Source organism: Cryptomeria japonica, chromosome 8 (assembly GCF_030272615.1).
Source record: "Cryptomeria japonica chromosome 8, Sugi_1.0, whole genome shotgun sequence".
Classification (NCBI taxonomy): Eukaryota; Viridiplantae; Streptophyta; class Pinopsida; order Cupressales; family Cupressaceae; genus Cryptomeria; species Cryptomeria japonica.
This window is the reverse complement of record NC_081412.1, coordinates 190,881,159-191,025,337: the sequence shown is the minus strand read 5'-3', so window position 1 is coordinate 191,025,337 and position 144,179 is coordinate 190,881,159.

Genomic DNA, 144,179 nt, shown 5'->3' with positions numbered 1-144,179 from the left:
CGCCTATCTCCTGTCCCTCCCTCCAGTAGTTGTCGTTGTCCACAATGGTCTATGAAAGCTCCTGGCCCACTGCTCTGGTGGCACAACCCCATAGTATATGTCTCTCCAGTAGCCTATCTCCTCCCTGACTTGCATAACATAAGCATATCGAGCTCCTATGTCCTCTGCCACCTGCCTCCCTGCCCTTAGTGTTGTCTCAGCCTCTATATAACGCTAGATAGCCTGATCTCTCTCCCGCTCCATGTCCCTCAGTCGTCTCCTGAGTCTAGTTGTCTCCTTCTCCAGATCCTAGATCTCATCTGCTTGTCCCTGGCAAATCTCCCTCAACTCCAATAGCTCATCCTCCTCCTCTCCCCCCTGTACCTGTGGCTTCTCATGTCCTTGTACCTGTGGCTACTCCTGTGGCTACCCCTACCCCTATCCTCATCCTTGTACCTATCTCAGACCCTGTGATACTAGCACCTGTAAAGGCAATCGACCTCTGCCTCTCACCATGCGAGCTTATCTCTCCTCCCCACCCTCTCTCCATGGAGCCACTCTCCTCTCTCCTATCACACCTTGCCTCCTTCGTCAGCCTCTACCCCCACCATCTCCACCATCATCCTCATCCCCCCCACCATCTCCATCTATCTACTCACCTGGATCTGTCAGTCGAGGAAATGGATGCTCAACCCAATATGCAGTATACTCTGCATCCATCCCTGCATCCTCTATCTCTGGCCACATATCCCAAGGCAAGGGAGTCATCTCCACCAGTTGCATCACTGCCTGATCATATGATAATAAAGGCCCAAAGTGTGCCTGATCTCTCACTATCCGAGCATACATCCCGGAACCTCGTGACATCCGTTGAATCCTACCGAACTGCCTGCATACCCTATCAACCAACTGCCTCTCTAGTACATAGGGTGTCCGCCCAATTAGATACCTTCTCCTGAAGGTGTATGGCACCTCCATTGAGTCATCCTCCCACTCCTTGCACTCTTGGTATGACCTCCATACTACAGTGCCAATCTCATCGATGACCCTGTGTTAGTGCTCCAGTGTCCCGATCCGCGGCTGCGAGGTAATCATATCATATAAGTGAACAAAATTGTGCCCATGGTCCCTGCCTTTGAAATGAATTGACCGGGTCACCGACAGATGCTCATAAGCCCATACCTACAATAATGTCACTCCATAGCCCAATCCTACAGATCCATGGTATACAAACTGATGAAGCTCATAATATAAGTGTGCCAACACACATGGTCCCCAGGCATATCTTGTATGTTGTGTCACCAGTGTCTCCAATGTGTTTCCCCAACCCACAACCAACCCTCGTGTCGCCCTATCTAGACACAAGAACCCACTGATCACTCCTGCCAGTACTGATGGTAGTGCTAATCCTGTTCATGTCATGGTATCCCATGCTACATGTCCTACTCTCATCTCCAGTCTAGGATCCCGAAACACTCGTCTCAGGGCATCCCTATCTCTGTCTCGATCGTAGGGAATCAATTCTCCATCGATCGGTATCCTCAGAATCCTGTATACATCCTCTAAGGTGACTGTCATCTCACCCATTGACAAATGGAAAGTGTAAGTCTCTGAGTGCCATCTCTCAGCTAGCGCAGTTAGCAACCCCATGTTCACCCAAAACTCAGGCACATACAAAATGAATCACAAACCCATAACCTCAATCGCTGCTATGTCCTCAAAAGTCAGCTCTGGTCGTAAACTCTGAGTTGAGGGGAATCTCTCTCGTGACTCCAGCATAGGTAGGTACTCCTGCAGTCAAACAAATCAGTTGTGTCAGTTAAAGTGGCATTCCCTATTCATCACAAAATGCTACTTATTATCCTAGTGCTTATATCTATCATATGGTGCTCTACCCTAGTAACACTCACTGTTCATCACAAAGTGTTGTTGTTTATTCTAGTGACACTCACTGTTCAACACAAAGTATTTCTTTTTATCCTAGTGGTACTCCCTGTTCATCACAAAGTACTACGTGTTTTGCACTCCCTGTTCATCACAAAGTGTTACTCATATTAGTCATCCCTTTTCATCACAAAGTACTATGTCTTGGTACTCCTTGTTCATCACAAAGTGCCTCGATCTATCCTATCCTAGGGCCTCTGCTTGAGTGTATCCTCTTGAGTAGTTTCCTAATTGGCAATGTATGTTCTATCACAAAATTGTCAATCCTAGCCCTATCTACTATCCTAGTCTTCCCTAGAGGACCTGCTTGAGTGTATCCTCTCAGCAGCTTATCCAATCGACAGTGTATGTTCATCACAGAACTGCCAATTTGACCTAGAAGACACAAACGCGCCTTCATCACATAAACACGCTTGCATATTGCACAAGCGCACCTTCTCTGCACAGACGTGCCTGGAATACACAGACATTCCCACATTGCACAAACGCACTTTCTCTACATAGACGTTCCCACATTGCACAAACACACTTGCACAACGCAGACGCGCTCACATTTGACATAGATGCCTTTTCATTCATAGACACGCCTGACACAAACATAGACATGCCTAGCTAGCCTAGATGTGCCTGGCACCAGCACAGACGCGGCTCGGCATTTTTTGACCTTGTTTGACATATTCTAGAATGCGTTTATTGTGCTACCGAACATGCATTAATGACAACATTTATTGCAACAAAGTAAAAGGAGGTTTTGTGGTACTTACCGGCTCCCCTGCATCTGTTGGCCTTTGAAATCAGCGAACGCGATCGAATCTGTGAACCAAAGTCATTGCTACTGATTGTTGCTTCTCTATTCTCTCTTTGCACTCTAATCTCTTGGATGTGTGGATGACAATGAGGATGTATTCCCCTCGTGGTCTATTTTATAGACTACCCTAGCCCTAGCCCTAGCCCCCATCTCCCATTTCAGCCTTCTTTATCCCATGACTTTGTCACTCTATCTGGTCAGTCCATTCTAGCCTTTCTTTCATATCCAGAGATTGTCTACGATCTTTCCAGACATTTTCATCCAATCTCTCAAGGGGGCATATCATTCTCATCTTGGGGCAACTTTGTATTAGTTCATATTATCTTCTTTGAAACAACGCGACAAGCTGCATTGTCTCAAAGAGGGGCAAAAGGTAGACACCTAAAATTGTCATGTCTAATTAAATAAATAATTTTATTTATTTAATTATTTTAGCCTAATTCTTCTATTAATTGAATAAATCTTTATTTATTTAATTAATTCATTTATCCTCTTCTAGCCTTATTTCTCATTTAAATAAATACCTTTATTTATTTAAATTATCATTTTCCTAAATTAAATAAATACTTTTATTTATTTAATTGATCCCAATTCTTCTATTAATTAAATGAATCTTTATTTATTTAATTAATTCATTATCCTTTTCTACCCATGACACATGTCATTCATCTCTTAATTCCTACACTACCTACCCTTTCATTATTTTCTTATTTTCTCTACCTACCCTCTAATCATAGTTGACCATTTATCTTTTACACCTCTTAATCTTATCCCTCCATTTCTTATAGTGTCTTCTATATAAGGAGATGCTTTCTTCATTATGCATCCTGATCAATCAACTACTTCTAGCATTCGAACTTTCATAAGTGATCAAACCCACTTGCAACCACATTTCCGTTCTTTGTTGAGCTCTTGTGCACATATAAAATCTGAGAGAAAATATATCAAGCAAGATCAATGGAGATCCAAATCCTATTGGACATGTGATGGTATAATCTTTGTGATTTCATTTGATTTGCACTGTCTTAGGTAATCTTCATATGTTATGGTGGATCTTTGTTGTTGTTAGGCTAGGGTTTTGTGGTTGAATCTATTTAGTCTTTCAATATTGTTGTTATCCATTTTGATCGTACACACACACACACACACACACACACACACACACACACATATACATATATGTATATGTATATATATATGTATAGATATATGTATATGTATATATATATATGTATATATATATGTATATGTATATATATCTATACATATACATATATACATACACACACACACACACACACACACACACACACACACACACACACACACACATATATATATGAGGACAACAACCTTATAGCCAGTATCAAGCATACACATTATTGTAATGATAAATAATGAAGAGGTTTCGAATATTTATGAACAATAATCAATTTTTTTGCATTCTCTGTAATTATTTTGTCATTATAAATAGAGAGACACCATTTAACATCGCAAACATAAAATGAAATGATAAATAATGAAGGGGTTTCAAATAAAACAAATAGATAATCATTTTTTTTTGCCATTCTCTGTGAGGATTTCGACATTATTATACTATAAGGATTTTGGCATTATTAAACTGTAACAGAGCATTGAAATGAAACAGAGAATAATAATGAAAAATAATCAATTTTTTTTGTATTCTTTGTAATTATTTTGGCATTATAAACAAAGAGACGCCATTTAACAACCCACCCATAAAAAAATGATAAATAATGAAGGGGTTTCGAATAATTATCAACAATAATCAATTTTTTTTGCACTCTCTATAATTATTTTGGCATTATAAACATAGAGACACCATTGAACAACACACCCATCAAATAAAATGATAAATAATGAAGGGATTTCAAATAATTATGAACAATAATCAAATTTTTTTGCATTCTCTATAATTATTTTGTCATTATAAACAGAGAGACACCATTTAACAGTGCACCCATAAAATGAAATGATAAATAATGAAGGGGTTTCGAATAAAACAAATAATTAATCTCTTTTTTTTTGCCATTCTCTGTGAGGATTTCGACATTCTTATATTGTAAGGATTTTGGCATTATTAAACTATAACAAAGCATTGAAATGAAACAGAGAATAATAATGAACAATAATCAAATTTTTTTGCATTCTCTATAATTATTTTGGCAGTATAAATTGAGAGATGCCATTTAACAACCCACCCATAAAAAAATGATAAATAATGAAGGGGTTTCGAATAATTATCAACAATAATAATTTTTTTGCACTCTCTGTAATTATTTTGGCATTATAAATAGAGAGACACCATTGAACAATGCACCCATAAAATAAAATGATAAATAATGAAGGAGTTTCGAATAATTATGAACAATAATCATTTTTTTTTGCATTCTCTTTAATTATTTTTGCATTATAAACAAAAAGAACCATTTAAAAGCACACCCATAAAATAAAATGATAAATAAAGAAGGGCTTTCGAATAAGTATCAACAATAATCAATTTTTGCGCTCTCTATAATTATTTTGGCATTATAAACAGAGAGACATCATTGAACAATGCACCCATAAAATAAAATGATAAATAATGAAGGGGTTTCGAATAATTGTCAACAATAATCAATTTTTTTTGCACTCTCTGTAATTATTTTGGCATTATAAAAAGAGAGACACCATTGAACAACGCACCCATTAAATAAAATGATAAATAATGAAGGGGTTTCGAATAATTATGGACAATAATCAATTTTTTTTGCATGCTCTGTAATTATTTTGGCATTATAAACAAAGAGAACCATTTAACAGCTCACCCATAAAATAAAATGATAAATAAAGAAGGGCTTTTTAATAATTATGAACAATAATCAATTTGTTTGCACTCTCTATAATTATTTTGGCATTATAAACAGAGAGACACCATTGAACAATGCACCCATAAAATAAAATGATAAATAATGAAGGGGTTTCAAATAATTATCAACAATAATCAATTTTTTTTGCACTCTCTATAATTATTTTGGCATTATAAACAGAGACACCATTTAACAATGCACTCATAAAATAAAATGATAAATAATGAAGGGGTTTCGAATAATTATGAACAATAATCATTTTTTTGCATTCTCTATAATTATTTTGGCATTATGAACAAAGAGAACCATTAAACAACCCACCCATAAAATAAAATGATAAATAAAGAAGGGCTTTTGAATAATTATGAAACCCTAAACCGCATACACAAAAATCATCAATAGACAAAGCATAATGAACCTACGAAAGAGCTAAACCATCTTTGGCCATCCAATATTGCAGTGCTAGGCGTTACTTGGAATGGACACAGAGGAGAAATGGCGTTTTTGCAGAGCATGACGTAGGAATGTTGGAGAAGAGACATCGTGAACAATGGAAATGCCCAAAAAATCTTCATTTCACTAAGTTTTTAGGGCAATGTAGATGGCGGTAAACTAACCCATGTGGGGCCCTCCCTCAAACCCAACATGGCAGTTAAGGGTGGGCAAATTTGTTTTTTACCACCCATTTTAAATTTTAAAATATGGAAAAGTGATTTTTTTAAATATTAGAATTAATATAATTAGGTTAAATATTTATTTTAAATAGATGACAAATACATTAGTTATTAGGTATTTTATAAACATGTATTGGCATTTTAGTGTGTGGGTATTGGCGCAAAAGAGGTCAAGTATCGGTCATCACTTTGAAATGACCACTTTTTGACCTTTCAACGCATAACAAACCATAGAGATCGGATCATTACTACCCAAAAGACAGATCAATAGCTTTAAGCAGTTAAGTCGCATACGAAGACAACCAAAAAAAAAATTGAAATCGGATGTACCGTTTAGGATCTGTAGGTGCACAAAGTTAGCTATGACACCTACTGATGCTCTTCCCCTAATCATGAATTGAGACACCAAAACTATTTGTACCATAAGTAAAATATACTAATAGTATGAAAAGGACCTAAAAGAGATTCAATTACTAAGATATATCATATTCACACCAACACCCCCTTTCAAGTACAATTTAGGGAAGGACAAGAAAAGATAAAAAGAGTGAAATATAGGTCAATGCTTGATGAGGTACCTATGTACAAAATCTGTCTCAAAAAGAGGAAAAATGAGAAAACATGTAACAAAAATTTCCTCATTAAAAGAGAAAACATGTACAAGTGAAGGAAAGAGGACTCAAGACAAACCTACAAGGAAAAATTCCTTCACCCAGAAATTTAATTACAAGTTAGGATAGTAAGGTAGTGCCAAAGGTTTAGCAAAGATGTTTGTAACAGGATCCTCAATAACAAAAGATCAATTGTAAGCTAAGAACATGATCTTATAGGAGTTATCAAATTAGTCCACATGGATCTTAACACTCATAGTTTGTGAATGATCTACTTAGTTATGTAAAATGTGTACATGGCACTCTAATTATCACGCCAAAGAGTAGTGTCATGGTCAAGAAGAAATATGGACTTGATTATCAACTATTGAAGCCAAATAAACTCCTAGTTAAAAAGATGCATCTTAATACACAATACTTAATATCTATCTACTTTTTTCAAGACCATGAAATCAGACTAGGTTCAACGTATAAAATAAAATAAGAACTAGATTTCAATCATCAATACACCCAATATGAGTTAGTGAATCCCTTAAATCAAGAATCTCTTGATGTGTAGTGAAAAAAAAATGAGGTGTGCCCTAGATGTACCTCAAGATACATTTGGTTACCTTTCATTCACTCTCATAAGGATCTTAAGAGAAATGGGTGATGAGTCCAATCACAAAGGATATATCATGACAATTGCGAGTCAAGTACTAAAGACTACAAATGAACTACTAATATTATGTAGAATCAAGTTTTGGTGTAGGGAAATTAGTAGATATAATAAGACAAAATTAATATTCTATGGGGTCATGCTTACAATCAATCATGTTGAATCTATAAAGAAAAATAGCATACTTTTGCTAAAAAATGGAAATACTATTAGAAGAATGTAGAACTTGAAGATTGAGGAAGAAATGTAGAAACTTGATACTTGTCATATCAAACCAATTCATTAATTCTATTTGGATGCATTAGTTCATAGAGGTGAAAATTTATATATGAGAATAAGACCATACATATATAGTACAAGAGTGAAAATATCCTTCACATATCTTTTAGTGTAAACTATCTGTAGACATCTAAAATTAATTAAATATTAATTTAATTAATTTAGCCTTTCTGCATAATTAATTAAGTTTGTCCTCTTCTTAAAATTAATTAAATTATATTTTCATTAATTTAATTATTATAGCTCTTATAATTAATTTATCAAAATTAATTATATTCCTTATTCTTCTAAAAATAATTTACTCCAATATTCCTTCTAAATCCTAATTAGTTAATTAATTCTAATTAATTAACTAATCCCCTTATTCTTGTAAATCACCCCTTTGTTGGCATTATGTGAACTGGTATGAGGACATAATGATATTGTATGTTGTCATTGATGTCAATATGTTGAAGAGGTGTGAACCGGCATATGTGAGAACCGGCATAACACTGTGAACCGACATTTGTGCCAAAGTGAAGCGGTGTGTTTGTTCAAGGTGAACCGGCATATGGTTATGGGAACTGACACATGGAAGCATTGTATGACTACCGGTTGGTAGTCTCAACTTCAGGGTTTCCGATTGATGTGCTTCAAGCCTATGTGGCTCAACCGGTGACATTGTGTGATGAGTTAGCATTGTAAAGAAGAATAGATCGTGTTGCCACGTAAGCCTTTATGTGGGAAGGATCTTGCATGAGGGAGATTGTTCCTATCTACCTCGGGAATGTGTGAAGTCTTTAAAACGATGATAACATGTGATGGGTTATCAGCCGCCATAAAATCGGTGGAAATGGACGATGGAGAATGTCTTGAGATTGGATCAAGATTGTTGCATTTAATGCAGTGTTCTCAACGGTCAGGATTGAACCATTTGAATTCCTTAACCTAACAGGTTTAGGGTTTAGGGTTTATGCTACCGACCTATCTGTTTTCCTATAAGGTCGATGTTGTGTCTCTTTCTGAGGTTGTTGGCAAAATTTGTGTGTTTGTGTATCCAAGAGAAGGGATACGTGATTCTTGCCAGACCAAAAGGAGAGAAGTGATACCTGCAGAGTGTAAGTGCAAAAGGTGAAGAGGAGCTTAAGTGGATCTGCATTGGCATTGAGTGCTGTTACCAGATCATTGTAATACCAATTGATCTCTAACCACCTCAACAGTTGGAAAATCCCTTAATAGGGTAGCCTTAACCGACTTGTTGTAAATCCTTTAACAGGGTAATTTAAAGTTATTGAGTTTGAAATCCTTTAGCTATTGAGTTCTTGAAATCCTCTAACAAGGTAACCTTTAACAGGGTTTAACCCTTAACCGGGTATTGAAGCCATCCCTTAACCGGGTGATCCCTAACAGGATCGGTTCCTAGCAGAACCTATTGTAATGTCTCTAACTGGACAAGGCTTCTAACAGAGCAGACTTCCAAAGAGTTCAAAAATAGCTTGTGGGTATTCATCCCCACCATGGTTTTTCCCAGTTAGGTTTCCACGTGAAAAATATTTGTGTCATGTGTGATGCTTTTATCTTGTGATGCTTTGCTATTGTCTGTCAAGCATATGATTGTTCTGTGTTTTATGCCTGTCAATAAAACATGTTGAACTAGCTGTTATTATGATCTGATGATAGATTACCTATTTATGCATAAGGGTGAAATGGTAGTGTAGTCTTGAGTTGAGTGAAAAGCTAAGTGAGTAACCGATTAATGCTTGTCTCAGACATTCTTAGCTTTACCAGTTGCACTCTGTTTCAAACCGGTGTCACTGTCCGCCAGTCATTTGAAGTGTCTGCTATCAAATCGGTTTAGGACTGTATTTCTGTCTATACTGATTCACCCCCCCCCCTCTCAGTACTGGTTTGGTACTATTTGCTCATCATTGAGTTATCACTCTCCTTAATCCTATCATCTAGTCTAATTAACTCTACCCTAATCATGATTATCATTTCATCCAATTTTATATTCCTCCACTCATTCTCTCTCCTCATCTCTCATCCTCCTAACTTGCCCACTTGCACTCCTAATCCCTCATTAATCCACCTAATTTGTCATCTTCCTAATCATTTTCACATCCCTAATCCTCCTTAATCCTATCATCTATCCTAATTAACTTTACCCTAATCATGATTGTCATTTCATCCAATTTTATATTCCTCCACTCATTCTCTCTCCTCATGTCCCATCCTCCTAACTTGCCCACTTGCCCACTTACACTCCTAATCCCTCATTAACCCACCTAATTTGTCCTCTTCCTAATCATCTTGATTAGGGATGGGTCAACTCTCTGCCATAAATGGCTTTCCCATCCCATCCTCCAAACCTTAAATGCCACCAACTTTGGCTCTTCCAAGGAATTTCAAATTCCTTGAATCTCCCATGCCCCCTCTTCCCAAGGAATTTTTAATTCCTTATTCTTTTATTCTTTGCACATATCCTCTAATTTTGGAACTTTTAATTCCTCTTGTCCTCTCCCAAGGAATTTTATATTTTTTTCATCTCTTCCCAAGGTACTTGGGGAACTCTTCCCAATGTACTTGAGAAGTGTGGAGACAAGAAATACATATATGAAAAATCTCTTGGATCTCCCACTTTTTCCTCTCAATCCTCTCCCACCTTTTTTCAATCCTAGCCCTCCATTCATCTTTGACCATGACTATCCGTTTTGGGTCCCTCCAATCTATTAATTGGAGTCTCCTCTCCTCACAGTTCATCCACCTTTTGAGTATTTTGATGTTGTCCCTTTGAGCAAAAAATCATCCATCATACCCTTGTCCAAATATTGTCTCACATAAGCCAATCTATTCATCTCAACATCATTATCCCTATCAACTATTGTGTAGTAGAGAGCAATCCACGTCCATCCAATCACAAAGAGAAAATCAAGTGGAGGTCTTTGGGTGCACACCTTCATTTCAAGCTCAATAGGAGGAGGGGGATAAGGAAGGTATAAAAAGGTTGATTGTGTTGTTTTGAATTATATTGTATTTTATATTTTAATGTATGCATTAACCTTTCAACCATCTTTTATCCTACCTCACTATCATGCGAGAATCTAAAAGTAATTTTGAAGCTACTTGTTTTCTCATACCAAGCCTAAGGGGTTTGTTTGAGACAATACAATGAATAAAATATCTATAAAAAAAAGTGAAGAGTCCTAAAAAAATCTTGGAAGATTATCCATTTAGATCCCATGAAGATCATTGACTATAAATCACCCTTCACATCCATTTGATAAGCTAACCATCTCTATGATACAATAAGATGAATTAAACCCATCTTGGTACTCCTAGACAAAAGCTCTTAGAATATTCAATGCCCTCAACTTTTGAAATTCCTTTATCCAAAAGATGTTCCATATACTTAGGGATGAAATCATTTACCACATATTTTGTTATTTACACCCATTTGCATTGAGCCAACTTACTTCTGTTAAAAAGAGTTACAAGATCCCATATGTGATTATTCATCAAAGAATGTTTCTCCTCAACCATAACACTATCCCACTCTAGATGCATATAGCATCTAAAGTCCTCTTTAAGGATAATCTAAAAGTACATGACTTAAAATACTAACAACTATTGTTTGTAAGTGCATACAATAAGAATTTGTGGGATTTCCAACTAAAGTTCTAACCAACTCAAGTGTAATTTAGACCCAATGGAGCAAAGAATGTGCACTGAGAGCTAGTGGGTTAGGACCATCATCATCATCATCCTTAAGGTTTCAAGTGATGAAGAGGTAGGTGATGTTATATCTATATGTGTGAAATATTCATAAAAAATACATCCCACTAAAACAAGACATTTCTAGTGACATGAACAAACAACACGTAAGCCTTCACATCTTCACAATAGCCAACAAAAATAAAAGGTTGAGTATTTTTCTCCATGTCATTATATTGACCATCAAAATGAATGTCTGAGACTCACTAGAAGCAATACTATAAAGAAGGAAACATTAAGCTTGGCATGGGACCAAGATTCCTCAAGAGTCATATTTCATGTTACCTTTGTGTGGCATAGTTTTAAATATATTTATCGCAAGTGATTGTTTCAACCCAAAAAGTGGGTGCCATCGGCTTGGATTAAATCATATAATTGGCCATCACTTACAAGTGCTTGTTCTTCCTCTTGATGTCATACATTTTTGTTGAAAAGTGTAAGGAAATAAAAGTTGACGGTAAATACCATGTTCAAAGTAGAAATATTGAAACATCTTTAGCATATTCCCCCCATTATCTATTAACACATATTAAATATAAATATCTAACTATGTCTCCACAAATTATATTATGGTCTTCAAAGTAGTGAAAACCTATTCCCTAGAGGTGCATTTGGTTGCCTTCCAACGACTCTTGTAAGACTCTTAAGAGAAATGGGCGACAAGTCTAGTCACAAAAAAGAAATATTATGATGATTGTGATTCAAGTATAAAAGACTACCAATGAAATACTGATATAATGTACAACACCAATTTTGATGTAGGGAAATTGGTAGATATAATAACACATGATTACAATTATCTGGGGTTATTCTTGCAATCAACCATGTTGAAGTTATTAAGAAAATCAAGAGCATACTTTTTATAAAAGTTGGAAATCCTCTTAGAAGAATGAATAATGACAAAATCAAGTAAGAAATTTAGAAGCTTAATATTTATCATATCTAACTACTTCATCAATGCTCTTTGGATGCCTACGATCATGGAGGTTGAAACATCTTTGAGAATCAAATCATCAATATATACAATGCAAGAATGGAAATATTCTTCTAATGTCTTGTAGTGTAAACCATCATGTGAGAAACTAGAAGAAACCATGAATATACTCATCTTATCATACCAACCTAAGGACATGTTTGAGACCATAAAATAAATAAATATTAAAAAAACATGAAGAGTCGTACACAAAAATTGGAGGCTTCTATCAACAAATTATTTTCTAAGATGTTAATAGGAATCCACCTACCTAAGTCATCTATCTATAAGCCGAGTCATAGGGAATCAAATCCAACTGCACTCAATATCTAGATACTCCACAACTATCACATCAATGTTGATGTATATAAAGAATGCTCCTAGACAGATCTATTTTTTAATGTCTTGAAACAATTATTTAAATTAATTCTGAAGTATATAATATAAGATGAATTCTAATCTCCCTTAAAAAAGGTACAAAATATTTTACAAATAGGATACAACCATATCAAGTTATACCCCTAATAAATATAAAGCATCTATTGCGTAAGTTAAATATAATACACATGCGAAGTTATACCCCTCATAAATCATATTATCAGATCTATTTGTGATCAATTTCTATAAAAATCTCCTAAATATTCTTTCGATAAGACAATGGTCTTCCCAAATTATTGATTTAAATTATTGAAGTACTTAGTTCATAATTTCCATTGACCTTACCAAATTATTGAAGTACTTAGTTCATAATTTTTTAATCTTTTATAAAATAGAAAACTAAATCAAAGACATGATCTTTTAAATTATTTATAATTTTAAATATAATTAAATATCTAATAAACACGAGAATGTTGGATTTATATGTAGAATCTCTAACAATAAAGTAGATAGCTATAATTTTCAAGATTTCTAAATTACAAAAATAATATATACAATAGAAAATCTCATGCCACACCAATCATAAGAGATTAGGTCAAGATCATTGTCCCTCAAATCTGATCGAATTGGATGAGGCCCAAATGGTATGGTAAAAAAATGAGATAGAATGTATACCTCACTCTTATCAACATAAGACTTTGCTCTCACATTAACTAGAAATGAAAAAATAATATATACAATTGAAGATTGCATGACAATCATAAAGGATGAGGTTCAGATCATTATGTAGCTGAAAAAGCAGAGATCATTGTTCTATCAAATTTGATTGAATTGATGAAGTTCCAATGATACTAGAAGAAAATATGCAGCTAAAAAAACAGAGATCATTGTCTATCAAATTTGGTTGAATTGATAAAGTCCCAATGATATTAGAAGAAGATTTGAAGTAATGGCTTCAACTCTCAACATAATCTGCTCAATAGATGACATAAAATCCTCCATTAAAAAACAGAGATCATAATTATCCATCAAATTTGATTGAATTGATGTAGTTCCAATAGTATCCCAAGAAAATTTGACGAAATAAATAACCCTGGATCTTCAATTCTCAACATAATCTGCTCCGCAGATGGCATAAAATCCTCCATTAAAAAAATTCATAACTGGCAAACGGCAGCTCTGCAGACAGGGCACTTGTTCTGACACAGAAGCCATCGATCGATGCACCGCCCATGGAAATAATGTTTACATTTCGGAAGAATCCGAACACTCTCTTCCCCACCAATTCCTTCCAGACAAATACAGCAGTTTTCCCTCTTCTCTGCCGCCATTAAACTCCCATACTTCACAAACAATTTCGCTTAACGCGAAGAAAACAGGTGCAAGGCGAGCTGTGGGTGAACACTGAGAATCCCACAAACAGTCCCAGAGCTCCATTAATAAATTGCAATGAAGGGAGCACCAATTCGTGTGCCGACCCTGGGAGATTTGCAACATGACAGAGAAAAGAATTCCCTGCAACCGCATCCAAAAGGAGGATGAGCATCCAAATAATGAATCCCACGCCAATACACAAGGCGTATAATGTTAAAAACAAAGGAACAACCGTCCTTAAATTCCCGAATTTGGCTGCTGTTCTGCGCAGAGACAATCCGAAATCCATGAGAGATTTCCAGGGCTTCTTTGCGACTAAAACCGAAGGCTGTGCCATCTTCTTCCAAAATTTCTCCCTCTTTTAGCCATTAAAGGATAAAAAATAACTTTCAATTTTGGTCTGTAAAGAGTTTTTTAAAGTTGGGTGAATTTGGTCGAGGCTACTTTTTAAAGCCAAATTTCTTCTGTTTGTGATGATGACGGCTCAGTTAAATGTTTATCCCCAAATCTGATCGGCTGAAAACTTCTGGACAATTTCATTTTCACGGGCTTCTAGAAAACCGCGTTTGAAGATCATGGTGTTTGTAGCTTATGGTTTTGCCAAATCCAAATGAAACGGAAACGGGAAACGCGAAACAGGAAACGGAAACGGGAAAATAACAACAGAACGTTAGACATGAATTATTATTATTCACGAGGGATCGATGTTTAGTCCAGACATCTGACTTTTTTTTTTTTTTAGGTGGATTCTTCTACAATCTTTTGAGCAATATAAAATGATCTCTTTCTAGATGGAATAGTTATAAGTCATACTTTCTAAGTCCAAATGGGAAAATAAAAAAGACATGCTTGCTACCTCTTGATCTCATTGGGTATCATTGACTCCTATAAATAAGTAATTTATCTTTAAGCGAAATAGATTGGTAGAGCTTTGTAAGCTAATGCTCCTTGGAAACTATTGATTAGGTATTATATACAAACAACTATTTCATCTAAAAAATAGATAATTCTTCAATGGAATGACAAGATTATTTAAACCTGTTACTTTAATATCCATGGATCCACTCCTCTCAATTGCATATGGAAATCTTGGCAATTATTTTCACATAAATTTCCTTGGTTTGGTTAATCATTTAGTCATGAGATTAGTTTTGTAACTTCCTCAATATGGTGGAATCATTTGATCCAAGAAGATAAAATTATATTAGTTATGACTCCCAGGTTCAAAACTAAGCACCTACTAAAGAGAGGCATCCATGTGATCAAGGTTCTGTATGATCCGTCAAGCTTCATATGAAAATAATGGCATCAACTTAAGCTTTGTTTTGTTCTAAGTCATAAAAACAAGGCCATTATGATGGAAATACAAAAAATTGTGCCCTCTAACTTCACTATGTTTATTTCGTCATGATGTCACTCTAGCTTTCTTAAAGATTGGAGATGGCCTAATGGTAGCATCATCAAAGATTTTCTTATCAAAGTTGCCTAGAAGAAACTTGTGCTTAGCTTGCCCTTTCCCAATCGAATCAACTCTATTTGGAAATGTAACCTCAACTGATCTAGTTGGAATAATAATAACCTTCGAATTTGATAATCCAAATCTAACTTCAATTCCAACTCACCACTTGGAATCTTTTGTATTCCAAATTCTTGGTGGGAATCCATCCTTGACACCTCTTTGTCCCTTTTGTTGTAAGAATAAATCTTTCAAACATTGGTTTTGGTTTTGCCCTCATTTTAACTTGTTATGGGTTGCTTTTTTGGCATCCATGCTTTCCCTTTTCCATTTTCCTTGGTCATGGAAATGCACTCTTGGCAAGTCCTCTACTACTCGCAACATGATAATTAGCTCCTCTTGTCTTATTATAATTAAAATATTTAGAAGTTTCATTTCTAAGTTATACTATCTCATTTCTTTTGTCCCTTTTGAGATTAAAATTGAAAGTGTTTTTCCTAGACTTTGTATGTACAAATGGTGATCATAGCTTCGTCTTTGAAAGAGAAATCCATTTCCAATGAAAAAATTAACCTATAAGCAAAATGTCGTCTTTCTTAGTTTCAAGACAAGATCTATCCTACTATAATAGACTTGAAATTGATGCCTACCTTCCATTCCTCTACAACTATAGATGGTTTTGACTAATACCATCCAATTGGAGAGGGTGACCTATACCAAGCATTTGATTTACGATGTTACACTTGTAGCTCTCACTATGAGTTAATGCTCAATTATATGTGATTAAAGTTTATTTAGGATTGATAAGGGGCTTGTTCTTCTATCCATGTTGCCTAATGGTGTAGTTTTTTCTATCTTTTGTTGTGCTTGTAATAACTATTAAGTGTTGTTATTTGTTCCTTGTTTCTAAGCGTTTCACTATATTTTGTGTGATTGTATCAACTACTATGTTACATTTTTTTCTATTAGAACCACCTCTATTACTGCAAATATATTCACTAATGTATCTCTACCATTAAAATATTTAATTTATTTCACTCCATTCAATATATACTTTTTTTAATCAATTCAATTTATTTTATTAACTTCTACTCATAATCCATCAACCAAATTCTATTACAGACTATTTTCTAAAGATGTAAATACCAATCCACCTATACCTAAGCCATCTATCTACAAATTTTTTTCTAAGATGATAATACCAATCCACCTACCTAAGTGATCTATCTATAATCTGAGTCATAGGGAATCAAAAGTCAACTTCACTCAATCTTTGAATAATCCACAACTATCACATCATGTCGATGTAAATAAAGAATGCTTCTAAACAAATCTAGTTTGTAAGATGTCTTGAAACAATGATTTAAGTTAATTATCAAGTATATAATATAAGATGAATTCGGATCTCCCTTAAAAAGTACAAAATATTTTACAAATAGGATACAACCATATCAAGGTATACCCCTAATAAATATAAAGCATTTATTGTGCTAAGTTAAATATGATACATGTGTGAAGTTATACCCCTCATAAATCTTATTATCAGATTTATAAGTGATCACTTTCTATAAACATCTTTTAAATATCCTTTCAATAACAAGAGATGCAAAGCGTCAAATTCTTACCATTAGTGTGGTTAGTTTAGAATAGATAAAACTAGAGATGAAGATAGAGATATAGAAAGAGACAATGCTAGGGATAAAAATAAAAAGATAGATTTATATTTTATATTAAGTATATGAAAGGTGGTTAGATATGTTGAGTTGTGTACTATGTGTGAGAAGTCATATTTGTGTTTAACTTTAAAAAAAACAGTTAAATTGTATTTTTTCTAAAAATGTCTTATGGATATTAAGATCATTATCTATAGATATTAAGCTAATTATTTAGTTTTATTAAAGGAAAAAAAGTTATTTTGTCTAAATCTAGATTAAATTGGAAAATTAAAAAAATATCTAACAATTGAGCAAGGATAAATAATTGAAATCGAAGTATGTATTATAATTAAATGATTAGGTGTTGATTGGAATATTTTTCCATACTTGAAAGATTAGTTATTTTAGTTTGATGAATGTTTCAAACTCTAAATTGATAAAGAGAATGATGTCTATGAATCTAACAATTATATTATTTGTTGTAATGCTCTTTAATTATGTTTGCATTTTATTGAAATGGTTTTTTATACAAACAGTTTGTTGGAAAGCACCTTTGAAGTTTATTATATGTGAAAGAACGTATGAAACTTCCTTCATAATGAGTCAAACCTCTTTTTCGGTTTTACAATGATCAAGAACATATAAGAAAAAAATATACAAATGCTAGTATAGTCTCTATGATACATGATTACAAATGATGAAAGTTAATTCTACTTAATTCTTTTAAATACATAATATTTTTAAATAACTATAAAAAATTCTAGGGCTTATCTTAAAAGATAATATTGTACATGCCCAATCTAAAATATTTGATGCTAGTTAAATACATAATAAGTAGAATATTAAACCTTTATTCATATGATGGTTAAGGTCCATCTTCCTTCTAATGCCATTGCAGATGCAAGGTGGATCATGTAACAACTCAAACTCAGATGGTGGTGATGCACAAGAAAGTGGGTCCTCTACTAAGCTCTAGGGATAAGTTATGATAGTTAATTAGTATAAAGTATATTACAAATTCGCTATCAAAAGTTGTATGTTATTGATTGATACTACTATTACTATTACAATTACAACTCTCCAATGAGACGTCCAAAAAGATTTTTTATTTTTACTTTAATAGTAATATATAGAACATGACTCCCTCAAACTAATTTCATTGATTAAAATATATATGATTTTTCTTTTTAAATGTATTTAAATTAAAAAAAAACTATAATCACAATTCTAGAAAACAAAATTGACATTCATCATTTATTTAAAAATAGATAAATAACTAAAATTAAATAAAAATTAATCTAAAATATTAAAACCTAATCTAAATCAATAAATAATAAAATTTAAAATTATATTCAAAATAACTACCAAGACAACATATTTAATACAATAAAACAAAATACAAAATACATACTCTCATACTCTTCACATTCATATTTAATTTCACTATACCAAGGATCTATTGATTATTAGAACTTATAAATTAAATTATCCTTAAATTTAAAGTTTGTTGGAGGTGAGATAAAATGGATTTAAATAGGAAACAAGAAGTATTATGCATAAAGTATTTTGTTTGTCCAATTAACACCAACCAAATGAGAACAAAATGTTTTTAGATTAAAGTACATGAGATTTATAATTGCCAACGTGTAAAACTACAAAAGGAAATTCAAGATTTGATTTAAATGCTTATATTACCTTGAAGCATTTTACTTTAGCCACTAAAGTTTTAACGGACTGAATAGTTTCACACTTATTAAAGGTATCCACTTTAAGTTTTTTAAGAAAATTTGCAATTTCAAAGCACGGTAAATGACAAGTCGTACATCAAAAGCATGTTGATAATGCAGATAACCTAGCATGTTGATAATGCGGCAAGTAAGAAGTAATACTCAGTATGTTATAAAGGAGAATGAAATGTTTTATAGTGTAGAATAAACAAAAATTCTATTTCAAGTACTCTATATTAATTGCATTTTGTTCATATTAATTGTATTTTTATTCAAAAATTTTATGTTTTTGATATTAAAAGAAACCAAAACAAGGGGGTTGACCCAGATATAGTCACATTTACAATAGACGAGCAATTGTTAGTAGAGAAACAACAAAATCATAGCCTCCTAAAACTTTCCTCTATCAAAAACTTTAAAATTTCTACCCATATTAACAGAGTTTAAAAGAGTCATAGTAAAACATAAAATATGCCATGCAGGGCTAAAGATAAACAAGTCCAAGATTATTTAGCAAGCAATATAACCATAACTATAACCAGTAAGGCCACAAAGGCCATTCAAAAACTCAAAAACCACCAAGTAGCTAACATCCCTATTTCCTTTTGCCATGACTCATCTTGGGTAGGAGCCTCCTAGCCCATTCCTTAGTGAGAAATTTGAAGAGGTCTTTGTAGTCCTCTATCTCCTTCTTTTTACCTTTCTGGGTATTTTCCTACAAAAGACACAAAGTGGTCGTAGAACTATGCATGACATTCAACGCGAATCTGGTGACCTCCTGCAATCTTTTTTCGGCGACATTCGCTCTGCTGGCAATTTCCTGCACTTGTTCATTCAGCGTGTCTACTTTCTTCTCCAAATCCAACAGCTTGCCATTAGCTTCCTCAATAGGGAATTGGCCTGATACTTGGGATCATCTTCCTGGATCCTAGGGTTTTTAGGGCTCTTAGAGACATGGGTAGAGCTATCAGAATGGGGGGTTGAGGTAGAGTGAGATGGGGATGCATTATTAGAGGGTCTGGTATTCCCCATATCATGAGACGAGGAGGGGTCCTTAAAGGATTTATATTTTTCAAGGGGCTTGGATGCCAGTCTCACAGAGTGATGGGTAGTGTTGGCTTCATCAGTGATCTCCACATCGGAGTCAATTTGTTGGATTCTCACTTTCTTGGATTCGAAGGGATTTGAATACTTCAAGTGGCAAGCACGCTTCTTGAATTTCTTGCTAGAGGAGCCAGGCTCGAGAAGGAGAATAGGGTTTTGTTTAGGGTTTGCAACAGTCTTGGGCGGGGACTGGTTTTCCAACACATTTTGAACCGAAATCGTGTGGGGAGGGCAAAGGGCTAGATGGGAGTTATATAGACGAAGGATAAAGCCTTGGTGGAGAATGGTATGATCCTTTTTTTTCTTCTTAGCCTCAACAACATCTCTTACATTAGCAGCCAAAGAATGCAATAGATAAACAAGAATAGAAATAAGGTCCCTATTCCTAAGATGATTAAGAAAAGGGAGGTGGTAGTAATAGAAAACCCCCTACCGCCCTTCGAGAGTGAAATGTTTCATAATGATGTAGCACACATTGTCCCATGGTGACGGAAGCTCCTCGCGATTGAATCCTCTAGCCTGCTTCACAGGGTTCTCACCTTCGTAGAAAAATTGGTTTAGACTAGTGGTGTCCAAGATATGACTTTGCTTTTTCCATTTTTGTCCTTCCTTGGAAAGGCCCATCACCTGAGCTATAACCTCCTCATTCACTTCAAAATAAATGCCACTCATAGTGACCCTTCTGTCCTCCTAGGAAGCCACAAAATTTTTAGACAGTCTCTCACCATTGCCTTTCATACTCTCCATGAACTTATCAATGCCTCCTTCCATGCACACAAACCAAACCGCTGGCCTAGCTTTGAAATCATTTTGTTTTATCCGGTTCAAGTCTCAATCTATCACCCCCCATTATCGTTTCCTCCAGCTTAGCAGTAGTAATGAGAAGCACACCAAGGAGAATAGCCAAAGAAGAGTCCACAAGCAGACCCAACAAATTTTGATATAAACTAGTGTAATAATCATCGTGATTATTAAAAGTAGTGTTTGAGAAGATCTCCCAAGGCCGAGATCTATTCCGCTCATGCGAACCATCAATCCATCCAATGTAACTTAGCCGAGACAAGTTGTTGCCTTCATCACTACCAATATCATTAGTCTGGATGATTAAAAAACTATTGCCTTTTTCGATATCAGTACTCCACAAGTAGATATAATCATTAATTAATCCACTTAAATTATTTTGGGAATGATGACTAGGCCATATGCCACTACATGGCATATTCGTCCCACTATTGGCGGGATCCAACTTCAAATTGAAAATTTGATAATTTATGATCCTCATCAGCTAACAAATGATTAAAGGGAAAAGCAGAGGGAGGGGGGTAAACATTAAGACTTAGTCTTTTCTTTCTTTGAGATCTCCTTGGTGATCACTGGCAGCGATTTAGTGCTCCTCCAACACTGTAAGCCCTCTTGCAGCATGCCGACAGCAGCCACATTTCCTTCTCTATAAATGTGGTGGATAGTGAAGCTGTCGAGATTAGCTAGAAGAATTCTGGTATCCCTAAGAATTGCATCCACCTTCCAACCTGCCGCAATTCTACCCTTAACAAACTCAATAATTATTTTTGAATCCCCTTCAATTTCAAGTTGTCTGATACCTATGGTAGTGGCAAACTTCTTTCCCCATAAAAGGGCCATTCCCTCAGCTTGATTAACAGTATGATTCCTCTGGCTTCCTTCAAAGGCAGCAATAAGACCACCTTGATGATCCCGTATAACACCACCTCTCACTTGCCTGTTATTGTGGGCTGCCCTATCAAAGTTTAATTTGTGCCATGAGGGACTTGGGGCTTCCCATTTGGTCCTTTTTTTGTTGATCTTTTTAATGTTGTTAAACAGCTTAAACTTCGAGGGAAGTTTCCAATGTTCAACAATTCTCCAATCAGTCGGGTTAGGGGGGTTGGAGGGGGTTTTCCATCTAGTCACTGAGATATTGTCCATGATCATCTTGAAGCATCTATTAAAAACATTATTCGGCGAGGTTTGAGCATCCCTGAATATTCTATTATTTCTTTCTTTCCAAACACTCCAACATATATGAGGAGGGATCTGCTTCCATAGCTAAATAACTAGAGGGTGATGGGAAGGTGATGAACAATCATTCACAAATTGGTATATGTCTTCATGGAACACCCATTGGAGGCCACATTTATCAAGGGTAACGGTCCACAAGTGTTTAGCAAAGGGGCAGTGGATAAAGAGATGGTTAATATATTCCTCCTTCAATTTACAAAGGATGCCTCTATTCGGTAATTGGAGGCCCCTTCTTCTCAAGTTATCCTGAGTCAAAACTTTACCATGCATAAGGGTCCACGAGACTTTTTTTTTTTTGGAATAAGATGCAGGTTCCAGATCTTTTTCCAGCATTCCCTATCCCCACTAAATCTCAAGAGTTGTCTATAAGTAGAACTGGCCGAGAAATCTCCAGACTGAGTCCCCTTCCAGATGAAATTATCCTCATATGAGGATAGAGGTATCCCCTTCCAGATGAAATTATCCTCATATGAGGATAGAGGTATCTGCATTGTGCACATGAGTTCCCAGAGTTCAAGGACCCTAGGCAATAGGTTGGGCCAATCAGAAAAGATCAGAGAGATGTTTCTCCACTTACCTCCTCTCGACATAATGTATCCAACAATATAGTTACCAAAATGGTCCTTCAGAGTGTTCATTAATTGGCAGAAGCAAGTTTTAGCCAGAGCTTTATCTTCTAGCCACGAATCCTCCCAAAATCTGATCTTTCTACCATTTCGAATTTTCCACTTCAGTCCCTCTCTAATAATAGGTCTAAGCTTGAGAATATTGTTCCACAATTTAGAACCAGGAGGTAGGCCAACAAAACTCAAGTTGAAGTAGAACTGCTCCCTTTCCAGGTACTTGGCTTTGATAATGTTACACCAATCTGTCTCCCCTTTAACTAGGATCCAACCCACTTTGGCCATTAAGGCCTTGTTCAAGAAATTTATCTTTCTGATACCTAGAACCACCATAGTCTTAGGCAAGCAAACAATATCCCAATTAACTAGAGAGAGGCGTTTCGTTTCTTCCAAACCTGTCCAGAGGAAAGTTCTTTGAATCTTCTTGAGCTTCTCCCCCATGGCACTCAAAATTTTGAACATGGAGAGGAAATAAATAGGGATACCTTGGAGGGAAGTTGCAAGGAGATGGAGTTTCCCCGCACTACTAAGAAATTTACCTTTCCAACCCGAAAGTTTCTTCTGTAATCTTTCAAGGATAGAATTCCAGAAGGTAGGAGTAACCTCTTTAATAGTGAGAGGGAGACACAGGTAATGTTAGGAACAGAAAGGGAAACTGAGAGGAGGGGGGTGAATTAGTTGTCAATGAATTGCAACCCAATTATAACTTAATCAAACTTGATACTTAATACTGGTAAACCAAACTTATTGCCGGTTAACAGATTAGCAATTAATATCAATATCGGTGAAGCTTAATGCATGAAACAGAAAGAGAAACAACATCCACAACACATAACATAGAGATTTTGACGTGGAAACCTTGTAAGGGAAAAAACCATGGTGGGAAACCTTACCCACAATCAGATGATACTACTACAGATAATATGTGTATACAAATGGGGTTTGCACATGCAAAAAGACCAACCGCCTAGAGCACACTGCTCAAATGGGAGTTGCAATGACTATAGTAGGATGGTTAAATCCTAGAATAATGTACTGCTCAAAATAGCATCTCCAATGTTGTATTCAGTACAAGTTAAGCTCTAACAAACACCTTCAAACCTTCCTTGAACCTTCTCTATGGCCTTCTCATATGATATTCAATATTCACACATACCATGTTACAATACCATACCATAACCATATCCTATCTTTCATCTCACAAATGAGATCTTACATATAGACAAAACCTAAGACCAAATGTGTAGGTTGGCTCACTAAGAATATTACAATTAAAATCAATTACAAATAAGTCTTGATGCGATGCATCATGTCGGCTCAATACATTTACAACAATATCTAATCAATAAATCATCTCCACAATGTGTCGTGTTGATTAGGAATAGATAATGCATACCAGTCCATAACCTAGACCAATTTGTCGATAACAAAAAATATGTCAACCCAATTAGACCAAAACACCAAAACACCAAAACACCAAAACCATGTATCGAAACCATGTATTCAACATAATCAAGTGATCTCTAGATGATAACAAGTCATCATCCATGTCAGTGAACCATATAACCTGTCGGTGAGCATATACCGCTGACTGTGCATATGTCACTAACCTTGCTGGTGAACACAATGTGTCGGTTCAACAGTAAACCAATATAACCATAATGCTAAATCAACAATGTAGATCACCAGAAGGATAAATGTTGACATCAATGACAAAACTAATGCAACACATCCATAATACCAACAATCTCCCCCTTTGGCATTGATGGCAACACTAGATGGAAAAACATCTAAGTGCCAAAACAAAATGCCAAAAACCAAAAACCAACAATCTCTAGAATAGATCAATACCAAAAATCAAAATCAAAATACAAAGAGTATATATCTATCCCCAATGAATAATGTCTCATAGATCTCTCTCCCAAGAATGTTTTTCCATAAATTTCTCTCCCCCTTTGACATAAAATGCCAAAGCAATTAAAATACTATAACATACAACCAACTACTCCCCCTGAGAAGTAGCTCTCCTCCATCAAAGCCAGAAAAAAAATTTCTCTATTAGTTTCTGGCGGTTTGATGCTAATCTTCAATTATCTAAGTCTCTACCGGTGAGGGAATTACCCCAAGCTACACTATGAGATATTCAAAGGTTTCCTTAGGCAAAGGCTTAGTAAAGATATTTGCAATCTGCTCTTTAGTATTCACATAAACCAATTTTACTTCTTTTTCTTCAACATTCTCTTTCAGAAAATTATATTTGATAGAAACATGGTTAGTCTTAGAGTGAAATACCAGATTCTTTGATATATCAATTTCTATTGAATTATCACAATAAATGATTATAGGTTCTTTGCATTTTACCTTTATGTCCTTCAACATTTGCTTAATCCATAATACTTGAGTACAATTAGTTGCTGCTGCAACATATTTTGATTCTGCTATTGATAATGATGTACAATTATGTTTCTTGCTTATCCATGAAATCAATCTGCTACCAAGAAAGAATGCTTTGCCAGTGGTACTCTTTCTGTAATCTACATCTCTTGCCCAATTTGCATCGATGTATGCACATAAATCAAAATTTTCATCTTTAGGATACCATAAACCAAGATTTGTTATGCCTTGTAGATACCGAAAAATCCTTTTTACTGTCGATTCATGATTTTCTTTAGGATTACTCTGAAATCTTGAAACTATACATACTACATTCATTATGTCAAGTCTTGTTTGTGTCAAATATAGTAAACCTCCAATCATAGATTTGTATCTTGTCGGATTAACAAGAGTTAAATCATCCTTTAATGTCAATTTATCAGTTGTAGTCATAGGAGTACTTACCGGTTTAGAGTTTTCCATACCAAATTTCTTCAGTAGTTCCTTCAAGTATTTTGTTTGACATATGAATATACCTCTATCAGTTTGTGAAATCTGCAATCCAAAGAAGAATTTAATCTCTCCAATCATAGAAATTTCAAATTCTTCTTGCATCTCGTTAGCAAAGTCCTTACACAATCCATCTTCTCCTCCAAAAATGATATCATCAACAAAAACTTCAATAACCAAGAAGTCATCATTAGTCACTTTGAAATATAAGTTGATGTCAGCATTACCTTTAGTGTAACCAAGCTTCAAAAGATATTTTTCCAATCTAGCATACCAAGCTCTAGGAGCTTGCTTCAATCCATACAAAGCTTTCCTTAATCTACAAACCATATCTTTAACATTTGTCAATGAAAATCCATCAGGCTGTTCAATGTAAACTTCCTCTTCAAGATCACCATTTAGAAATACACATTTTACATCCATCAGATATACTTTATAGTTCTTATGAGCTGCAAATGCAAGAAATAATCTAACTGCCTCAATTCTAGCTACCGGTGCAAAGGTTTCAATATAATCAATTCCCTCTTTCTTTGAATATCCTTTACACACTAATCTTGCTTTGTTCCTGATTACCTTACCATCTTCATTAAGTTTATTTCTGAATACCCATTTAGTTCCAATTACATTTTTGTCTTTAGGTCAGGGAACTAATGTCCATGTATTGTTCTTTTCAATTTGTTCTAATTCATCTTCCATTTCTTTTATCCAATGTTCATCTTGACATGCTTCAATAACAGATGTTGGTTCAATTTAAGAAATTAAGCATACCTCTTCATTTTCCAGTCTTTCTCTTGTCATAACACCTTGATGCATATTCCCAATTATCTAATTTTCTGAGTGATTTAGTCTTACATACCTAGGTTTATTCACATGTTGTTGTTCTTTAGTCACTGTAGAATTCTCTGATGATGCTGGTGTGACTAGATCCACATTCTGTACTGGTGCACTCTGTGTAGGTTCATTTACAATCATCTCAACTGTCGGTTTAGAATCTACAGTCCTTGAATTTCCTCTAAAGTGTTCATCTATCTTCACAATAGCACTTGCAATGATCTTCTACAATCTTTTATTAAAACATCTATATGCCTTGTTCTTAGATGAATAACCAAGAAATATTCCTTCATCACTTCTAGGATCAAATTTACCAACATACTCATCTCTCCTAATATAGCATTTGCTTCCAAATATTCTGAAGTATTTAAGAGTAGGAGTATTACCAAACCATAGTTCATAAGGGGTCTTACCGGTTTCACCTTTGATGTGAAATCTGTTGAAAGTGTAAACCGTTGTATTCAGTGCTTCTCTCCAGTACACATGAGGTAGATTTTCTTCCAATATCATGCTTCTAGTTGCTTCCAAAATAGTTTTGTTCTTCCTTTCCACAATTCCATTCTGTTGAGGTGTCTAGGGTGCTGATAGTTGTCTTTTGATTCCATTTACTTCACAAAATGTATTAAATTCCTTAGATGTAAATTCTCTTCCTTGATCTGATCTCAAACACTTGATTTTATTACCAGTTTCATTCTCTACCATTGCCTTATATAACTTGAATTTTCCAAAAGCTTTTGATTTGTCCCTGAGAAAAGTAACCCAACACATTCTAGAATAATCATTAATAATTAGCATAAAATATCTATCTCCCTATAGACTTCTTGTTCTTTCCGAATCACATAAGTCAGTATGAATTAAATCAAGAACATTATTGGATTTATCAGAAATACTCTTAAAGGTTGTTCTAACTTGCTTTCCCATTTGACATTCCTTACATACCGGATTATGAGGTTTCATAATCTTAGGTAGATCCCTTACTGCCTTAGTTGAATTGATCTTTACAATGCAATCAAAATTTACATGACAAAGTCTCTTATGCCATAACCAACTTTCATCAATATGTGTAATAAAGCATATCTTATCACTGTTGTTTAAATGAAAGATATTACCTTTAGTCTGATTACCGATTGCAATCTCCAATCTAGTTCTGTTCATGATTTTGCATTTACCATTCTTGAATTGTAATTGAAATCCCTTTTCAACTAATTGACCAATACTCAAAAGATTATTATTCAAACCTTCAACATAATAAACATTGTCAGTATTGTGCTTACCATCCAATGATATAGTGCCTTTTCCTTTGATTAAACAAGCTTTATCATCGCCAAATCTTATTAGACCTCCATTGTATTCCTGAAAAGATAATAATTTACTTTTATCACTAGTCATATGATGTGAACATCCACTATCAATGATCCATTCATCTTTTTCTTCAATTTTAGCTGCCAGGGCCTTCTCTACCGGTGGAACAGTAGGTGTCGGTTGATCTTCTTTTATTGCAACAAATGACCATCCATTGTTTGTCGGTTCTTCATCAAAATCATCTCTAGCTCGTTCATCAGCATAGTAACAAGATTTATCTATGTTTTTCTTAAATCTGTATCTTTGATATCCAGGGTTAGGCTTATATGTTCTTTTAGCTTCCTCTCTCAATCTTGCATGTCAGTTAGGACATCTAGATGCTATATGACCAACTTTATTGTAATTAAAACATTTAAATAGTGCTTTACCTTCATACTTACTTCCAACTGGACCTTTAGGCATTTTCCTTGCAAATAGTGCTTCAAGTTCTTCCAGTTCTTCATTTTCTCTTCTGATATCTTCAAGTTCTTTTGCATAAAGTGCTTTCCAATCAGATTTGTCATATGATGATGATGCTGCTACAGATGATGATGCTCTGAAGGCTAAATCTGTCTTAATTGTAGCAATAGGACCAAATTCCTCAAGCTCAAATGATGAAAGTTTTCCAACCAAGGTATCTCTAAATACTGATGTATTAGGCATTGTTCTCAACTCATTAATAGTAGTTACTTTCATTTTTTATGCCGGTGGCAAAGCTTTTAAAACTTTAGAAATAATTTCATCTTCACTTAAGGATCCTCCACAACATTGTATTCCTAAAACAATTTCATTAACCCTTTCCATAAAAGAATAAATTCTTTCATCTTCTTCCATTTTCAAATTTTCATACCTGACTCGGTAACATTCCAGTTTTGCAATTTTGACAATGGTATCTCCTTCATTCAATGTCTCCAATTTATCCAAAAATAGCTTTAGCAGTAGATCGGTCTGATAATCCCATGATTTGTTGATCTGATAATGCGCTCAAAAGTGCTTCTCTTGCTTTGCAATCATTTTCTTGATCTTTACCCAATGTTGGTGGATTAGGTTGATTCAGAGTAGGACCAACATAGCCATTCTTTGTAACTTCCCATATGGCTCTTCCAATGCAATTCAAATGTGTCTCCATTCTGATCTTCCATATACCATAGTTAGTTCCATCAAGTTTAGGACTATCCTTCCTAAAAATGTTTGTTGCCATAGGATGTCCTCAAGTTGTTAGGCTTCTGCAAAAAGAGGACTTAGCTCTGATACCAATTGTTAGGAACTGGAAGGGCAACTAGGGGGGGGGTGAATCAGTTGTCAATGAATTTCAACCCAATTATAACTTAATCAAACTTGATACTTAATACCTATAAAAAAAACTTATTGTCGGTTAATAGATTAGCAGTTAATATCAATACCGGTGAAACTTAATGCATGAAACATAAAGCGAAACAACATCCACAACACATAACACAGAGATTTTGATGTGGAAACCCTATGAGGGGAAAAATCACGGTGGGAAACCTTACCCACAATCAGATGATACTACTATAGATAGTATGTGTATACAAATGGGGTTTGCACATGTAGAAAGGCCAACCGCTTAGAGCACACTGCTCAAATGAGAGTCACAATGACTACAGTAGGATGGTTAAATCCTATAATAATGTACTGCTCAAAATAGCATCTCCAATGCTAGATTCAGTATCGGTTAAGCTCTGACAAACACCTTCAAACCTTCCTTTAACCTTCTCTATGGTCTTCTCATATGATCTTCAATATTCGCACATACCATGTTACAATACCATACCATAACCATATCATGTCTTTCATCTCACAAATGAGATCTTACATATATACAAAACCTAAGACCAAATGTGTAGATTGGCTCACTAAGAATATTACAATTAAAATCAATTACAAATAAGTCTTGATGCAATGCATCACGTCGGCTCAATACATTTACAACAATATCCAATCAATAAATCATGTCCACAATGTGTCGTGCTGATCTAGAATGGATAACGCATATCGGTCCATAACCTAGACCAATCTGCCAGCAACAACAAATATGTCAACTCGATTAGACCAATAACCAAAACACCAAAACCAAGTATCCAAACCATGTCTTCGACATAATCAAGTGATCTCCAGATGATAACAAGTCATCATCCATGCTGGTGAGCCATATAACCTGTCGGTGAGCATATACTGGTGACTGTGCATAAGTCACTGACCTTGCCGGTGAACACAATGTGCCGGTTCAACAGTAAACCAATATAACCATAATGATAAATCAACAATGTAGATCTCTAGAAGGATAAGTGTTGACATCAATGACAAAACTAATGCAACACATCCATAATACCAACAAGTAAGTCCCCAGTAAATTGGCAGAATGGCACCCAAGAAGATTAAGAATTTTTTACTATAAGTCCATGGGGGTGTTGAAAAAGAAAAGGTTACTTTTATTATAGTTGATACATTGACCTAAAGCAAAGGCATAGTCAGAAAATAGGTTCTTCCAGAATTTAGCTTCTATCAAAGAGGACTTTCCAAATAGGAAGGTGTCATCCATAAATTGCTGGATCACAAAAGGGGAAATAGTAGTAGAAGCCTTGACACCCTATAGCTTCCCATTGGCCAACATATCCAGGAAATTTCTGCCCAAAACCTCAGCAACCATAATAAAGAGGTATGGGGACAGGGGGTCCCCTTGTCTAATACCTTTTTCCATTTTGAAATACCCCCTAGGAACCCCATTGATCAAGACAACAAACTGAACCATAGACACACACTCCCAAATCAAATCAACAATTTTAGGATTAAAGCCCAATTTTAAAAGAGTTTTAAACATGAAACCCCAGTTGACTTTGCCATAAGCTTTTGAGATGTCCAGTTTAAAAGCCACACATGGGGATATTCCTTTATCCATGGAGTGGATAATTTCACGCGTGGCAATGGCCGCATCCAAGATGTGACGACCTGGGAAAAAGCCTTTTTTAGAGGGGTTGATAAACTTAGAAAGCAACGGTTTGATTCTATTCACTAAGACCTTAGATATGATCTTATAAATAGTATTATAGACACTTATAGGTTGAAAATCCATCATGCATATAGGGTCCTGAGACTTAGTAACAAGAACAATGAAAGTGTTATTCAACTTTTTCAACAATTTACCATTCCTAAAGAAATCCTTCACAACTCTAGTGACATCAAAGCTGACAATGTCCCAATATTCCTGGAAGAAAGCCAAGGGGAAGCCATTTGGACCCGGGGTCTTGTAAGCACCCATCACAAAGACTGCCAATCGAACCTCCTCCGAGGAAATAGGTGAAAGAAGATGGCAGTTATCCTCCTCACTAATAGCAGTAGGTAATTTCCTCATAAGTCTGTCTTGAAGAGCTTCACTTCCTCCTCCAAAATCAGTATACATACAGATGAAGAAGTCAGTGGCAAATTGACCGATTTGGGCTTCATCTGTGATCTCTTGTCTAATGTCATCCCTTAGAAATTTGATCATGGTCCTTTTTTTTTGTGAATGCTGGTTGAGCGGTGGAAGAAGGAAGAGTTCTCGTCTCCCTCTTTCAGCCATTGAATTCTGGATCTCTTCTTCCAATAGATTTCCTCAAACATAATTTCCTTCCAATTTTTTCTGCAATATTCTTCTTCAATAAGGAGGGAGTGAGGGGGATCACAAGAGGCCATAATGTTTTGAATATGCTCCAGCCTGGAGCATAGATCCTTCTTCTTCTTGAATATGTCACCAAAAGTAGCTATGTTCCAACCTTTCACTTCCCGTTGGATGAGGTTATGTTTCTCAGCTACCCTAAACATAGTAGTCCCTTGAACAGGGGAGGCCCAACACCTCCTAACTAGAGCTCTAAAGTCTGGGTGGGAGGCCCACATAATCTCATAAAGAAAAGGGGGAGGACCCAAAGGGGGTCTATCAACCTAGTAGAGGAGAAGAGAGCTATGGTCAGAAGTAATCCTTGGGAGGGCCCTTAGGTAGGAGTTGTGACCAATATCCCAATTAGCAGAGACTAAGAATTTGTCCAGTTTGACTTGGATTAGGTGATTCCCTTTCCTATTATTAGACCAGGTGAAGGGGAGACCTTGAAGGTCTAAATCAAAAAGACTAGTAGCATTTATAAGATTATCCAAATACCCCATACTATCAAAATAATCCACAAGACCATCATATTTCTCAGAAGGGTAGAGAGGGGTGTTGAAGTCACCAGCCAACATGTATTAAGAATTTGGATCCTCAAGGATGCTATCAACAATTTCCTCCCAAACTAGATGCCTTCCCATCCTGGAATTGGGAGCATAAATATTGAACAGGTGCTAGCAGAGATCACCAACTTGGAAGGTTACCGCCAGATAGTTCTGTGAGCTAACATGAACATTACCTTGGATCTTGTATGGGTTCCAAAGGGTAGCAATTCCACCAAACGCCCCTAAAGCCTCCATATATAGAAATGTCGCACCCAACCAGAGCTTGCCAACAGACATTGCAAAGGTTTGGTAGGACATTTTGACTTCTTGAAGTAAACAGATATCAATCTTCATCTCTAATATATATTGTTTTATGGCCATTTTATTTTGGGGGCTATTAAGTCCCCTTATGTTCCAAGAGAGGAACTTGATTTCTTAGTTTTGTTATTTACATCAAGGGTCAACTGTCGCCCCCTTGCAATATCCCTCTCTCAACACTCTCTCAGTTGGTCTTCTAACTTTGTTGTCATTTCCCACATCCGCCTTCATAGTCCTAGTTTTTTTCTTCTATATCAGCCAATCCTCATTATCCACAGAAGGAAAGCAGGGTGGGGAGGTTTTCACATTAGATGTCAACAGGAAAGACTTGGATAAATCCTCCAAAATCACCAAACTATTGGGGGACTGGGGTGGAGGTGAAAAGCAAGGAACTTTCACATCATAGGTTATATGGTGGGGGATGGGGAAGTGAGGGGTTGGCTTCACCCATGGGGTGAGGGGAGTGGGGAACATCATCCTTGATTAGTGAGGGGGAGGAGGAAGGATTGGGGGATAAACAAAGGCCAATCATCGGGGGGATTTCCCCATCTTCAAGAGTCTCCACTGGCCTCATCATCTTCACCGAATCCACAGGAGTTTTGATAATATCCAGGATCTTATCTGTGTGGGGGTAGTCATCAGACATCGCATAGGGATTAGTCAGCCCCATAGTGGCTAAAGAAGAGGGAGCGCTTGGGCTAATATGATCATCATTGGCAATAATATTCTCTTTAATCTTGGGCTCAGAAGTAGATGGGGCTTTACAGTCACCAATAGTGTGCCCCTGCTTAGCACATTTCTAGCAAAAAAGAGTAGCATTTTCATAGATAATGGACTGAGACCATTTACCCCATTTTGATTTGAGGGACAAAGTTGGGAAATGCTTTGTTAATAGTAACATTAACACATAAACATGCATAAACTAACCTGGATTTAGCAAGGGTGACCGAATCAACAATGATGTAGCTGCCAAAGGAGTTCCTAATCCAGCAGAAGATCTGATCATCCCAAAAATTCCAGCGGGAGGCCAAGTAGCCTGACCCAAACAGGGGCCATATAATTGAGCTCACCAGAGGGGTCAAAACCAGGCTTCCATTTGGAGAGTTAAAATATGTTTCCCATAGGTCCAAGAGCCTGATAGGACAAAGATCAAGTCTTCCTTGGTAGAAACTTGAAAAGGAAGAGACCTCCCGACATAGCCTAGATATCCACACTTCCCTTTAACTTCCACCTTGCAGAAGCCCAACGTCTAACCATGTCAATAGGCGACCTGAAGGAGAAGAATCGTCCAACGAGCGCTAGATGCAGGGATGAAGCAATTTAATCCATGAGATTATCAAGGAATTTATTCTCCGTCCCCTCCTTAGTTTGGATAAAGTTAGCCAAGGCTGTCTCCAGAGTCATATTTGAAGAGCCAACAAGGACACTTTTCCAGTTGGATTTAGACACATTTTTGTCCACTTTCGCATCCTTCTGACCGGAAACATTTTCCGACCCGATCAAAGGGGATTTCTTGTTACCCTCTTCAAGGTTAACCTTTTCTATATTTGCATCCTTTTGACCAAATTCTATCAGTACCAAAGGGGATGAACCACAAGAAACTCCGTTCTTGTCAAACTTTTTTGAAGTACCTGCAGGTAGTGGGGTCCTAGAGGTAGACATCGGGGCCTCAGGAGGAACATGTTAACCAACAACAATATTGGGAGGGGTGTCAGGTTGCAGGGAGGAAGGATCCTCCCCCGGGGCAGTGGACATGCCGGGATTCGAATTCAAACACAGGTAGAGCGGGAAAGTTGCAAAGCGAGAAAGTTGTAGAGCTTAATGGTATTCCTTAGTTATTTTTCAAAGGAGCTTTTCAAAAATTTAATGTTATTGACATGTACACAAATATTTTTTTTTTGAGAAGAAAATTAATTTTTTTGCCTACAAAAATTGATATACACCAATCATATGACAAATAAATCAATCTTTAAATAATTTTTGTTAAAAATTTTGCATGTTAACTTTTGAAAAGAAATTTTTTATTTTAGTTTGAATTTTTTTAAAATTGATTGGTTGTCAAGTACAATGAATAATCACTATTTAAGCAATTTGAGAGCATGGTGAATGCATAAGTATTCCTGTGGGCAGGAACTAATAATTTCGAGTGACCTTCCCAAATTATTGAAGTACTTTGTTCATAATTTTTTAATCTTTTAAAAAAATATAAAACTAAATCAAAGATATAAGCTTTTAAATTATTAATAATTTTTAAATATAATAAAATATCTAATAAATGAGAGAAGGTTGGATATATTTGTAGAATCTTTTTTTTTTAAAGTAAAAGACAAAAAGCTTAAACATTATTTATGGTAATATAAAATTATACAATTATCAGTCGAGGTCAGATTTGACAAGATCATCAAAATGAGGGGTTGAAATGACATGAAATCTGAATCAAGCTTATCACCACTGCCAAGTTTATCCAAACTTGAAGCAATACAAGAGTTGACAACGCTAGAAGTGCTATCCAAAGATATGTCCACATCTTTCACATAAATGTAGAATCTTTAACAATAAACTAGATAGTCATAATTTTTAACATTTCTAAAGTACAAAAATAATATATACAATTGAAAATCTCATGCCACCAATCATAAGAGATTAGATCATGATCATTGTCCTCCAAATTTGATTGAATTGGATGAGGCCAAAGTGATGTCCAAAGAAATCTTGATTGAATTGAATGTATACCTCACTCTTACCAACATAAGAGTCTGCTCCCATATTAGATCAACTAGAAATGAAAAAATAGTATATACAATTAAAGATTGCATGACAATCTTATTGAGTGCTCTTTTTATTGAAGGATAAAAAATAACTATTCAATTTTGGTCTGTAAAGAGTTTTTTGAAGTAGGGTGGATTTGACCGAGGCTACTTTCTTCTGTTTGTGATGATGACGGCTCAGTTAAATGTTTATCCCCAAATCTGATCGCCTGTAAACTTCTGCACAATTTCATTTTCAAGGGCTTCTAGGAAACCGTGGTTTTGCCAAATACTAACGAAACGGGACGGGAAACGGGAAAATAGGAACAAAATATTAGACATGAATTATTATTATTTATTTATTTATTTCATAAGGGATCTATAAGTTGGATTGGTATGTGGGCTTTATCTTCTTAGCGGATAATTTTGAGTAAATAATGTTAGGGTATTTTTAGCTTATTTTCTTATATTAATCAGACATAATGTGAGGAAAGAAAGGGATGAAAATGGAATTTATAATAAATAAATTGAGCAGTTATAAGTGATAAAAGAAATGGAGGAAAATGAAAGTCACATTTTAATTAGATACAATGGGACAAAATAAATAGAATAATTATTACGTGACAAAAGAAATGGAAGAAAATGGTAATCACACACTAATCAAATATAATAGAATAAAATAAACAATAAAGTGATTAAAGAAATGGATGGAAATAGAACTCACATACTAATAAAATATAACGAGACAATAAATAGTAAAGTGATTAAAGACATGAAGAAAAATGAAACTCGCATACTAATCAAATTTAATGAGACAAAATAAACAGTGACTAAAGAAATAGAGGAAAATAGAACTCACTAAGACATGGAGGGAAATGGAACTAATAAATGGAAGAAAATGGAACTCACATACTAATCAAATATAATGAGACAAAATTAACAGCAAGGTGACTAAAGAAATGGAGGAAATGGAAGTCACATACTCATCAAATATAATGAGATAAAATTCACAGCAAGGTGACTAAAGAAATGGAGGAAAATGGAACTCACATACTAATCAAATCTAGTGGACAAAATAAATAGTAATGTAACTAAATAAATGGAAGAAAATGGAACTCACATACTAATCAAATATAATGAGACAAAATTAACACAAATTGACTAAAGAAATGGAGGAAAATGGAACTCACGTACTAATAAAATCTAGTGGACAAAATAAATAGTAACAAGACTAAAGAAATGGACTAAAATGGAACTCACGTACTAATCAAATATAATGACCTAAACAATAAATAGTAAAGTGACTAAAGAAATGGAGAAAAGTGAAGCTCACATACTAATCAAATACAATGGGACAAAATAAATAGTAATGTAACTAAATAAATGTAAGGAAATAGAACTTGCATACTAATCAAATATAAAGAAACAAAATAAATATTAATATGGCTAAAGAAATGGAGGAAAATGGAAATCACATTTACCATTCTAATAAAATATAATGAGATGAAATAAATAAAGTAGTCGCAATGTTATAAAAATAATGGAGGAAAATGGAGGAAAATGAAACTTGCATATAAATCAATGCAATGGGATGAAACAATGAGAGTAGTTATAAATGATGAAACAAGTGGAGGAAAATGAAATTCACATACTAAATAATTGGAGTTATCACTGATGAAACAAATAGTGGAAAATGGAATTCACATACCAATTTAATAATAAGAATCAAACTAAACAAAGAAAGATGGAACCTATGTACTATATATAGGTATAATAAGACAAAACAAATGGAAAAAAGATCTATGGAACCCATGTATTAAAAGAATAAAATGAAACCTAACAAATTAAGAAAGATGGAATCTACATGCTAAAGTAAGATAAAATAAATGAATACAAATGAATTGCATCAAATTGGATAGTCAAGACTTCCTATATATTGAATACAAATGAATTGCATCAAACTTATAAATTTATATATCAATTTTTAATAAAATAAATAATTATTTAATTTCTAGTTAAATTAATGTGACACAACTATATACATGAAACCAAGGTTAATATTGAATACCAGCGAAACTAAATATATTGATCAAAGATATTACTAAAATATCGATGTCACTAAAGATTGTTTGATAGTTATAGATGAATGTGTATAATGGGCTATACAGTGCACTTATGGTCTTATTTCTTCTATATACTATACCTTTTCCTAAATATAATTTGAAATGATTGAAATAAGATGTATGAATGTATATAAATAATAACATCCATTTCATATAAATTTAGTTTAATTAGATGAATAAAAAAAAATGTATGTCTAAATAGTGTGAAAAGCATTAAACAAAACATAAATGAGACAAGTATTAAAATAGAAAGAAAATTAAGATTTAGAAATAAAAACTATGCTCTTTTTTGTAATGTCCCATCTTCCTCTAGTCCCAAGGATTTTGAAGATCAATAGATGTGGCTCTCATCAAGCAGCATGACCATCAAAATGACGACCTAAGATTTGAGTAGCTACATGATTTATAATAAATGGAAGATGGTCATGATATGATGCTAAGATTATGCTATGATAATTGCTAATCTATTCAAATGATCAGATGTAAAATGCAAGAGAGTAATAATGCATAATTAAGCTAAGTGTCAGGTCTGAATTGATTGAGAATGAGGTGCTTTTACAGGATTTCCAAGGCCAAAGCTAACACAACAGGAATCAATGGTTAGGATTTGATCTAGAGATATCAAGGGCTAAGGATGGAGGAGTTGGAGAGAAGGTTGGAGAGAGAGACACATGTCATCCCTAGGGTGATAGTGTCCAAGAGTCTTCCACAAATTGCCCATGAGAGAGCAAGTGTCAAAGGGTAAAAGACATGTGGTCAAAATACCATGTGTCCTCAAGAGAGGGTGAACACTCCAAAGGGTTTGGAAAGAGGTTAGGATGTGCAAGTTGGAAGGGATAGGGTTGGTTAGATCCTAGGTTAGACTGAATGGGTTAGGTTAGAGGATGATTAGGCTAGATGGTTAAGTTTAGGAGCCATGTGCTCATTTGAATTTTAAAAATTCAAATAATTGGGAATGGATAATTAAATTCAACAAATGATTTAATTTGTTTATTTAATTAAAGGAATAGGAGAAATGAATTTAATGAGGGGAATTAATTAATTGAGATTAATTAATCAAAGGGAGATTATTGAAATGAACTATATAAATAAATCCTTAGATTTTTATTTTTTTTCCATAAAAGTGGCCAGGCCACTAAACTTTTTTATTAATTTTAGAAATTTTTACATCGGGTTCAAAAGGCATACCAGCAGGAAAGAACCCACAAGAAAACCTTGGGTTGTCACCTTATATGTTAACCAAATAACTAATCTACCCTTACAAAATAGCTGGATCCAGTTGATCCGAAATCCCATCCAAACCCATACAAACTGGCCTATTTATAGAGGTCCCTTAGGACATATCTAGATACAAAAGATCCTCAACTAATTATAACTCAGTTGGTTACCAAATGAAGAGTTGCATTATATAGAAGTTTCCTCAAGAAGAACCATGAGCCCAACAACTGTTATCAATCGGGGAGCAGTAGCAGATTACAAAAAATGGACATCATAAAAATTATCTCCTCAAGAAGAACATGTCGAGACACCAAGGAGCCCATGAATTTGTACCAAAGGGGAGTCAAAAACTGAGATAGACCAATTATATCCGACTCTAGAAAATTGAGCCAAGAAGAATCACCCAAAACCCTGCACCATTAGTACAATGTTGTGTCCAAATCCATCATCCCATAGATAGCCTGCCAAAAAAGAGTAAGAGATACTTGCAAAAACATGATATCAAATAGTCATAAACCAATTACTCGAGCTTTCCATAGGTGGAGAAGGTCGAACATCATAAAAAATCAGAACCTGTATCAGGACTGTGGGGAGAGGATTAGTAGATGAGATAAAACAAAAATTAATCAGAGCATGGAGGCCAATTAACACATCCCGTGCCCTAGACAAAAATTGAGGAGAGATGAACTCTAGAAACCTATCCACAACTTTTAATGCTTCATCAATAGTATCACAAATTAGGCCCATTCTAATTTCAAAGAGCAACTCTCCACAGAATCCATTCTCCAAAAGCTCTTGAACAGAAAGGAAACCCCCATAAGGAAGAGTACCCATATCAAAGTTATAATTATCCAAAGCTGACCCAAGATAATGCGTATCAAGCAATGGAGGAGCCACAAATTTTGATGCAATAAGTTGGGCCAGAGTCTTATCCCACAGAAGATCATAACAAATAGTAAAAAAATGAGACAAAAATTCTGAAGAAGAGATAAAAGAAGGAAAAAGCAACCAATGATTCCCCACCACCCTACGAATTTCAGACTCCAACTCTAGATTATGCAAAACAAAAATTCTCCCAAGAGAATCATACCCATAATTATTAACAATGTCTACCTCTGGAGAATCTAATGAAACACGGTAAATCGGAAGTGTAATAGACATAAGAAGAAATTACCTTTCCCACAGAGAGAAATATTCACCAAGTTACCTTCGACATAGCTATTAAATGAAATCTACACCAAAAAACAATATATAGCTAAGGCAAAAAAGTAGCTAATGTCTAAATTAATTTATCACCTTACACAATAATGAATGAGCCGATCATGTGAAAGCCAAGTATCCAAGAAATCATTCCAAGAGATGCATCTCGGTCGATCAAAAACTAAGGCAAACAGTTAACCACCTTACATAATAATGAATAATCTGCTCGTGTGAAGGCCAAGTATCCAAAAAATCATTCCAAGTGATGCATCTCGGCTGATCCGAATTAAACCAACAAATAAATAATGATTGATACTTATTATCACCGCTGTGAGAAGTACCAAAATATCACCACCTAAGCCAAAAAATAGTACAACAATAATCATAATTTGAAAGGACCGAGCACGACACAATCATCATGTCACAAAATAAAATCCCTTATACGAGAACAGATAGGAAATACTTGAGATAAAGTAAGAACAAATAAAGCCACCACTCAAAAAGACTTTATAAGTAAATAAGAACACAACCGAGCTGCCACTCTAATGGCTAATAAACATAGCCACCCTTATTTCCTATGTCAGCTCGAAACCAGGCTATATATAAGAGAACATATTCCCACATACAGAGTCACATTGCTAGCTGAACATAAACAATAAACATGCCTACCCTAATTGGCAAAAGAGAGGCAATTTTAAAAAATTAGATACCAAGAAAACCTTATATTATTGCAAGTATTCCAAAATTGAAACAGGAAATTCTTCCAAACTTACATCACGAAGGTTAGCATTACTGTCAATAGCTAGATTAGCCAAAAAATCTGCTACCCTATTTATCTCTCTATAGAAATGAGTAATGAAGAAAGAATCAAAGAATTCCAATTGCTAGAAAATATGATCAAGAAGATATTGCAACTGCTAACAATGAGAGTTCCTTTTTAACACACTCTGAATGATCACCAATGAATCCCCTTCAATGATAAGGTCTTTAATACTTAGGGAAATAGCCAAGTCCAAACCCAAAGACAAAGCCTTAAATTCAGCAAAGTTTTTAGTTTGACTACCAATTGCATGACACCTAGCATGAATAATGCGAGTATGATGATAAAAAATTACCATACCTACCCTAGCCAAACCGGGATTTCCACGAGAGGCTCCATCGAAATTCAACTTAAATTTACCAAGAGGAGGAGGTTTCCAAGAGGCCAATTTTCCTTTATTTAAGGCATCACCCTTTTTCAAGATTGATCCATGGGAGGGGAGGGCAGATAACATACCCCAAACTCTAGTCACCCTACTATCCCAATGTGAGAAGGATGTGAGGTTTTCCAAATTCTTGCTTATATGAGACAAAGCAACCTTAGAAATGGATGATTCAATTTTTAGTAAGACCTCTTGAAGAGAAGAGCTAGTGTTTTTGGTGCAGGAGAACCCTTCTAAGGTCTTCCTCCATTTGGATTTTGTTGGGATTTTGCTTCTTTAAGAAGCAATGTAAATGTAATAAGAGCCAAGAGCTCATTGGTCTTGTTTAGGTCCTAGTTTAGGTCCTAGGTTCACAAGTCTAGGTTGAGTTTTCTTTTGGAGTAGAGGGTATGCGTGCCCATTGATGAGTTTGGGGTCCTTTTAGCATGGTTGTGTCCATAGGATAGCCCAAAGTAGGCCTAAAAGTCAAGAAAAGTTGCTCAAAAGTTGCAAAAAGTGCATGACAACTTTTCAAAGTTGTCATGCAACTTTTCCACCTAATAGGTCATAACCTTAGCTTGGCATGGAGAACCCTAACCTTGGCACACAAACTGAGGCAAAGACATTATATATGGTGGCAAAACCCTAAAAATGAGGGGTTCGATGTCAGATTGTACGACAAAAGGGAAAAGACCTTGACTGTGACTGTATTTTGGTTGCCAGACGACACAAATGGAGCAATGAAGGGTTGTTAATGGATTGTTCTGGAACCTAAATTGTATTGGGAGTCTTTTTTAGTGTTGACACATTCATTTTGAGCACTTATATTAAGTTTTTTTTCCAAGTTTTGGTGTGTTTGTAAATATTTGCAAATTTCTTCTTTACTGTCCAGTTTTGGACTGTTTTGTGTAAATGGGTTGACAACTCCTATCCCCATTGTGGAAACACCATGAAACAATGGGGAATAGGAGTGTAGACCCTATACAATATCTTAGAGGAAGTAGGGCCCTTGAAGATGTAGGAAATCCTTTCAAAGACCCACTCCTAGGTGAGACTAGACTGTGCCCGACTAGGAAGGGTTAAGGTTGCAAAGGTCCGTGAGAGCAAGGAAGGACAAGGAAGGAGGAAACCTTTGGAGGAGTTGTAGAGGGGTGTGTGGAGAATCATTGGTGAGAATTAGGAGTTCCAACAATCCATACAAGGTGGTGAAGACAACAAACCATCACTGTGACCCTGGCAGGCCTAAAAACCCTCATAAAACCCCTCAAAAACCCCTAAATTCACCTAGGGCAGTGTACGGACACTTGGAGGCCCAAAAATAGGAAAATATTTGAGCCTTTTCCAAATTATTAGTAGTCCCTTTGGGAATTTTCACAAGTTTGGGCATTGTTTGCAAGAGGGAGCCCTAAAAGTCCGGAATGGAGGCCTAATTGGGGCACATTCCTTGTAGCCCTATTTTGTAGGAAAGAAGCAAAATAGTGAGATCGGTAACAAGTAGGAAGGTAAAAAACTCTTGGGGGCACATGAATGAATGGAGAACTATGTCAAAGACCTATCCTATCCTTTCTAGGACCTAAGAAGGTGTACGAAGAGTTGAACCCTTATTAGCCTATGTGAGGGTTTTTGAAGCTTGTGAGTAGGTGAGACCTTAGGAGAAGAATCACATGTTGTTGGTGGGTGGATTGGGCAAGGTCAGAGGATTCCACAAGAAAGGGAAGTCCTAGAGACCCTAGGGTGTGGTTGGAACACCTGGTGATCCAAGGAGAGGATCAAAGAGCATAGACTAGGCTAGTCTATCCCATACCCATTCTCATCAGTTTCTAAAGATCCTGTTATTACGCTCTAACCAATTATTCCAGATTAAAATAGATGGGGAAATAAACCATAAACACACATAAAAGGATGAATTAAACAAGAGTGTCCAATAACTAAAGAGGGTAACCAAATCTTTTCCCATCATAAAAGCCAAATTCAATTTATCAAACAACCACTGCCAACATTGATATGTGAAGTCGCAATGCAGAAAGAGATGGGAAGAGGATTCCAAGTTTTTATGACATAGCACACATGTGAAGGCAACAATGATACCTAGGCTATCCAACCTCATACATGTGAGAACCCTATCTTGAGCTGCCAACGAGGCAAAGGCACCAGCTTTTGGCAAGCAAGCCGAGTGCCAAAAAAGCTTATCAGGCCAAGAAGGAAGATCATTCTTTCTCATAAGGGAATTATAACCATCCTTCACCGTGTATTTGCCAGAAATATTTTTAGTCCAAACCAGTTCATCCTCCTGATCAAAGAGAATAACCACCCTCTCACTCAAGACCTTGGTAAATTGCAATTTCAATTCTTGATCAATCTCCAAAAAGTCAATAGATTTCCATTTAGCCAACCTCACATTTCCACTATGTATTATGTCAAAATAATCTGCCACAGAGGTTCCCCAAAGGGAATAAAGAATAGATATCAGGGAAGACCAATTACTTAGGCCTCATAATGGAGGGTGCCCATTCCACCTTTCTTCCCAAAATCTAACCTTTGTGCCTTTATGGACAATCCAAGAGAGATTAGGAAAAATAACAGATCTGCATTTACATATAAAGTTCCACATAACTGATCCTGAAGGTAAGTTAGAAATCTGAAAAATATACTCCCTAGGACCATTATTAAGATACTTGGCAAACATAATTTGTGCCCAAAAAGACCTAGATTTCTTATACAAATCCCAAACCAGTTTAACCCCTAAAGCCAAATTCTGTTTTTCCAGATTTCTAATCCCTGTACCCCCTAATAGGCAAACAAACTTTATCCTAGGCCACCCGAGGAAGTTTATTTCTTCCATCTTTATTGCTACTCCAGAGAAAGGACCTCAAATTATCCTGTAAGCTTACCAACACACCCTTTGGAGATTTTAACACTGACATGAGATAAATAGGAACTGCATTCAACATAGATTTGATGAGAATGATTTTCCCAAGTAAACTCAACCATCTGTGATTCCAAGAAAGAATTCTCTTTGAGCTGACATAAATGATTTTATCCCAAAAGCTTAAATTATCTTGTTTGATAAAGAAAGGAATACCCAAATAAGTACATGGAAGATTGCTAGGCTCAAAGCCCCAAAAGGATAATAATCTATTTTGGATGAATTGCGGGGTATTTAGAAAGAAGATTTTTGATTTGTCAGTATTCACTTTCTGTCCTGAAAATGAAGCATAATCCTGAATAATTTCTTTCATGACTAAAGCTTCCCGCATAAATGCCTGACCAAATAACAAGGTATCATCTGCAAATAGACAGTGTGATATGGAGCTTGGCACTCTTAGGATTTTAACTCCCAACCAAAGGTCTTTCAATTTCACAGTCTTAATAGCCCAGCTAAAAGACTCGGCTAAAAGTATAAAAAAAAATGGTGAAAGAGGATCTCCCTATCTTAAACCTCAAGAGGAGGAAAAAAAACCACAAGGGGAACGATTAATTAAAATCGAGAACCTTGCGGAAGAGATACAGGCATTAATCCATTTAATCCAAGCCCTAGAAAAACCTAATTTTTCCAAAACAAGTCCTAACGCCCGCCATTCCACTCTACCATAAGCCTTCATCATATCTAACTTCAAGATCATGGTCAGAAATCTCAAAATGGAGATAGAATGTAGAACCTCATGAGCCACAATAGCCCCCTCCATAGTCTCCCTGTTAGGTACAAAGCCACCTTGTTCCACCAAAATTAGTTTAGGAAGGATTTTGGATAACCGCATGGATATTACCTTAGTGAAAATCTTATATAAGGTATTACATAGAGCAATAGGATGAAAATCAGCAAAAGATTTAACAATCTCCTTTTTTGGAATAATAGCAACCATCGTGGTATTAAGTTCCTTCAAAATTGACCTATTTCTCCTACTTTCTTCAAGAGCTAAGAGCATATCTCTACCCACAAAATCCCAACACTTCTAAAAAAATAAAGGGGTTAACCCATCCAGACCCAGAGCCTTATTAGGACTCATAGCAAAAACTACCAATCTAACTTCCTCAAGGGAAAAAGGAGACATCAACATCTTGTTGTCCTCTGAAGAAACTAAAGATGGAATATCAGAAATAAATCATCTTTAAAATTGCCACCTTCAGAAGATAGGAGTGTCTTAAAAAAACTTACTGCCTCCACAACAATCTCCTCAGGCTCTATAACCACATTCCCAGAAGAATCCTCTATACAAGAAATCCTGTTCCTACTTCTTTTTAATTTAGTAGAAGAGTGGAAGAACTTGGTATTTCTATCTCCATCGGACAACCATACTTCTCTAGACTTTTGTCTCCAAAATATCTCTTCCCTAGCCAGAATCTCTTCAAGGTCTATTCTCAAAGACTTTAACTCATCAAACACCTGAGGAACCATACCATGATCCAGCACATGCTTATTAAGAGTTTCAATCATATCCTAAATTCTTTGTTTTTCATGAAAAATATTTTTGAAATGTGAAATATTCCATTCTTTAATGTTCATTTTTAGGAACTTTACCTTCTTGACAAGCTGGAACATGCGAGACCCTGAACAGAAGGGAGTGGACTCCCACCATTTTCTAAGGAGAGGTAAGAAGGAGGCATCCCTGAACCACATAGGCTCGAATTTGAAAGGCGACTGAAAGGGAGCCTTGTCTTCCAAGATGCAGAGAGAAATCGGAAAGTGATCAGATCCTGACATAGGCAAAATGGAGGGAAAAAACTCAAGGTCCGACTGCAGCCAATTTTTTGAAAGTAAGAACTGATCTAATCTTTCTGCTATTTGTGAGAAATCCCTTCTCATATTTTTCCAAGTAAATTTCCCATTTTGGGACTGGCAATCAAAAAGACCCATGTGGAGGATGAAATTCCCAAAATCCTCCATGATTCTTTTATTTGGAAAAATCCCTCCACTTTTTTCACTAGGATCCAATATAGAATTAAAGTCTCCTCCAAAAACAATAAGGGACCCTTGTCTTAGAGGAGAGGCCACCCTACTCAAGTCCCTCCATAACATCTTTTTTCCTTGAATCCCAGAAGGAGCATAAATATTGAACAAGCAAAACCTAACCCTAGAAATTTTACTTGTAACCAAGAACAACATCCAATGTATTGCTGAGGAGACCAATTGTACCTTAGTGTTATAAGAAATCAATAGTAATGCTAAGCCTCCAGAAGCACCAGAAGAAGAAGATGATAAATAATTCCACTTTTTCCAGGTTGAAAAAAGCACATCAGCAGACCCTTTGGACAATTTCATTTCTTGAAGCAAAACCAAATCACACTTGATTAAATCCAATTGGGACTTAATGAAGCATCTCTTGTTAGGGGCATTTAAGCCCCTAACATTCCAAGAAATAAGCTTCATTGGGCTTGAGGGGAGGTCGAAACTCCCCTCTTCTCAATAGCCAAAGACTTAGTGCTATCTTCATAGCACTTCTACAAATTCCTCTTAACAGACCCAGACCTAGTCACAGGAGGACTAGAAAAATGTAGTTTACCCTTTTTCCGATTACCTAAGGAGAGTGATATCTTCCCCTTTCCAGCTCCAGGGGAAAGGGACAGAGTCCTTTGTATCCCAACAACAATCTCTAATTTAGTCTGAACATTTTTAGGAGGCCTGCCTCTTCTAGGAGAACCAAAAGGAGGGGACAAAACCAAAGAGGTTTGCACAATTGACAAGTCTTTAACATTCTGTAATGGGGAAGAAATAGTCAGTTTATCAGTCATATCCAAATCTTTAGTAGCCAACACCTCAAAAGGATTTGTAGTTGTAACAATAGGAAGGGAAGACTTAATTTCACCTAAATCGCTATCAATAGCGCAAATAACCCTATCCATTGCCTCCAACCCACCTTGGGGGGCATGATTATCCAGAAGCTCATTCACCTGCTACACTAACTCTATATCTAGCACCACTACTCCAGGTAACTCATTAAAACCTAGATTTAATTCCTTGTCTAGAGATTTTGGGCCGAGACCAGAAGTATTGGAAGCTAAAAGTTTGATTTGGGCAATTAAGGCATTTTTAGACGAAATCTCTACTTCAAAAGCCTTACCAGAATTACCTATTTTAGAAATGTCTAATGCTACTGATTTGGAAGGAAAGATGACATTCTTTTTAAAATTATCAATAGCACCCAAAGAATTTAAAATATTCCCAGAATCCTTCTTAGTAAAGTTTGAAATTGGCTTAGTCATTTTTATTGATTTATTCACGGAAGGAGAAACAGTAACCAGATTAAAATTCAACTCAAAAGTAGCATCATCTTTATTCAAATTTTTCTCATTATTATCAGTAAACTGTTGAAACTGTAACATAGTGTTAGTATTAACATCTATTGGACCTGACACCTGATGAGTCTTCTTAAAATCCTCAAATAGCGGAGCATCTAAAATAAGGGGAGATTTCAAAAGCTCAGAACCCAGTTTCTCTATATTTTGATGCCAAATCCCCTCATGAGACTTGATATTATAAGTACGGGGATGCATAGTCTCAGGACTGAGTAAAACACAGTTTTTTACCAGAACATCCCCCTCCACAAAATCCAAGCTGGATGTGACAAAAGTACCCAAGGAATTGCCAATTTGTTGCAGGACATCGAGATCCATGAATTCGAAGGGAAGTTTAGGAAGTCCAAACCAAAAGGGGGCAAATTTATTATTTGACCAAGCAGGAACAAAGAAAGGCTTCCAAGCAATAACCGAAAGAAAGTGTTTTCCAAACCAGTGATGAGGAGAAGCCAAAACCCTATCCCGAAACACAGGAGAGTCGAAAATGATAATAAAAGAATTTGATGAAAGGAGCTGAAAGTAATGCATATCCGCCCAACGTTTCTGTAATTTAGTAAAAAGTTTGGACAAATAGATCTGATCCCCCCAAAGTTCCCCAATAATAGCATTCAAATGAAGGGAAAAAGCCTTTTTATTAACATAAGATCTAAGGAGATCAATGCATGGAATCGGTACCCAAACTTGCGATGGAGGATCATTAGAATCACATACTTTATCCTTTACGGGGCTAGCAGCATTTGGTTTTGGATTTACCTGACCAAGCACCTAAGATGCCGAAACTGAAACCCTAGCCTCCATCTCATTATTACCTATTTTGCCAGATTCCATTCTAGAAGCCCTAGCTTTTTTCTCCATGACTCAAGATTCAATCACCTGACCGATTGCCTGATTCGCAAGAGCTAAGACCTTAGCCTCCATTGCATTATTACCCGATTTTCTAGGTACCATAACAGAAGCCCTAACTTCTTTCGCCACTTCTCTAGAGCCAATCACCTATGCAAATGATTGATTCTTACCATGAGTAGACCCCCATTTCAACCTTGGATTCCACTGTCGTTGCCCTAGCTCATAAAAATCCGAGCACCGAGTGTAATTAGCCATAGGAAGTTGCCTATGAGGAAAGTGTCGACAATGTTTAAAAAACCCCTGGAAGTATTGAGACACCGACCTAAACCATCGGCTGCCTATTGGCTTCGAAGTCAGAAATGCCTTATCCTCCCACTTGCCCTTGGTAAAAACCCACTACGGGGTATGAGGCGGATCATCCCACGTTACATCTGCCCAAACCCCTAGTCGTCGGCTGTTGCCCATATCACCGAAAAATTGCAGAGCTATATTATTATTATTTAAGTATATAATTAAATGAACATTATTAATGTGAAAGAGGGTCAAATAAATACTTAGATTTATTTACAAGTAGAAGAATAAAAAGGGGATAATTAATTAAATAAATTTATATTAAATAAATTAGGAAGGTTTATTAATTAAATCATTGCATATTTAATTAATTATCTCCAGATCGATTTTGAGTGTATACATTTTGCCCCTCTTTGAAGCGATGTTTGACAATGAATTGATTCAAAGAAAATTTTTGCTCAATGATGGTAATATGATTTGATTTGATGCCCCAGACATTGATTGCCAGATAACAATACAAGGATACCCCCTTGAGAGATGAATCGAATATTTTTTTTGATTTTTAAGATTTTTAGCGATTTTGAATTTTTTGAATTAATTTTTGGAATTCTGAATGATTTTAGAATTTTTTATGATTTTCTATTTTTTTCCAATTTCATCTCCTGATATGTTTTTTAAAAATAGTGCCCTACCAATTTGATTAATGTGATTTTTAAAATAAAATGGGAAAATACATCCCACTTAAATGACCTTTTAACCCCTTTTAAAAGTATAAAGTGAAAACACTTTTACCACTCACGTGTCATTTTCACACTTTGAGTTTTGAGTTTTTTTGTTTTTGATGTCTGAGAGAAGATGACAATTCCTTGATGAAACCACCAATTTGAGTGCATGCGGTGAGATCAACGACCTCTGGAGTACAAAACACCGGTACGTAAATTGAGAAACCCTAGTTTGTACGATTTTTTTGAAATTTAGCTCATTTTTCGAATTTTTCGTGCTATTTTTGTTGATTTAGCATTGTAGGTTAGGGTTTTAGCATTTTTAGTTTTGGTTGTAGAATTTTTAGATAATTTAGCACTCCTAGTTGGTATATTAGCACTTCAAGTTTATTTTTTTGCATTCTTGTTTTTTTAGCATTTTTGGTTTGTGATCTAGTGCTCTAGGTCAAAGTTTTAGTGCTTTTAGTTGATTTAGCGCTCTTGGCCGAGGGTTTAGCACTTCAATTCTAAATTTTAGCATTTTTGGTTAGTTAGCGCTATGAGTCGATTATGTAGCCCTTTGAGGGTGTAGATTGGCGTTATTAGTGCTTAAGCATTACTTGCCTCTGATTTAGCATGTTGAGAAGGCAGTTTAGTGTTTTAATGCTAGATTGATGAAAATGTGATTCTTCGATCACCTGTTTGATTGATTTTCATCAGTCTTGATTACTATGATGTTAATAGGTCGATAGGATAGATAAAAATGACCTCATGATGAATGAGAGTCGATGATGAAAGCTCAACGAGATTGATTGAATCTCACCTAAATTGATTAGGTTGATAGATTAATTGACACATAAATTGATAATTCAAAAAACTGGTATAATGATTTGATGTGATTACAGGAGAGGCTATGTGTTCTTTAGTCTCGGGAGAGAATCCTGAACACTTGGCAATTGATACTCCACCTTACACATGCAAAGATTGACATCATTGACAGACGTGGACTATCCTCATTGATCGATATGCCCCGGTATACGATCAATCAAGGTTTGTTGATCACCTTGGCTGAGAGGTGGTATAGCGAGCATAATACCTTCCACCTTCCAATGGGAGGGATGACAATGACACCTAAGGATGTCTACAAGATTTTGCAGATTCCTGTCATTGGATATATCATGTACTATGATTTATACAAGTAGGGTAGGATATTTGCGCTGAGGAGGATATTCCATGATGATCAGATCTATGGATATAACATCCCTTGGTAGGAGATGATTGACTTGTCATACACACCCATTCCTTTAGTTCTTGTTGGTTTCATTAGAGGCTTCCTTTGTCATGATCACATGTCAAAGGGATTGTCAGTTGGTTGGGGTCATTTTCTTGAGCAAATGATCACATAGGGTATGTGGTTCTCTTGGGGTTCCTATATGCTGGCCCACTTGTACCATGATTTATACATGGTTGTATATCTTGGAGCTACCAATTTATCAACATGTGTGACATTTGTTGGTTTTTTTTCTTGCAATCCTTGATCCTAAGGATTTCATCACATCTTGAGTCAGGGATAAAACCTTCAATGTGGTCTCTGAACTATCGACAGACTAAGGATAGGAAACTCCAATAGTAACAAGGCTCTCATAGCCTTCTTCACTTTGAGATCCATCATTCTCAGGAGGGTGTTCCTATTTTGAGACTGCATAGATAACAAACTTGCAACATCTCTACCTACAGGCCTATGAAAGATGGAGTGTTCTCAAATACATAAGGAAATTACATGCATCGCTTTAGATTTGAGCTAAATCCTATTTGCTTTGCCTCTAAGAATATCCAAGAACACACAAAATATAATAACTTTAAAAGAAGGGGAAAGGGTTAGAGGGAGGATTAATTATGGAAATGTTTCTGAAACAAATCCTAGACCACAACAGGCCAGTGTCTATCCCAAGGCACAGAGTCAATTCTTACGTCACAAATGCAAACCCAAATAGTAATTGGCTTCGAATTAGTGAGCTTTTTAAACATTAATGCCTTACATTAATGCAACTCCTTCTGCTATTACATAAACAATTCTTGTTAATCCATAAACTATTTCCTAGGTTCATAGTGATTTGCATATAGAATTTAATTCCCTCCTTGAAGAAAACCCATACGCACAGTCACACATTGACATACAAATATATCAAGACAAATCAAAACATCCTTAACATTTCAATTCATATGAAATCTGGAAATATGAATGGAGACAATTTTGCAACAATTTTACAGTCTGCTCGTATACTAATGGAAATTACTGAAAAATTTATACATTCATGCCCTCAAGAAATTTTCTCCAGTGATAGACTACACACAAACCTATTCTAACAACCCAGAAAATGAAAAAACTCAGAACCCCTAATACAGCCTTGGTATTCCTTTTATAATGGTAAGGAATGCGACAAGCCTTAGGCTATTTACATGTGTCCAACTTATTCTTTTAGCTAGCCTTTCCTTCAAAGTTACCAAATGGATCCGACTGCCTCTATTTTGTCCTGATGTGTAACTGTCTGGATGGCCATGTGTGGTAGCCATCATGCCCAGATCAGAGAGCATCAATGAGTGCCTACCACCACACCAACCACGTCACCATTGACCATGGGTGGTTATAGAAGCAGAAGATACCAACTTGAGTGGCTTCCACTACTTGTCCTGGTAGGGGAGAACTTTGAGAGTATATGTTTTTGGTGCTACCAACCCAATTCCTCAGTGTCTGTGTTTCCCATTGTCTCCCTACACTTTTACACCCAAAGGGAAATTTTTTCTGCTAGAGGAAATCTAGTCAAATGCAAACTATAAAACAATATTGCATATGCACATTAATTATCTTGTTCCTCTCTAGCAGTCTAGTGCATTTTCAATCCCCCTTTGGTTGTATGATGGATTTCTCACAAGGCTTCCTTTCAGGACTTCGACAACTCTTCTACGATACAATCCATTTCTCACAAGGCCTTAACATAGTTGTAGACATCTCTGAAGTTATAATCTCTAACCCATTCAATCATATGAACTAATAACTTATTCATCCTCACATTGATCTGTATATAAGAACATGCCTATCGTCCTTACAAGCATAATTGTATACCAATTACTGTAGCTCTGGATTCATGCATATGATCATGATCATGAAAATAAGCCTTTCATGATTTTATCCCTTCAAACATGTGTGAATCATCCTACACATCCATGCAATTCTGACATTTTTTTTTGTAGTGTCATAAAATTGTGACCCCTGCAATTTTAACCACATTTGGGGTCCTCACCTTATCGACGACATCTCCTTCCTTAACCAAGACCTATTTATGCATTTCTAACCCTTCTCCCTTTCTCCTTCATGTCTTGTATTTTATCTAGACCCTGTCCCCCTAGGAGAGTGGTGTGGTGCCCCTGTCCCCATCTCCTAGGGTGGTCCTATGTGTGGGTTGCCCGATCTCCTATACATTTCTTGTCTTCGGGGTTTTTTATTCCTCTTTGTCGGCCTTTAGTGGTTGAAAATTAATCCTGGAGGCATGTATAAAAGGGAACTCAATACCCTCATTCAAGGACAGATGTATAGTGCATAGACGGATAATAGAGGATAAGAGATAGTGAGCATAAGTAGAAGATGCAAGATTTCAAGGTCATTATCAAACATTCAAGTCTTCTTCATTCATCCATTGGAGCAACATTACAACATTCATTTGCAAGCATGTGTGTGTGTTAAGGTTTTGTCATGTTACATGCCATTTCATACAGCATTTGTGATTACATTCAAGAAGCAAAGCAATCATCATCAACAAGTTGTAGATCTACAAGGTATACATCTCCATTGTTTACATTCAAGCATTTGCAATTACTTTCTTTCTAGGTTGATTCCTCAACCAGGGTTTGACTGAGGCAACTCCCTATCCACAACCCCCCTTTTTTCTCTTTCTGTGTGTAGGTTGCAGGTGTGCAACCGTAATTATAGGTTTGGGCTTCATTTGTAGAAATGGAAGAACCCTTTTTGTTTCACGGATTTTGTGGCAGACCATGTACATTCCCGCTACAGTCTAGTCTTGATGAATTTTCTCCAAATTTGCAGGGAAGATCCACATTAGTTTAATTAGCTCAAATCCGAAGTTACAACGTGATCTCGAACTGGTAGCACCTCATTTCACTCATTTTCTCTCTCTTTTACACATAGTCAACAAGTCAACTTTCTCATTTACAAAAGAGGGTAAATTGTTGGCAGTTGCATGAAGATTGCATTAATGATATGTTATATTGTCATTGATGTCAATTGAACTGGTAATGATATTTATGATATTGCTAATATTGTTGTTATTGATATTGTCTTGTAACCGATAGGAAGAGCTTTGAGGAAGATGTTGTAAACCAGTATATAAGTATGTGAGTTGAACCAGTAACCAGTGTACAAGGTTAAACCCTTTCTATGTTATGTAACCAGTAAACCCTACCAGTTGTTTTTGTTAAACCCTAACCGATTAAGTTTGTTGAAATGATTATGTTGGTTTAATATCTGATGATGAGCGGTAATGATGGTGACACATGTGGTCATTGTAAAGATAAGTTCATATTATTTTGGCACGTTTGTTTGATTGTCCAAGGAATGAGAAAAGTAGATTACATCTAATGCAAAGCGCGTGATGAGTTCCAATCCGATGAAGCGGTGATCATGGAGCAGTTGGAATTTTTTTGAAGAATGTGTATAGATTGCTATGTAAGTCCAATAGTCACACTTGAACTGATTTGTTTGTAATCTCTATGAGAGAATTAGGTTTTTGTTGTGTTACCGACCTAATTGATTTATAAAAGGTGTTGGCAAGAGTTGGCAGAAATCACTTGAGTGTGTGGTTGCCTAACTAGAGAATGAATTTGCAGTTTGTGTAAAGGCAGATTAAATCTTAAAAGGATCTAATCAAGCAAATGTAGTGCTATTCAGATAGATCTTGAAAAACCTGTTGTCTTCTAACAATTATAGCAGAAATGAATTCCCCTAACCGGGTAAGCTCTAACAAGCTTGGTTACTTCTTAAATCCTCTAACAAGGTGGTCCATTAGCTTGGATTCTCAAATCCTCTACTGAGGTTACTCCTAATAGGGTATTTTATTTTTATGAAGGCATTTTGTAAATCCCTTAACCAGGTGATTCCTAACAGGATCAGTTCTTAACAAAACTTATTGTAAAAGCTTTAACAGGCTTGGCTCCTAATAGGGTGAACTTCAGAAGAGTTCAGATAGCTATCTTGTGAGTCTCATCTCACCGTAGTTTTTACCTATTTGGATTTTCCACGTATAAACATTTGTGTCATGTGGTGAATGCTTTTGTGGTTATGATCTTCTTTGTTGATTTGATTAACTTCTGATAAGGCATGATAATTGGAAGCATTGAGAGATGGAGTGTGTTGATATATGATTAAGTATTTGGAAGTTTACAAGTTGAATGGTGTTTATTGTTAAGTTTCTTTAACAGTTAACCGGTTGATGTTGAGTATTCTTATGAGTATTGATCTTGACAGTAATATTTTATTGATAAGTTTACTTTGTGTGATTGAGTTTGAGTTTGGGAAGTTTGTATCAGTTTTTTAGTTTACTGATTCACCCCCCCTCTCAGTAATCTACCGAATACTTATGCTTTCATCATACCATCATAAATTACACTTCAACTACTTACAATCCACTCAAAATTCATATCCTTGTTTCCCTCAGATTTGGATCTAGTGGATTCAACCCCTATTTTGAATTGAAAGTTTCTTCCCAAGTGAAAATCATCCTAGTGGCTTCCTTTCTCTCTCCTAGGTGGGGAGTTACTAGGATCCAATTTTCCACTTTACATTTTGGTGAACCCGATGTCTTACACATTAAATTTGATTTCTCATTCTTAGATATGATTAATTGCAATTTCAATTTCAAATTTTCATTTTCAAGTTTGATCTATTTGCAAATTTTAGAGGCTAATTGCACAAAAACCATAATTTTTCATTTTGAGAAAATTAAGCTTGTGAAGTGTAAAATTTTAATTTCTTATTTCAGATCTGATTTCTATTTCAAAATTGTAATTCAAATCTATTTCTTTATTCTAAAAATTCAGTGGTTAAATCACAAAGCCCTAATTTTTAAGATCTTTTCATTTTTGACCTTTGACTGCAATTTTGACCGATCTAGACATCTCCAAATCGGCTATTTTTTTGGATTCCGCATTAAAATCATAATCTCTACCATCCCTGAAAAATTCAAAAAAAGTTGGTTGGACCGTGTGCGTTCCTGCCACAGTCCTCAACTTTTTTCCCAAAATTTTGGGAGACGGAATTGACTATATTTTTCTGCTCAGATCCATAAAATCAACGTACTTTATCAATTTTACTACTCTCTAAGGTCGAACACAAATTCAAAATTCATCAAATTCGCATCTTAAAATTAATTTTCATAAAAAGGTCCTAATTTTAAATTTGTTTTTCCAACAAATTCAGATTTCACTTAAGAGACTTTAATGGTAGTTAATAAATTGGGTTTACTTGCTCTTTCAGATGTGATTACATTAATTTTTGAATATATTTATCATGTGTTAGATAATATTTTCTTCCATTTCCTATTGCTTCTCTTTCTTCATAGTACTTGGTCATATTGTGTTGTTAGGATTTCCAAATTATTTTCTTTTCAATTAGATCTCAAAGCTTTCATATATCATTTATGTTGCATTATGGTGATGTCGTTAACAAAATGCATTTCCTATGTTAATTATCTTAAAGCTTTTGTAGATCCTAAACCTAGAGATCCTAATCTTTGTACCTCTCCTAGGGTATCTTGTCTGAAAGAAATAAGATCTAATGCTTTACCCAATGATCTTTCTACAAGAGAGAAAACATTGGAAAGTAATATGGATCCATCTTCTTCTTCGCCACACACCCTTGAGCAAAGGGGGAAATATGACAACATCAACATTTATACATCTTTAGATCCTCCTTATTCTCCTAGGACCTATCTTCAATATCAAAGTCTATGTAGGGAGGATGATGTCATGCATTTTATTCATGACCTTTTTCCTCACATATAAATCACTAAAAATGAGTTTTTAGATGATGAAGATGTTCTTCCCCAATCTTCCAAAAAGGATAATCTTGATAGAGGCAAAGAGATTCTCATTCCCCATGATACTCCTTCATCTAAAAATCCTTTTCTGCCTCCTTATACATCAGATTTCAAAGAAATTCATGATCTTGTTCCTCCATCTAGTCAATTGCAACATTCTTATAGTCGTGGCTTTCATATAATTACAAAACAAGGTTTTAAAGGACAAGGAATTGGGGAATTTGAGCATGGAATTCATGTCCCTATAAACCCTCCTACACAAACTACTACAAGAGGCCTAGGAAGTGGTACCCCTCTTTCTATGGACAAATTCCTTAGACTTCAAAACTTTAAATTTTTCCTTCAAAAATAACAAATCAAGAGAGCCCACAAGAATGCTTCTTCTTCAAGGCGTCCTTTTTGTTCATTTCATCAAACCCATGACCATAATACTGATGATTGCCCTGATTTTCAAAAATCTATTCAAGATGGCATAGAAAGTGGCAAAATTAGAATTGTGGATAATGAAATTCCTTCTTCTAACAAACCTTCTTCTTCATGGGAAGATGATATTTACCATCTTGACAGATTAGCCGCAAGAATTTATTGGAGATTGAAATATGACAAGAACATTTCCTTTCCTCCTCAAAATATAAACAAAAATCTTAAGCAAGTGAAAGGTATTGAATATTGCAATTTTCATGATTTAAATTCCATTCTATTGGAAAATGTTATGCATTTAAGAAATTTGTTCAACTACAATATGATCTCGCACATATTTGTCTCACATAAGATCTAGCTGCCTTTCTTGGTAAGAACATCGTGCCTTAGAACTTACTTTCCCTTCATGTTTCTCTTCACCCTATGGCATAATTAGCCCACATAATGGGGACTATTTATCATTAGTGGTGGTACTATTTTACTTTAACATACTTTGAGGCAGCAACATGAAGTCCTTTTTTTTTCTTATTTCTATACATTTATCTCTATCTTTGTGCATTATTAATTATTAGATCTTTTTTATTGCATAGGGCTATTACTATGTGAGCATATAATTATTATTTGGTTTTCCTCTTTGCTTGGAGAGGGGCATATTTAATGAGTACTGCACTTCTTCTCTTTCCTTCATTCTCTTGGAAATCTTACCTCTTCTATGGTTTCAATTATTCACAAGTATGATATGCCCCTTAGCAGGGAATGATCTCTTGGGAGGTATATATCCTTTCCTTGAGAGGATTTTTTCCACTAGGATGACATATCACTTGAAACTAATCACCATCAGAAAATGTGTAATATTTCTCCTTGTTCTCCTCACTTGGGGGGCAAGGATTTTCGCTCTTTTCCCTTTCTATATTTCTTTCTCATTTATCATTATTTCCTTTAGGGGTTGCATTTTTCATATGTGATTATCATTTCTTACAATGGTATGCTTTTATGATTAATCCCCCTTGGGGAATATATGATGCTTTTTCTTCTTTTTGAAGATTACCACTTCTTGAGACATGTATTTTACATTTACTAATGTCTTTTCTTGCATGTGTTCATGTAAGTTCATTGCACATTTTCTTATGTTTAATCTCTCTCTAGCAGATTGTGTAAGCTCTTCTCATTGCACCTTAGCTTGGGGGGAAATGATCATTCTCTCTATTTCTCTAGGGATCTACTTTGCCCTATTAAGTAGATGGTGTGTGTTCTATTACTTGTTGTCATTCCTTGTGCAGAATTGTTGGTTATTGGCTTAAGGATCCTCTCTTACACAAGAAGTGTTAATCCTTGACTATGACCTATTTTACACTTGGTTATGTACATCTATGATAAATCCAACCATCTCTCTGGGGGCTAAAAGTGAGTCATCCCTCACCAAGAATCCCTTTTCACCTAGAAATAGGAGGAAGGATTGTATTCTTGTTCTTTCCTTTTCTTGTTCTAGAAAATGTTATATTTGTCTAAGACAACACCTCTTGGGGGTAGATGTATTTTTGAACAGAGATCTCTTCTCCTCCAAAGATCACCTTTACACTTATAGAAAGATATCTCTTTTCAACTATCTTATCCTTGCTTGAAGAGTATTCCCTCTCTTGCTTGGATTTATGACATTTTTGCATAGTGGATATCTTCTTTGTGACAAAGGTAGGTATCCTTGTTCTACTTTCCTTAAGATATCAACATTAGGCTATATTGAAATCTTAAGGGTGGGGGGGGAATTCACACTTTTCCTTTGTACCATAATTCTCTCATGCATTGAATAGTGGGATATTCTTGGAGCCAGAGGGAAACCTCTTAGAGAAAGATGTCATCACTTTTTGTACAGTGGGTCATTCTCGAAACCACGACATGGTCTCTTAGAGTGAGATGTTTTCACTTATTCTTGTCTTGTACAGTGAAACATTCTTGGAATCAGAGGGAAAGCTCTTAGAGAAAGATATCATCACTTTTTTTTTACAGTGGGTCATTCTCAGAACCAAAGCATGGTCTCATAGAGCGAGATGATGCCACTTTTCTTTTTATGCGGGGTGATTATTCTCAGAACTAGAGCATTGTCTCTTAGAGAGAGATATCACACCTTTCTTGACACTTGTACTATACATTCTATATAGGTTGTAGCTCACTTAGGCATAGACTTCTATGAGGTGCTTCGAACCTCACTTGCACACACGCACATGAGGTTGAGTGGAACTAACAGAGTTCACACACACACACTCTCTCTCTCTCTCTTTACATGTATCACCTAGGAAAGCTCTAGGGGTGCAATTTTCCATGTCCTCTCCATGGATCACCTATTTTTAGGGGTGAGACATCCATGGTTTCTTTCTTCTTCACCTTTCTTCTCATGGATCACCAAAGTGTGTATTCATGTTTTCTCTCTTCTTCTTCTCATGAACTCATAGTTTTACTATTGATAGTTCATGGATGATGTCAACTTTGCTCTTTTATGTGGTCTCTCATGTTTATGTGATAGCATTGGTCTTTGTGTCATGATTAGTTGTTGAGACATCTGAGCTCGAGATCTCTTCGGCTAGTTAGTTTGTCTTGTTCTTGTCCTGTGTCTTTTTGTACTTTGTCTTTGTTTTGTGTGTCTTGTGCCTTTTTGTTTTGTGTGCTCTGGCATATGTTGGCATGAGTTGAGACCCTAAGATTGGGGGCTTTTCACTCCTCAATATTAGTTGTGTGTTATACTCCTTGTGGTTTTTGCTCCACATCTCTCATCTCTCTTTTCTTCTACTTTACTGGTAGTAGTGGCATAAGCCATACTCCCACTAAAGTGGGGGCTCAATGTAGTGTCATAAAATTGCGACCCCTGCAATTTTAACCACATTTGGGGTCCTCACTTTGGCTATAGAATCTCCTTCCTTAACCAAGACCTATTTCTACATTTCTAACCCTTCTCCCTTTCTCCTTCATGTCTTGTATTTGATCTAGACCCTGTTTGGGCCTCGAAATAGGGTAGGACAGGGGCGTGGCACCCTTTTCCCCCTAGGTCAGGGGTGTGGTGCCCTCTTACCCCTAGGACAGTGGTGTGGCGCCCCTGTCCCCACCTCCTAGGGTGGTCCTATGTGTGGGCTGCCTGATCTCCTATGCATTTATTGTCTTCGGGGTTTGTTATTCTTCTTTGTTTGGCCTTCGGTGGTTGAACTTTAATCCTAGAGGCATGTATAAAAGGGAATTCAATACCCTCAGTCAAGGACAGATGGATAGCGCATAGACAGATAACAAAGGATAAGTGATAGAGAGCATAAGGAGAAGATACAAGATTTCAAGGTCATTATCAAGCATTCAAGTCTTCTTCATTCACCCATTGGAGCAACATTACAACATTCATTTGTAAGCATGTGTGTGTGTTAAGGTTTTGTTATGTTACATGCCATTTCATACAACATTTGTGATTACATTCAAGAAGCAAAGCAATCATGATCAACAAGTTGCAGATCTACAAGGTATACATCTCCATTGTTTACATTCAAGCATTTGCAATTACTTTCTTTTTAGGTTGATTCCTCAACCAGGGTTTGACTGAGGCAAACTACTATCCACAACCCCCTTTTCTTCTCTTTTGTGTATAGGTTGTAGGTGTGTAGCTGTAATTGCAGGTTTGGGCTTCATTTGCAGAGATGGAATAACCCTTTTCGTTTTGCGGATTTTGTGGCGGACCATGGACATTCCCGCCAGGGTCTCGACAAATTTTCTCTAAATTTGTAGGGTAGATCCGCGTCAATTTAATTAGCCTAGATTTGTAGTTACGACGTGATCCCGAACTTATAGCACCTCATTTCACTCATTTTCTCTCTCTTTTCCACATAGTCAACAAGTCAACTTTCTCATTTACAAAAGAGGGTAAAGTACACTTCAACCATTTGCAATCCACTCAGAATTCATATCATTATTTCCCTCAGATTTAGATCTAGCGAATTCAACCCCTCTTTTGAAAGTAAAGTTTCTTCCCAAGTGAAAATCATCCTAGTGGCTTCCTTTCTCTCTCCTAGGTGGGGAGTCACTAGGATCCAATTTTCCACTTTACAGTTTTGAGTATAAAACTCAAACGCCGATGCTTTTAGCATGTTGACTAACATGGGCCATATTAATGGTCATGATACATTCATATGATAGGCCTATCAACTGGTGAATTACCCACATCACCACATTTTAAACACAACTTGGGTCTCGCTGAAGATATCCTGAATATCTCACCGCGTGCTGAGTTGATGACTCACCTTTCCCACTGTCAGCATATGGTCCACTTCCTCTTTTCACTTGGGTCTTGGTGAAAGTATCTTGGGCGTGTCACTGAGTGCCGAGTTGCTAGCTAGATCTCTATTCAGTACATAGCGCATGTCCTCTGTCCTACTTGGGACTCATTAAAGTAGGAAAAACATTTCAATCGAGTGTCAAGTGATCTCATATTAAACAAAAAGAATTAGAACTCGCCAAAATGAGGAAGTGGGACCTCACCGAGGGCCACGTGTCCAACTTCCTTATACATTACTCAGGACTCGGTTAAATCATAAAACACATTTCACCGAGAACCAAGCTCCCTTCTGAAGGACACCTCGGGATAGCCAAGTATTTGAAAACCACTCTCATGCCTCATCTATCAAAGATTTCACAAATATCCTGATGATCACATCCTTGTGATCAATTTAATAATCTTCTATTAACTCAATAAATCTCTGTAGATGCTTTTCACCTGATTCATTCATCTTACCACTAAACTTGGGTAGTCCTTTTTTGACCTCTGGTGGAATAAGATTTGGGTAACCATGCATGGCACCAAAATTTATGGCTCTATACCTTTTAGTGTTGAATCTTCTCCTATTACATGATTGTGACTCATTACATGATATGGTCACATCAAGAGCCACACATGGGTAATGCTGATACATTTTAACAATTATGCTTTTACAAAGATCCTTTAGAACGGGAGACCTTAAAATACATAACTCATAACCTATTACAACACAGGCTAAGGTCTCTTTCAATGAGCATAAATATAATCAATACACACTTCTTTCATAACAACAAAACAATATCAATGATAATTGAGAAGTATGATGAAACTATCTCTAGCTTTTCCCTAATCTAGTGCTAGAATCACTTGAAGGGAATAATTGACATCTTCACACAAACCATGGAGAGCACTTGGACATTGCAAGCACTTCTTATCTTCTTTGTTGATTGAAAATTTTGAAGATCTTCTTCAAATCTCAGGTTCTTTATTGACATAGTCGCCACCTCCTTAGCAGAGGAAAATTTAAAACAACTAGAAGTTGTCCAAAGCACATCTTCATTCTGGGTTTCTCCCACCAACAAAGTCACACTCCTTTCTTCAAACTATCTGCAAAAAAACTTTCTTCTAGGTAGAAAATTTCAGATCTAAAATGAATTTCAAATTCTCCAACTTCTGAACTTTTCTTCAATGGATACAACATGTAATCACCAGAGACTCTGAATCATTCGTCCCCAATAGAGTTGCCATCTTGTTGGTGGTTTTTCCTGCAACCCTTAATCCTAAGGATTTCAAAACATCTCCAGTCAGGGATAAAACCTTCAATGTGGTCTCTGAACTACCAGCAGACTAGGGACAAGAAATTCCAACAATAACAAGGCTCTCATAGCCTTATTCACTTTGAGTTCCATCATGATCAGGAGGGTGTTCCTATGTTGGGCCTGCATAGATAACAAACTTGCAATATCTCTATCTACGAGCCTACAAAAGATGAAGTGTTATCAACTACATAAGGACATTACATGCATCACTTTAGATTTGAGCTAAATCCTATTTGCTTTGCCTCTGAGAATATCTGAGAGAACACATAATATAATAACTTTAAAGAAGGGGAAAGGGTTAGAGGGAGGATTGATTATGGAAATATTTATGAAACAAATTTTGAATCACAATAGGCCAATGTCTATCCCAAGGGACAGAGTCAATTCTTACGTCATAAATGCAAACCCAAATAGTAACTGGCTTCAAATTAGCGATCTTTTAAAACATTAAAGCTTTACATTAATGCAAATCCTTCTGTTGTTACATGTGTTCAACTTATTCTTTTTGTTAGCCTTTCCTTCAAAGTTATCAAATGGATTCAGTAACCTCTATTTTATCCTGATGTGTAACCATCTGGATGGCCATGTGTGGTAGCCATCGTGCCTAGATCAAATAGCATCAATGGGAGCCTACCACCACACCAACCACGTCTTCACTGACCATGGGTGGTTATAGAAGAAGAAGACACTAGCTCGAGTGGCTTCCACTACTTGTCCTGGTAGGGGAGAAATTTGAGAGTGTGGGTTTGCAATGCTACCAACCCAATTCCTCAGTGTCTGTGTCGCCCACTGTCTCCCTACACTTCTACACCCAAACATAAAATTTTGCAGCTAGAGGAAATCTAGTCAAATACAAACTATAAAACAATATTGCATATGCACATTAATCATCTTGTTCCTCTTTGGCAGTCTGGTCCATTTTCAAGCCCCCTTTGGTTGTATGATGAATTTCTCACAGGTTTCCTTTCAGGACTTCGACACCTCTTCTGCGATATGATCCATTTCTCACAAGGCCTTAACATAGTTGTAGACATATCTAAATTTTTAATTCCATCCTATTCAATCATATGAGCTAATGACTTATTCATCCTCACATTGATTTGTATATACAAACATCCCCATCATCCTTACAAGCACAACGGTATACCAATTACTACAGCTCTAGCTTCACGCATATGATCATGATCATGAAAATCAAACTTTCATGATTTTATTCCTTCAAACATGTGTGAATCATCCTCCAAATCTTTTCAATCATGACATTTGTTTTGAGTATAAAACTCAAATGCCAATTATTTTGGCATGTTAAATAACTCGGGCCATATTAATGGTCATTATACATTCATATGATAGGCCTACCAACCGGTGAATTACTCACCTCACCATATTTTAAACACAACTAGGGTCTCACTAAAGATATCTTGAATATCTCATCGCATGTCAAGTTGAAAACTCACCTTTCCCATAGTCAGCACATGGTCCACTTCATCTCTTTACTCGGGGCTCGGTTAAATCAAGAAACACATTTCGCTGAGCTCTGAGCTCCTTCCTAAGGGACACCTCGAGATAGCCAAGTATGTTGAGTGCCCCCATAAGGCTTGAGGACCCACTTCTTAAGAAAATGGATTTTTCTCCCTTTTCAAATAACGACCAAATTTAATACTGATCGAGGTGCCAAGTCAATAGCTTAAGGGAATGTTCGTGCCAGTCCAGTTTCAAAAATTTGTAGGACTCTGATACTTCCTAATGGGATCAAAATTCATGGCTAACAACACTATTCCAGATATGGGCCTAGGAGCACCTGACCATCACATGTCCATTGGCAAATAGGGATCGTCCCATTGGGAGACCTTATGCTATGAGTATACTGGTGTGGTTGTCTAGCGAAAGATAGGAAAAATTGAGTACCATCGACAAACATTGGATGATCTAGATACAATTATTTGGAGACCATACAGAGATTGTGAGTCATGGGCTGAGGATGCGCTCGAGATGGCCTATGTTTTTACTTCATGGTACCTCATTGGATCAAAACCATATGCTATTGAGTGGTTCATCATTACCCGAGTACTGAGGTAGTATGGAAAAGTGTAGGGACTAACACAGGGTACTTCCATATATGCACGATGATGGCAGGATGTGGCCGACTGAGGGCCGACAATATCATGCAATGTTGCATATGCCGAGTATCAGGCACTTGGGGGGGAGGATTGGGATTATCTTCCAGGGATGACTATTGAGTATGCTCCAAGGATGACTATTGAGTATGCTCAATACTTTATTTCCCACCACTTACCTAGATTATCATGTCTGGATGAGCCAATGTCAACCTTTGAAGATGGGGAGGATCGACCACCTCGTAGGGATTCTAGATGAAAGGGAGATGGAGATGAGGGTGGAGTAGGTGGTGGGGGAGATGGGGGAGATGGTGGTGGTGGAAATGGTTATGGAGGACATGGAGGTGGTGATCGTAGAGATGAAGGGGATGAGGTTGGTAGCTTAGTAGGAGCTAGGGCGCTACCCAGTGATTGGGAGACATAGGTAGCTAGATGGAGGAGGTTTGGGGGAGGATAGTTGTAACATGCACCACCATAGTAGGCACCCCAAGATCAGGCTTAAAAGTAGGCACCTTATGGGCCTATACATATATAGATCAGAGTGTCATCCCACCAGCAAGAGTCATAGCTCAGAGGCCTCGAGAGGACAATACAACAATTACAAGGATGGGTGAGAAAACTATAGGGTCAACTATCTCAGACACAAACCTAGATTGCTACACTGATTGCTGAGAGAGACATTGCTATTGAGAGGTATGGTCATGCTAAGGATTTAGGATGGAGACTACAATAGGAAACTTCTTAGGGATTCACTCAGGATACTCTTAGGGAGCTTACATATCAGTCTAGCCAGGGTGATTACTATAGGGCTCTTTGTTGGTAAGAGACACTATACAAATCATCCGATGTTTTCATTGATGGTAAATCTAGTCAGAGATCATATCCATAGTGTGTGATCTAATCCTACAAGAAGTCATAATGAAGATTTGGTTGTTCGGTGAGTTAGAACAATGCATCCGATAGAATGTAGTATTTTGGTTGGCATTTCATTTCAGTTGAATATTTTGTGTTCTAGAGCTAGAGAAAGATAGTTAGATGTCTAGAGTACCTTATTCCAATATCTTAGCCTATGGTGATGATTGTCATGTGAGTTAGAAGATTTGGTGTATAGGATTTTGGGTTGAATAGTGTGGTATGGACGTCTTAGATAGTTGATAGTTGTGCAGAATTGATGGAGTAATTTTGGTGATTATTTTTGTGATCAAGGATGTTTAGCCAACATCTGGGAAGTGTGTGGACAATTATTTTTGGTCCGTATATGCATTGGAGTCTAGATTGAGCCGACTATGTATGCATCTTTTATTATATGTTATGTGTTCTTGAAGCCGACATGTAGAAGACATAATTTCATGTCACGGATATAAAAGACTGATGGATATGATCATTTTATATATCAAGGAATGTGTGGAAAGTACTTGTGATCGATTGTGCACAATTTCACATGTGCAAGTGAAGGGTTTATGCTCTGAAATATTGCAAGACAGTGGAACAGAGCTGTATGAATTGAAATGTGTGCAGTATGTATAATGTGCTTAACCAAAACTGTACTATGGCATTTGTAAATGCTATTTTTTTAGTTCAAACATTCCAATTAGCTTCTATAAAGGATATTGTAAGACAGTGAGTCTTCCTAGGGTTCTAGCCCTTGATATTTGAGAAATGAGATCTAGGCAGTGTGTCTAAATGCATGTGCATTCCCAATGTAATATTTTTATACTTCTGTAGAGTATATTTATATTGTGGGTCTCATCCCCACCATGGTTTTTTCCTTGACCAGGTTTTCCATGTATAAAATCTAGTATTATGGTGTTGTTGTTGATTTCTATTTGTTTTTGCATCTTTATTTTGTCCATTTACATTAAGTGGTTGAAAGAACAAGTTAATAAAGTTAAAAATTGTAGAACACTGATTCACCCTCCCTCTTAGTGTTCCTTGATTCCAACACTCTCTATTTCTAGGTTGTGCCCCCAGAGAGATGGGCATTGGGGATCTTAGAAAGGTACTAAGAGTTGGGGCATCTACATCCTATGCATAGAGCTCCAGGTATGGGGGAACTCAGTTGGGTACCGAGAGTCAAGGCATCACAAGCCCTAGGAGAGATCCAGGTGGTGTTGGTCCACCAGGTGGAGGAGATAGACCTACAATGTCTGGGGAGAGTTCCACACACCACTCTACCTGATATACTAAGATATTATGTATTTGATTTCATTGTATCAACTATTGATGAGACATTAATGACTCCTGCCATATATTTTTGTGATGGAGCTCTGTATTGTTGTGATTTCATTATACATTAGACATGGATTCCTTTTTATGGTATGAGATGCAGTCGCAATTATTTCTCTATATGCTTATGATGTTATGGATGAAATTATGGATGCGTTTTACTTTTACATGCTCTATATGGTTTACATGATGGATGGATGTATATATTTTATGTGCTCTATGATATGTAGTTTATATGATAGATGTAGTTATGTTCATGATTATGCCTTTACTTTTTATATGATGCTTGTGGTTTATGAGTTTTATTGATGATGGGATGCAATGCACAATGGATCAATTGATGATGTAATGCTTATGAAATGGATTATGCGATGAATGATTATGTTATTCTTACTTATGATGTTGTGGTGCTTATGAGCTATGCAATGCATTACAATGATTACTAATATGTGATGATTTATGCCTGACCATGAAATGGATGATATGAATCTATATGATCATGTTTTATGAATGATGCGATGGTTTTATTGACTATGTTATGCACATGCGATGCAATGATGATGTTATACATTTATGATGATATGAGATGTCTATTGATGCGATTACTTCTACCTTTATGCATGTATGAATTTACTTTATTCTTAATGATGAAATGATAATGTGAAATGCAATGTTTTATACAATGTGATGATATGAGAATGTGAGATGCAATGAATGGACTAATTAAATGAATGACATGCTATGCAATGCTAATGATATTAAATGAAATGGTTAATGAACAATGCAATATGAATTATTTTATTTTTTATTTTTGTCCAATGTACTCAATCATTGTATAAAAGAGAGAACACCTTTTTGAAGCCTTCAACTTTGGAAAAGTGAGCACCTAGCATGCCTATGCAAAAAAATGAAATGCAACATACTCTATATATGCAAATGCTTACCAACTACAATGTTGCGATCAGACTAGTCATGTGATCATTCTTTTTATCATCATTGATCCTTTAAAATGTGGCAAGCGAGTGCAAACACTGATGGTATAATTGAACCATGATGACCTGAGCACTGCTTGCCTAGGTTTTGATATTGCAAGTTAGCACAAGCATCGAGGTAATTGAATCGAGATGATCTAGTGTTGCTTGTGTAAAATAGACAAGAATTAACCATTTCTATGTGCAAATCCAAAATGTCCTTGATGATTCCTTGCAGATCATGTCCTGAGACAAACTTGCACATTATTAATGATTAATTTACAGACAACAGACAATAAAATATCATGTTCCTCCCCCATTCCTCTAGTCTGATACATCCCCGAGTCACTTAGGAAATATGATAATAAAAATGAAGAATATCATAGTTGAACAATCATGATAAAATATTTAAACCATTATTCAAAAGAAATAATCCATTGATATTTGTTTTGCAATGTTGCGTTTGACAGTTGATGTGCTAAGGTTTCGATCTTGTGTCCAACATTGGATGTATCTCTGTTTTTGCTGTACAAGTGTTATCTTACTGGTGTTTTGCCTGATTTGTTTAGCTCAATGTGGATTTTTCCCCTAGCTAGGTTTAGAATTTTCCCTTTAGTCTAGAAACAAATTTATTATGGATACACATGCTGATCCAAGCCATGGCAAGATGCCGATGCCTGATTATGTACAAAAGGCTCTATTATGGATATGTACAAATGCGATGGATGGATGTGGAAAAAAGTATGAACTCATAGAGGGAAGAGCCAACTGACATATAGCACCTGTTGCTAGGTTTTCACCATATCTTTTTATTATACTTTTTCTTATATTTAATTTTTTTGATTTTTCACTATTTTAGTTGTTTTTTTGGATTTTATGCTTTTGTTGTTTTTGGATTTTCTTCTTTTTCATTGTTTTTGGATTTTATGCTTTTTTTGTCAAATATAAAACTTCTTTAGATGCATAGTATTGATTGGTTCATCGAACCAGTCACCTTCTGGCGTTTACAATTTATATGCGTCGAACCATATGCAACAACCACAACAAAAGGACCTAACCAATTTGGTTCAAATTTCCCCTTTTTCTCTTGATCCTATTGGTTGTGTGGATTTTCCCTCAGTACTAAATCTCCTAGTTGGAACACTCTAGGTTCTAGTTTGTATTGGTAGCTCCTCACCATCCTTTGTTGATATGCCTTCAAGTGATCAAAAGCATTATGGTGATGCTCCTATAGAAACTCTAGTTCTTCCAACCTAGATACTCGTTGTTCCTTATCTAGAATGAGCCCTTTGAGTGACGTCCGTAAAGAAGGTATTTCTACTTCGATTGGTAATATTACTTCAGATCTATATATAAGACAATATGTGTTGCCCCAGTGGGTGTACTGATACCAGTGTGATAAGCCCATAAAGTAGGATTTAGTTGAACATGTTAGTCCCTACCAGCCTCATTAACCATCTTCTTCAAGATTTTTAGGATAGTTTTGTTGGATGCTTCAGCCTGACCATTCCCCTAAGGATAATAAGGCGTGGACAATCTATGTTGGATCTGGAATTTCTCAAAAAGTTCTTGGACATCTTGATTCTTGAATGGTCTTCCATTATTGGTGATGATGGAAATGGGAGTGTCATAGCGATAGATAATGCAGTTTAGGATAAAACAAGAAATATGTTTCCCACTGACCCTTGTGGGAGGCACTGCTTCAATCCACTTGGTAAAATATTTTGTGGTTATCAAGATGAACTTATGTCCATTAGAAGAACAAGGATGAATTTTTCCTACCAGGTCAAGACCCCATTGAGAAAAAGGACACAAGCTCGGCAGAGGATGGAGCTCCTGTGTCGGTGCATGTATCAGATTTCTATGAATTTGACATTGTTTGCATTTCTTAGAATACTGGAATGAATCTTTCTCCATAGTAGGCCAATAATAACCCAATCCTGAGAGTTTCTTAGCTAGCATGAGACCACTTTATTGAGTGCCAAAAATATCTTCATGGACTTCATTTAAGGCTTTCTCAAATTAGTCATGTTCAAGGCACGTGAGGAGAGTGCTATCCAGACCTCATCTATAAAGAGTGCCAGCGATGATAGTGTAGTGGGCAGATTGAAAACTAAAATTCTATTTTTGATTCCTTGAAAGGTCAGAAGGAAGGATATTATCTTTCAAATAGGTGTAAGTTTTTCCATAAAGGGAGGAATTGGGTTCGGCTATGTGATAGACGATTTGGGTATCAAGAGAGTCATGGGCTGGGTAAAACAATTCTTCCACCATGAATTCATAATGATCTTGATCTTCCTGTGTTTGTAAGAGAGAAGAAATTGTTGTTGGCCATTTTGTGGAATTGATTATGTGTTGCATTGATGTTTTTTCATTGATGTCAAAACTAGCTATTTGGATGCTTTACCAACACCCCTCTGGTCCCGGTAGGTTGAGTAGTTTCTAGTTGGTTTGGATCCGACATGAATCGGTAGGCTCCGGTATGGTTTGGTTATGGAATTGGCTTATTCATGATACTCATGTTCATATTAGTCAGTTGGTTTTGGTCTGGTGATCGAATGCTATCCTATTTGCTTGGAAGCTTGGCTTGTGGTTCCGGTGAGGTTTTTACCGATAGAGCTTTTGATGAATATCTTTGATGATATGCATAAGTGGTGTCGGTTTATCTTCTGGTGAAGTTTTAGGATGTTGTTGTGATCATGTTGTTAGACAGTTCAAATAATTGTAAGACAACTAAGAGGGCAAGGGGTGAATCAGTTGTCACAGATTAGTGAAACTATTAACAATTTAAACTAAAATATCGGAACCCAAAATATTAATACCAAAATAATAGTTAAAACAATCAAGCATAAACAATAATCATGGAATAAATACCATCCACATGACACCAAGATTTGTACGTGGAAAACCTGGTAAAGGGAAAAACCACAGTGGGAAGCCTACCCACAGTTAGATAATACTTCTGTAGTAAGTATGTGAATCACCATTGAGGGGCCTACACTTGTAGGAAGACTAAAAACCTAGAGCGTATTGCTCATCACAAAAGGAGCCTCACTAACTACATATAAATCCAGACTACAATCCGGAGAAGTGTTGAACTACGAAAGATAACATCTCCTATGCCCGAGTACAGTTTCGATTAAGCTCAATATCGGAGGACTAAATCCTCTTACATAAACCCAATTAGATCTCCAATGATTGACCAAATCCTCTACCTGAATGATATTACATTCCTTGACCATGACCTCTAACATAATCATGATGATCTACAATGAGATCTTACATCTATATATACAAACCCTCGACCATAAACAATCAGGTCGGCCACCAAATAATAAAACAGTTACATAATTACAAACCATGTCAGTCTTGGATGAAACAAATAATATCCAACATGTAAGACCTAATATTAGGTACAATCCACACATTACATTAAAGCCAGTACATAACCTAGATCAACCAGGACCTAATATAGGTCCACACGCTACAACAATGATCTCCATCCACCAAGTCTTGAACATGATCACCAACAACATCCTAGAACTCTACCAGAAGCTGCACCGACACAACTAATGCAATTCATCAAAGATCTTCATCAAAAGCTCTGTCGGTGAAACCCTCACCAAAACCAAAAACCAAGCTTCTAAGCAAGCATGATAGCATCCGATCACTAGACCAAAACCAACTAACCAAATATGAGTATGAGTATCATGAACAGACTAATTCCATCACTAAACTATACCAAAGCCTTTTGGATCATGTTGGATCCAAATCAACCAGAAACCACTCAACCTACCGAGACCAGAAGGGTGCGGATAAAGCATCAAAATAGCTAGTGTTGACATCAATGACAAAACACCAATATAACACAATCAATTCCGACAAATGGCCAACAATATCCCCCTTTGACATTGATGGTAACACTAGATGTGAAAAACATCTAAGTACTAAGAAATGCCAAACAAGTCTCTCCCAATGGAAGACAACCAACAATCTCCCACATACAACTCTGAATGTTAATATCTTTCCCCCTTTGAGCTTTTATTTTTCATATCTCTTCCCCAATTTTTTTTTCTTTTTCATATCTCTCCCCCTATGACTTTTTCTTTGTCTTTCTTTGTCTTTTTCACATCAATATATCTCCCCCTTTAAAATGAATGCTAGAAATCTAACAAAAATATCAAAGCAAGAACATAAACCACTGAATCACAAAGCTGACTACTCCCCCTAAGCAGTAGCAGCCCACATCAGTGCCAGAATGAATTGTATCTATGATAATGCATGCCAGATTGATGCCAAACCACATCAATCAAGTCTCTACCAGAGGGACAGAAACTTCCAATTTGTCTCTTTGGTACTGAAATGATTCCTTCGACAAAGGCTTAGTGAAAATATCTGCAATCGGTTCTTTACTGTTCACATAAACTAGTCTAACTTCATTTGCTTCCACCTTTTCCTTCAAAAAGTTATACTTCATAGATATGTGCTTTGTTTTAGAATGAAATACTGGATTCTTTGATATATCAATAGCTATAGAGTTATCATAGTGAATAACTACCGATGCATCACAATCCACCTTTATATCCTTCAACGTTTGTTTCATCCATAAAAATTGTGTACAATTACTAGCAGTAGCAAGATACTCAGCTTCAACAGTAGATAAAGAAGTACATGACTATTTCTTGCTAATCCATGAAACCAACTTCTTTCCAAGAAAGAAAGATCCACCAGAAGTACTTTTCTAGTCCTCAACATCTCTAGACCAATCAACATCTGTATATGCACATAAAGTAAAGTTATCATCCTTAGAGTACCACAAGCCATATTCTGATTTACCTTGCAAGTATCTAAAAATCCTTTTCACCTCCATCTCATGATTTTCTCTAGGATCACTTTGAAATATTGAAACAATACAAACAACATTCATAATGTCAGGCCTAGTCTGAGTCAAATAAAGTAGACCTCCAATCATAGATTTGTATCTTGTAGGATTGATCTGTGCAAAAACATCTTTTCTTGTCAATTTCTCACTTGTAACCATAGGAGTACTTACCGGTTTAGAATCTCCCATACCAAATTTCTTCAACAATTCCTTAGTATATTTAGTTTGATAGATGAAAACACCTTTGTTAGTCTGAGTAATATGCAAACCTAAGAAAAATTTCATCTCACCATTCATAGACATCTCAAATTCTTTCTCCATATTCTTAGAAAATTCTATGCATAACTTATCTTCACCTCCAAAAATAATGTCATCAACAAATACTTCAATAATCAGTATATCATCATCAGTGATCTTATAATATAAATTACTGTTAGCATTGCCCTTAGTAAAACCAAGCTTCAAAAGATATTTGTCCAATCTTGCATACCAAGCTTTGGGTGCTTGTTTCAATCCATATAAAGATTTCCTTAACCTGCAAACCACATTTGTATCATCAGATAGTGAAAAACCATCAAGTTTCTCAAATAAAATTCCTCATCAAGATCCCCATTCAAAAATGCACATTTAACATCCATCTGATAAACCTTGTAGTTTTTATAAGAATCATAGACAATAAATAATCTTATAGCTTCAATCCTAGCTACAGGTGAAAAAGTTTTTCCATAATCAACTCCTTCCCTCTAAGAATATCCTTTACAAACCAATCTAGCCTTATTCCTTATAACTTGACCATCCTCATTCAATTTATTCCTAAAAACCCATTTGTTCCAATAACATTTTTATTTATAGGCCGGGGAACCAAGGTCCATGTGTTATTTTTCTCAATCTGTTTTAATTCTTTTTCCATAATTTTCAACCAATATCCATCTTTACATGCCTCAATTACTGATATAGTTCAAGTTGTGAAATTAAACATACCACATTAGTTGCCAGTCTTCTTCTTGTCATCACTCCATTTCTCTTATCCCCAATGATATGATCTTCTAAATGATTCAATCTCACATACCTAGGAGTCTTCTGACTTTCTATTCCTCTTCCCCGTTCTTCAGTTACTCTAGAATTCTTTGATATTGGCGGAGTAATTGGTTCAACACTCTATTCCGGTAAAGGTGCTACCGGTTCAGATATAATCATTTCCACTACTGGTTCCTTCTCATAAAATTTGATTTGAATTATGTTCATCTCATCTACTTTGACATTAGCACTCTCCACAATTCTCTGCAATCTCTTGTTATAACATCTATATGCTTTTCTTTCATTAGAATAACCAAGAAATATGCCTTCATCATATCTAGGATTAAAATTCCCAATGATATCATCTTTCCTGATATAACATTTACTACCAATTTTTTTGGAATACTTAACTGTAGGTGTATTGCCAAACCATAATTCATAAGGCGTCTTACCGGTTTCTCATTTGATATGTACTCTGTTGAATGTATAAACTGTTGTGCTCACTACTTCTCTCCAGTAGATGTGAGGTAGACTAGCTTCCATCATCATTGTTCCAGCAGCATCGAAGATAGTTCTTTTCTTCCTTTCCACAACTCCATTCTGCTGAGGTGTCCGGGGAGAAGAAAATTGTCTTCTTATACCATGCTTCTCACAAAAGTTATTAAACTCACCAGATGTGAATTCTTCACCATGATTTGACCTCAAATATTTAATCTTCAATCCCGTCTCAGTTTCCACTTTAGCCTTAAAGATTTTCAACTTTTCAAATGCTTCAAATTTTTCCTTAAGAAAAGTAACCCACATCATTCTAGAATAATCATCAATGATTAGCATGAAATATCTATCACCTTGAAAACTTTTAACTCTAGCAGGGCCACATAAATCAATATGAATTAGATCAAAAACATCATTTGATTTATCTTGTATACTCCTAAAAGAGGTTTTGACCTATTTACCCATTTGACATTCTTTACATACCGGATTATAGGGCTTCATAATCTTAGGTATATCCCTAACTGCCTTTGTTGAACTGATCTTCACAATGCAATCAAAATTTACATGACACAACCTTTTATGCCATAGCCAACTCTCATCAATCTGTGTAATCAAACATGTCTTCTCACCAGAGTTCAAGTGAAATATATTACCTTTTTTTCTGTGCACCGTTTGCAATCTCCAAACCAGATCTGTTAATGATTTTGCATTTTCCATCCTTGAACTATAATTGAAATCCCTTATCTACCAATTTTCCTACACTCAAAAGATTATGCCTTAAACCTTGAACATAATAAACATTGTTAGTATTGTTCTTAACATCTAATGATATATTTCCTTTTCCTTTGATCATACATGCTTTTTCATCTCCAAATCTAACTAGACCACCATCAAATTATTGTAAAGATAGAAACTTCCCTTTATCTCTAGTCATATGATGTGAATAACCGCTATCAATTACCCATTCATCCTTGTCTTCAATTTTAGCAGCAAGTGCCTTCTCTTCAGGTACATTCTCTTCCAATGCCGGATCATCGTATTTGATAGCCAAGAACACCCATTCCATCCCATTGCCAGAACCACTGGCAGTTCATCATCAGAATCAGTAATGTCTTCCTCATCCGCTGTGTAGCATTATTTGTCTCTATTATTCTTGTACTTATATTTGTTCTGATATCCAAGATTAGGTTTAAATGATCTTCTAACTCTTTCTTCAAATCTTGAATTCCTTTCAAGATATCTAGATGAAAAATGACTAATCTTATTACATGCAAAATATTTAAAAGGTTCTTTTCCTTCATACTTACTTCCTACCGGTCCTTTAGGTACTCTTCTACCAAATATTGCTTCAAGTTTCTCAAACTCATCATCTTCTCTCTTCATATCTTCTAATTCCTTTGCATAAGAAGCTTTCTAGTATTGCTTACCAGTTGTAGATGTAGATGCATGAAAAGAAGGTTCATACTTCACAGCTCTAGAAGGTCCAAATTCTTCAAGCTCAAAAGAAGATAGTTTCCCAACCAAAGTATCTCTATTGACAGATGTATTAGCCATTTTTCTCTACTCATTAATAGCAGTAGCATTCATTTTATAAGCCGGTGGTAGGGCTCTCAGGATTTTAGAAATAATTTTATCTTCACTCAGAGTTCCACCATAACATTGAATTCCCATTACAAACTTATTTACCCTTTCCATGAATGCAGTAATCCTTTCATCTTCTTCCATCTTTATGTTTTCATATCTCACTCTATAACCATCAAGTTTGACAATCTTCACTGTAGGGTCACCTTCACTAAAAGTCTCCAAATTATCCTATATAGCCTTTCCAGATGATTTGTCGGTTAATCCCATTATTTGTTGATAAAAAAGTGCACACAAGAGGGCCTCTCTTTCTCTACAATCATTCTCAAGCTCCATGTTCAGGTTTGCCAGAGGAGGATTTCTAGATCTCGGATTAGAAGGTGTGACACTATTTTGTGTGATCTCCCAAATCTCCTTACCAAGACATCTTAGATGAGTCTCCATCCAAATCTTCCATACTGTGTAATTTGTTCCATCAAGCCTCAAAATATCCCTCCAAATGATATCTCCAGAAGAATTGGATGAACTTTAACTGTTAGTCGCCATAGGATCTTCCTCAAGCGATTAAGCTTTCTATAGAGAGGACCAAAGCTCTGATACCAATTGTTAGACAGTTAAAATAACTGGAAGACAATAAAGAGTGGGGGGGTTGAATCAGTTGTCACAGATTACCAGAACTATTATAAATTTAAACTTTAATACCAAAACACAAAACATTAATACCGGATTAGCAGTTAAATCAATCAAGCATAAATAATAATCATAGAATAAATACCATCCACATGACACCAAGATTTGTACATGGAAAACCATGGTGGGAAGCCTAGCCATAGTCAGATAATACTTTTGTAGTAAGTATGTGAATTATAATTGAGGGGCTTGCACTTGCAGGAAGACCAACAACCTAGAGTGCACTGCTCATTACAAAAGGAGACTCACTGATGACATATAAATCCAAACTACAATCCAAAGAACTATTGAACTGTGAAAGATAGAATCTCCTATGCCTGAGTATAGTTCCGATCAAGCTCAATACCAAAGGACTAAATCTTCTTAAATAAACCCAATTTGATCTCTAATGATCAACCAAATCCTCTACCTGAATGATATTACATTATTCACACATTAAATTCCTTGACCATGACCTCTAACATAACCATGATGATCTATAATGAAATCTTACATCTATATATACAAACCCTTGACCATAAACAATGAGGTTGGCCGCCAGATAATAAACCAATTACATAATTACAAACCATGTTGGCCTTAGACTAAACAAATAATATCCAATACATAAGACATCCTGGAAATACATCGAGAGGTCCAATCCACAAGTTACATTAAAGCCGATCCATAACCTGGATCAACCAGGACCCAATATAGATCCACACGCTACAAAAATGATCTCCATCCACCAAGTCTTGAACATGACCACCAAAAACATCCTAGAACTCCACCAGAAGCCACACCAACACCACTTATGCAATTCATCAAAGATCTTCAAAAAAATCTCTGCTAGTGAAACCCTCACCGAAACCATAAACCAAGCTTCCACGCAAGCAGGATAGCATCCTATTACCAAACCAAAACCAACTGACCAAATATGAGTATAAGTATAATAAACAAGCTAATTCCATCACCAAACTATACTGGAGCCTACCAAATCATGTCAGATCCAAATCAACCAGGAACCACTCAACCTACTAGGACCAGAAGGGTGCCGGTAAAGAATCTAAACAACTGGTGTTGGCATCAATGACAAAACACCAATGCAACATATAATCAATTCCACCAAATGGCCAACACATGTTTGAGACTTGGAGGATGGAGATCATTTCTTTAGTGTGTGGACCTATATTGAGTCCTGGTTGATCTAGGTTATGGACCGACTTAATGTAACATGTGGATTGGACCTCTCAATGTGTTTTTAGGATGTCTTATGTATTGGATATTATTTGTTTGGTCTAAGGCCAACATGTTTTGTAATTATGTATTTGGTTTATTGTCTTGTGGTTGACCTGATTGTTTATGGTCGACCGTTTGTATATATATGATGTAAGATCTCATTGTAGATCATGTGTGAGGATATGTAATGTGCGAATAATGTAATATCATTCAGGTAGAGGATTTGGTCGATCACTGAAGATTGAATTGGGTTTATGTAAGAGGATTTAGTCCTCCGGTATTGAGCTTAGCCAAAACTATAGTCAACCATAGGATATGTTATCTTTACAGTTCAAACACTTCTTCTAGATTGTAGTCTAGATTTCTATGTAGATAGTGAGGATCCTTTTGTGATGAGTAGTGCACTCTAGGTTGTTGGCCTTCCTGCAAGTGCAGGCCCCTCAATTGTAATTCACATACTTACTAGAGGAGTATTATCTCACTGTGGGTAGGCTTCCCACTGTGGTTTTACCCTTTATCGGGTTTTCCACAAATAAATCTTAGTGTAATGTGGATGGTATATATTCTGCGATTATTGTTTATGCTTAATTTATTTAACTAATATTCTGGTATTTGTTTTAAGAATTCCAGTATTAAATTTTTAATAGCTAAATGTTCTGGTAATCCATGACAACTGATTCACCTCCCCTCTCAGTTGTCTTCCGGTTATTTGAACTATCTAACAATTGGTATCAGAGTATTGGTCCTCTTTGTAGAAAGCTTAACAACTTGAGGAAGATCCTATGGTGTCTAATAGTTCAAGTTCATCCAGTTCTTCTGGAGCTATCTTTCAGAGGGATATCCCTAGGCTTGATGGAACAAATTACATAGTATGGAAGATTTAGATGGAGACTCATCTGAGATGTCTTGGCAAGGAGATCTGGGAGATCACACATAATGGTGTTACACCTCATAATCCGACATCTGAAAATCCTCCTCTGACAAACTTGGATAAGGAACTTGAGAATGATTGTAGAGAAAGAGAAGCCCTCTTGTGTGCACTTTTTGATCAGTAAGTAATGGGATTGACTAACAAATCATCTGGAAAGGCTATATGGGATAAGTTGGAGACTCTTAATGAAGGTGACCCTATAGTGAAGATTGCTAAACTTGATGGTTACTAGGTGAGATATGAAAACCTGAAGATGGAAGAAGATGATAGGATTACTGCATTCATGGAAAGGGTAAATGAGATTGTTATGGGAATTCATTATTGTGGTGGAACTCTGAGTGAAGATGAAATTGTTTCTTAAGTTTTGAGAGCCCTACCACTGGCTTACAAGATGAAGGATACTTCTATTAATGAGTTGAGAATAATGGCTAATACATCTGTCAATAGAGATACCTTGGTTGGGAAATTATCTTCTTTTGAGCTTGAAGAATTTGGACCTTCTAGAGTTGTGAAGTCTGAACCTGCTTTTCATGCATCTGAATCAACAACCAGTAAGAAAGATTGGAAAGATTTGTATGTAAAGGAATTGGATGATATGAAAAGAGAAGATGATGAGTTTGAGGAACTTGAAGCACTATTTTCTAGAAGAGTACCTAAAGGATTGGTAGGAAGTAAGTATGAAGGAAAAACACCTTTTAAATGTTTTGCATGTAATAAGATTGGTCATTTTGCATCTATATGTTCTGAAAGGAATTCAAGATTTGAAGAAAGAGTTAGAAGGTATTTTAAACCTAACCCTGGATATCAGAACAAGTATAAGTACAGGAAAAACAAAGACAAATCATGCTACATAGCGGATGAGGAAGGCATTACTAATTTTGATGATGAACCGACAAAAGACTCTGCTAGTGGTTCCGACAATGGGAAGGAATGGGTGTTACTGGCTATCAAGGAAGATGTTCTAGCATTGGAAGAGAATGTATCTGAAAAGAAGGCACTTACTGCTAAAATTGAAGACAAGGATAAATGGGTAATTGACAGTGGTTGTTCACATCATATGACTGGAGATAAAGGGGAGTTTCTATCTTTGCAAGAATTTGATGGTGGTCTAGTTAGATTTGGAGATGACAAAGCATTTTTGATCAAAGGAAAAGGAACAATTGAGTGTAGGACAATTGGTGGATAAGGGATTTCAATTATGGTTCAAGGATGGAAAATGCAAAATCATTAACAGATCTGGTTTGGAGATTGCAACCGATACATAGATAAAAGGTAATATATTTCATTTCAATTCTGGTGAGAAGACATATTTGATTACACAAATTTATGAGAGTTGGCTATGACATAAAAGGCTATGTCATGTGAATTTTGATTGCATTGTGAAGATTAGTTCAACTAAGGTAGTTATAGATATACCTAAGATTATGAAGCCCTATAATCCGGTATGTAAAGAATGTCAAATGGGGAAACATGTCATAACCTAGTTTAGGAGTATACAAGACAAATCTAATGATGTTCTTTTTTTTATTCATACTGATTTGTGTGGCCCTGCTAGAGCTAAAAAATTTCAAGGTGATAGACATTTCATGCTAATCATTGATGATTATTCTAGAATGGTGTGGGTTACTTTTCTAAAGGAAAATTATAAAGCTTTTGAAAAGTTTAAAATATTTAAGGCTAAAGTGGAAACTGAGATAGGATTGAAGATTAAATGTCTGAGGTAAGATCATGGTGGAGAATTCACATCCAGTGAGTTTAAATAATTTCTCTGAGAAGCATGGTATAATAAGACAATTTTTTGCTCCCTGGACACCTCAAGAGAATGAAGTTGTGGAAAGGAAGAATAAAACTATCTTGGATGCTGCTAGAACAATGATGATGGAAGCTAGTCTACGTCATATATGTTAGAGAGAAGTAGTAAGCAAAGCAGTTTATACATTCAACAGAGTACATATCAAAGGAGAAACCGACAAGACACCTTATGAATTATGGTTTGGCAATACACCTTCAACTAAGTATTTGAGAATCTTTGGTAATAAATGTTATATCAGGAGAGATGATATCATTGGAAAATTTGATCCTAGATGTTATGAAGGTATATTTGTTTGTTATTCTAATGAAAGCAAGGCATATAGATGTTATAACAAAAGATTGCATAGAATTGTGGAAAGTGCTAATGTCAAAGTGGATGAGTTGAATAGAGGTCAAATTAGAGTTTATGAGAAGGAATTGGCGGTGGAAATGATTATATCTAAACCAGTAGCACCTTTACCGGAATAGAGTGTTGAACGAGTTACTCTGGAAGTATCAAAAAATTCTATAGTAACTAAAGAACTAGGAAGAGGAACAGAGAGTCAGAAGACTCCTAGGTATCTGAGATTGAATCATTCAGAAGATCAGATCATTGGGGATAAGAATAATGGATTAATGACAAGAAGAAGACTGAAAACTAATGAGGTATGTTTAATTTCACAAGTTGAACTGGTATTAGTAATTGAGGCATGTAAAGATGAATATTGGTTGCAAGCTATCGAAGAAGAATTAGATCAGATTGAGAAAAATAACACATGGACTTTGGTTCCATGGCCTAAAAATAAGAATGTTTTTGGAACTAAATGGGTTTTTAGAAATAAATTGAATGAGGATGATCAAGTTGTAAGGAATAAGGCTAGATTGGTTTGTAAAGGATATTCTCATAAGGAAGGAATTGATTATGGAGAGACTTTTGCACCTGTAGCTAGGATTGAAGCTGTAAGATTATATCTTGCCTATGCTTCCCATAAAAACTACAAGGTTTATTAGATGGATGTTAAGTGTGTATTTTTTAATGGGGATCTTGATGAGGAAGTTTAGGTTAAGTGTGAATTTTTGAATGGGGATCTTGAAGAGGTGTCCATTTTTGCATACCTAGAGCTTGGTATGCAAGGTTGGATAAATATCTTTTGAAGCTTGGTTTTACTAAAGATAATACCGATAATAATTTATATTATAATATCACCGATGATGATATACTGATTATTGAAGTATTTGTTGATGACATTATTTTTGGAGGTGAAGATAAGTTATGCATGGAATTTTCTAAGAATATGGAGAAAGAATTTGAAATGTCTATGATTGGCGAAATGGAAGTTTTCTTAGCTTTGTAGATTACTCAAACTGATAAAGGTATTTTCATCTATCAAACTAAGTATGCTAGAGAATTGTTGAAGAAATTTGGTATGGGAGATTCTAAACCAGTAAATCCTACAAGATACAAATCTACGATTGGAGGTCTTCTCTATTTGACTCAGACTAGGCCTGACATAATGAATGTTGTTTGTATTGTATCAAGATTTCAGAGTCATCCTAGAGAAAATCATGAGAGTGTGGTGAAAAGGATTTTTAGGTATTTGCAAGGAACAACTGAATATGTTTTGTGGTATCCTAAGGATGATGACTTTACATTATGTTCATATACAGATACAGATTGGGCTGGAGATGTTGATGATCAGAAAATTACTTCTGGTGGAGATTTCTTTCTTGGAAAGAAGTTGGTTTCATGGATCAACAAGAAACAATCATGTACTTATTTATCCACTGCTGAAGCTGAGTATGTTGCTGCTACTACTAACGGTATACATGTTCTATGGATGAAGCAAATGTTGAAGGATATAAAGGTGGATTGTAATGCACCGATAGTTATTCACTGTGATAACTTTGTTGCTATTGATATATCAAAGAATATGGTATTTCATTCTAAGACAAAGAACATATCTATCAAGTACAAATTTTTAAAGGAAAAGGTGGAAGCAAATGAAGTTAGACTGGTTTATTTGAACACTAAAGATCAGATTGCAGATATCTTTACTAAACCTTTGCCTAAGGAATCATTTGAATACTTCAGAGATAGATTGGGAGTTTCTGCCCCTCCAGTAGAGACTTGATTGATGTGGTTTGGCATTAGTCTGGTATGCATTATCAGAGATATTTTTCATTCCGACATTGATGTGGGGATGCTATTGCTCAGGGGGAGTAGTCAGCTTTGTGATTCAGTTGTTTATGTTTTTGCTTTGATATTTTTGTCAGATTTCTAGCATTGATGTCAAAGGGGGAGAGATATTGATGTGAAAAAGAAAAACTTAAGGAGTTGTATACATTAGGGATATAGATATATGTATAATTTAGAACTTTACAGAGATATAATTCACAGGGGGAGTTTGGTCTTTTTCTCAAAACTTCATTGCTATATCTTTGAGTGGGAGATTGTTGGCTATCTTCTATTTGGGGAGACTTGTTTGGCATTTCTTGGCACTTAGATGTTTTTCACAACTAGTGTTGCCATCAATTCCAAAGGGAGAGATTGTTGGCCATTTGGTGGAATTGATTATGTGTTGCATTGATGTTTTATCATTGATGTCAACACTAGCTGTTTGGATGCTTTACCGACACCCTTCTAGTCTTGGTAGGTTGAGTGGTTTCTAGTTGGCTTGGATCCAACATGATCCTATAGGCTCTGGTATGGTTTGGTTATGAAATTGGATTATTCATGATACTCATGTTCATATTCAGTCAGTTGGTTTTGGTATGGTGATCAGATGCTATCCTGTTTGCTTTGAAGCTTGGCTTGTGGTTCCGATGAGGGTTTGTTTGATGAAGATATTTGATGATATGCATAAGTGGTGTTGGTGTATCTTCTGGTGAAGTTTCAAGATGTTGTTGGTGATCATGTTCGAGACTTGGTGGATGGAGATCATTGCTTTAGCGTGTGGACCTATATTGGGTCCCAGTTGATCTAGTTTATGGACCGGCTTAATGTAATGTGTGGATTGGACCTCCCGATGTATTTTTGGGATGTCTTATGTGTTGGATATTATTTGTTTGGTCTAGGGCCGACATGTTTTGTAATTATGTAATTGGTTTATTGTCTGGTGGCCGACCTGATTGTTTATGGTCGAGGGTTTGTATATATATGATGTAAGATCTCATTGTAGATCATGTGTGAGGATATGTAATGTGTGAATACTGTAATATCATTAAGGTAGAGGATTTGGTCGATCACTGGAGATTGAATTGGGTTTATGTTAGAGGATTTATTCCTCCGGTAATGAGCTTAACCAAAACTGTACTCAGGCATAGGAGATGCTATCTTTGCAGTTCAAACACTTCTTTTGGATTGTAGTTTGGATTTCTATGTAGACAGTGAGGCTCATTTTGTGATGAGTAGTGTGCTCTAGGCTATTGGCCTTGCTGCAAGTGCAGCTCCCTCAATTGTAATTCACATACTTACTGCAGAAGTATTATCTGACTATGGGTAGGCTTCCCATTGTGTTTTTTCCCTTTATCGTTTCCACATATAAATCATGGTGTCATGTGGATAGTATTTATTTTGTGATTATTGTTTATGCTTAATTGATTTAACTGCTATTATAACATTTGGTTTAAGCATTCCGGTATTAATGTTTTGGGTTCTGGTATTAAATTTTTAATTGCTAAGTGTTCTGGTAATCTGTAACAACTGATTCACCCCCCACTCTCAGTTGTTTTCCAGTTATTTGAACTGTCTAAAAATTGTAGCCATGAAATCTACTGCTTTGTTCTTATTCCTTAGAACTTGTGTAAATGTGATCTCAACAAAGTACTTTATGAAGTCATCAACTGGCTTCTTATAAGGCATGAGTTTATCATCCTTTGTTTGATATTCATCATTTATTTGATTGATCACTAACTAAGAATCTCCATAGATATGCAACTCTGTGATGTTCCATTCTATTGCCATCTTTATTCCAATGACTAATGCCTCATACTTTGGCATATTAGTGGTGCATGGAAAGCTTAATCTATATGATTTTTAGATGGTATGACCTTGAGGCACTATGACTAGTATCCCTATGCCCGATCCATGTTGTGTGTAGGAGCCATCAAAATATACTTCCTAGGTTTTCTTAGTGATTGTGAAAACATACACATCAGGAAACTCAATATGCAATGGACTATCATCATGTAGAGGTTCTTTTGCTAGTTGATCAATGATCACTTGTCCTTTGATAGCCTTTCTATTGACATACTCGATATCAAACTAACTCAATACCATGACCCATTTTGCTAATATACCTATCAATGTCGCATTGCTGATGAGATATTTCAAAGGGTCTATTTTTTCTATCAGCTTGATTGAATGAGTAAGCATATAGTGTCACAAATTTTGGGATGCAAACACTACTGCTAAACATGTTTTCTCAACTAATGTGTAGTTAAGCTTGTAGCCAACTAGGATTCGGATAATATAACATATTTCTCTCTTTTCCTTCTTGATCTTGTTGTGCTAGAAGAGCTCCCAATGATACTTCTGTGGAAGAAAAATAGAACAAAAAAGGCTTACCTTTGATTGGTGATTTCAAGACAGGTGGAGTTTCCAAATATTCTTTTATTTTGTCAAAGGCTTGTTCACATTTATCATCACATTAGAATGAAAATTTTTTGGGCATTAAGTGCATGAATAGATGACACCTGTTAGCCAAATGAGTTATAAATCTTCTTATAGACTGCAGCCTTCCTTGGAGAGAATGTAGCTAACTGATGTTCTTAGGTGATTCCATTTCTATGATAGCCTTTACCTTAGCCAGATCCACTTCTATTCCTCTAGCTAAAATGATGTATCCTAGAAGTTTACTTAATGTGACCCCAAAAGCGTACTTCTTTGGATTTAGCCTCAACTTGTATTGTGCCAGTCTTTGAAATATCTTATCGAGGATCTCCAGATTTCCTTCTCTAGTGTGCAATTTTTCCAGTATGTCATCTAATTAATCTTCCATGTATGTATACATCATGTCATGGAAAATAGTCACCGTAGCTCTTTGATACGTAGCACCTCCATTCTTGAACCCAAACAACATGACGTTACAATAAAAACTACCCCAAGGGCATGTGAAAGCTATTTTTCTCCTAATCTTTAGGTGCTATTTTGATTTGGTTACACCCAGAAAATCCATCCATTAAAGAAAATATTTCATGTGCAGCGATTAGATCTACAATGATGTTGATGCATGGTAGTGGAGAATCATCTTTTGGACATGCTTTATTTAGGTCCCTGAAGTCTGTGCATACTCTGATACTTTTGTCTAGTTTTTAAATAGGTACAATATTGGACACCTAGTCTGGATATGTGACTGGTCTTATGAATCCTATGTCCAACAACTTTTTTAGTTCTACTTTGATGAGAAGAGCTACGTGAGGATGCATCTTTCTTAGTTTTTGTTTGGTAGGTTTAGCTCCTAGAGTGACATTTAGGTGATTCATTATGAGTTCTGGATCCAACCCTAGTAGGTTTGCATATGACCAAGCGAAGTGGATTTATCTCCTATTGAATAACTCACTGTAGTCCTACCTCTCTTGCTTGGACAGTGATGCTGTTGGATGTAGGATCTTAGGATTTTTTGAGGTACCAATGTTAACAACTTCTATCGGATCAATCAATATGGTGGGTCTCTCTTGAAAATGTCTGGGTAGAGTGTCAAATCTCTCATCCTCAGACACCTTGAGGAGGTTTTCACTATCAGATACACCCTTTCTTTTTTACTTTTGATTGATCTAATGTTTTCATTAAATGGTCTTCAATATTAGATCTGATTTTTAACTTATTTATCTTAGTTTTGCAATTGAAAGACTTGATACCCCCTGAATAGATGAAGCTTTATCAAATTCATGGGTGGAAGTCATTTTTGGTGCTATAGGTTCAACAACATTGAGATATAAAGCAATGACATGATCGTTTGGGAAGGTTTCTATCTCAATGGATCCATCATTTTTCCAGTCAATAAGCTCTGGGTGGATTAAATATAAAGGATCATCAGGTTGGCTAGTTTCAAAGGCATTGAGGGTCATGATAGAATATTCAACGGTTTCGATGATTTCTCCCAAGATCGGGATATTACTCTCCTTAGGATATACTCTCCCGATCTCTCTCTGATTGTCCTTTGTGAAGTTATAATTGATAAGTTGTGACTCTAACTCAAACGGTCTGTATTCTGGCATTTGTCCCTCATGTGAATGAATTACATCAAATTCAACATATTTTGTATAGCAAGATCCTTCAAAAGATTTTTCAGAGCATGTGTCCCATTCCCACTCATTAGAGTCGGCGTCTCTAGATGCTTGGAATTTCATAATTTTCTCATAGAGGTTATGTGTCTCTTATTCTCTTTTGATAGAAAGCTCTTCTTGTCTTCTCTCATTTTCATCTTCTTCTTGACCAGAGGTTTCTTCTTCCTGTTGTCATCTATCAGTTTCCTCTTCTTGCTGATTGGAGGTTGCTTCTACTTGTTGTCTTCTATTAGTTTCCCCTTCTTTCTGATTGGAGGTAGATTATGCTTTTTTTGGAAGATCTTGCCGAAAACCTAATCCTTATTTGTCCTTTACATTTTGATTTTGAGGTTGTATGGGTTCTATAATGCCCTCTTTTCTTTTACCCATGGGACCGGTGCCAAAATATCCCATTCTCTGTAGGGTGTGGAATCCATTTCCATATTTATCTGTGGGTATATTGACATTATTTATTTCTTGCTAAGCTTCATCATACTTATATAGCCATTATAAAATATCTTTGTCCTCTGTCTCTTCAAACAAGGTTCCTGCTTTAACAAATGCTCGATCAAACATCTTGAGAGATTTTGTCGCAGGTTGCTATTTTGAAGTTGATGGTTTACCATAAGACCTAGGAGAGAGTGGTAAATATTGTAGATAATATTCTCCCATTCCATTGTTGTTTAGTTGTATCTTTTTCCCAAAACTTGCCAAAGTTGCCTTGAACGAGTTCTCCTTATGTGATAGTTTAGGAGACAAAGACTCTTTGTTGTGAGAACTATTGCATCCTGAGCTAGTCTTAGATTACTGCAATGCTGAAAGGGATCTAAATTTGCTGAAATAGTGATCTCTTGTCAATAATAGGGGAATTTTATAGATTGGTAGTATGTTGAAGGGACTGCCTGCATATTCATAGTCCTAAAAAATGACAACAAAATATTGATGATCTTGTGAGAACTTTGGTCTTTTTCAGTTAATTTTGCTCCATGTTGTCACCCTCAAGATTAAGGTTTAGGGTTTATACATTCTTGATTAAGTCCTATTGTTAAACCATTAAACCTATTATAATTCCACGTTACCTTTTTCACTTAAGGCCGAGGGAAATCCTATCGTTGAATGGGTCATGTCATTTCCTAGGCATTAAATTTTTATGTCGGCCCCTTGATTAATTTCTCCTAACTCTTGCTTGTTTTATTTTATTTGCCTTGTGGTCAGGTCCCCTTTATCTCCCAACATTATGTCTACTCTTTATCATCTTAGGCGGGTCCCCTTTTAATATTTTATCAGCAAGAACTTTATTTTTCCTAAGTCCGACCCTTATTTTATTTTGCTGGTGTTCTTTGCTAAAGATCGCATTACTAAAAGTTTCTTCTATTTGCACATGTGTAAAATGGATGATGATGTTTTAACCACAGTAAAAAAGGTGATTGATGGTTAAGGGGTTGAATTCAGATGGGACCGCGACTAGAGGATGAAGCTCGAGTAGATTGGACAGTCTGCGTGACCCCACGATAAAAGATGCAAGCAGGTTAATGATGCCACGTGTCCAAGTCAAGCCAAAGTAAGCTGATGGTGGGACCATGGACCATGGTGAGATGGTGGTGACACAACGATGAGGTGGTAGTGAGTTGGACATGCTAGGTCATGCCTTTGATGAGCCCGCTTGCCACATATGATAGTCAATGTCAGATTTACTGATCTGGTTTGTGCAAATTGCCAACATGGATATGATCAACAGTTGAAATTCAAATTCGATTCAAATGCAAAATGGAGCCAATTTACAGTTGCACGAGCAGTAATGGCGGATAGGACGATGACTCTTTATTCTAGAAAGAAATTAAAGCCATTTTCAGAGTTATTTTGAATCACCAAAGTATTCAAAGACATTGAAGAGCGATTCCAGAGCCGAACGGAGATTTCAACGACTTCTTGTAGTGCAAAATTAGGGTTTTCTAGTGTGATTAAAGTAGTAAGTTCGTCTAAGATTTTTCATTTGTTTTAAAGCAATTGAAGTTTTTAATTGCTTTAAAATTGTAGGAAAAGAATTATAAATTGTTCTAGGGTTAGAGGTTAGACAGAAAAGGTGAAAATTTGCCTGAATTGTTGTTGCAATTTAAATTTTTTCTACTAGCCCTAGTCTTTTCCTTCCTGATTCCAAAAACTATAGTAGAAACCCTAGTTTAAGAGATGACACCTCAGAGAAATAATTCAGGACAAACATAGTACTTGAAGAGAAATCTTTATGATGATTTCTTGGAACAATTGAAGCCCTTAATGAATGATAAGTACCAGGGGTAGAGGTTTGCACATGGACAAACCCTAGGGGAGGGTTTAGTCGACAAAGCTTGCAAGATATGATATGCAAAGGTGTCGATGTCAAGGATAAATATGTTCAGGCTATGGTTTGGTCAAACTAATTTACTAGCCCCACTTTCACAGGCATGGCTGTATTACTTAGGCAAATTGGTGGTGCCTAATGTGTTCATGGATATTGACCTACTCAGATCAGTTGTAGATAGATATGACCTAATTCCGAGGGGCATAAGAGGCAATGAGGGAGAAATTTTGTTGTCTATCTCAAGAGAGGAAATTTAAAAAGGTTTTTGATTTGTATGAGCGCCTTACTATCCTAGAACCAATTGATTTGGAGGAATTGAAGAAGGAGCATGAAAAGACAAGGTATCTGATCAGAGCAAGATTGCTCCCATCCCACTTGGCTAGGGCAACAAACACTCGGTATTATATTGGCTGAAGTGCTGAAGAGACTTTTCCAACTGATGCCATTGCAAACTATTTTAGATCTACATTCTTCTCATTGTGTCAGATTTTAGGTCTCCACCCAGGCTCCATATCTTGCAGTAAGATACATGAGGGGTTGTTGGAAATTAAAAAGGGTGACATTAGTTCCTCATTTTACTGGTATTCCATCCTTATGTACATATTCTTGTACAAGAATGCAAATTTATTTGAAGAAGAAATGGAATTGAGAAGGGTGGTGGACAATGAAAATATGCTAGTGCAGGTTTGGAGCATGGACATTTCATGAGACAGAAAGGATGCCAGCTATGTAAGATTTGATAACTGCTTTGCATCTAGGCTTAGGGATCAACTGGTAGTCAATACACCAATAATTCTAGTAGAATTGCATGATTTTTAGAGGCCAATGGAGAGAAAGCCAAAGTTAAAGCTTGAGCATAATTGGCAGGATGTCAATCCCTATTCTGTGAGCACAGTGATAAGATTGTATGGTTTTCATGGACAACCACATATACTGGCTATCAATATTCCTCTGAGATTAGGAGTTGAAAAAGTTATGTGGCAATTGGTCTAGATACATGAAGAAGAGATAACAAAGAAAGGTAAAGGAACATTCTTCCCTGATTACACTATTGTTCCTTATTTTTTAATTCTTAAGGGAGGATGGGTCCATTTTGAGAAGGTTCTTGCTCCTTATTTTTTGAGAGTTAGCAATAAGAGGCATACTGAACCAGAGGGTTTCTTTCACATGTTTAGAAAAATAATAAAAGGAACCCAAATGCATCATTATTTTGATTTTCCAAAAGATATAATTAGGAATGAGTTTGATTTGAATAAACATGACGTCAGAAAAGGAAGGTGGTTAGCTTATAAAAAGATGCTTGATAAAGTCCATAGGTTGGATCCCAAATATTATCCATTATTTGAGTTCAAACCATTTTATAAGAAAATGGATCATTTGATGGAAAATTTTGATGAGTTCTTATATGATTTGATGGATGAGGTGGAGCAATTAGAGATAGAAGGGGACCAAGAAATAAGAAAAGAACCTCCAAAGGTAGTAGCCCAGCAAAGGCCACTATCAAAGCCTCCACAAAAAAGGCCCCAAATACAAAGGTCACTATCACCACTAGAAGGGGAAATAAAGGAGGTAAGTCATATCCCCATGCCTTCAAGAGGGAAGGTTATTTACAGAAGGTTAAGAGAGGAAGGTGATAAATTTAAAGAAGAGCTAAAGAGGAAGGGGAAGGGGATAATGGAACAAGAAAAACCCCTTGAACCTCAGCATGGGCCCCTTAAAGGGGTAGTGATTGTAAATGTTCAATCTCCACCTAAAAGGATCCTCTCACCTCCTTCCTCACCTCCTCCATCTAAAAGGCATACAACTGACAAGCCTGAAGAACAACCCGCACAAGAGCCAGAGGAAGAGAATGTTATCATTCTCAGTAATGAGGAATTGCAAGTTGGGATCCCATCTCCACCAAGGTCATTAGATTGGGACCTTTCTTTACTTGATATACAAGGGAAGGCCATCCAAGACACAAGAAAAGAGGTTTGTGACAAATTTATTGAAGATGAGGCTTTTGTACAAAGACAAGCTTTCCTACAACTAGTATGGAAAATGAATATTGATCAGTGAAAAAGGAGATGTGAAGAAAAGAAGGCTCAAAAGATGGATAAGACTGACCAAAAAAATTAGGATGAATTAAAAGCTGATATGATGGAATAATTTAGAACAATCATTGTTGATGAAGGCAGAAAAATCATCAGCCAAGCAGGGGTCCTAATTCTCCCTGAGTGGGATATTGTTGACACAGTTGCCTTTGATGCCATTAGGAAGTTAGAACAACAACCATTCAATTCTGAAGAAGAGCCTAGGTTGACATTAAAAGGATTTGAATTTATACAAGATTATGCTACACTAGCCATTTGGTCATTAGAACAAGGGCCTAGAAGACCTGATATTAGTGATATCAACCTAAATTTGAGGGGAATCCTAATAGTTAAAAGAGATGCAGATACATCAAATGTGGAAGCCTCAAAGTTAATTGTGGATGTGGCCAAATTGGCCCATGAGACAACTAAGAGGGAGAAGGAAGATAAAGAAGAATATCAAAAGAAATATGAACAATTATTTGCAGAATATAACAAGGTGCATCAAAGATGTGTTGAGTTGCAGTCTAAGGTTCAACTTCTAGAGCAGAAAAAATTAGAAGCATCCCATGTTGCTCCTATAACTACTTTTGCACCTTCAACATCAAGGCCTCTTCCTCTTTCCCTTGTTTATGAAGCCACTCAGTGTTCTTCATTAGAGACAATTATTGAAGAACCAAGGAGGTGAACTAATCCAACAAGAGCTCAACTGTTGGATAAGATCATAGAATTGGTGAATAAATTTAAAGAATCAAGGGATCAGTCTACCTTTGAGCAAAGAGAGATAGTTAATTCTATACTAACTCATTTAAATGAAAAAGTTGACAACAGATTGAATAGCATTCATTCTTTATATTCTTCATTGTTTAATATTCAAGGTTTAGATAAGGATAAAGAGGTGGCAATACCTTTTTTAATAAATGGTTACCAAGGGCAAATTGTCTTAAACTAATGTCAATGGCTTCTAAATATGATGCTACACTTCAGCCAACCTATTTGTTGGTAAAGTCAATGCAAGAAGCTCAAATTCAACCCGAGAGCATAGAGAAAAAGATAAGAGATTTGATGAGGAGTTTCAATGAGTTAGATGATATACTTCCGCCCAAGGATTTTGGATGATAATGGCATTGTCAAGCCTTTACAGCTATGGAAGAAAGAGGTAGAGAGAATCATCAACACTCAGGTGCAGCTAATTTGTGAGGATTTGGATACTGATTTATTGGAGAGCAGTATGGACAAAATTGTATGTACAGGGACATTCTTTGAGTCTTTTGAAAGAGAAACAAATAAGGTTTCTATAAGTATGCTCCATATAGGGAAAATGCTGATGAGGTCATGAGTTTTAAGTGACCATCTGAGGAAGAATACAACAAATGGAGAAAAACATATTTGAATGAGGAATGAAGATTGCAAGCAGTTATCTAGCCAACATATTGATGTGACAACTTGGTTAATGGTTTTGTCTTCTTGTAGCAGTTATCTTTTTGGACATGAGCAATAACAGGGTGGGCCTGTATTATGATATTTTTCAGCAACAACAAGGAAGACATAGTGCATAAAGTGTTATGATGAAGCAGTTGCAGATATTTTGGTCTTGGTTGTGACATTCCTTAAATGGAATATTTTGTAATTGAATTATGTTTATTTGGTCATTTTGGTGACGTGTCTCCTCTAGGCCAAAGCTTGTTTGCTCCCTTATTTTATAGAAAAGGGAATTAAAGGCCAAGAGACAGGGTTCCATTTTTTTGTCTCTGTACCTTTTTTCTAAATCAGAGTCGTAGGTCCCATTAGCAGGTTTTTAGGTGGAATGAGCAAAGTGTAAAGTCCTTTTGCAGAGCAAAAATAGAAATGAGTCTTATGTCATATTTGGTGTAGGTTTTGAAGGGTTGAATTGTACATTATATTATGGTAGATATAGCATTTGAGTTAATGAAATAGAATCCAATCTTATTTCCCTCCATTGTATAATTCTACTATCTTTTGAATGCAATATAATAAAGGTTTCTTTCATTCATTGCATTGTTGTGATGTATGTGATTTATGTTTATGCTATGATCTAAGGGATCATTTAAATGCTTAAACAAAATTGCAGAGTGGTAGGTCTTTGTAGGGATTTTGATAAGTATTCCAAGTTTGGGTTATATTAGAGATATATTATACTGCAATATATTCTTAGTTCAACATGCTATCAGATAAATTATGTTGTAATTGATTTTACATTTCATGAATTTGAATCTCGAATGGAATAGGGAACTGGTTATTAGCTTGTCCTAGTCTTTACAGCTAGTTTTGTGCTTTGTTCATTTGAAATTGCTATAAATTATTGATTATTATATTACATTTCATTTTATATCTGCTATTATATGTTTTATCCATCTCATGATCCAATAGGTTGAGGATCACTGAAGAAGTTGTCATTCTTGAGCATTCTCCCTCTTTGTTGAGCTTGTATATGAGATCATCTGCTTTGTTTTAGTGCAATTTGTGAGTATGGTGCATAGATTATAAATTAACTAATGGATCACCCTCCTTGGTCTTGCAGAGCACAAAGTGTAGAAGGATCTATTGAATCCTTGTCATAGTTGGTCCAAGTTCTAGAGGATATTGATAGTTAGAGTTGACTTCTCCATAGATATTTGAAGAATCAATTTGGTTTCTACATTTTCTAGTGTATACCCTTTGGGGAACCAACAAAATGGTGACTCTGCTAGGGAGTAATGTATAATTACAGTTAGTCTTGTCGTCCATTTGGGAAAATTGCCTTGAGTTTTCATTGTGTTTTTTTGATTTGATGATTGAGCCCGTAGATTTGTGTTTCTTGTTCATGTTCTCTATTGTAAACGGTGTTTTACATTTGTGTGAGAAAGAATTTCCTATTTGCGAACAAGGTTTGCAAATTTATTTCAAGGATTACCAAAAATTATCTTATTTGGTATCCCAAGGTTATTTGGGTGGCGCCTCTGAAGTCTCTGCACTAGTGTGTGTATTTTTGAAGATTTCTAATAAGTCATTGAAATATTATATCACCATGAATAAAGCTAAAAACACCAGAGGTTATATGAAGTTACATCCAGAAGAGAGATTGGAAGAACTTCCTAGAGATTTGCAGAGGAGTGGGATAAGAAGAAATGTGAAAAAAAGCACTGCTCCCTTATCATGGAAGCCAAAGCATAAGAATGCAAGTAATTCATATTTGAATCCTATTCCTGAAGTTCATGAAACATCTTCTAAGAGTTTTGAGTCATATAGCTTAGGATTATTTGATTCTTTATTTAATACACCTATTCAAGAAGAAGTGCAACAATAAAATAAGGAAGTTACCCAGGTCCAATATTTAGAAAAGAGAAGAGGCTTGAGTAGGAGTAGAATTCATCAAAGAGATAGTGCCATTGGTGTACCTCCTCCTCTTGGACTCACAATGGAATTTCCCTATAATTTTGAGTCAAATCAAGAACAAGGAGATGCTAACCTAATATATTTTGGTGTTACTTCTAGATCTGAAATAACTTTGCCAGATCCTGAAGAGGTTTTTGGAGATATATATGTGTTAAGAAAGGAACTCCAAGACCAAATGGAACTTAGAAAGAAAAATCTGAGGTCATTAGTGGTGTGATTGAAAGAGATAGTCTAATGAGATAATTAGCTACACTTAAGGCTTTAAATCAAGAGAAAGTGAAGCCTAATATCTAGGGTCATGTTGTAAGAGAAATCCTAGATAGGAAATTTGAACAAATTGTTAAAGAACAACCTAAAAGCCTTATTGATAGTGAAAAGTTAGTAGATCACATTGATCCTAAGCGGAATGTTCAACCCCCTAAGTCTGATCAAGATGAAGGAAAGAAAAAGGTATCTGGTATTAAGATAAATGACCAAAAATCTACTAATACCTTGGATCAAAATTGAGGATTATCCCAAGCTGATATAGAACTAGAAAAGGAAAAAATAGAGAATGAACCTCTTGCAAAAGAGTTAGATAAGATAGAGATAGAATCTTCTATCGTAGAAAAGAAGAGGAAAATTAGTTTCCTTAAGATATCAAAATTGAATAGTGCTTCTTTAAATGCTGCTCCATCTAGCGTCCCAACTGTCTCTAGTTCAATGGCCATAACACAACAAAATGTTACTAAAAATACCCCCACCCAAAGTGTTCAAAATACTCAAACTACCAAAGTTATAGTCACTGGGTAGGGAGGTGAAGTAGCCACTTTGAGCACAAGTCAGTCCTAAGCTTCTAAGGTACCAGTTGGAGTTATAGCAGGAACTAATACTAGGGTTGATACTGGAGCTAAAGCTGGTGGACAAGCTGCTAGTGGAAAATTTCAAAGGAGACCTGTCCATTTGGAAAGGTATAGAAAATTATGTTTTGATGGGATTTTAGGTTGTCCTAACAGAGTCCCAAATGAGTTGAGGGACAAGATCAACAAATTTGTAGGGAATAATGCTATCATAGGAGAGGAACATTTAAGATCTTTTACTAATAAATTGAATGATAATGAAGTAGAGAATGAGGATGTTGTCATGAAACTGTTTGTACAATCTTTGGCAAAGGATCCTAGGGATTGGTACGGAGGGTTACCTACTGTAAGCATCAACTCTTGGGAAGAATTTGAAAGATGCTTCAAAGAATATATGGTGACAAAACAAATGCTAGTTTTATGTTGAATTAATTCAACAATATAAAGAAGTTACCAAATAAGGTTGTGACTAATTTTAACATCAGGTTTCAAAAGGCTATGCACAAATTATTTCAGGTTCTAAGATTAGATGACAATGCTTGTCTAACAACTTATGTAAATGCATTTGATTCAAAAATGGCATATCTCCTCAGAGATAAAGATCCTCAAAATTTGAGAGATGCATTTAGGATGGCTATAAATATTGAAAGCAATAGAAGAGCTTCTGGTAAGCTTGGAAGAAGAGAGGATGCTAGATTCTCTAAAAGCGCAAAAGATAAAGTGGAGAAACCTTTAGGATCAAAGCCTACAAAAGAAGATAAATGAGACAAGGTGCTTAATACCTTCAAGGATCTCAAGTTAACTGTTGCAAAGAATGACAAAGGTGTTGCACTAGAGAAGAAACTATTTAATAAATTTAACAGACCCCCAAGATTACAAGACTATCCATACAACACAAATTGGAAGGATGGTAAGCCAGTTCAACAACAACAAAAGAACAAATAGGAGCAACACACTCCTGATCCATTGTAGAAACACACAATAAATGTAGTTGAAGATACACCTTGGTGTATTTCTTGTCAATCACCCCATTCACCCGAGTATTGTGCCATTGCACAATTTATTGTTGCCAAAGAAGAACTATGATAAGAAGAAGAAGAAGAAACATTTGAGGATAGCAATGTTGAATGTCTAACGACCACTTCTTATCTTGGAGGAGCAGAGTATTTTTTTGATATTGAAACTCAGGGCTTGGACGTGGATCACCATAGGCAAAGAAGTGACTCATATCATCAACAAGTTTTTTCTGATGAAGATCTTGATGTAGATGATCAAGTGTGTAATGATGAACAAGGAGAGGATACAATATCCTTGAGAAGACCTTCTGATGAGGATATTGCCAGAATAATAACTTCTATGGTTGCTCATGTTAAAAGTAATTACCAGTTAAGAAATAGAACAATCGGTGAATATCAAGACAAGCCTTCTAGTCTATTCATTAAAGAACTAAAAGATAAAGGCAAGATGGTGAAAGAAGGATATAGTCAAAATCAAGGAGGTCAAGAAAAAGGAATGGGCTAAGAAAGTTGAGATTTTAAAGCCTAATGAGGAAGTTGCTTCAGCCAAGGTGAAGACAAAAGCAATTGAAAAGTCTTCTACACCCGTTGGAGAGGACCTGAAGCAGAAACAAAGAATTGAAAGCAACAATCTAAAGAAAAATGAAGAAAAACCAGGTATGTCTCTTGAATTGCTAGATTATACACCTGTTGATATGCTGCAATTGCTTTCTCAAATTATAGTTAAAGTTGCTTTACAAGAAATGTTACGAATAAATGAACATAAGGAGAAAGCCATGGCTTGGGTCAAGGGTATTTCCTCTTCTGTCATAATTGAACATAAGAGTAATAAGAGTAATATTCTTACTATAAAGGAACAAGGGAACAAAAGTGAGAAAAAGGAAAATGATTTTGAGGGAATGATTTCACAAATTCCTCAAATTTATCTTGAGGATATAGTAGATGAGGGTTCTAGAAATGTGCATCCCTTTTTTTTAAGTGTTATCATAAAGGGGGGTGTATTGAAGAATTAAATGACTGATTCCAGAGCCTCAAACAATGTCATGCCAGTGAGAATTATGGAAACCATGGGTTTAAATATTGATACCACTCAGGGAAGATGTTGTGCTATGGATTCAAGAGAGGTACACGTGATAGGTACTATAAGGGCACTTCCTTATAAGCCCACAACTTTCCCTGAGAAGGACTTAACCATGAGTATTTTAGTTGTAGACATCCCACCTCATTATGGGATGCTATTGTCAAGAAAGTGGAGTGATTTTATGGGTGGAAGTTTGCAGTGTGATTTATCTTATGCAACCTTTTGCATTGATGGTAAGAATGTAAAAATTGAGAGAGAGTCAAGGGTTCCATATATGATGGTGCATGAACATGACTCTGATGAGGATGTGACATGTTTTGTAGAAACTGACATTAATGCATTCAGAATTGAAGAATCCTTAAGAGAAGAAAAGTAACGACCTGCACGATTGGGTAAGGAGGTAGAAAATGTTAGGATTGATGATAGTCCCAAAGATACTAAGAGGGCGGGTGAATCGGTATCTAACTGGTTAACAAATTCTTTGACCTTATTAAGTATCTTGCATTCCAAAATAGTGTACCGGTAAACAAGAATTAATGCAGTAAATAAGAACAGTAAAGCCAACATAGAAAGCACACCATAACACAAGATGTTTAACAAGGAAAACCCGATGTGGGAAAGACCTCGATAGTATTTGTGACCTACAATATTCACTCACTGGACAATGAATGGATATTACTTACAAGAGGGGCCTGCACATGCAGGAAGGCCAACTGCCTAGAGCTCACTGCTCAATTACAAAAGGGAAGTCTCACTGACTTACAAAATGGATTATGAAAATCCAATATAATGTACTGCTACAAAACAACATCTGCTATGCCAAGTTTAGTACCGGTTTAAGCTCATACAATAACCATAAACCCTTCTACAAAATCTGCCTTAATATTCGCTCTACGTATCCATCATATCTATCCTCTATCATGTATATCTCTCAAAATGATCTACAAGATCTCATACTTATATATGAGTCTTATTACAATATGTCATGTCGGCTTACAAAAGATATTACAATTAAATACAAAGTATAATAATCAAAATCCTGTTGGTTGAGATGTTGGTAAACATTATTGTCACTGCCGGTAAAGTGTCTGCCGGTGTAGAGTTTGCTGGTGCCATAAGATTGCAAGGTTGTCGGTAATTTGCCATCAATGACAAAACCTTCTATCACCTTCAATTCTAATTGTAGTGTGCAATGCCAATAATCTCCCCCTTTGGCATTGATGGCAACACTCATGAGAAAAATCCAAAAATTGTCCCCAAAATTGAAGTCCAAAAATCTTACCAAAAATGTGTGCTCCCCCTGAGCAGATGATCTCTTCTGACAATCATTTTTCTCTGTCCTACTACTCCCCCTTTGGCATCAATGACAAAGGTTGTCAAAATTGTCAAATGAGTGCAGTTTTCAACTAGAACCTTGTAACTATTTGGTTACAATTTGGAATAAGTCTGCTAAGACCAAGTTCAAACTTTGAGTAAACTTGTTGCTATCCTTCAAAGCTGCCTCTTTTCTCTGAAGAGTACTGGTGAGATGATGCATTTTCTCTTCCGGTGTCTTCTACCCTTGAATAAGTGCCTCAAAGATCTCTTTCCTAAGAGAGATGAGGTTATCCAACTTTGGATTGAGTCTGCATTTAAGCTCTTTCACTTTGCCCTTTATTCTTTCCTTTTCCTTCTCTAACTTCTCCAGTTTCTCCTCAAATCCAACAATTTATTGCTCAATAACTGATATTGGTTCAGATGAGCCAATGATATTATCAGCTATTTCATTAATCTCCTTTTGAACTTTGCTAATTTCCTTATCAATATCCACTGTCAAAAGATTTGTCTTACAAGTGTCTCTGTAGAGTTCCTTGAACTCTGTAATTGTTTTATTCAGTGCTAGTTAAAGGGTGTCAATATGTTTCATGCACTTCTTTATTGTTTCACCAAAGAATTTCTCTTTTTCCCTGTCCATTTTCTCCTTAAATGTTTCTTCATTTATTTGATCTATAGTCAGTATATTGTCGGTGATGTATTTAGACAATGTGTCTAACTGACTCAAAGAATCCTTATTATCTACATTACACTTGGGTGCAATCAATTTAAGAATAGGAATTGTGTCATCTATAGCTTTATAAGCCAATGCATTACAATCTGTAATTTTCTTAATAGAATCCAAGAGCAATTCAGTCACATTGGTTGGTTTGAATTCTATCATGGAAGTACTGGATGTCTGGCCAATTACCTTCACAATCTCTGTGCTACTAGTGGGAGCAATCACTTTGCTTGTCTCAACCTTTCGAGGGTCAGTTCGTGTTTGCATTTCTACTAGCAAAGGTTTAGGCTTTTCAATAGTTGTCGGTAGCATTGTCTCTGTGTGTACCTGTGACTCAACTTGTTTCTCTACTTGTGTCTCTTCTTGTTTCACAGTGTTATCAACTGGTGTTTTTGATTGTTTCTCAGTGTTATCCACTGCCAGCTTCTTTGCCTATTTTTTTGCATTGTCAACTACTGGTGACTTAGTTGGTTTCTCTTTATTCTCTATTGCTGGTATCTTTGACTCTGTTGGTTTCTCAATGCTTGTATCAATAGTATTGTCAGTAACCATGCCACTAACCAAGGGATCAATTGTATGCTTAGTTTGTTCTGCCTGAATCCCAATCTCAATATTATCAACCAGTTGCTCAGTAGCAACATCATTTTTATTTTCCTTTGTGCTTTCCTTATCAACTATAATATTAACCTCTTGAGTGTCTATGTTCATTGTATACAAAATTTCAGACTCAGGGTTTGTGTCCTCATGTAGTGTTTCCACATTCTTAGTAACCAATGTACTGTCAGACTATACCGGTGGAGTAACTGATGGTAGTGGTAGGTTATCAGTCACTTTTATATTTGGTAGTCCACCTACCTTGCCTTTTCCTTTGTCTTTTTGATATACCTTAAAAGTTTTAGGTCTATTAAGTTCTTGTTTTTCTTTCTCAACAAAGAAAATATCCCATTTGTCAGTTGTCTCTTCTGAAATTTCATTTACCCTACGGACCATTAGATTTACATGCTGGTGTCCATTTGAAAAGACTATTTTGTTTGCTTCAATATCAACTCATCAATTTCCTCAACTAATTTTACAGGATGTGCAACAAGTAGTTTCTCAATTTTGATTTTCTTGTCAAGTTCCATAATAGCTAGCCTTTTAGCATCTAGCCACCTATATAAATCACTAGGAAAATCATCTACAACCTCTATTAAAACTTTCTTATAAATATCAAGGTGTAAGATGATGCTATTCTCTATACTTTCTTTTTCCTCATTGGTAAATGTACCATACAATTTGCTTACATTGGATAAATTACCATCATCTGCTATCTCATTCAGTAGGTTGTCCAGTGGTGGTATAACCTATTTTTGCTTTCTCTTTCTAGGTGTTAGCTTCTTAGCTAGTGGCCTCACTGCTTGTTGCTTCTGCCTTGTTGTCTTGGATTTCTTTGGAGGAGGAGAGGGTACTGGTGAAGGTTTTCTCTTCCTATCTACTCTTTTGAATTTTGTAGGGATTTCACTTTCCGAGGATGTACCAACCGGTGAGAGATGAGCCTCTGGTTGTAGTCCTTCTAAGTCGCTTTCCTTGATACCAGTGATATTCATTATGTTTCCTTTATTTCTTTGACTTGCTTGGTTGCACTTCTTATATATTTTTCTCTTCTCTTCCTTTGTTTAAGTGTCTGCACACCACTCTCTATTGATTATGCATTTCCAAAAACCTTTTCTTCCGGTTCTCTAGGGGCTACTAATAGGGCTTGGGCATATGTTTCAATTATGTTCACATCAGCCTCATATCCCATTTCTATCACCCAAACAGTTCTAAGAAGAACTTCCTCCATCCAGATTTCATCTTTCTTAATTACAAAACAAATTCCCTTTTCATATTTATCTACAATGCTTTGTGGTAACCTTTCCCTTGTTTTATTTTTTGCTTTAAATTCGTGGAAATACTCAGTAATGTTGTTATCCTTATCTGTCCCCATACCGGTGAAGATATCAGACAATTGTTTCCCTACCGGTATGTCATAACCAAAGTCTTTCTTGCCTATACCAAGAACCTCTTTTGTAAGATATAGCATTAAGCATACAAGAAGATTGCCAAAACGGAAAGTACCTTTCTTATCTCCTTTGATTTTCTTCAGGTTGTCAATAACCTCATCCTTCAACCAATCACATACATCTCTATCTTAGTATCAATGTTAACCATATCATATGCACTTTTAATACATAGACTTGAAACTGAGTTCAGTCGGTTTGCATGTGTGGTTTTGTATCCTAAGATCATGCTTATGAATCTAACATTTATGTCTTTTACATCATTAAATCTCAGAGATCTGCTATCATAGGTTGCTCCTATTAAAGTCATCACTGTGTTACTACTTAGTTTTATCTGGCCTGCTACCGGTGGAGGGTAAGCCAGTCACTGCCCTAACTGCTTCCTTAGTGATTTTACAAATAGAGTCTAGCCAAAAGAATTCACCATGAACTCCACTAAGCACAATCCTTACTACCTCCTTAGGAAATTCTAGGATGCCAAGGATTTCCACAAAACCTAAAGTTTCAATAACCTTATGTTCGAATTTCACAACTCCACTTTCATCACAGATAACATTTTTATACATCTTCATGATTTCCTCTTAACCTAATTCCTCATTGTGGAAATGAATATATATTCTAGGGTCTTCTGCATATGCAACTCCTTTAGGGGTTTTTGAAAAAGAACCTAGGGTATCATCCTGTTTCGCTACCTCGAGGATAATTTTGAAAATGGGCCTAGGGCATTTAATTACTTCTATAACAATAGGATTTGTAATGAATTCTGCAGCAAAGGAGGAAGCCATTGATAAATACCTTAATCTACCTGATAGGTTTGGATGCTGGAAAGAACTTGCTTCACTTCTCGCTTTGGATGCCTTCGCTTGGGTTTTTCATGCTCTTTGAAAGATTGAATGCTCGGTGAATGAAAAAGAGGGAAAATACTGATTTATAAAGTCTTTTCCTTCAACAACCACAATAAATGCCTACCGGTTAAGTGTAACTTAACACACCTACCGGTAAAGAAGAAGTTCATCTTCTCACCATCAACCAAGGGTAAACTTGCATGATTTTCAATTTGTTGCAATACCCCCAAAATGTTTCTTTTCAATTGGATGGAGAATCTCCTACCAGTGGAGTAATACTTTGTTCTACAAGTGAAGGAATAGTCTCATCAATATTATGACCTGTCTTTATAATCTTGCCTTGAAAATTTTTGCTTGACCTCATCAACCTTCTCTTTTCCTTTCAAACTGGGTCCTTTATTATTTGCCAGTGAAGTCTTGCTTCTACAAATTTTTGCAATATGTCCAATCTTGCTACAAGCATAACAAGTCACATTATTTTTTTGAATAACCTTTCCATATCCTATGCTGGTTTGTGTTCGACATTGATTAGATAAGTGCCCAAATCTTCCACAAACATAACATCTTACATTCATTGTGCAGTTTTTGGAATTGTGACCAATCTTGTTGCATTTGGAATATTGACCGGTGGGTGCATTAATGTTCTGATTGTTTCTAGATCTACACTGATTTTCTCTATGACCATACTTTTTACAGTTAAAGAATTTCCCATTAAATTTGTAGACATTAGGCTGTCTTACTAGTTTACTGTGATCATGATTGTTTGCAGTACCAAAACTTTCACCAACTTCAAATCCAAGTCCATTAGTGTCTCCATTAGGTTTCTGACTTTTTAGCATACCATCAAGTTCTTATGAACTTTTCTTGAATTTCTCTTTATGTTGATTTGCAGTAGCCAACTCATTTTCCAAAAATTTCTTCTGTCTCATAAGTTTAGTTTTATCATGTTCCATGTGAATCAGATTTGTCTTTACACATATCATTTTCATGACCGAGTCTTATATTTTCATTTCCAGCATCATTGAGTCTTCTAGTCAAGTCTTCTTCATTCTTCTTTCTGTCTTCAATCTCTTTACAAAATCTCATAGTCATATCTTGCATCTCATTCCTCAAGGTCATGTTTTCTTACCTCAACTTGCTTACAAGTTCATTAAGAGTTTCCTTTTCATCGTCATCATTCTGCATCTTCTCATGAAGTTATCTTCTTTTGTTTCTAGCAATAGTAAGATTCTCTTGAAGTCCTTGAATGAATTCTTATGTAGTCCTCAGATCATCTTCAAGTTTGATATTCTTCAACTTTTTTGCATCAAAGTCTGCAAGTGCTCCTTCTAATTTCTTTCTCAAGTTTTCCATCTGTACCGGTGTCAGAATCTTCCTCAAGCTATTATACTTTTGAAAATAGAGGACCAGGCTCTGATACCAATTGATAGGATTGATGATAGTCCCAAAGATACTTAGAGGTGGGGGGGGGGGGGTTGAATCAATATCTAACTGGTTAATAGATTCTTTGACCTTATTAAGTATTTTGCATTCCAAAATAGTGTTTTGGTAAATAAGAATTAATGTAGTAAATAAGAATAGTAAAGACAACATAGAAAGCACACCATAACACAAGATGTTTAATGAGGAAAACTTGATGTGGGAAAAACCTTGGTGGGATTTGTGACCCACAATATTCACTCACTGGCCAATGAATGGATATTACTTACAAGAGGGGCCTGCACATGCAGGAAGGCCAACTGCCTAGAGCTCACTACTCAATTACAAAAGGGAAGTCTCACTGACTTACAAAATGGATTATGAAAATCTAATATAATGTACTGATACAAAACAACATCTTCTATGCTAGGTTCAGTACCAGTTTAAGCTCATACAATAACAATAAACCCTTCTACAAAATTTGCCTTAATATTCGCTCTACATATCCATCATATCTATCCTCTATCATGTATATCTCTCAAAATGATCTACAAGATCTCATACTTATATATGAGTCTTATTACAATATGCCATGTCAGCTTACAAAAAGATATTACAATTAAATACAAAGTATAATAATCAAATTCTAGTCGGCTGAGATGCTAGTAAACATTATTGTCGTTGTCGGTGAAGTGTCTACTGATGTAGAGTTTGCCAGTGCCATAAGATTGCAAGGTTTCGGTAAGTTGCCATCAATGACAACACCTTCAAGAACCTTCAATTCTCATTGGAGTGTGCAATGCCTACAAAAAATTCATTAGATGATGAAATCCTTTGGACAATGTATTTTGATGGATCTAGTTCAAAGGAAGGCTCAGGTGCAGGTGTATTGTTTATCTCACCCCATGGAAAAACTTTCAAATTTTCTTTTACTTTGTCCTTTGCATGCATAAATAATGTGACAGATTATGAAGCATTACTTTTGGGATTGAGACTAGTAGAAGAGAATGGGATAAATAATCTCAAAGTCATTGGGGATTCAAAATTGGTCATAACCTAAATAAGGTCAAAGTATGCATTAAAAAACAAAAGATTGAAACAGTATAGAAATGCTATAGGGGATGAAATTGAGAACTTTGATGCATTTGGTATTGATTGGAAAGAAAGAAGCCATAATAGGATGGCATATATACTGGCTAACATTGCATTAAGGCCAGAAGACATAACTTTTGCTGGAATCTGAAAAGTTGAGGTTCAAACTAGACCTTCAATCCTTCACAACATTGAAAGATGGAAAATTTTTAATCATTATGATGATATTATAATATTCCTACATTGTGTGGATGAGTATGAGAATCAGGAGATTGATTTTGGTACATTTTTACAAATTGTAGATGGAAAGGAAACATTTTTTGGGAATGAGGTGATTCGGCTAAAGACAAACAAGATTCCCAAAGGCTAGGTTGTGTTAGAAAGGGTGTTTGATAGTCAGGATAAGGCTAAAGATGCTACTACTACTTCACATCCTGAGGATTTGGAAGAAGTTAACCTTGGAAATCAGGGAGCACCAAAGAAAGTGTATATTGGTAAAAGGATATCATCTAAGGTGAGGAAAATGTTGATTGATTTATTGAGAAAGTATAGACATGTATTTGCTTGGTCATATGATGACCTAAAAGCTTATAGGGAAGATTTACTCCAACATGAAATCCGTTTGAATGAAGGTGCTAAGCCTTTCCAACAAAAGAAAAGGCCAATTAATCTAACCTTGGCACCCAAAATGCAAGAAGAACTTGTCAAGCTTAGGGATGTTGGGATTATACAACTTATTAACATGGAAGCTATGCTACAGAGGGTCACAGGGTGTAAACTTATATCCATGATGGATGGTTTCACAAGTTACAACCAAGTAATGGTTAAGGAATCAAAGCAGTATAAGACACCATTTACTACACCTTGGGGAACATATGTGTATGTAAGAATGCCTTTTGGGTTAACAAATTGATGCCGGAGCATCCAGGAGGGCAAATGAACAAAGGAGGACACCAAGGACTAAGGAGAGTGATATGACATCACTAGAGGTCAATTGGAATGTTTTGAAGCCTATAATGGCCTATTGTAATGTTGAATTCAATAAATTATGTAAAAATCCTAAAGGTCCTGATAAAGGCCTAAGGACCAAAATGCAATGTAATAGGATGATGGAGTCTAGATAGGTTGGATAGGAGTTTATTGTGATTTAATGATCTTATTATGTCAAAATAAGTTGAATGGGATAGGTTTTAGTTGATTAAAAGTATTAGAAATAAAGTTGAAAATTCAAATTTTGAATTTCAACAACTAGTTCCAGTTTTGGTGGGAAATAAGTTTTAGAGTTGTTTTGACATTTTAATCACTTGGATTAGTTGGAGATTGGTTGGAGTTGGTTGGGGAAGGTCTTATAAAGTCTCTAAAGTAATTTTTGTGTGGTTGGATGATGCTGGTATGGACTTGTACGGACTGTCTCAGAAAATTAATTAAAAAACTCTTTATTTGCTGTCAAATCCTTGTTTTTTCATGCTTTCTTTGCATTGAAAGGCTAAGGGATCATCATTTCTGTACATTGGGGGTTTATTGGTTATTCCTTTGATGTATTGAGTGCATTTTTGAAGTCTTGAAAGTATCATATTTTTATTTATTGCTGACTGTCCCAGAAAAGACAGTGATTTTTTCACTAATTTGTGAATTTCCAAGCATGTAAGGATCCATCCTATGAATGTACAGGTCTTATTCTCATAGGATGGATGCCAAATAACATGTAAAATAGTTTACTAACCCATTATTGACAGGAAGGAGTGAAGAGTGCAGGTGTACACCATGAAAGTTGCATGAAAGTTGAAGAAAAGTGACTGGAAATGAGTGAAAATGAAGGCTAGAGTGTAGCAGCAGAGAATATAATTGAAAAAGGGGGATATTTTATGCATTGAAGTGTCTAGACACACCATTTTAAATGTGTTTTAACTTTGGTTGAGCCTTGGAAGTGATTGGAAGTGATATTTCTAGAAAGCCCTAGGGAAAAGGGTGATTTAGTGAGGTTTTTTAGTGTTTGGGTATCTAGGAGTGCAACCAAGACCTAAGACCTGAAAAATCCTTGGTTTGGGAACATAATAAGAGACAGTACAAAAGGGTTTAATCTGGTGTTAAGTTTTGTTGGTACTTCCTTTGTAAAGTGGGTGGTTTTTAAGGCTAAAAAGGGGCACATTTGAGGACAGCAAAGGGTCCGTCCAAAACAACCTATATTGGTTTTCTGATATGTTGTGTAACATCAAAATGGGTGTCTAAATATGTAATTTTTTTGTCAAGTGTTTTGGGATGATTTGGAGAAAAGTTGAAAATACCCGATTTGGAGGCTACAAGGAATAGAGCCTAGAAGAGTAAGTTTGGTTTATGAGTTTGAGTCTGAGTTTGGGGGTGTGTAGAACCTTGTCTTATGGTGTTTGGGATGTGTTAAGACCAATAGAGGTGTTGGAACAAACCATTTTGATGTTATCCTTGGTTGGGTGTGTTGAGTTGAGTTTGGTTTTGAATCACCTGGCATGTAGAGGATCCTTTGATGTGTCTCCTTGAGTTGATTTAATCCTTAGGGAGAGTTCCAGAGTTGATCTCTCTGCATCACAAATGCAAAAGAAAAATTCCAAAGAGACATGTATGTTGCATTTTCTGATATCATAAATGTGTTCCTAGTTGTTTATCATAATGATTTGACAACTTACTCTAAGAAGGAAGGTGATCACCTTGACCATTTTGAAAAAAAATTGGATAGAGCTGTTGAATATGGTATATCCTTAAACCCAAAGAAGTGTGCTTTTGGGGTGACTGAGGGTAGGTTGCTGGGCCATATTATATCAAAAGATGGTGTAAGGATTGATCCTGAAAGGGTAGCAATAATTGACAAGGTACCTCAGCCCAAGATAGTGAAAGGTATTCAATCTTTCTTTGGGTAAATAAATTTTTTTCAGAAGATTTGTTACTAACTTTGTTGAATTTAGTAGACCTATTTCTAAAATGTTGAAGAAGCGTGTGAAGTTAGAATGAGGAGGATAACCAGATAAAGCATTCCAACAAATAAATAAATCCATCAAGAATGTTCCTATCTTGAGAACACCAGATTATAATAAACCCATAAAAATTTTCTCATTTGAATCTTTCCATACCATTGTTGCAGTTTTGTTGCAAAAGAACTTAGAGGGTTTTGAACAACCCATTGCATTTTTTAGTAAATCTTTGCAAGTTGCACAACTGAAATATGAGTTGAATGAAAAGAAGGCTTATGCACTAGTGAAGGTTGTTAAAGATTCCAGGAGTTATCTAATGAGAGAAACAATGGTTGCATATGTGCCTAGTGCAGTAGTAAAGGACATCTTCACACAACAAGAGGTGTCAGGAAGAAGATATAGATGGATCAATAGGATCCAAGAGTTTAACATTGATATCCAAATTACCAAATTGGTGAGAGGATAGGGATTGGTCAAATTAATAGCTTAAACCAATTTGGATGCCAATCCGATAAATGTTACAGAAGAAGAACAAAGAGCTTATCTCTATGATATGGATGGTTGTGAGTGATATGATAATGTAATATACTACTCACAGAAGATGAAATGTACCGAAGATATGAGTGACAACAAAAAGAGGACATTGAAGTTACATTCTATAAAGTATTCTATTGTAAATGGAAAGCTTTGGTGGAGAAACAATGTTGGTGTCATGTTAAAGTGTGTTGATTAGGACCAAGCTCAAAAATTATTGGTATGATGAATCAATAAGGATCTAGAAAACTATTGAGAGGAGGGGGGGGTGAATCAGTACATAGAAAACTAACCAAACTTTTACCAAACTCAAAAAAAATCTCTCAAGTCAATCTCTAAACTAACTAGTTCAAACACTGAACTACAAACTTCAATAGCATTGACAGTTTACCCGTTTGACTGGCATATCAAAATTACAATATAATAACTCTGAAACTCTCAAACCATTTAACCAAAACATCCAAATACTTTATTGACAAAAGTAAAAGCACATTTCAGTTTACTGCCAGTCATCTTATCATGTCTAAGTGGATTTAACAGCTAAGCAAATTATCCATATCAAACATAACCACAAAAACCATTCACCACTAGACACAATGATTTTTGACATGGAAAACCAAATGGGAAAAAACATGGTGGGGATAAATACCCACAAGTATTTTGAACTCTTCTGAAGTTCACCCTGTTAGGAGCCAAGCCTGTTAAAGCTTACAAAAAGTCTCCTTAAGAACAAATCTTGTTAGGGACCACTCGGTTAAGGGATTGACTATAATGCCCTATTAGAAGCAATACCCTGTTAGGAGTAACCTCAGTAGAGGATTTGAAATCCAAGCTAATGGATCACCTAGTTAGACTATTTAGATAGCACTAAGTCTGTTAAAGCTTACTCGGTTAAGGGATTTGACTATTTTAATTATTAGAGAACAATAGGGGTTTGCTGATATGGTAAATAGCACTAGTTTGCTTGATCATATCCTTTTCATGCTTCTATATGCCTTCACACATAGTGCAGATACACCTTCTGGTTTGACAATCAATCACACTAACACTTAACCAAAATTGCCAACCACACAACAAAACAACTCATCGACCTTATAAGCAAAAAAGTAGGTTGGTAACACATAACAAACCTAAGATCTCATAGAGATTACAAACAAATTGTTTCAAGTATGATTGTTAAATTACATATAAATCATTTCACATTGTTCAAGATAACCTCGACCGCTCCTTGATCACCACTTCATCGGTTCTAGTAACTCATCACGCGGTTTCCTCTCCATGCAATGTACTCGCTCATTCCCAAGATAAAACTGTTATCTCTACGTGCCAAAAACCATTTGAAACTCTTTACATACAATATGCATACATGGCATAATCATTATTGCTCATCATTTGATCATAAACCAATACAACCAATTCATGAAGCTCCATTGGTTAGGGTTTGGCACATCAACAGATAGGGTTACTGGTTGATCTCACTTCTTCTTAAGTAATACTGGTTTCCTTCACTAGCTCACCTACTGATTGCAAAACAACATCATAACAACATCATTACTGGTTATAATTGACATCAATGACAACATAATAGTTCATCAATGCAATCCTCATGCAAATGCCAACAATCTCCCCCTTTGGCATTGATGGCAATACAAATATCAATACCCTTGATTGTGATGATTTAGAGTAATGCACATACACAGGTATAGGAATCTTGGTTTACATTGTACCATGTACTCTCCTTCAACTAAGTCTCCATGTCTTTAGCTGGTAATTAGCTATAGATCTTCTCTCTATCAATCATACAGTTCTTCTCCACATAATCATATAGTTCTTCTCCCCCTTTGACAACAATGCCAAAGTGAAAGTAAAACATGCAGAGTCATACTTCACTATTCACCATCAACAATCTGCAACTTGATGCTCCCCCTATGGAATAGCTCCACTCTACACCAATCCTGATTCAAGATTCTTCAATTAGCTCTGAGACTGATGTAGTCCACATCTTTCTCAATTGATCTCATGTAGGGGCACAACCCCTAGTTGACCTCTAAGATACTCAAAAGAAGTCATAGGCAGAGGTTTTAGTAAAGATATCCACTAGCTTCTCCTTAGTAGATACATGCTCCAATAACACATCTTTAGTCTGCATTTTCTCCCTCAAGAAATGATATTTCAGCTCAATATGCTTGGTTCTAGCATGCAACACTAGGTTCTTTGAAATATTGAATGCACTGGTGTTGTCACATAAAATCTTTACTGGTTCTTGTAATCCTCAGCTTGAATCCTTCAAGAATGTGTTTCATCTAGATTTCCTGGCTACAATTTATATACACTGCAACATATTCAGCTTCAATAGTGGATTATGATATACAACTCTGCTTCTTGCTGCTCCAAGATACAAGTCTCCCTCCAAGAAAGAATGCACCACCGGTTGTGCTCTTCCTATCATCAACATTTCCTGCCCAGTATGCATCTGTATAAACCTTCAAATCAAGGTTACCTGCATATGCATACCATAATCCATAATCAACAGTAACTTTCAAATATCTAAATATCCTTTTAGTTGCAATCATGTGTGTCTCATTTGGGTTATTCTGAAATCTGACCACTAAACCAACTACATGAGAAATATCCGATCTGCTGTGAACAACATAATGCAATTTCCCTATCATTGATCTGTACTCCTTTTCATCAATAGATGTGACATCCTCCTCCTCAGATAGTTTACAACCTATAACTATTGGTGTCCCAACTGGTTTATAGTCACTCATTCCAAATGTCTTCAATACCTCTTTCACATATTTAGACTATATGATAAAAATACCACTCTTCATCTGCTAAATTTGCAAACCTATGAAGAATTTTATCTCTCCTACTAGAGACATTTCAAATTAACTTTTCATCTCATTTTCAAAGTCATCACTCATGTCATCATTTCTCCAAATATGATATCATCCACAAACACTTCACTAACTAGTATCTTATCTCCTTCAGTCTTGAGATATATATTGTTGTCTTCACTGGCTCTCTGAAAACCTATCTTCATTAGGTGTGAATTTAGTCTTTCATACCATGATCTTGGTGCTTTCTTCAAACCATATAATGTCTTGTGTAGTTTACAGACCTTATCCTTTGCATTAGTCAAAGCATAACCATCTGTCTATTCAATGTATACTTCCTCTTCCAATATTCCATTTAGAAATGTTGACTTCACATCCATTTGATATACTTTGAATCCCCTATATGCTACAAATGCAATTAGAGTCCTAACACCTTCTAATCTAACAACTAGTGCAAATGTCTCACCATAGTCTTCTCCTTCTTCCCATGCATAGCCTTTGCATACCAATCTTGCTTTGTTTCTGACTACTAGTCCATATTCATTGAGTTTATTCCCAAATACCCATTTAGCGCCTATCACATTTTTATTCATCGGTTTGGGTACTAGGGTCCATGTGTTATTCTTCTCAATCTGGTCAAGCTCCTCTTCCATAGCTTTGATCTAATGATCATCTTCAAATGCTTCCTTAGAAGTTCTAGGCTCAATAGTGGAGATCATGCAAGAATTATCCCTAATTCTTCTTCTGGTTAACACTCCAACATCTTTATCTCCAATAATATGGCTAGGATTATGATTGAGTCTCACATACCTTTGAATGACATGATAATTATCTTCAGGTTCTTCTTCTGAATCTACCTGTTCTGGTTGAACTGGTACTACAACATTCACTTCACCAGCTTCCGACTTCACCGATTCTAGTTCCAAAATTAGAATGTAAGGTTCATCTTCCTTTTTCTCCTAACTGGTTTCTCCTAAAACTTCAAGACACTCATCCACTCAAACATCAACACTTTCAATGATTCTCTGTGTCTAGTTGTTGTAACATTTGTAGGCCTTACTCTTAGTGGAGTAACCGAGAAATATGCCTTCATCACTCTTAGCATCAAACTTGCTAACATAGTCACCTCTCTTGATATAACATTTACTACCAAAAATCTTAAAATAACTGACATTACGTGATCTACCATACCAATATTCATAAGGAGTTTTATCCTTACCTCTCTTTACCAATATCTGGTTCATAGTGTAGACAACTGTGCTGACAGCTTCTCTCCAGAAACTTTTTGCTACTCCTCCTTGTATTAGCATTGTTCTAGCCACTTCAACAACTGACTGGTTGTTCCTCTCCGCAATACCATTCTGCTGTGGTGTCCTTGATACAGAAAGTTGCCTCTTAATTCCATTGTCTTCACAATATCTAGTGAATTCCTCTGAGGTAAATTTACCTCCTTGATCAGTCCTTAGGCACTTTATCTTCTTACCACTTTCCTTTTCAGTTAAGGCCCTGAATGCCTTGAACTTACTAAAGGATTTTTTTTTGTCCTTCAACAACATGACCCACATAATTCTTGAGAAATCATCAGTGAAGATCATAAAATATCTATCACCCTGAATAATTTTAGTCCTTATTGGTCCACAAAGATCTGTATGAACCAAATCTAACAAATGTTCTGCGGAGAAAGATTTGCTCTTAAAAGTTGAGGATGTCATCTTTCCTAACTGAAACTCCTTACACATAGCATTCACCGGTTTGTCCAACTGAGGCAAACCTCTTACTGACTTGGAATTACTAACTTTGACAATATTATCATAGTTTATATTACAAAATCTCTGATACCAAAGCCAACTATCATCTACTTTAGCAATTAAACAGTTTTTGACTTTAGGATTCAGGTGAAACAACTTGCCTTTTATATGCTTGTCAGTTGCAATCAGTTCACCTTTGCTCCCATAGATTTTGCACATTCCATTCTTAAATTCCAATGGATAACCTTTGTCATTGAGTTGAGCTACACTGAAAAGATTATGTTTTAATCCTTCAACCCAGTACATATCATCTGCACTACTCTTTCCATTAAGAGAAATGGTTCCAAATCTCACAACTCCTCCATCAAATTCCTTCAAAGTAATAAATTAATTCCAGTCACTGGTCAAGTGGTGTGAACAACATTATCTATGATCCAATCATCAAAACTATCCATGTGAGAAACTAATGCCTTCTAATCAGATGTCTCCTCTTTAATGGCAACAAAGACAATTTATTCATTAGCATCTCCCTTAGATTCCTCATCAGTGATACCACCATCAACAACAATGAGAAAATCTCTTTTGCCTTTTTCTTTGTACTTCTTTTAATTCTCACGTTTATGCTCATTATCACCATTAGAAAAGTTAGCTGCAATGTGTCCAATCTTGTTATATGCAAAACATTTCAAAGTTAATTTACCTCTGTACTTACCAGTACCTCTGGTAACCACTTGGCCAAGATTGCTTCAAGCCTGATCAGACTGTCTTCATCATCAACTTCTCTACTGGATCTAGACTCATAACTGTGACTAACATCTCTTCTTTTCCTCACAGGTGGGTTAGAAACTGGAGCTCTAAATGCAAATTAGGATTTCTAAGCACTACCATCATAACCATTTAATTCAAATGCACTAAGTTTGCCAATGATGGAGTCAAGAGTTACCTTAGATTTATCAATAGACTTTAGCTCCTAAATGGTGCAAATCGGATAGTGTAGACCGATAGAAGGGTTCTCAACACCTTACTGACCACTATGGCATCCTTCAATTTACCACCAGCACTCTTGGTCTCACCAACTATACTGATGAATATTTTCACCTTTAGCCATTCGCACGTCATCAAATTTACCTCTCAGACTCTCTTCTTTGGCAATCTTCACATGCTCATCACCGCTATATATTTCCTCAAGTTTCTTCCACACATCATAAGCAGTCTCCAGACCATGGACATCAACATACTTTGAATCAGACAAAGAACTGATAATGGCCTCCAATGCTTGATTATTCTCTTGTTGTTCTTTCTTTTGATCATCGGACATAGTCCCACTAGGTGCAACATATTGTGTAACAACATGTTCCTAATATTGAATTCCTAGAATCTTGATATAGATCTTCATCCTATCACTCTATATTAGGTAGTATTCCCTATAAAACTTCAAACCTTCTTTCTTCATCATGTTCTTCTAGATCTTTACCTCAAGCTATTAGGCTTAGACACTAGAGGACTTGAAATGATTTGATACCAATTGATGGTATGATGAATCAATAAGAATCCAAACAACTACTGAGAGGAGGGGGGGGGTGAATCAGTAGATAGAAAAATGACCAAACTTTCATCAAACTCAAAAAAATCTTTGAATTCAATCTCTGAACTAACTAGTTCAAACACTGAACTACAACCTTCTTGATAGCATTGACAGTTTAGCAGTTTGATTGGCATATCAAAATAATAGTATAATAACTCTGAAACTCTCAAACCATTTAACCAAAACATCCAAATACTTTACTAACAAAAGTAAAAGCACATTTCAAATTACAATTGGTCATCTTATCATATCTAAGTGGGTTTAACAGTTAAGAAAATTATGCATATCAAACATAACCACAAAAACCATTCACCACTAGACACAATTATTTTTGACATGGAAAACCAAATGGGAAAAACCATGATGGGGATGAATACCCACAAGTATTCTGAACTCTTCTAAAGTTTGCCTTGTTAGGATCCAAGCTTGTTAAAGCTTACAAAAATTCCTCTTAAGAATAGATCCTGTTAGGGACCACCTAGTTAAGGGATTGACTATAATTCCCTATTAGAAGAAATACCTTGTTAGGAGTAACCTCGGTAGAGGATTTGAAATCCAAGCTAATGGATCACCTTGTTAGAGGATTTAGATAGCACTAATCTTGTTAAATCTTACCCAGTTAAGGGATTTGACTATTGTAATTGTTAGAGAACAACAGGGGTTTTCTCATCTGGTAAATAACACTACTCTGCTTGATCATATCCTTATCATTCTTCTATCTGACTTCACACATGCTGCAGATACACCTTCTGGTTTGGCAATCAATCACACTAACACCTAACTAGAATTTCCAAGCACACAAAAAACAACTCATCAACCTTATAAGAAAAACAATAGGTTGGTAACACATCACAAACCTAAGATCTTATAGAGATTACAAACAAATTTGTTCAAGTATGACCATTAGATTACATAGCAATCATTTCACATTGTTCAAGACAATCTCAACCACTCCTTGATCATCGCTTCATTGGTTCTAGTAACTCATCACACGGTTTCCTCTCCATGCAATGCACTCTCTCATTCCCAAGATAAAACCATTATCTCTACATGCCAAAAACCATTTGAAACTCTTTACATATAATATGCATATGTGGCATAATCATTACCAATCATCATTTGATCATAAACCAATACAACCAATTCACGAAGCTCCATCGGTTAGGGTTTGGCACATCAATAGGTAGGGTTACTGGTTGATCTCACTGCTTCTTAAGTAATACTAGTTTCCTTCACTAGCTCACCTATCGGTTGCAAAACAACATCATAACAACATCATTATCAATTATAATTGACATCAATGACAACATAATAGTTCATCAATGCAATATTCATGCAAATGCCAACAATCATATGGCCAAAACAACTGCACAAAAGGTATTGAGGTTTTGGTTTTGGTGGCCAACAATTTTTAAAGATGCACATCAGTTAGTCATAAAGTGTGATCTATGCCAAAGGTTTTCTGGGAAATTGAAATTTTTAGGGAATCTGCCATTAAAGCCAGTAGATGTGCAGGCTCCTTTTCAGTAGTGGGGCATAGATTTTATTGGAGAAATAGCATGTAAATCTAGTGGTGGTCATTGATTACTTTACAAAGTAGGTAGAGGCTATTCCAACTAGGAGAGCAACTAGTAAGGTTGTCATTGATTTTCTTATAGACAAAATATTAACAAGATTTGGATGTCCTGAGAGTATAGTGTCTGATAATGCAATGAGTTTTAGATCAGAAGAATATACCGATTTATGCAGTAAATATGGCATTCAGATATCTTACTCATCATCTTACCACCGACAAGAAATAGACAAGTAGAATCAAGAAACAAGAGCTTGATGAAGATTATAAAAAGAGTCTTAGAGAATAACAAGAAGGCTTGGGACTCAAAGTTGAAACTTGCATTTTGGGCAAATAGGGTAATAGTAAAAAAAGCAATAGGATGTGCTCCTTTTGACTTAGTTTATGGAATACATGCAAGGCTGGCCCAAAACAATCTGATGGAAATGTATAAGTTTGTCCAAAATTATGATAATGACATAGATGATGATATGCAGTTGAGGGTTAAAGCATTGATAGAAATAGATGAGACTAGAAGAGAAGCTCATGCTAAAAATGTAAATTTATAAATGCAAGTGAAAAAATTGTATGAAAAAAGAGAAACTGTAAGAAACTTTCAAGTGGATGATTTGGTTCTGATGTGGAATCCCAGATTAGAAGATAAAGGAAAACATGGCAAATTTGATGCCATTTGGCTTGGTCCATATTTGATTCAAAGCAAATGGGGGGAAGATTCATATTTTCTCCAAGAGATAATTGGTGATACTCTTGAATTGCCTGTTCATGGACAATTATTAAAGCCCTTCTTTTCTTAAAGTAGTTCTTTTACATGAGCATTAGGTTAGGTCTTGCAAATAGTAGAGTAGATTTCCTTTTTGTTTGAGTTGCCTTGTCCGGGTAGCTTTTTGTTTATGTTTGCTTTGCAAATGGTCTGCTCCACTTGAGATTTTGAATTCTTGCTTCATTCTAGTGAAATGAACATCCCCAACTAGAGCCACTAATAGTCCTACAAAATGACACCAAAAAATTTGAGGATCTTGTGAGAAATTTGGTCTTTTTCAATTAATTTTGCTCCATGTTGTCACCCTCAAGCTTAAGGTTTAGGGTTTATGCATTCTTGATTAATTCCTATTGTTAAACCCTTAAACTTGTTCTGATTCCACTTTAACTTTTTCACTTAAGGCTGAGGGTCATCCTATCATTGAAAGGGCCATGTCTTTTCCTAGGCATTAAATTTTTATGTCAGCCCCTTGATTAATTTCTCCTAAGTCTCGCACATTTTATTTTATTTTCCTTGTGGTTGGGTCCCCTTTATCTCCCAACATTATGTCTACCCTTTATCATCCTAGGCAAGTCCCCTTTTAATATTTTATCAGTGAGAGCTTTATTTTTCCTAAGTCTGACCCTTATTTTATTTTGTCGGTGTTCTCTACTAAAGATCACGTTACTAAAAGTGTAAAAGTTTCGTCTATTTGCACATGTGCAAAAAGGATGGTGATGTTTTAACCGTAGTAAAATGGTGCTCGATGGTTAAGCAGTTGAAGTTGGTGTGCACCGTGGCCCGAGGATAAAGCTCAAATAGATTAGACAGTCCTCATGATCCCACAATGAAAGATGAGAGAAGGTTAATCTTTGTGGCATCATGAGATGATGTCACGTGTCCAAGGCAGGCCAAAGTAAGCTGATGGTGGGACCATGGACTATGGCAAGATAGCGATGACACAGCAGTGAGGTGGGGGTGAGTTGGATGTGCTACATTGTTCCTTTGACAGGCCTGCTTGCCACATATGATAGTCAATGTCAGATTGACCAATGTGGTTCATGCAATTTTCCAGCATGGATATGATCAACGATTCAAATTCAAATTCGATTCAAATACAAAATGGAATCATTTTTACACTCGCACGAGCAGTAATGGAAGATAGGATAGTGACTCTTCATTCCAAGAAGCAATTAAAGCCATTTTTAGAGTTATTTTGAATCACCAAAGAATTTGGAGAGATTGAAGAGTGATTCAAGAGCTAAAGGGATATTTCATTGACTTGTTGCAGTGCAAAATTAGGGTTTTCTGGTGTGATTAAAGAAGTAAGTTCATTTGAGATTTTTCATCTATTTTAAAGCAATTAAAGCTGTGAATTTCATAAAAATCATAGGAAAAGAATTATAAATTGTTCTAGGGTTAGAGGTTAGATAGAGAAAGGTGAAAATTTGCCTGAATTGTTGTTGCAATTTAAATTTCGTGCTAGCCCTAGCATTTTCCTTCCCGATTCAAAAAACCATAGTAGAAACCCTAGTTTAAGAGATGACACCTCAAAGAAATCATTCTGGATAGACAAAGTACTTGAAGAGAAATACTTATGATGATTTCCTAGACTAATTGAAGCCCTCAATGAATGATAAGTACCATGGGTAGAGGTTTGTACATGGACAAACCCTAGGGGAGGGTTTAGTCAACAAAGCTTGCAAGATATGATATGCAAAGGTTTCTATGTCAAGGCTAAATAAGTTGAGGCTATGGTTTGGTCAAAGTAATTTACCAGCCCCACTTTCATAGGCATGGCAGTATTAGGCAAATTGGTGGTGCCTAATGTGTTCATGGATATTGACCTACTCAGATCAGTTGCAGATAGATATGACCCAATTTTGAGGGTCAAAAGAGGCAATGAGGGAGAAATTTTGTTATCTATCTCAAGAGAGGAAATTCAAAAGGTTTTTGATTTGTATGAGTCCTCTACTATCTTGGAACCAACTGATTTGGAGGAATTGAAGAAGGAGCATGAAAAGACAAGGTATTTGATTAGAGAAAGATTGCTCCCATCCCAGTTGGCTAGGGCAGCAGACACTTAGTATTATATTGGCTCAAGTGCTAAAGAGCCTTTTCCAACTGATGCCTTTGCAAACTATTTTAGGGCTACAATCTTCTCAATGTGTTAGATTTTAGGTCTCCACCCAGGTACAGTAATCCCAAAGGCATACATGCACATGGGGATTCAGATTCAAAATCTCCATTTTGTAGTAATTTATGACTTTGCTCCATATCTTGTAGGTAAGATACACGAGGGGTTGCTGGAAATAAAAAATGGAGACATTAGTGCCTCATTTTACTAGTATTTCATCCTTATGTACATTTTCTTGTACAAGAATTCAAATTTCTTTGAAGAAGAAATGGAATTGAGAAGGGTGGTGGACAGAGAAAACATACTAGTGCAAGTTTGGAGCATGGACATGTCATGGGACATAAAGGATTCTAGCTATGTAAGATTTGATAACTACTTTGCATCTAGGCTTAGGGATTGGCTGGTAGTCAATACACCAAGAATTCTAGTAGAATTGCATGATTTTATGAGGCCAATGGAGAGAAAGCCAAAGTTGAAGCTTGAGAATAATTGAGGGGATATCATTCCCTATTCTGTGAGCACACTGATGAGACTATATGGTGTTCATGGATAGCCACATATACTACCCATAAATGTTCCTCATAGATTAGGATTTGCAAAATTTATGTGGCAATTGGGCTGCATACATGAAGAAGAGCTAACAAAGAAAGGTAAAGGCACAGTCTTCCCTAATTACACTATAGTTCCTTATTTTGTAATTTTAAGGGAGGATGGGTCCATTTTGAGAAGGTTATTGCTCCTTTTTTTTTGAGAGTCAACAATAAGAGGCATATTGACCCAGAGGGTTTCTTTCACATGTTTAGAAAAATAATAAAAGGAACCCAGATGTCTCATTATTTTGATTTTCCAAAAGATATAATCAAGAATAAGTTTGATTTGAATAAACAAGACGTCAAAAAAGAAAGGTGGTTAGCTTATAAAAAGATGCTTGATAAAGTCCATAGGTTGGATCCTAGATATGATCCATTGTTTGAGTTCAGACCATTTTATAAGAAAATGGATCATTTGATGGAAAATTTTGATGAATTCTTGTATGATTTGATGGATGAGGTGGAACAATTAGAGATAGCAGGAGACCAAGAAATAAGAAAAGGTTATCCAAAGGTAGCAGCCCAGCAAAGGCCACTGTCAAAGCCTCCACAACAAAGGCCCCAAATACAAAGGTCAGTATCACCACTAGAAGGGGAAACAGAGGAGGGAAGACCTATCCCCATGCCTTCAAGAGGGAAGGTTATTTATAGAAGGTTAAGAGAGGAAGGTGATAAATTTAAAGAAGAGATAAAGAGGAAGGGGAAGGGGATAATGGAACAAGAAAAACCCCTTGAACCTCAACGTGGGCCCCTTAAGAGGGTAGTGATTGTACATGTTCAATATCCACCTAAAAGGAGCCTCTCACCTCCTCCCTCACCTCCTCCATCTAAAAGGTAGAAAATTGACAAGCCTGAAGAACAACCTGCACAAGAGGCAGAGGAGGAGAATGTGATCATTCTCACTAATGAAGAATTGCAAGTTGGGATCCCATCTCCACTAAGGTCATTATATTGGGACCTTTCTTTACTTGATATACAAGGAAAGGTCATCTAGGACACAAGAAAAGAGGAATGTGACAAATTTATTGATGAGGAGGCTTATGTACAAAGCCAAGCTTTCCTGCAGCTAGTATCGAAAATGAATAAGACTGATCAAGAAAATTAGGATGAATTAAAAGTTGAGATGATGGAATAATTTAGAACAATCACTGTTGATGAAGGCAAAAAATCCATCAGCCAAGCAAGGGTCCTAATTATCCCTGAGTGAGATATAGCTAATGTAGTGGCCTTTGATGCCATCCGGAAGTCAAAACAACGACCATTCAATTCTGAAGAAGAGGCTAGGTTGGCATTAAAAGGATCTATATTTGTACAATATTATGCCACCCTAGCCATTTGGTAATTAGAACAAGGGCCTAGAAGAGTTGATATTAGTGATATCAGCCGAAATTTGAGGGGAAGCCTAATATTTAAAAGATCTGCAGATACATCAAATGTGGAAACCTCAAGGTTAACTGTGGATGTGGCCAATTGGCCCATGAGATAGGTAAGAGGGAGAAGGAAGATAAAGAAGAATATCAAAGGAAATATGAACAAGTATTTGTAGAATATAACAAGGTGCAACATAGATGTGATGAGTTGCAGTCTAAGGTTCAATTTTTGGAATAGAAACAATTAGAAGAATCTCTTTATGCCCCTATAGCTACTTTAGAACCTTCCACATCAAGGCTTATTCCTCTTACCCTTGTTGATGCAGCCACTTATTGTTCTTCATTAGAGCCAATTGTTGATTAACCAACCACGTCAACTGATCCAAAAAGATCACAACTGTTGGATAAGATCATAGAATTGGAGAATAAATTGAAAGAATCAAGGGATCATTCTACCTTTAAGCAAAGAGAGATAGTTCATTCTGTACTAACTAATTTAAATGAAAAAGTTGACAGCAAATTAAATAATATTCATTCTTTATATTCTTTATTGTTTAATATTCAAGGTTTGGATAAGGATAAAGAGGTGGCAATACCTTTTTTTAGTAAATGGTTACCAAGGGAAAATAAGCTTAAACTAATGTCAATGACTTCTAAATATCATGCTAAGAGGCCACCTACACTTCAGCCACCCTATTTGTTGGTAAAGTCAAGGCAAGAAGCTCAAATTCAACCAGAGAGCATAGAGAGAAAGATAAGAGAGTTGATGAGGAGTTTAAATTAGTTAGATGATACACTTATGTCGATGATTTTGGATGAGAATGGAGCTATCAAGCCTTTACAACTATGGAAGGAAGAGGCAAAGAGAATCATCAACACTTAGGTGTAGCTAATTTGTGAGGATTTAGATACTGATTTGCTAGAGAATAGTATGGACAAAATTGTATGTATAGGTCCATTCTTTGAGTCTTTTGAAAGAGAAGGAAATCAGGTTACAATAAAGTATGCTTCATATAGGGCAAAAGATGATGAGGTCATGAGTTTTAAGTGGCCATCTGAGGAAGAATACAATGAATGGAGAAAAACATATTTGAATGATGAATGAAGATTGCAAGCACTTAGCTAGCCAACATATTGATGTGATAGCTTGGTTAACAGTTTTGTCTTCTTGTAGCATTTACCTTTTTGAACATGAGAAATAACAGGGTGGGCCTGTATCAGGATCTTTTTCAGCAACAACAAGGAAGACGTAGTATAGAAAGTTTTATGATGAAGCAGTTGTAGATATTTTGGTCTTGGTTGTGACATTCCTTAAAAGGAATATTTTGTAACTGAATTATGTGTATCTGGTCATTTTGATGATAGGTGTCTCTGTGGCCCGAAGCTTGTTTTCTCCCTTATTTTATATAAAAGGGAATTCAAGGCCAAGAGACAAGGTTCCGATTTTTATCTCTATACTTAGTTTTCTAAATCAGAGTCATAGGTCCCATTAGAGGGTTTTTAGGTGGAATGAGAAAAGTGTAAAGTCCTTTTGCAGAGCAAAAATAGAAATGAGTCTTGTGTCATATTTGGTGCAGGTTTTGAAGGATTGAATTGTACACTGTCTTATGACAGGTATAGCTTTGAGTTAATGAAATAGAATCCAAGCTTATTTATCTCCATTGTATAATTCTACTATCTTTTGAATGAAATACAATCATGGCTTTCATTCATTCATTGCATTGTTTTGATGTATGTGATTTATGTTTATGCTGTGATCTAAGGGATCATTTAAATGCTTAAACAAAATTGTAGAAAGGTAGGGCTTATGCAGGGATTCTGATAAGTAGTCTAAGTTTGGGTTATAGTAGAGATATATTGTAATGCAATATATTCTTATTTTAATGTGCTATCAAATAAATTCTATTGTAATTCATTTTACATTTCATGAATATGACTCTCCAATGGAATAAGGCACTGGTTATTAGCTTGTCCTAGTCTTTACAATCATTTTTGTTCTCAATTCATTTGTACTTTCTATAAATTGTTGATTATTAGAATACATTTCATTTTATGTTTGTTATTATATGTTTTATCCATCTCATGCTCCAATAGGTTGAGGATCACTGAAGAATTTTCCATTCTTGAGCATTCTCCCTCTTTGTTGAGCCTGTATATGAGATTATCTGCTTTATTTTAGTGCAATTTGTGATTATGGTGCATAGATTATAAATTCACTAAGGCATAACCCTCTGTGGTCTTGTAGAGCCCAAAGTGTATAAGGATATATTGAATCCTTGTCATAGTTGGTCCAAGTTCTAGAGGATATTGATAGTTGGAGTTGGCTTCTCCATAGATATTTGAATAATCAACTTGGTTTATGCATTTTGCAGTAAACCCTTTGGAGAACCAACACATATCATGGATCCAAGGTTGGCTTAGAAGTATGTTGTTGGATAAATTTTGTTGGAAACAACAATGAAGGAAGATTGAGAGGGGGGTGAATCAATCTTCATCAGACAACAAAATTAATCACAAATATAGATCTGATAAACTGCAGCAAGAAAAAAGATAAGAAAATTGAAAGCACAACACTCAACACCAATACTTTTGTAGTGGAAATATCGATTAAGGAAAAAACCATGGTGGGAACCTACCCATAGTAAGATGATACTCTGTAGTAGTATGTGAAAATATTACAATGGAGAATGCACATGCATTCAGGCACACTACCTAGAGCTCACTGCTCAAATACAATGACCCAAAAGGCTACAACCCTCAGGGAAGTCTCACTGACTTATAACAAGATTCAAAATATAATCTGGAAGGAATGAACTAAAAGAATAGAATCTCTTAATGCTTGATTACAGTTCATGGACCTAACAAGACATAACATGGACCTAATTCAAATTTACAAATGCTCAACTCCACCGGAAATCATGCCAATATCAACCGCAATGTGCTACACCACTAGAAATATCGCATAACCCGAAAATCATCACCGTTTCATGAAGACCACCAATAATTCACACAATGGTCAATGTAGATTATCAAAGAAAATAGGAAACATTGGCAAGCATGTTATAATCATTAGTAACAACTACACCAACACCACTTATCAAATCTCCATCTGTCAATGTCTGAAAAACTCAAGAACACAACTAATCAACAACTGTCATGAAGAAAGATAACTTGTGGAGTACCAAAACATGATCCATCTGAAATGAATATACACAAGATCATCCCAAACAATATCTCAAAATATCAGCACAAAATCTAATCACACCGAAATATACCGAAAGAAATACCAAACTCTAGAAAGCACCAACATAGCAAAACAAAACTGCAAAACAGATCATAAGATCTTCCCAATCTATAATCACTGGAGCAAGTCATAGGGATATGTTAACATCAATGACAACAACATATCCTAGTAGTAGCAATCACCAACAATCTCCAACAATCTCCCCCTTTGGCATTGAAGGCAACATATGAATGTGAAAAAAAAGTCAATGCAAAGAAAGAAGATATCTCCAACAAACTCTCCCTAAGATTAGGACAGATAAAGTAGTTTTTGCATGATCTCTCTCTCCCTTTGATAGAAATACAAAAGAGCCCAAGACAGAAAAAAAAACTCTCTCCCCCTAAAACACAAACTACTCCACCAAAGGAGCAACACCAACTCACCAATCCAGATAGAAAGATAAGGCTCTGAAGTCCACCGGATTGATGCAACTCAATGCATTTAGTTCTCATCAGGAGAGGTTGATACCCCTAATTTGTCTCTCAAATGGAAAAATGTCTCAGTAGGAAAAGGCTTAGTGAAAATATCAACAATTTGTTCCTTTATAGATATATACTCCAACTTCACTTTCTCTTCACTGATTTGTTCTCTCAAGTAATGATATTTGATTGACACATGTTTAGTCTTTGAATGTTGCACCATATTTTTTGACATGTTAATAGCACTTGAATTATCATAGTATATGACCGTAGGCTCATCATAGATAACTCTGATATCCCTCAACATTTGCTTCATCCAAACCACCTGAGTGCAATTACTAGCAGCAACAATGTACTTAGCTTCAACAGTGGATAAAGATACTAAATCTTGTTTCTTACTAGCCCATGAAACCAATTTCTTACCCAAGAAGAATTCTCCACCAGTAGTGCTCTTCTGGTCATCTACATCACCAACCCAATCAACATCGGTGTAAGCACATAGAATTAAATCATCATTCCTCAGATACCACAAACCATAGTCCAAAGTTCCCTTCAATTATTTGAATATCCTCTTCACAATAGTGACATGACTCTTTTGGATCAACTTGATATCTAGTAGCCATGCACAAATCATGCATAATGTTTGGCCTAGTTTGAATAAGATATAGCAATCCACCAACCATAGATCTATATAAGCTCTGATTAGCTTTCAGAGATTCATCATTCTTAGACAATTTACAACCAATCACCATAGGAGTTCCAATAGGTTTGGAGTCATCTAACCCAAACTTTTTTAGTAACTCCTTCACATATTTAGTTTGAGATATAAATATACCTTTTCCAATGTATGAAATCTGCAAACCTAAGAAAAAATTCATCTCTCCAATCATAAACATCTCAAATTCTTTCTACATATCACCGACAAAATTCATGCTCAAATTATCATCTCCTCCAAAGATAATATCATCAAAAAAGAATTGAACAATGAATATGTTATTATTCTCAATCTTAAAGTATAGATTACTGTCAACAACACCTTTATTAAATCCCAATTTCAACAAATATTTATCTAATCTATCATACCAGGCTCTAGGGACTTTCTTCAATCCATAAAGTTCTTTATTCAGTTTACATACCATGTCTCCATCATCTGAAAATGAAAGTCCATTAGGTTGCTCAAGGTAGACTTCTTCCTCAAGATCACCATTCAAAAAGGCAAATTTGACATCCATCTGATAAACCTTGAAATATTTATAAGCAACATATATAAGCAACACTCTAACAGCTTCAAGTTTGGCCACCAAAGAAAAGTTATCCTCATAGTCAATTCCTTCTTTCTGTGAGTAACCTTTTCAAACCAATTTAGCTTTATTTCTGACAAGTTCACCAACTTCATTCAATTTCTTTCTGAATACCAATTTAGTACCAATTACATTCTTATCTTTAGGTCTAGGAACAAGCTCCCATGTGTTCTTTTCAATCTGATCTAATTATTCTTCTATAGCTCTCATCCAATTTTCATCTTTACAAGCTTCAACAACATATTTAGGTTCAACTTTAGAAATCAAACATGCTTCTTGAACAATTAACCTTCTTCTAGTCATCGCACCTTTATTTTTATCAACAATAATCTGATTTTTTGAATGATTAAATCTTACATATCTTGGGGTCTTTTGATTGTTCTGATTCTTAGGTACCTTCACTTCTTCACCAATAGTAGCAACATCCAGGTTAACAGTCTCTATTGGATTAGACTTCTTTGGTTCTTCAATATGAATAGGGTTTAGAACAATATGTTGACCATCATCATATGCGCATGCTTTGATATCTTTCCCAAGGTTCTCATCCACCTTCACATTTGCACTTTCCTCTATCTTTCTCAGTCTCTTATTGTAGCACTGATAGGATTTTCTCTTTGTTGAATATCCCAAGAAAATTCCTTCATCCCTTCTAGCATCAAACTTTCCTATATCCTCATCTCTCTTGATATAAAATTTTCCACCAAATACTCTAAAATATCTCACAATAGGAACATGACTAAACCATAGCTCATATGGGGTCTTATCGGTATCACCTTTGATATGAACTATGTTGAATGTATAAAAATCAGTACTAATAGCTTCTCTCTAGTAGATCTTCGAAACATCACCTTCAATCAACATGGTCCTTGCAACATCCAAGATAGTTATGTTCTTCCTTTCAACAACTCCATTTCGCTGAGGGGTTCTAGGTGCAGGTAGTTGTCTTCTAAGCCCATGCTTCTCACATAATGAATTAAATTCACCAAAACATAATTCTCCACCTTTGTCATATCTTAGACATTTCAACTTCAATCCAGACTCGGTCACAACCCTTGCTTTGAATATCTTGAATTTGTCCAATGCTTTTGATTTCTCCTTCAAAAAGATAACCCACATCATCCTGGAATAATCATCAATTAGCAACATAAAGTATCTATGACCCTACACACTTCTAGCATTTGCAAGTCCACATAGGCCAGTATGCACAAGATCTAGCAATCCATTAGATGTATACTACTTTCTCTTGAAATAAATTCTTGTTTGCTTACACATTTGACATTCTTTACATACCAGATTAGCAGGCTTAACAATCTTAGGTAGGTCTCTAATAGCTAGTGTATAACTGATCTTAATCATTGAATCAAAATTTACATGACACATTCTCCTATGCCACAACCAATTCTCATCAATTTGAGAAATCAAACAAATTTTCTCACTAGCATTCAAGTGAAAAATGTCACCTTCAGTCTTAGTTCCAGATGCAATCTCTATACCGGAGGCATTTAGGATTTTTCATTTTCCATTCTTGAATTATAGATCATAACCTTTATCAACAATCTGTCCAACACTCAAAAGATTATGATTCAAACCTCTTCCACAGATCACATAGGCTTTTTCATTGTTGGTGTAAATAATTATTCATCATGGATATTATTACACCTTACTTAAGTTTACTTAGGATAATGCATTTCATAGTAGTTTGGGTATGAGACACTTGGGTGTTTGTGCCACTTTGGGATAGGTGTGTGTAGGATAATTTCTACCTTTTATGTTGTTGATTTTGTTACTACTCTATCATATCCATTTATTGTAGAGTGATAATTCCACCTTCGGTTGGTGATCCACCTCATGTGGAATATTTTATTGTTTTGATTAAGTAAAAATAGGTTTTTGAAAGGAACCCAAACCTTTTACATAATAGGAAATAGATAAAGCATTAAAGCAGAATATAATCGTGCCTGATCACCGTAACAAAAAACAGTTCCCATCCCAACCAAAAAGGGAACTCAAAACACATAGAGTTGCTTAAAGACATCAAAAGGATAGCAAAAGGATAGCACAAAGACAAAGAATATTTTATTGTTTCTCCTACCTAGCACACCTATTTCCTACCTACCCTTGTTTCTTATTGAGCCACATGTCATGTTTGTGTGCTCACATATCCATATTGTCTTTCCTATATAAGCAGGCTCATATACATTGTATGTAACAATAATTGATCATTTGTCTATGTTGATGAGAATAGAGTTTATTCTTGTCCTATATTTTGTCTCTATTTGTACATTTCATTGAGCACTTGATCTTGGCAAAATCTCATAGTCATCTCCAAATCTTACTATTCCACCATCATACCTTTCCATGCTCACAATTTTTTTTATCACTAGTCATATGATGTGAACAACCACTATCAATCACCCATTCATCTCTTTCTTCAACTTTAGTAACTAAAGCTTTCTCCTCAATAGTACATCTAGTTGAATCAATAGGTACCAGTCCATCTTCCTTAATGGCAAGAAATAAAACTTCATCCCCTTCTGATTCTTCATCTGTAACACCTTCATCAACAACATAATAATAGTTCTTTTGATTTCTATACTTTCAATTAGATTTGTAAGGCTTATCATACTTCTCATTCTTCTCATATCTAACATTCATATCATGCTTGTCATATTTGGCCATTCTCTCCTAGCATCTAGAAGCAAAATGTCCTATCTTATTGCAAGAGAAACATTTCAAAGGAAATTTTCCATCATAATTACCGGCTCCTTTAGGCACTCTCTGGGCAATCAATGCTTCAAGCTCATTTAGCTCTCTTTCTTTCTCTTCCATCTCTCTTCTCTCTCTTTCATATCTGGATATTCTGCACTCATCAAGATCATACTTAGACTTTCTGGATATAGGTGTTGATGCTCTGAATGCTATCTCAGACTTTCCATGTGACTCTCCAAACTCGCTCAGTTCAAAACCAACAATTTTCCCAACCAACATATCTCTTGTCACTATAGTCACACTTTAAATCTCATCAATAGCAACTACCTTATGTTTGTAAGAAGGAGGCAATTATCTCAAAACCTTAGCAACAATTTAATCTTCTTCAAGGGTTCCACTGGAACATCTAATACCTAGGAAAAGGTCATTCACCTTAGCCATGAAAGAGTGTATGTTCTCATCTTCTCCCATATTCAACATCACATATTTTACTTTCAAACTCTGCAACTTAGCAACTTTCACTTGTTTGTATCCTTCATACAAGGTCTCAATCTTCTCCTAGATCTCATGTGCAGTCTGAAGTCCCATTACATTTTTCATCTCTGAATTAGTCAAGGCACTAAGATATGCTTCCTTTGCTCTGATGTTACTTTCAACATCCATGATTTTAGTAGCAGTAACTAGTCCATTCTGAGGAATAGAATAAACATCCTTTGTAAGATTCCAATGATCTTTTCCAAGACATCTCAAGTGCACCTCCATCCGGTTCTTCCATATAGCATAGTTACTTCCATCAAATCTTAGACTATCCTTCTTAAAGATAGTTGCCATCCTGGATCTCCTCAAGTAGTTAAGCTTCTTCTAGAGGATCTATCTTTGATACCAATTATTGGCAACAACAATGAAGGAAGACTGAGAGGGGGGGGGGTGATTTAGTCTTCACTGAATAACAAAATTAATCACAAATACAAATATGATAAACTATAGCAATAAAAAAGATAAGAAAATTGAAAGAACGACACACAACACCAAGATTTTTGATGTGGAAAACCCAGTTAAGGGAAAAACCAAAGTGGGAACCTACCCACAATAAGATGATACTCTGCAGTAGTATGTGAAAATATTACAATGGGGAATGCACATGCATTCAGGAACCCTTCCTAGAGCTCACTGCTAAAAAGCTATTGACCCATAAGGCTACCAACCTTAGGGAAGTCTCACTGACTTACAACAAGATTTGGACTACAATCTGGAAGGAATGAACTCAAAGAATATCATCTCCAAATGCCTGATTACAGTTCCAGTTAAGTACAAAAGTCTTCCCTGCAACACCAATCTCTTCTCAATCACAATACTGAAGGATGAATCCATGTTCGCACATAAAGATCTCTCTAATAATGCAAACACAACACCTGTCACTAAATTATATGAATATATCACCTATATATACAATTCATCAACCTTGACAACAAGGTCTACTAAACCCTCAAATCATAGTTACAAAATTACATCACATGATACAAAGATCAACCACTAGACCAGTATAATGATTTACATGACATAACATGGACCTAATTCAAATTCCCAAATGCTCAACTCCACCAAAAAACACGCCAAGATCAACCACAACACGCTACACCACCATAAATACCGCATAACATGAAAATTATCACCGGTTCATGAAAACCATAAAAAATTTGCATAATGATGAATGAAGATCATCAAAAAAAATATGACACAAATAGGAAACACCAACAAGGATGCTAGAATCATCAGTAACAACTACACCAACACCACTTATCAAATCTTCATCGATCAACATCTAAAAACTTAAGAGCACAACTAATCAACAACTATCACGAAGAAAGATAACTTGCAGAGCACCAAAACATGATCCATATGAAATGAAGATACACAAGAAAAACCAAAACAATATCCCAAAATATTAGCACAAGATCTGATCACACCAGATTATACCGGAGGAAATACTGAACTCTGCATAGCACTGATTAGAAAAATGAACTGCAAAACCGGATCATAAGATCTTCCCAATCTGCAATCACCAGAGCAAATCACAGGAATATGTTGACATCAATGACATCAACCAAAATATTTTCATTGTTTCCAGATGATCCTGTCAAAATTGAGTCTTCATGAGAGTAATATCCAATACCAAGCCCTTGATGGCGGAGATTAAGAATTGGGTCAACCGATCTTTTGATTCCATGTTATTCTTACCACAATCCTCCACCTTGGTAATTCCATTTCTTGGTAACCAAAAAGTGAGCTACTATATATTTCTCTTTGAATTGGTTAAGGTGGGTACCATTTTCCACAACAACATCTTTGAAAAGCCATTGGTTGATATCTCCTTCTATAAGCTCATGATTAAGCTCTCCATGAGATTGGAATGTAGTAGAACCACACATTCCGACCATGAGTTCTTCCTTCTTTTATTCCATGGTAGGTTTCTCCTGAGTATGAGTATCTAGGGGTATTTATCCCACTACAAAGGTTCCCTAAAAAAAATATTCACCACAACCAGCATCATTGATCTTGAGTTGGGAAAAAGCGGATGAGATGGAAGTTTTGATCTTAGCAGCAGTAAGTATGGAATTCGGGTCAACATATGAGGATGATGGAGTGGTTTGAGGGGTTCCAATGTTGATGTCTAGGCAATGATGGGAATATGGTGAGGATTCCTCAAGAGTACGACAGTACTCAAATGGCTGAGTGTCATCACGAATAGTGATTTTGCAAGCTTGATATGAAAATTTGAGACATTTATGGTAAGTGGATGATACGACTTGCATGACATAGATCCATAGGCAACCAAGGAGGATATTAAATGGAAGATCAAGATAAATGTCATGGAAAAACATGTCTTATGTTATCAAGCCCACTTGAATTGGAAGGTTAATAATTCCTAGTGAGTTTCTCTCTATATTATCATATGCTTTGATAGTGATGCATTGATTGTGCAAATCCATGATAGTGTACCCAACTTGCGTAACAAAATTTAATGTACAAAAATTTATGGAAAAACCATTATTGATTAACACTCTTTACCTTACAGTGCTTGATAATGGCCTTGATATTCAGTAGGAAGATGTGGTCAGGATCAGAAACCATAACATCGGATTGGGTAAAGTTGATATGGCATATGGTAGATAATTGTGCTACCAAGGCTTGGAATTGCATGGTATCTATGTTATCGGGTAAAGGCACAATTAAGAATATCCTAATGAGTAGGTGAAGCTTTTACCAAATCTAAAATGGAGATCCGTGTAACGATCTTTCCTATGAGCTCAAGAATGTTATACTCCATAGACATAGGAACTTGAGGTGTGGTGGGAGCTGGGGTTCCAAGGACTATCATGTGAGCCCTTCTAGTTGAGTATCAACTCCCTTTATGCGAATCATATTGACATGACCCTCTAAATGGGTAATGCAACCTATCATACTACCATAGTCATATGGGTCATTGTTGTAACTGATATTGTTGGCTGTACGAGATTGACCTATGTTGCACATAATAGCTTCTCCTTGATTCTTGGAAAAAGCATCTTTATACATACCTAGATTCACATTGGGTGACTTTCTTGTGGTAGGGTGAACATCAATTTTCCCTTGGTTAATAAGATCTTAGACTAGATGCTTAAGCTTCATGCACTTGTTCATCACATGACCCTTGACACAATGATAAGAACAATACTCATTTTCCTTATACTAATCAAGCTTAGGTTTGGACTCATCAAATGATATTGCTTTTGGATAAACAACCATATTATGCTATTCCATACATTTGAAGATCACATCCAAGGGTTCTCCCATATGTGCAAACTAATGTCTTGGGTTATTATAGCTTGTCTATCAAGGAGGAGCTTGAGAAATAGTGATGTCATTTGTTTGATTAGCTTGCATATTTGATGTCTTCATTTGATGATTATGATAAGCCTAAGGTGGAAAATTGACATGCATCATTGGTGAGGGGTTTGTGTATGATTTCTACATTGGATTGGCATATGTCTACGAGGGTGGTGATTTTGCAACCACAACCATTTGGACTGTCTTGGATTCAGTGACCCCATCTCCCACAACATTCTTGTTTTTGTTCCAATGCCTTTGTTTTTCACTACTTGACTTGTCAAAAGACTCTTTGTAGAGTTTGATGATTCTTTCGTCAATTAGAGCCTTTTCTACTGATGGTCCTTTTGACATAATATCCTTCAATGTGCCTGTATAGTTTAATCATATATGATATGCAAGCTCTGAGTGAATATTATTCACTAATATTGGGACCAATCAAGTGTTGAGTACTAGGAAAGGAAGATATCCAACAAGAGCTCTCCATCTTTGAGTATATTCTAAGAGAATTTCAAAGCCATTCTGTTTGTTTTGACAAAGGTCAAGCATGAAAATATCATTTTCCATATTGTAATGATAATGGGCCGTAAATCTCTTTGATAGATCTACAAATGTAGTAATAGCACCAAAATGACAACTTGGAAAACCACTCTAGAGATGGACCACTAAGACTTTTTGGAAACAGACATAGGAGATATCGCAATCTGTGACCTCTCGACAAGCCATATAAAATTCTTTGATGTGATGAAATAGATCACCTTTGCCCTTGTATTTATCAAATTTTAGTATTTCAAAATGTTTGGGGAATGTCATTGATGTTATTGACTTTTCAAATAGATATGGGAAAAGCTCATCAAATTTAAAAACTCACTCAAAGTTACTGTCTTGTAAAGTTTTGAGAGTTGCCTTCATTTCTTCCTGTGTTGGATAAAAATGGAATCGGACAATTTAGGACCTAACCCCACTTTCCTACACACATTGGAATATGAAAGATCCTAAGGAAGTGATTCACTTTGACTACTTCTTGTGAAAGAGAGTCAAGGAATACTTTTAGGGTTCCTATTCCTTTGGTGTTATGAAAGGGAAATGAGCTAAATACAAAGTAATGACAAACTAGGCTAGTGAAATGAATGAAAATGACTATGTAAACTGCAATAGCAGAGAAATACAAAACTAAAGAGGAAATTTTGATGTGCACCTATCATGCAATTTATGCCTGACGGAGTTGGACCAGGATGTTGAGCACCTTGGTCCCTATTGTAGAGTTGACTTGTACCTCTGGAATCTACAAATTGAGGTCTTGATCTGCAAAATTGCCAAAAGCTACTCAGAATTATAGAGGTGCCTTGGTCCTAGTGTTTTGGGGCCTTATTGTGGATCCAAACATGTGCATGTGAGTTATGGCTTTCTAAAAGTTTGTATCTCTATCAAAATCCTACAAATGTGCCTGCAAGCTAGAAAATGGTGTATGGGTGGCTATATAGGGTTTTTCCTTAGTCAAACCCCTTGTTTTGGTAATCTCCACATCCACAAATAGTCAATAATGTATTGAAAATGTGTGTGTGCTACAATCTTATGTTCTTACAAGATCCTAAATGAGCTAAAATGCAAGAATTAGAGTTTTATCCTACAAAATGAGCATACAACCCTAAATGAACATAATGCAAATGAAAATGCTTCAAATCACAAATGTAATAATGGATCTAAAGAAACAATGTAGATCTGAAAATAAGTATTATAAAACTCATATAAAGATATGAAAATAAAATGAAACCATACCAAACCCTAAGGGAGAGTTACAAGCCAATCAACAGTCGGTGATCTCCTATTATTCTTCAATATCTTCAAAGCTTCAATTGATAATTAAAATGGTTGATGAAGACTTGATGAATTCTTGATTAGCTAGTTGAATATTCCACATAACATGTACTTTTAGTTCATAAGAGGTTCCTTCAATTTCTTGTTGATGGATCCTTCAAATGAGGAAAGGGAATGCTATATGTATAAAAGCCTAACTTTGTTTTTTACTATAGGCCAACCTAGAAATGATATTTTTTCACACCAAGTCGGTTTTAAACATTATAATACCACCAAAACATGATCCTGACATTCAAGAAGAAAAATTTGGGACCACTATGAATCACCTAGGTCCGATCAACTTTTTCCCAAATTTTTAGGGATGCAAAGTATCATGATTATATGGTGATCCGCAAGTGGATGTGATGATTGAAGATGTTTTGATATGCGAAATCAAGTATTGAAGGTTGAAATAGGACATAATTAGGGCTTTGATAAATTAATTAATTGAAAGAATAAAATAAAAAGAGCACACTTAGGATTAAGGGTCCAATTTTATGATGTGTAGAGGGAGGAAAGAGAACTTTAGATTTAATTAAATTAATAAATTAAATACTTAAAAGAAAATTAAAATGCAAGATGCAACACACTAAGGCAAGTGCTCACCTAAGCATGGAATTCTACCAGCTAATTAAGGGTGTACAATTTACGATGCTACACTTCCCATTCAGTATTGATAAGAAACGGCTTGGGAGGTGGCATGGCCGGTTGATAAAGTGGTGTTTGATATGACATTTGAGATGGATGAACATAATTTGATTGTTGTGGTGGGTATTGATAGCCTAACATGTTTTGATAAACGTGAAAATTTTGCTAGACAAATGGTGACTGTTGATATTGGGGTGGTCGTGAGTAAGTTTTAACATTCTGTTGTTGAGGAATGTATTGTTGTTGATACTACATATTTTGAGGTTGTTGAAATTGAGGAATACTACCGTGTGGATTGTAGACACCTAAAAATGTCTCATTGATCATGTACTAATTATTCCTCTAATTGATTAAATAATTATTTAATTATTTAATTATGTTGATTAATCTTATTCTTCTAATTGTTAGGTCCCAGAGATAACTGAGAGGGGGGGTGAATTAGTTGTCAAATAAATTCAAACCAAAACTACTTAACCAACCTTAATGCTTAATACCGGTAAACAAAACTTTATGTCAGTAGATAGTTTATCAGTTCATTATAGTACCGATAAATATTAATGCATGAAACAAAAAAATAATAACATCCACAACACATAACATCAATATTATATGTGGAAACCTTGTAAGGGGAAAAACCACAGTGGGAAACCTTACCCACAATCAGATGATACTACTGCAGATAGTATGTGTATACAAATAGGGTCTGCACATGCAGAAAGGCCAAGTGCCTAAAGCTCACTGCTCAAACACAAAAGGAGTCACACTGACTACAATTAGATGGTTAAATCCAATAAGAATGTACTACTCAAAATAGCATCTTTCTATGCTGGATTCAATACCGATGTAGTTTTGATTGTCTTTACAAATACCTTGCTTCACCTCAAATGATGTCTGTGTGTTTAGCTTTGCTTATTATCGCATATACCTTCTTACAATTCCTTATCCCAATCGCTCATCGATATTACAAATAAGATCTTACATATATACCATGACGTAAGACCAATTTTAGTAGGTCGGCTCTAAAAGATATTACAATAAAACAATTACAAGTAAATCAATAGCCGATGCAACACCTGATTCAACATGTTGGCTTAATGCATTTACAATAACAACAAAATCTTCTCCAAAGCATTTCGTGTTGATCTGGAATAGATAAGCATGCCAGTGCATAACCTGGACCTATTTGCCGATAACAACAAATATGCAAATACAAATATGCCATTGAACAAATCTCCAAGACAAAGTGTCCAAACGATGTCTTTGACATAACCAGGTGTTTTCCATATCATTCCAACTACCGGTGAACATTATATCATATCAGTGTACCAGATACTAGTGACTATGCATAAGTCACTTGCTTGCCGGTGAACATTGCTGATCCTCCAAGGTGCCAGAGTTGATAAGTGTTGATAGGTGTTGACATCAATGACAAAACCATACCAAAATACCAACAATCTCCCCCTTTGGCATTGATGGCAACACAAGATGGAAAAACCATCAACGTGCCAAAATAGAAATGCCAAATACAAATAAACCAATAATCTCCCAAAAAGAGATCATAACCAAAAATCAAAATTCAGAATCAATCTCTCCAAAGTAACAATCTCTCCCCCTGAGAGTAACATGTGTTTTCCTTGTGTTTTTCCATATCAATCTCTCCCCCTTTGACATCAAATGCCAAAGCCAATACAAAATCCAGGTTCAAATACAAAATACCAACCAATTCAGTATGCTAACTATTCCCCCTGAGAAGTAGCTCTCCTCATCAAAGCCAGAGTAAAAGATTTCCGTGTTAATTCTGCCGGTTGATGACAAACATCAACTATCTAAGTCTCTACCGGTGGGGGTATGATCCCAAGATGATCTCTAAGATATTCAAAGGTTTCTTTAGGTAGAGGTTTAGTGAAAATATCTACAATCTGCTCTTTAGTATTCACATAAACCAGTTTTACTTCTTTTGCTTCAACATTCTCTTTCAGAAAATTCAGTTTGATAGAAACATGTTTGGTTTTAGGATGTAATACCGGATTCTTAGATATATCAATTGTTGTAGTGTTATCACAATAGATAGTTATAGGTTCCTTGCATTTTACCTTTATGTCCTTCAACATTTGCTTAAGCCATAATACCTATGTACAGTTAGTTGTTGCTACAACATATTTTGATTTTGCTATTGATAAGGATGTACAACTTTGTTTCTTACTTAACCAAGAAATTAATCTGCTTCCAAGAAAAAATGCTCCGTCGATGGTGCTTTTTCTGTCATCCATATCTCCTGCCCAATTTGCATATGTGTATTTACATAATTCAAATTTTTCATCTCTAGGATACCATAAACCAAGATTTGTATAGTTCCTTGTAAGTACCAGAAAATCCTTTTTACTGCTGATTCATGATTTTCTCTAGGATTACTCTGAAATCTTGAAACAATACATACTGCATTCATAATATCAGGTCTTGTTTGTGTCAAATACAGTAGGCCTCCTATCATAGACTTGTACCTAGTCGGATTAACAGGTGTAGATTCATCCTTTAGTGATAATTTGTCATTTGTAGTCATAGGTGTGCTTACTAGTTTAGAGTTCTCCATCCCAAATTTCTTCAATAACTCTTTCAAGTATTTGGATTGACTCAAGAATATACCTTTATCAGTCTATGAAATCTACAATCCTAAAAAGAATTTTATCTCTCCAATCATAGACATTTCAAATTCATGTTGCATTTCAATAGAAAAGTCTTTACATAATTCATCTTTTCCTCCAAAGATTATATCATCAACAAAAAATTCTATAACCAAGATGCCATCATTAGTCACTTTGTAGTATAAGTTGTTGTCAGCATTACCTTTAGAAAATCCAATCTTCAAAAGGTATTTATCCAATCTAGCATACCAAGCTCTTGGAGCTTACTTCAACCCATACAAAGCTTTTCTTAACCTGCAAACCATATCTTTGTTATCTATCAAAGAAAATCCATCAGGTTGCTCAATGTAAACTTCTTCTTCAAGATCTCCATTCAAAAATGCACATTTAATATCCATATTCACCGGTAACAGCAAATATGCAAATATGACTATGCCAATGAACAAATCTCCAAGACAAAGTGTCCAAACGATGTCTTCGACATAACCAGATGTTTTCCATATCATTCCAAGTGCCAGTGAATATTATATCCTGTCGGTGTACTAGATACCGGTGACTATGCATAAGTCACTTGCTGATGAACATTGTTGATCCTCCAAGGTGCCAGAGTTGATAAGTGTTGATAGGTGTTGACATCAATGACAAAACCATACCAAAATACCAACACTAATCTCATATTTCTTTGTAATCTTACTAATTAATTCATTTCCAATTTTGTCGTCATTTAATCATTTTAACTATTTTTCTAATGTTAATTAAATATTTATTATTTAATTAATTCTGATTAATTCCCCAATTTAAATAATCTTTATTATTTAAATAAACTCACTCTCTATTTCTATCTTCTAATCATTTAATCATTAACCCTTTTCTTAATATTAATTAAATATTTATTATTTAATTAATTGTGATTTTAATTCTTTAATTTAAATAATCTTTATTATTTAATTAAATTCAATTTCTAAATAATTAAATAGTTTCTTTAAATTATTTAATTAACTAATTAATTCTTCTAGTTTCATTTAATTTCTTTTAATTTAATTAATTTCATTTAGTTTCATATTCTTCAAATTCTAATTCTTCTAATTTCTTCGAGTTCCAAATACATGTGCATGATTTCAAAAATCAAATTGAAAATCAAATTCAAGTTCTAAATATATTCAAATACTAATTTGAATTTAAAATAAATTCAATATTTGAATTAAATCTCATGCAAAGATTAAATTGAAAATCCAAGTCAAAGTGCAAGCACATGCTAAATTAATTAATTCAATCAATCAATTAATTAATTCAATTATCTCTTCAATTCCTATTTCTATCTTTAAGTTAGCTTTTTCTAAATAAAGCTCTCAACCAGCTTTCAATCAATTAACTATCTCCTCCTCTTTATTTCCTCCCATCATTCTTTCATCTCTTAGTCAGCTTTTTCTCAATCAATTGACTCATTTAATATATTCAATCTATTTTGTTTCACCTCCAATTCAGCAGTTCAACTATCAATCAACATGTGAACTCACCTGAGTTCTACCTCTTGATCAATCTGTTCCATCTTTCATTCAATTATCTCCAAAAATCTATAAATTGAGCATTCAATCTCCATTTTCAACAATCACAAACTTTGAATCTTTGTGTCAATTGCAGGTTTCCAGTGCGATATCTAAGAGTCGCCATACCACAAAGAGGAGAAGAGAAATGGAAGCTATACACAGTCTTGGAATAGGGGGAATTGATTAATTTTAATTATATTCCTATTTCTTGCTTCTGTGTTATTTCAGTCTATTTGTTTGAATTCTAATCAAGATAGGGATTCGTGATTTCCTTGGTATTCCTATTTTACTTTACATTAGATGAATTTATACATGCGACATTTTGGTGAACCCGACGTGAACTAACAACAATTTAACCTTGTTTTTCTTCTGTGTGATTTTGCAGATTGTACGAATTTTTTAATTTTTTTTGCAGGTTTGTACGGATTTGTAGAACAAATTATGAATCATGCAATCATTCTTACATCATCACATAATCTCATAGATAGGCTCACACAATTGAGCAGACTGGGTCACCCATTCGTGCAAAACCCATCATGCAAAAGCCCTTACAGGATCACACAATCGCTCTGTTAGGATCACACATTCGTTAGGAATATTGTTGTTCTGTTTACTTTATGTTTTTTATATTTTGGTCTCTGTTCTATCAAATTCTGCATGAAATTAGGTAAATCTGAATATGCTTTTTTTATTGCATGCTTAATTATGACATTTTATGGCACGTAAGGTACAATTCAGAATTTTAGGTGCCAAGAGGACGAAGGAACACAAAAGACAAGCCAGACACTATCAACAAATCCTAAAGACAGAAAAGAAGATACGAGATCTAGAGGATCAACCAGCCATCGATAAATATAATAGCCTAGTTCTCTATTATAGAGTGAAATATGATTTTCTTAACATAGAATGGATGATCAGAGATCTTGCTAAGGCATCACAATCTATTTTGCAGGTTCCTGATCAGAATTAGCTTTCTTTTATTTTTTATTTATTTTTGTTATTTTGTCTGTCTATGGATCACACAATTGCTCTGTTAGGATCATGCAATTTCTCTGTTAGGATCACACAATTGCTCTATCATAATTACACAATCGATCATACAAGATCACGCAATCTCGCAAGTATCATCATGCATTCATATTTGTCATAGTTTATTTCTTTGTCTTTAGTGGGTTTTATTGGGTTACTGATTATCTGTTTGCAGCATGTGGCAAATTTACTTAGAGGATTAGATCTTTACTGGATCATAAAAACTCATGCTCTCACACTTCAGTTTTGGGTTTAAAATAAACAATGGTTAAAATGGACATGCATGTTATAACACTTCAGTTTTGGGCTTAAAATAAACAATGGTTAAAATTGGCATGCATGCATTCACATTTCAGTTTAGTGTTTTAAAATTGACATGCACATGCGTATCTCACACCTAAATTTGGGTTTTAAAGAAAATGTGAATCAAGCTGCTCAATAGATTAACTCACATTTCATTTTCTTAAGGGAAATAACTTTTCTTGTGTTTGGGGTGGACCTACTGTTGCATAAACTACCTTTCCACCCCCCTTTGGGGTCTTGGGAGAAAGGGAGAAGGTGATAATAATATTTTAGTAGAGAGGGGTATCTTTGATTGGGGATTTCATCACCCCAAAGAGGTACTTCGAATTGGGATGTGCTAGGGATATCATCTCTCCCAACATACTCTCGAGCCGCTATATATATATATTGGTCAAGCGACTAGAGTGTTGAGTGAATTTGACGTATGTATGGGCCTTCCCTACACTAATAAGTTCAACTAAAGTCTTAAGTGTCTTTCTCTGAGAATCGGTCGTTGGATTGGGACCCCTCAAAATTTTACAATAAGAACCAACTTAGTAGTCCAAATCCTACATTTAGTGACTCAGGGAGTGTGGACCGTACCCCATAGATACCCTTCATGTACCTTGCATTATGATACAGAAATCCCTCAGTGATAAGATCTTCAGATCTTTGGGGTAAGAGAGACTGGCATGCCTGAGCAATGTGTGCCATGGAGTGGAGCCAGTGCTACTAGACTCTCTATCTATTCGTTTTGTTTTGGTATTTTATTGTAAGTGCCACATTTGAATGGTTTCCAATATCCAGTCTAAGATTGTATTCTGTGCTTTTTTATGTACCATTGTACCAGACCAGTATTGAGTCAATTTTTTTGGGCTATTTCAGGCCCTATCTTACGTATCTCTGAATTTTCAAAATTGGTTAGAACACAATTCAGTTAGCTATACTTGTCTTCAAACAACTATTCTCAGATTTGGAAAACAACAAACTTGTCCTACACACAGAATTACTAGAAACAAAGTCCATCTTGAAACGTAAGACAATCCTACACACTCAAAATTTATATACTTGTAACCATAGGTAGTCCTTTCATAGTTCTTGCATAATCCTCATTAGTATTCATTTACATCCTTATTATGATCCTTAGTACTTGCATAGTCCTTGCAAAGTCTTCATTAGTCTTCATTTACATCCTTATTATCATCCTTAGTACTTACATAGTCCTTGCATAGTCTTTATTTATGTCCTTATTATCGTCCATAGTCCTTGCATAGTCTTCATTTACATCGTTATTATTGTCCTTAGTCCTTGCATAGTCTTCATTTACATCCTTATTATCATCCTTAGGAGTTGTATAGTCCTTATTTATATCCTCATTATCGTCCTCATATACGTCCTTAGATTTAAGTCCTTGTCTAGACCTCATATACATCTGTCTTAGTCCATCATTATTTTCATAATCATCCTAGAAAGTCATACCCCAAACGTCCAAATCACAATCATAGGATCATTCAAACTCAACCTCAACTCAAACAAGTTTGTCAAGTTCAACAAATCAAACATTGTCACATTTAGAGAAATGGATAAAATATCTTACCTATTGTGATCCTAGGTCCAAACCAATCAAGAAAACATCATGGATTGGTATTATACATTTTGTAGGGAAGGTGGAGAATTCATCCCTTCCATTCCTATTCCATCGCCACCCATATAAACCTTAGCGCAACAGATCAAGACTTTGCAACAACAAATGATAGACATGACTAGTCCTAACAACCATAGGGGTTGGTTAGAAAAAATAATGAGAGAAGTGATGACCATGAGGGAATCAGTATTAGGCCAACCTTCTTCTTCTTGTGAGACCATTCAAACATACCAACCTTCATTCTTTAACAAAACATTCCTACCTCAGTTCAACCAACATTAGAGTCATATAAAACTTCTTTTTCTTTCAACCCATTATATCAATCATACCAATCATATCAACCCAACAATCAAACCCCTTTTAGCCAAAATCAAATGCCATTCAACCAAAGTCCAAAACAATATTCACATCAACCCAACATTCAAAGTACCTCTTTAAACAAAAAGAAAACCCCTTTCAACCAAAATCAAACCTCATTCAACCAAAGCCCAAATCAAAATTCACACCAACCCAACACTCGAACCTCTTTCAACCAAAATCAAACCCCTTTTAACCAACCCAACATTCAAACCTCTTTCACCCAAAATCATACTCCTTTCAACCAAAATCAAATCCCTTTCAACGAAAGCCCAAATCAACCATATCTATCCACCATTTCCTCATACCCTAAAGTCACACAAGACTAATCCATTCCATCTCTATCTAACAACACAACCTCCCAAGGGCTATCCATTGTACAAATCCAATCTAATTCAAGACACGATTCAGAGGATCTCATTCAAAATCCTTTCTCATTAGGCCAAAATGTTGAAACATTCCAACAATCTCCCATGCATCTCCAAACTCCTTCCCTGTGTCAAGAGGATGATCCAAAATCAGAAGAAATGAGTTTTGAAACAAATAAAGATCAAGAACAAACCCTTCCATCCTACCCAATTTTTGATCAAGATCCCACCGACCAAGAATCTTATGATGATCCTCTCATCCTTCTGTATTCCATTCACAATGATCCTATTATAAGTCAAGATCAAAGTATTCCTTCACCTTCATGTCCTAAACAAGATCCCTCCATCCCTTCATTTCCATGTCATAATCCTCCATTTCTCTCACAAGATTCCCTCTCAAATGAATTTACCATTTCTCCTAGTGATCCCAATCCCTCTACACAAGTTGTTCATGAACCTTTTATCAAGGAAATCACCAATCCTAATCATACTATATAGAGAAACTTGTCAAAAATTGTATGTGAGTCATCATCACATGCCAATGCAGTGATAGAAACAAGTATGGCACCACCTAATGAAATCAACACCCAAATTGTTCCATCATCTTCTTCATGCACAAGCATAGCACCAACTAATGAGATCAACACTTAGTTGACTTCATCATCCTCTTCAAGTGCATCAATAAAAACATGTATAACACCCACTCATGTCACAACTTTGGAGCTAGAATCTATTTGCCTCATACACCCACACTAGAAAGACTGGGGGAAAGAGAATCTACCATAGTTGGATTGCTTTGAAAATGATAAGGCTATATCTGAATTCATGGGTTCTAGAGCTAGATTTCCCTCTGATGATTGACAAAATAAAAAAACTCTTGAAATCAACATTGGAGATGTCAAACGTGTACACTTACTTGAGTTCTTATATCCTATTGGAAAAGACATCTTTATCCAACTCTTCAAACAAAGACCAATGAACTACCTACACAGAACTTCCTGACCCTATGAACATGCACCTTAAACAATATTATATCTAAGGGCTAGGTTAGTTTAGATTTTCCTTTTCTCATTGCATATCATTTTCTTAAAAAAGCACTACATTCCATATAGTTTCTTTCCAAGCACATCATATTCACAATTTTCATAGCACAAAAGTTATGCATTTACATATAGAAGCATCAATAAAACAAGGCAATTGTCCAAGTTTATCATTTGTTTGCATTTAAGAGAAACAAGGGTCATCTCCTTTCTTAGATATTCGGACATGAAGTCTTTGAGGTCCTAAGGTCATTCATTTTCAACATTACCCTATGACAACGGTTTACTTATGGTTGGGTAGTGATTTCACTATTTGAGATTTGTTAACCCAAAATCCGTCAATTTCTATATCTCAAACACATTAACAAAATCTCTAATTCATTCTAGACACCTAGTTGATCATATGGCTAGTGAAAAATCTAAAATTCTACTTCAATGCCACTGTAATTATCACACCCAAGTAGGTTTCATTACTTACAAGTCAAGGCAAGAAAATAGAAAGAAAAAATGCTATGCCAAATATCCATCTCAAGGCAAAAGAGCAATGATATATAACCAAAAT